General features: G+C 41.4%; 4 protein-coding genes and 1 pseudogene across 13 annotated transcripts; 4 read left to right on the top strand and 1 right to left on the bottom strand.

Moving 5' to 3' along the window:
• The first annotated feature begins 3,246 nt into the window (after positions 1-3,246).
• On the top strand, positions 3,247-4,928 carry LOC118791112 (annotated as a pseudogene).
• Positions 4,929-38,921: 33,993 nt separating this feature from the next.
• Positions 38,922-50,329, top strand: ppp2r2d (protein phosphatase 2, regulatory subunit B, delta). Of its 2 annotated transcripts, XM_036529285.1 has the most exons (10): positions 38,922-39,022; positions 39,253-39,327; positions 45,358-45,455; positions 45,624-45,789; positions 45,947-46,062; positions 47,383-47,560; positions 48,067-48,231; positions 48,974-49,143; positions 49,419-49,510; positions 50,004-50,327. In XM_036529285.1, the coding sequence occupies exons 1-10, from the start codon at positions 39,016-39,018 to the stop codon at positions 50,281-50,283; spliced, it is 1,347 nt and encodes a 448-aa protein (XP_036385178.1). In that variant the 5' UTR covers positions 38,922-39,015; the 3' UTR covers positions 50,284-50,327. The 2 variants fall into 2 exon arrangements, with proteins under 2 accessions (XP_036385178.1, XP_036385169.1); XM_036529276.1 differs by lacking the exons at positions 38,922-39,022; positions 39,253-39,327 and adding an exon at positions 42,744-43,299 and having other exon boundaries at positions 50,004-50,329.
• Positions 50,330-52,160: 1,831 nt separating this feature from the next.
• Positions 52,161-58,230, bottom strand: bnip3 (BCL2 interacting protein 3). Its single transcript, XM_036543645.1, has 6 exons — positions 57,925-58,230; positions 56,842-57,010; positions 56,424-56,502; positions 56,042-56,148; positions 55,203-55,352; positions 52,161-54,003 (listed from the first exon to the last, which is right to left on the bottom strand). The coding sequence occupies exons 1-6, from the start codon at positions 57,965-57,967 to the stop codon at positions 53,958-53,960; spliced, it is 594 nt and encodes a 197-aa protein (XP_036399538.1). The 5' UTR covers positions 57,968-58,230; the 3' UTR covers positions 52,161-53,957.
• Positions 58,231-61,962: 3,732 nt separating this feature from the next.
• jakmip3 (Janus kinase and microtubule interacting protein 3) lies at positions 61,963-118,861 on the top strand. 9 transcript variants are annotated; one of them, XM_036526538.1, is made up of 25 exons: positions 62,260-62,415; positions 76,227-76,476; positions 84,770-85,255; positions 91,521-91,736; positions 95,322-95,441; positions 97,125-97,271; positions 97,982-98,113; positions 98,731-98,766; positions 99,506-99,565; positions 100,762-100,878; positions 101,394-101,522; positions 101,847-101,930; positions 103,419-103,481; positions 103,627-103,725; positions 104,228-104,326; positions 104,429-104,482; positions 104,644-104,709; positions 105,114-105,182; positions 105,301-105,378; positions 105,719-105,922; positions 108,366-108,431; positions 109,148-109,220; positions 109,512-110,599; positions 114,510-114,572; positions 117,863-118,861. In XM_036526538.1, exons 2-22 carry the CDS (start codon positions 76,342-76,344, stop codon positions 109,196-109,198), a joined length of 2,511 nt encoding a protein of 836 aa, XP_036382431.1. In that variant the 5' UTR covers positions 62,260-62,415; positions 76,227-76,341; the 3' UTR covers positions 109,199-109,220; positions 109,512-110,599; positions 114,510-114,572; positions 117,863-118,861. The 9 variants fall into 9 exon arrangements, with proteins under 9 accessions (XP_036382396.1, XP_036382431.1, XP_036382411.1 ...); XM_036526518.1 differs by having other exon boundaries at positions 104,429-104,488; XM_036526528.1 differs by lacking the exons at positions 114,510-114,572; positions 117,863-118,861 and having other exon boundaries at positions 104,429-104,488; positions 109,512-110,765.
• Positions 118,862-122,938: 4,077 nt separating this feature from the next.
• On the top strand, positions 122,939-136,765 carry dpysl4 (dihydropyrimidinase like 4). The gene is made up of 14 exons (XM_036530546.1): positions 122,939-123,206; positions 125,835-125,923; positions 126,692-126,876; positions 127,749-127,913; positions 129,381-129,442; positions 129,544-129,624; positions 130,068-130,136; positions 130,915-131,035; positions 131,638-131,794; positions 132,234-132,375; positions 132,495-132,665; positions 134,083-134,262; positions 134,770-134,941; positions 135,842-136,765. Exons 1-14 carry the CDS (start codon positions 123,168-123,170, stop codon positions 135,931-135,933), a joined length of 1,725 nt encoding a protein of 574 aa, XP_036386439.1. The 5' UTR covers positions 122,939-123,167; the 3' UTR covers positions 135,934-136,765.
• Positions 136,766-144,179: the final 7,414 nt, after the last annotated feature.

Here is a 144,179-nt window from a genome sequence, read left to right as displayed (position 1 = left end):
GCTTAGATTAGAATAATGCAGATCTGTTGCCATAATAAATCACACCATTAATATATGGAAATTAAAATGTTGTCCTCTGAAAAAAATTGAAGGTTAAATCAATTTACGCCCCCCCCCCCCCATAGAAAAAAAGTTTAGATATTAATAATTGCTCATTTGTTTCATGCTGTGTTATCAATTGCAGGTTTATAAATATGCAGATGCATATGTCGAGGAGAAGTACAATGAGCCACTTTGATGTGCAGGGAGACATCGGCGAAACCCTACGCGATGACTACAGGGACAACATCTGCAACCGAACTCCCAGAATGCCTCTCACCGAGTAATCCACTCTACTCCATTGCCCCTGAGTGACAATGCATTCCACTGTGACACGGACAGCAGCTGTTGGAGTCTTCAAACAAAATTTGAATGAAGTTATTATATGCCGGTTCCATCAAAAAGCGCAGAGCTCTGTTTTATCGAAGAGGGAAAAAAAAAGATGAAACAGGAGACTGGCCCAGTCCGGCTTCCAGATATCACAGACTAATGAAAAGTCTCACGGCTCTCTGTGATTTTTGCTTTAATGGTACCAAAGCAACGTCACACAGACTACCGCTGCTGTTTAAGACAGGATAAATATTACCCATTTTCCTTTTCATCCATCCATTTTGTGAATGCCCAGTAAGAGCTCTGTTCTGAGAACTATTGAGCTATTTATAGCCCGCTCCAAAAAAGTTCAGCTCATCTAGCCTTTTACCATCTCTTTGTTGAAATTGAAATTTCCATCTCAAGCCACTCTTTTTTTGTATGCCTCTGGTTTAGGAAAAAGCTGAAGCTGCTCTTGCCACTGTGACTCCCATTGCCAACAGTGTTCATGGGCCTGTAAGTCCAACTGCTAATGAGCTAAACCACTGCCTGTGGACGAAGTCCGCTGGTCTCGCGTTCACTTTCTCAAGTAATGTGACTAAAGCCTTGAGATTTGAGAGTTGCTGGTGTTTAGCAACCTGAGATGGCACTGTACTTGTTAACGACACTAATTTTAGTCTTCGCAAACACGCGGTTGAACCGATGTATATGGTTCTCGCTACAGGCGGCATTTTAATTAGCAATGTAATCCACTGCCTGGGGTCACGAGTATAAAGGAGCGCGCTCCGGAATGGGGCTTGGGTACTTTGAACTGTCATAAGCATCGTACTTCTGTGCTTTTGGGAGACGGCACACGCTCTGAATTTATAAGACAAAGGGAAAAGAGTAACTGGGCTGAGGTGCAAATCAATGGAAATTCATCAAGGGTGCGCTCCTCACTAATGTGCAAAATGCATCCCTTGATGTATCAGTGGTTCCTTATGCTACCCACAATGCTGGTGCAAACCCTGCTATGCCCCCATGACTGGCTAAAAGTAACAAATTCTTTTACATAGGGCTTACAGGTCCAACAGAGAAACAAAGCCATAAATAGATAAATAAATAAATAAATAAATGCCACACTGAACTCAAAGGGGCCCTACAGCTTGCGTCGTCTTGCCAGAGGACATCCGTTCCCAAACCAGAAAATAAGACAATCCATCTCAAGCGTTCAATGTCACTGGCGCGGGCACCTGAGACAAAGTCTCTGTGGAGTTTGTTGTAAATTCTGGGGGGAGGGGGGAGGGGGTGGGGGTGGGGTGGGGTTCACAGAAGGGTGCCAGAGAGACAACAGCAAATCAAGGTGATCTGGAGGGAGAAAAGTGAAGACAAATCCATTTAAAAGCCAAGTCCTTATCCGGCTCAAAAATGCGGGAACACCAATAACCGGTTGGCCTTTGCTGTCTGGGTAGAAGAAGTGTTTCCCCCTCTCCCCTTATCTTGTGGTAGCACACGGGCGAGCAGGACAGTAATAAAACGTCTGACGGAAACATTTGGATCGTCGTTCTTCCGGTGAAGGACGCAACGGCGTGCGACCGCCTTCACTCAAAAGCAGTATCTTTAGCCCCCCAACCTCAACATAATATACTAATTCCACATGTGTTTTTTTTTCTTTTTTTTTCCCTGTCACTCCAGTTTGTTTTAAAGGCTCGGAGTCGCCAAGATTGCGCTGGGGGTGTTTGATGCATTTCACAAACAAACGTATCTCCCAGCAACAGCACCCCACGCTGTGGACTCCCCCCCCCCCTTCTCTTTGTGCAGAAAATGAATGTGTGCATATCTCCTATGTGGGCTGGGGGGGGGGACATTTTGCAGAGCACGTCTTCATTTAGCACGACACCAAATCACAAATCACCACGGGCGCTCATTTGCACTCAAAACTCCCATTTAATTTTTTTTCCCTTTTCCAGCTCTCTAATGGAATTATGAATTTGTTGTTTGTTAAAAAAAATGGATAAATACAACCTTTATATGAGGAATGTGTTGAGCAACAATGAATAAATGCGGAAATTAGAATATCTGACGACAGCAAAAAGCTGCCAGATGAAACATTTCATTTTATGCTCACACATTTTATGCAAACACTCCATGCTGTGGTCACTGTACCAGCAAAATGCAAATCGCTTTGAATGCATCAATGAATGAAGGCATTTAGAATTACATGCATGCACATGTTTAGTATCTTGCCATATGGCGCTGTCTTGAACACTAGAACCCAAAGGAATGCAGATGGTACCATTTTTGCAAGGGACTCAGGACGCCAGGACCACGCAAAACATTGATCAATATTATCATTATTTATTCATTTGGCAGAGACACTCCTATCTACAGTGACTTACAAGGCCATCTTGATAAATGTGTATCAGGGAGCAGCAAGAATGACAAAAGCACATGTAAAGAGCAGCTAGTGACCAAGTGATAGGCTAAGAAAACAGTGTTAATATAGAAGTAAAACAGAGCTTGGAAATTGTACCTAACAACCATGCTTAAATGCAAAACACCTACCTCCTTCTAACATCAACAGAACACATGAACATTGCCACAGCCAGCAATCTAAAAAGGTGAAGATTACCATAGGTTACCACAAATTGTCACAGCTCCATATGGTGTCAAACAGTGATCTATAACAGCAGTAAGGGCAGCAGTGTAGCATAGTGGTAAGGAGCAGGGTTTGTAACCGGAAGGTGTCTGGCTCGATTCCCTGCTGGGGCACTGCTGCTGTACCCTTGGGCAAGGTACTTAACCAAGAATTGCCTCAGTAAAATATCCTGCTGTATGAATGGTTAACATGTAAAAATTGTATCCCATGTAAGTCCATCCGGAAAACAGCATCTGCTAATTGACAATAATATAATGTAATGGCCCCCTATTCGAGCCTTCATGGACGATCTTACTATAACAGCTTTGTCAGTTCCAGGAACTAGATGGATCCTCCAAGGCTTGGAGAGACTGATCACATGGGCTCGGATGTGTTTTAAACCAGCAAAGTCCAGGTCTCTGGTGTTGAGGAAAGGCAAAGTGTCAGATCGGTTCTGCTTCACACTTGGCGGTACCTGCATTCCATCAGTCACAGAAAAACCTGAGAAGAGCCTTGGGAAATATTTTGACTCCACCCTGAGAGACACCACTGCCATTTCAACAGCAATTAAAGAGCTAGAAGGGTGGTTGACAGCCGTGGACAAATCGGGTTTGCCAGGAAAGTTTAAGACCTGGATATACCAGCATGGCATCCTGCCTAGGGTCCTCTGGCCACTGCTGGTGTATGAGTTCCCATTGTCAACCGTGGAAGGAATGGAGAGAAAGATCAGCAGCCATCTCCGAAGATGGTTTGGGTTGCCAAGGAGCTTAAGCAGCATTGCCCTTTATGGCCACAGGAACAAGCTGAGTCTCCCCTTCAAAAGCCTGAGTGAGGAGTTCATGGTGACTCGTGCTAGGGAGGTGCTGCTATTCAGGGAGTCAAGTGACCCAAAAATCTCGAAGGCAGGGATCGAAGTGAGAACGCCAAACATGCAGTGGACCAAGCGGAAGCGCGATTAAGGCACAGAGTGGTGGTGGGGCCCGTGGCAACAGGCCGTGCTGGGCTAGGCATGATACCAACTCCTAACTACGCCAAAGCCAAGGGCAAAGAAAGGCAAGACCTGGTCCAGCAAGAAGTAAGAGCTACGGTCAAGGAGCTGCGCATGAGCAAGTCTGTGGGCCTGCGGCAACAAGGGACTTGGACTAGATGGGAAGAGGTGATGGACTGTAAGATCTCTTGGTCAGAACTATGGAAGGCAGAGTCCTCCCGTGTGAAATTCCTCATTCAGTCTGTCTATGACGTTTTGCCCAGCCCAGCTAACCTCTTCTGCTGGGGCAGGGCGGAATCACCATCATGCCCCCTGTGCCCAGGAAAAGGGAGCTTGGAACACATCCTCAGCAGCTGTCCAAACGCGCTCGCGGAGGGATGCTATAGGTGGCGTCATGACCAGGTACTCAGGGTAATTGCTGAATCCATCTGTAGCACCATCAACCAGGTCAAACGGCTCCAACCAGCAAGACGTGTAATCACGTTTATTCAAGCAGGCGACCCTCCCATTCCTTGACCTAAAGTCCAAGCAGGCCTCCTAAGTACAGCTCAGGACTGGCAGATGAGGGTGGATCTTGGGAAGCAACTTAAATTCCCCGAGTACATCATGGAGACGTCGTTGAGACCAGACATCGTCCTGAGCTCAGGAACAACAAAGCAAGTAGCCTTGCTGGAACTCACGGTTCCATGGGAGGAGAGGATGGAGGAGGCCAGTGAGAGAAAGAGGGGGAAATACGCTGAGCTCGTGGAGGAATGCCACAAGAGGGGGTGGCGAGCATGGTGTATGCCCATAGAAGTGGGAGGCTTTGCAGGGAAATCTCTGTGTAAGGTCTACTCTTTCCTGGGCATAACTGGTGCCCGCAGAAATAAAGCCATCAGGAGAGCCTCAGAAGCCGTGGAGAAGGCCTCAAGGTGGCTGTGGATCATGAGGGACAAGCCGTGGTCTAACATTACTTGGACACAGGCTGGGAGCTGATCACTCCCAGTCGGGTCGCCTGGCAGAGGGGGTCTGAAGTTGAAAGACCCGAAACCCCCGAGGGTGCCAGGTACTTCACTGATGATGTGTCCAAGTGCATCAGTAGATGTATGTAAACACCATCAGTAAAATATCCTGCTGCTGTATGAATGGTTAACATGTAAAAATTGTATCCCATGTAAGTCCATCTGGAAAACAGCATCTGCTAATTGACAATAATATAATGTAATATTACCTCGCATCACATACTCTGCTCTACATACCTAACAAGAGCAACATGGCAGCATTACACCACATCAGACTTCACCCTGTGATCAGGTAACGGGTGATAGGTGTGAGGTACATCCAACAACTTGGCTTTAATTCTGAGGATATCAGGCAATCCTGCAGTTATGTTGGCTGTTGTTCTAACCCCCTGTTGGGGGGGGAGGGGGTGCAGAATGGGATGTGGGGCTGCAGAAGGGTGCAACAGCCAGACAAAAAGAGTTTCCACAGTGGAGAGTCCTGAGCCAAAGGTGTGATAATGAACTGAAGGTTTAGGCGAGCCATGGCCTTGGATGCCCACATTTGCATGCACTCAGCTTAAAAATGGATTGAATTTTGTATTTATGAGCTCAGAAGGAACAAAAATCAGAAACATCTTAGGCGCCCCAGGACCGGGGCTGCCCACCTCTGGTCTCAATAAATGAATAAATGGCTTTTTCGGCCTTTGTAAGCCCTGTAAAACACTGACATTTTGTAGAGTTGCCATGGAAACAGTTGATAAATTCATAAGGACATCAGGTGCAACATAAATATTATGCAGAATAAATATGGGGGTATTTGAATTAAACAATTTAAAACTGAAAACTCACTAAACAATTTCCTCTTGGTTACTATAATATTGGCAACTTTTTAAACAGCTTTCAATATGTGTTTTCGATATTTAACAATTTGTGGTTCACAAAGTGACAGGATACCGTGCAGAAAATGCATTCAGTTGAACCCTACCGAAATGTCTTATTACAGTGCACGCCCATCAGAAATACTTCAATTAGAATCAACTGCATTTAGTCATTCAAAACACTGGGAGAGAACCATTCCCATACCAACACTATTGAAATATTCTGCTTGTAAGAATCAAGCACAACTTGGGCTCATCCAGAATACGTGTGTTGGTTGAGTATCTCATGCTAATTACTGAAGCACCCAGCTAGTAAAATATTTTGAGGAAGAAAAGATGTGTTGGGTTTAGCTAAGGGCCTGGGTGCCAGATGGTACAGTGAAAAGAGAACAAAGCTTTCAACAAATGAAAAGTACTGCCTTCTTGAGTCTAATAGAAGTCTTAAAACCAAAGAGATGCTTCTGAGAAATTGCCCATGCCAGTCTACACTTCCTAAAACACCATACACACCATGACAAACTGTTACAAAGGAGACAGGAAACTAACGTGCTCTGGCAATGATCCTTGATGACCTATGCAATGCCAGGAAAAACATTGTTTAAAAGTTTTAAAACATAAATGTCCATTTTATTCATTTAGTCATAGGAACCAATTCATCCTGGACAAAGAGAGTAATTCTTCTAGGCAGAATGTGCTATATATGTTTTTCCAGTCAGAACATCATGTCCCCAGTTTTGGTTTTGGCTATTTGTGCAAAGCTTTTTTTCTCCCTCTCCCTCACTGTGTATGTGAGAAAACATAGATCTATATTGTAGGAGGTTGGAGCTATGATCTCTGCCTGCCATCTCCATGTGGAGATGAGAGGATAGCTCTGGTCTTTCAAACAGCTCCACCACTCTGTATCTGGGAAAATCTTTGGATGGGCACTCCAACAGATTGCACCCTCAAACAGGCACAGAAAAGTACAAGCCAGAACATACACACATGCACGCACGCACGTGCACACACACGCACACACACACACACACACACACACACATATACTCCTTAAAAGGAGAAATACCTGTTTATAGTTGTGTTTTCAGTTTTAATTAGCCAGTAAGCAATACCATACGGTTGTGTTCACAAATGAAAATATTTCATTTGTCAAGGTTTCTAGTTTCTACAACTATAGCAAGGGTGTGAGTCCTCACTTCATACTGTCCATAAGTACAAACCACATTCTCCTGTTCTATTCCAGCGCAGGTCAGTAGGCCTATGACCGAAGCATCAGCAAACAACAGGACCTACTCCTTCAAAGCCTTTTGAAAATCCCTTTCATTTTGTGTTGCGGTGCCAGTTCCTTGCTTATGTTTCTAAAAGATTACAGAGATGTTTCAATTATATAACAACAGTGATGTCAGCAGTGGTGACGATTTTTGCCAGAGGTGGAACTGAATTGCCGCCGCCCCCCCACCACCCCTGCCCATTCACAGTGAAATATAATGCCATGTCAATAAAAGGACGAGCTCCGAGTTGCTACAGGGTTGTTGTCTTACAGTGTAACATAATGGACTTGTGAATAGATGGAGCATTTTCTCCAAACCACATTCAGTGAATGGTCATGGAAACTCCTGCTGAAGAATTTTTGATTTTTGAATCCCCAAGTTTCCCCATATGTTTTTGTTACAATTGATGTAATGTAATATGCGATCATACCTCAGCTTATAGCATAATTTCCAAAACTATGGACTTGTTAATGGATATTTAGATAGATTTAGGTAAATTTAAGTAAGTGGGATGTCAAAATACACCATTATACATATGTGTATTTATTTTAAAGTGTATTTACAGTATTTATTGATCGGTGCAATTGCATACTTGCTTACTTGTTTAAATCTGGCATATTTAGTACTCCATAGGATAATGCCTTCTGCCAGATAAATAAAGGCAATTTTAATCACAAAAGGATTATTTCTCTGCACTGTTCAACAACTGAATGAGATTACCATATCATTTGATTGCACTTCTTAAAATATTTGAACAATACCTGAAATTTCACTCTGAAGAGTAGTAAAATTAAATACTGTACTACTGAAGACTAACAAAAGTATGGATTTGTCTGCCCTCAGGTACAGTCAAAATTATTCTAGATCTTCATTGATTTGTTAGTTATTTTATCAGTTCATGAAATAATAATCACTTGGAGCTTTAATTTAAAGCTTCCACAAAGTTCTGCTCACTATGTGGCGCTGGTGCAAATAGTCATGAAACATTAATGAGCATGAATATTCATCTCCTGAGAATGATCAAATCGATTTCATTTCATTCAACATGTTTTCGCCTCCAAAATGGAGGCAAAAACATGTTGAATCAAACATCGGAGAATGCTTGCAAGCAGAATACCAAGCTTCCTGTGCCTGAATGCACTTAGACTTTGCATCTTTACCCACCCATTGATTAAAAATTTTTGCATCTAATTTCCACTCTCTGTCTGCCTCTCTCTCTGTCTGTCTCTCTCTGTCTCTCTCTTTCTTTTCTCCAGTGTTTACTTAAATAACAATTCAAGTAAACCTAAACCAAAGTACACAGGTGAACAAGCTGAACAATATCCCCCACATAAATCCACCTTATTTCATAATTTTGTGATTAAAAGGTCATGATGATGGTAATGTATTTTCTGTGATATTTCCCAAGTAAAACCACGCTTCCCATTGCTGAGTTTCCCCAGTGTATTCCCGCCTAGGTGACATGCCCAGAAAGCATGCTTCATCTCTGTACTCTCCGTTCTGCTGCTCTGGGAAGAAGGGAAGGCAGCAGAGACGAGGTGTGTGTGTGTGGGGGGGGGGGGTCATTATTCTCGCGGAGAGCCATGACAATGCTGGTGAGAGGGGCGGTGACATATTGAGACGGGGGAGAGGTGACAATCAAGGCGGGGAAGGCGCTGACTTCTAAATAATGAACCCGTCTCTGCTGAGTAATACTCCACTGCAAGTCCTGCCTTTGATATTTATTGATGCCATTACGTGACATCACAGGACTCTACATCATTCGCTGTTTGTTGTTATTAAGTCATTTAGCAGACACTCTCATCCAGAGCGGCTTGCAGCGCACGCTATCACTTACTGTTACAAATGCAGTATCAAACTCTAAAATAAGATATAGCTACGACACACAGCTGAAGAAAAAGTAAAGCCATAACACGTATATTAAAGTCCAAATTCAATAAAAATAGTGACATAAAACATATCTGGTATAATGGCCAATTGTGGAATGACATGAGTAAATATTACCCATAATCAAAAATGCTAGCATAAAACAAGACCTGTTATCACACTTTTATATGAATAGATGTAGGTGCTGTACATCAGGTGGAGCCTACCACTCCTCATTTCCATTTGAAAGGCCACATTTATTCATTTTTAGATCTGCATAAGCCCCGACAAAGCAAAAAAATAAAAGAGAAAAAAATTCCTAGAAGATAATACCCTATAAGTCTTCATCTTATTTGACAGATCTTATACTGACATAAGTTCAAAAGTTCACAGTGCATTAAAGTTTGCCATATTTTTTTACTTTTTTTCCCCAAGATTAAGCCATGCATCGTGCTCCTCCAAGATCAGTAACTGGTTTAATATTACATTTTTCTTCAGACTCCATGGTGTACATTTGAAGCTGGTTCTCAGGACTACTCATAAATGTACAACTGTACAACTTACTACACTACAGAGGCAGTTGGACTTAAATTGACTTCAAACACCTTTCTGAGGGTAAACATGGTATTTTTTTTTTACTTTTTTTCAATATAGTTTTTTTTTCCATGTAAGCATACACACAGGGGCACTAGTGGGCGGCAGTGTAGCATAGCATAGCATAAGGAGCAGGACTCGTAACTGAAAGGTTGCTGGTCCGATTCCCCGCTGGGCTGCTGCTGCTGTACCCTTGGGCAAGGTACCTAACCCACAATTGCCTCAGTAAATATCCAGCTGTATAAATGGATAACATTTAAAAAAAAAAAAAAACTCTAACCAATGTAAGTTGCTCTGCATAAGAGCGTCTGCTAAATGCCAATAATGTAATGTAGGAATTTTGGGCCCCCTGAAAGGTTAATGCACTGGGCCCCTATATATGTAACAAAAATATAGGGTAGAATCTTTGAAGGCCCCTGTCTGCTTGGGGTCCTTGGGATCGTTCCAACCTGCCCCTGCCGTACAGCGGCCCTGCATACACACAACAAATTTATCTCTGAACAGAAAAAACAACTCTAATACTAATGTCCTCACATGGTCTCCCTCAAGCTATTTTTTTTTTTAAAGAAGCCTAATCACTGACACGTCATTTAACGAACTGCTTCTTTTTTGCTCTTGCAACACTGTTAGCCTACCCTCCACACAGCAGAGCACATGAATACTTACATAGCAGTCCCACATATTATCATTTCATTTATGTCTTCTTCTGTGCACTGAATATTTATTTTCTCAATACAACATTCCCAGTGGGCTGAAACAGTGGTGGCATTTGTGTTTGCTGTGCACTCTGCCTAATGCTTTGGTCCTCTGCTGTTCTTGTTGTTTTGTAGTTTTAGCTGGTCTGGAGCTGGTGTAATTGGTGATGTGAGGTTTACCACAACAGTAACATTCACATTCCAGTCCACGGCAGTTACCCCCCCACCCCACCCCACCAGGTTTGTTGTAAGTGGCAAAAACACCTTGTTCTGCCCAGTCTTTCAGTACAGATGAAAGGGAGGAGACATTCTGCATAGACCTCTATGATATTATGCACTTAAACCTTTTTTGTTGTTGTCATCTGTCTGGGAAACAGCCCTGCGCTGAACAGTGGCGCGCGTTTAGCGAAGGAGACGGCTGACTCACTGTGGATCCACGCAACCAATCAGCAGGCGTAATGAATGGCCCTCACTAAATATTTATTTGGTGATGCGTGGAATCCATCAAGCCTGACAGTTGTTTTAATCAGCCGCGTGTCCCGCAGTGGGGCAGAACGCAGAATAGCATTTACAGCCCCTTGTGGGACAGTGGACTTATACCCCAGAGGAGGGTATTTTACCTCAATGGCTCCACTGACAGTTCAGATGTGTAAACTTGCGGAGGGTGCAAAGCACCAAACTGTTAGCACTTGTAATTCACCTTTGTTTATGGATAACCCCTTCAAGCAAATGGATATTAATAACGACACATAAATCACCAGGCAGCAGTTAACATGAGCTAAGCAATATGCAGGCCAAACTGCCAGGAGTCATATTACAACAATTTGATCAATAATGGTCTTAACAAGACATGACATTATCGTAAGTTATCTCTGTCATAATTTCCATTGCTCAGACATTCTAAAAGGATAAATATTACCAATCATAGCCATTATGTTGGTTCATGGCTATAATATTGAACCATGTTTGTACAGAACTGAAACATGACTGCAAACAAAATTCACAAAACAAATAAGCGACATCCAATGTTAATGCTCTGCCACTGGGAAGTATTAAACTGATCACTTCAAAAGGTTAAGTGCAAAAACACGTATGATGTATATATCACATTACACACAGAATCCAAGATGGAGGACGTAAACACCCTCTTTCATCGCTGTCACATTGTTGCTCATTAGCTTACGTTTTGTTTTTTAGTAGGTGACCCCTTCTTTGTGATGTAATTTGGGTGGTGCGTAGTTCATGTTTTTTTGTTTGTTTTTTTCCTCCACAGACCTCCCACATTTAAAGCTCTGGGATGATTCAAAGGCTCAGGGACATACCACTACTTGACTCAATATTAATTTACTTATTCTGGTTTAGAATTATTTCATTTTTTATATATATTGAGTTAATTGACTCTTCTCCACAGGGATGTGCGAGGCCATTGAGATAAGATCTCGTAAATCTGTATTGCTTGCACAACAAGAAAATTAGTGCAGAACAGATAGGAATCTATTTTACCATTTATTTGTTTAATTATTTATTTATATATTGATTGATTTGGTTCCTCCACACTGCAACCACTGTGTGAAATATGGGGGGTCTCGGGGGGTCCGAGACCCCTTGATTGACACTTGAGACCCCCTGAAAGCCTCAACAGCGAAATTTTGGGGAGTCTCTGGAAAAATCTTTAAAAAATTATTTGTCACTTGCAATTGTCACTAAAAATTGTCTTTTATCCCTTAAAGCCTGACAGATGCAGCCTGCGACCAAATTCACATCCCTTCTCACTTGAACCACAAATTATTCATCGCTAACAATGCTAGTTGCATATGCAACGAAACCAACTAGAGCCTTCCAGATGTAGGCCAAAAGTAATGCAAGAGCTGACTAGTCATAAAAGAATGCCTGCAGACGTGTGACCGCACATACATCATGTCATATTTTCCATTTAGTTCAGGGTATTATTTTCAGGCACACTACAATTACGTTTCAATAGGCTATCATGCCCCCAGTGGGACCGTAATAGGAAAAAAAAAACTCAGGGAAGTGTTAAGGTTTTGATTTATCAGCATTAATTCCTCATTGCAGCTGACACATGTCCAGGTGCACGTTAACATGGGCATTCTAAAAAGGCGTTTCTGTTTACAGCCAGCTGCAGATGAGGGGAGATAAAAGTGCCCACTCCAGGTACAGTTGGCTACCTAATGCGCAATGAAGCCAGGACAGGGTTGGTCTATTTTGGAATAAGTGTGTGTGTTTGTGGAACCGATGATGAACCAAGGAAGTAGCCTGGCAAAATTGCTAGCGAACTGTGCCACAAATAGGACTGATGTTCTTAAAGAAAACATTGATCATGTCAATGCCAGAAGAAGACATTGTTCACTATATGTACATTGGGGCTGTTGATCCACAGGTAAGCACAGTCAATGGAAACAAGTCATTCTACTGTACTGTAATTCAGTTTTGTCAGGTCCATTCAGATGGTTTGCACCATACAGGAAATAATGGCTATTGGCCAACTTTTCACATTCCCTGGGGTTCTTTTTCAAATACTTTTTGAACTGTTTTACTGAACTCTTCAATTCAGATCAGATCTTAAAACTGTCAAAAAACTGTCCAACAACAATAATTCTATTATAAATATGTCATACTGTAGATGGCCTTTCATGTTATAGCTGGTGGCCAAACCAAAGCGAATAATGGGGATACAGTTAGCCTACAATTATTTTTTACTGCTGAAAATAATCTACGGCATTGTGTAAATGTATGTGATGTCTTGCTCAGTATCTATTAACTGACACATCTCTCAACATTCTTCTTGCCAAGCTGACAGAAATGGCAAATGTGCTGCGGTATTTCCAATAGAAGTACTTCAAGTAGACATCATGAATCACACTCAAGAGTTCAAAATAAATATTTTCTTAATTTTATAAGTATGTCTAATTAGTTTTAAAATTGTGTTGTCAGAATACACAAGAGGTGTGGTTCATTTCAGCACACGTCATTACCATGATATTAAAAACTTCACTATTAATGCACGATGATTTATTTATGTAATTTCTTAATCATATTTGAATAATTAATGTCTCAAGCAATTAGAAGTAATACATTGCTTGCTTTGCACCAATTACATTAATTTAACTGAAAAGCAGAATTCATTTGTCTTTCTGATTTACTAAAAGCCTGATCTATGAAATTAATGAAAGTCGCAGAATTTCACAAACTTGATGAGAACTCTTAATGTGAACAAAAATAAATGTTCTGGGGGAATTCCAGTAACAGCGGGGATATTTCACTGAACATAAATCATCAAAATAAAATAATATGCCACGTTTTCTGCAGGGCTGAGCTGTGTGTAACATTCATTGCCTCAATCATTAAAACTCAGCTAAAGAATAATGATTGTGTTTGAGGTAATGCATTCACCTTTTTTTTTTTGAGTACTCATGCATTACCTGGAATGACCCATTCTGTTGATGTTTACTCCTCCCACCTCCATCTGTCTGCAGCCATTTACTAAAGAGCATCATGATGCAGCGGAAAAGCAGCTGGGCTTGCAACCAGAGGGCCACCGGTTCACTTCCCAGGTGAGGCCAGCACCGTTGTACCCTTGGGCAAGGTGTTAAAACAGATTTTTTTTTTTTAATTTCCAGCTGTACATGTGAACTTCGCGGATGTGCGCTGGATGAGCAAATGTAAAAGACAAAATTAGACATTCTAATTCCATTTGTCGGTACCTGTTGAGATTCCTGCCATGTCTCAGGAATCACACCTCCCTCCCTTCCTCCCTCCCCCCTGCTCTGCTCATTTCCCCTGCGAAAACCTTCACACACTCGCCCGACCCTGCTCATCTCATTCCTCGCTTCCTCCTGATCAGGGCTAGGAATGTTGAGGTATTTCTCCCTCAGCTCTCAGCATGCTGAAGGCATAAATAAGTGCTGATGAATATTTCTCTCTTTCTCTCTTTTTTTTCACATTCTGTTTCTGGACAGTACATGCTCTCCTCTTGTGTATGTGTGTGTGTGTGTCTGTGAGAGAGAGAGAGGGAGGGAGGGAGAGAGAAGATGATGCAACTGATGCTGTAGCCTGCCTCCTTAATATTACAGCTGCATTATTGACATCTTTCAGTGGATATCCCGTGTCCATTTCTTCTACTGGACAATGTATGTAATGTAATGTGTATATGCATAAAGCACTGTTGTATCTAGCCACTGAAGCCATATACTGTATTACTCAGACTATTTAAATGACAAATGTTGGCTACAAACGATGTAATGCTTCTACCAGTACCCAGCTCACAACCCCAGTGTGCAGAGCTCTCGGTGAAGAAGCAGCTATCAGTGCTTCATGTCCAACCGTAGCGGCAGTGCTATCCATGAGAGTGCACAGCAACATGATCACATGACTACATTATTTATAACTGTGTTCATGCTGTGTTACTTTGAATAACCAATATTTTGAAAATCTCTGATCGATCACATGAGTCGTACTCATTTGCGCAAGATGATCAATATTTCCCCACTGCCCACCTGCTTAAGCCCAGACATGGCCGTGTAATATGTATGGTAATACTGTGCTGATCTCCTCATTTTAAAGACAAATCAACAATTGTTCTATTTTAGTAGGTCTTGCTGTATTTGACAGCAAAACACAGTCTTGCTTACAGGCTAGGAAGACCTCTCATTATGCACTTTTATGGATGGCTAAAGAAAGGTATGTGTGTCTCCATTAGGATTAGTGTCATGGTAAACTTTTTCATCCGTATAACCCAGTATGTTTCTGTAAGTGCGGTTTTCACCCTGCATCATTTGTGGCACACAGTCAGCAATCACAGGTGTAGCCTTTTTCTCCTCACTGCAAAGGACAGACACAGCTACCTGGCGGAGCTGGCCAGAGGAGGAAAGCAAATTATTTTTTCATGGCATGAGAAGGGCAGCAACCTTAAATAAAACAGAAACAGTAAGCTTCACATCCCACTTAACAGGAAAAGTGGCATGAGAAGGCTGCAAGCACAAAGCCGAGGTGTATGTGTGTGTGTGTGTGAGGGCCATTTGATATGCTCTCAGCCTGCTTGGTATATGAGTTGAGAGCCTATAGTATCCATGACCTTACCATTGTGTTCTTCCGAATATTACTGTTGCAGTCCTTGTGCACTTTGGTGCACATTCCCCACCCCAGACACAGTCCAAACAGGGTTATGCTGTTAGGACTGCGGGTGGTGTCATATCCAGAGTTTAACCAAACCTGATCGTGTGTGAAAAATGGCTTCATAATTTCCCATAAAGTGCGAGAGCTGGAGGACCGCCCCGACTATGAGAAACTGCTTCATAATTCCCTATAAAGTACAAGTCGTACTTGTCCTCCCTTGAGAGGGACCCACAACCCTCTAAACAGGTACTCAAGAATGTGAGGGAGATCTTGCCGGGAGTCCCCTGCTCCAGAATGCCCATCTGTCTTCTGTCTTGCAAAAGCAGTCTCTCATGTTAGTAGTCTGGTGATGCTTGCCCACTGAAGCCTCGAGGCACTTGTGTGCTTCACAGTGTAGAATTATTGATAGTTGGTGGACCTGTTGTCTCAGAGCAAACTGTGGGGCGCACCGTGTGGCATCAATCTTGTACCCTCTCCCTCGTGAGCCAAACATCATTCACAGGGTTCTGGCGTTTCATGACTTTACTTGGATCAGGACATGCACCTGTAAACTCTCTAAGTGATTCATTGAGACCAGGGGTTCTCAAATCTTTCAAGGTCTCTTTGACCTCCTCAAAATGTTTCTCTGACCTGCGACCCATTAAAATGTACGCAAACATATTTTCAAATACAGCTTTGAATTTGACAATACGTGTCAAAACAACATGTAAACAATCAATGTAGTGCAGGAGTGTAGCGTAGGGCAGCAGTGTGGAGTAGTGGTAAGAAGCAGAACTCCTAACTGAAAGGTTGCTGGTATGATTCTACGCTGGGCATTTGCTGTTGTACCCTTGAGCAAGGTAATTAATCTGCAGTTGCCTCAGTAAATATCCAGCTGTATAAATGGATAAAATTTTAACATATTTAAGTCGCTCTGCGTAAGAGCATCTGCTAAATGACAATAATAATATAACGTAATGTAGCATTTTGCTTGCTAAAAGTTAAGGCGTTTAGAGGAATAAATGTTTTTCATGTGACATCACTTCATACCCCGACTCAGCATGTCAGTGGATTTCAATTCACAGTTGAAAAGCTCACAGTTTAACAACAGCGAATCTAGGCCATCATTATGCAACAAATCAGACAGTAGTGCACTATTGTGCAATGTATTTTGATCTTTTGAGTGGCGGAAAATAAGAATTGATCCATAAGGCTATTTACTAAGAAGCACGGCGTCCTAAAATGCTGTTGACTGATACTGCACAGCGAAGGACAAGAGAGGAGCTGCTGCCTGATTGGTTGCAAAGACTGTAAATATCATGCATCCAGAGGGGACATGGCTCGGCTTGTGTCTATTCGCACTGACATCCAGCCAATCAGACCCATTAAAACACCCACTAATTCTCTCCTTCCTCCTTGCATGATGCAGAGAGGTATGCAGGAAATGGGCCATAATAATCCAATCAGCAACACAATTTAAAAAAAGATCAACTGGATTCCAACAGCTAGCAATTGTGACATTCACATTTGGAATGGTTCATCAAAAATCCAGATACTGTGTCTAGACCATTTCAAAGAACAGCATGACCCTGAATTGTGTTTTCAAGGTTTTTAATTGTACAATGTTTATTCTGAATATTTGCTGCCAATGTGTTTTATAATTCACTGCACTCACAGTCTAGATGAAACTCACAAAGGAAAATATGTCTTTCAAAATGATGTGTGCACCTGAAGCCTTTATCTGCAGTCAAATTATTACTGAAAATAGACCTCCATATAAAAAAGTATAACTGTTATTTTATATTTATTTCCTATTTATATTACAGTTCCTGAGGACATTCAAAATGAGACATCAATTACTTTTAAAGGGCCAGAAATTGCAGCAACTGCAATATTCTGGGTAAAAAAAAAAATCTAGATAAAAATGTTCTTTAGTCAAGAATAGAATATTATACATTAAAATGGAGTCACTTTTAATCACACTTAACAACAACTGAAACCGAATTAGAATTAATCTAAATGTGCCAATTGAAGTTAAAGCCATATAACAGGTGTTTGAAATTTATCATTTTAAAAAGGATTGCAATTTTGGCTGGTCCATGCATTTTTGTGGTCAGTGTATTACAATAATACATGAAATGACTGGGGAAAACAAGTTGCAGACAGCACTAATTTTGATCACACACAAGGGCAACACATGAAAAGCACTTGGCATGCAATGCATAGCAGGAAAAATGATAACAGAGGAACAATTATAATCACATGTTTGCGATCTCTGGGTGTGGGTAGGAAAAAAAAAATGTTGCCCCTGTGATTACAGAATCCAAGGGGGATAGAGCTTTTGACACTAATGACAGTGCGAAATGGATCGTACAGGCGAAGATGTGTCACATTATGTTCGCAATAGCTCTGGAACCAGCATGAGGGGAGCAGAGTGGACATGAGTTTGGGCAGAATTGAGGGCCTTGTTAGTGTTGGGTTTTTCACTCTGAGGATGCAGTGTGGAATCTCTGTGAGCCGAGAGAGTCATGGAGGAGGCTTTCACGAGTGCTGTGGAGACAGAATTTAAAAAATCTTGCTGTTATTTTGTCAGACGATTTAAAACACGCATCAAATCAGATATTGTGAGGTCTGTGTCAAGACAAGACATCAGCCTGTAACTGTTCAACAGTTAAGTTTGCTTTTACCCAGAATTGTCTTTCTGAGTTGTGATGGGTGTTACAGATTATGAGCAGCATACTGTTTCTTTCATTTCAATAATACTTGCCTTTCTTTATATACACAGTAACTTTGTACTAAGAGCATGCTTAGAAGTTGTTCAACAGTGCCAGAGCACTAAATAGATGCTGTGTAGCACTTTTGAAAATCATCACCTCGGCTAGAACAAACTTGTCTTCATTGAGATATTTGAGATATTTATCTTGCAGGCACTTGCCTCAGTCATGTTATTTTCAAAGTAATGAGCCTGTCCTAACATCTGAGTCTGACTCATCATTCCTACGCACAACAGTTTAATCATCTGCTTGTTGCAAGACTAAATAATAATAATAAAAATTAACTCACTTGCTAATTGAAAATTATGTACATTATTTATGTACATTGATAATTATGTACATTGTACTGAATATATCTGTGAACTTTTAGTAGGTTTCTCCAAAACAGATCAATTTTCCAAGCAAGTGGTAGAAGGCCTAAATGGCAATCTCACTGATATCATAGTTCTTTTAATGTAAGTTGAATAAATATATTGGATAGAGGCCAATGGTTCCTGGATAATCTGCATAGTCATATTTTCACATAATTAGATGTTACTCTTTAATGATAGTGTCAACAAAATTTCTATTGCTTTGCATGTCTCTGTATCTGGTGGCACAGAGTGCTGGCAAGTTTATTTGTAAATAATGGTATTTGTGATGCCAAAGCTCGGTTGGTTTACATTGCTATTAGATATTTGGATCTCACCATAAAGTCACATCACACCAATTCACCATTCTTATCAATTGCTATGTTTCATTTTATACAATTCCTTGTATTGTAATTTGTCAACATTATGGGAAATTGGCAACGGATGCATGAAATAGGGATTGCCGTAATTAAATTAGAATTGCCATTCTAATTCCATTACGTTACTAATTCCACTCTGTTACATTACATTTGAATGGATACACCTCTGTTCTTTTGTGCTGGAAGTCACTCTGGATAAGAGTGTCTGCTAAATGAATGTAATGTAATGTAATGGGTCTAATTCCTTGGGAAAGTATCACCAGCCTGCAGAGCTTTACAGAGTTCAGGTGTTTAAAAACGGAAAATTTCCTGAAACTTAATTTACAGCAATTACAACACTGTGCACTCTTGAAAAGGAAACAACTGTGTCAACTACCTTTTGTGTCATGTTTCTTTTAAAGAGATCTGATTCATTTGTGAACTGACAGCCCCATTGTTAAAAGGTATTGGTTTATGCCTGAAAACAACCACAGCATCAGGCTTTTACTGTTATCCCATGTTCTTCTCCAATTTTAGACTGAAATTTTGTGGATAAAACTTTTGTCAGTCTTATGTAGTTCAGCTCCTTGATAATGTTAGCACTTTCCTCCTTGAGCCCTTTGCTGAAGAACTGGGGCCTGGATGGCAACCCATTTTTCAGGTGTCCTTGGACAATCATGTAATTCCCAGCACATAGAAGACCTCACACATCATTCCCCCACCCAAGAAACCTTGCCCAGATGAATGTAATAATTTCTGACCCATGGTTCTTACCTCAGTATTAATGAAATCACTGGAGAGAATTGTTGTTCATAATCTTTCAAACTCAGCACTGAAAAAAGTAGGCTGAAACCCATTTGAATACAAGAAAGGGGCATTGTACAAAGGACATTGCAGCCATTCTCTAACACCTTATTCATGAAACACCTTGAACAGCTAAACATGTATGCTGTGGTACTCTTTATTCAGTTTGTGTATTTAATACAATAATGTGTATTGTAATGTGTAATGCAATCTATAGGTGCATTTAATACAATAGAACAAAGATACAATAGTTTTATGTTAACCCTCATCATGCCCAGTGGTCTTATTTTTCACACAAATACAAATAACTCATCCTTTGGTATCATCCTCGTGAAAAAGGATCCATATGAAAGTCAATAGCATGGAATCCTCCCCTCAGTCTATTAGCTGTGGTGTACTTCAAAGATAGTAGCTCACCGATCCTTTTTATCTTTTACACAGATGCCAATGTTCACTCTGCCCTGAATCACAATATCACATTTTTGGATCCTTCCCTCTTACCAGGTCTTATATTTGATAACATTAGTTAATATCACGAAGCATTAAAACCCTTGTTCTGTGGCAAACATCCAGTTAGCATTCAAATTGAGGCAACAAACTAACTGACACTGTGCACAGATCTTGTTGTGATCTTGCCGTGGACAGTGCATTGCATTACATTACATTACTTCATTTAGCAGACGCTCTTACCCAGAGTGATTTACAAATAAGTGCATCACTATGCCAAGAGTAGTTATCACAAAGTATTACAAGATGTCAGTAAGATGCAAAGTTAAGTGCTAGGCTAGTGTAGAGTGTGTTTTTTTAATGAAAATAACAATCGATAGGATAGATAGACATAGATAGGGAGGAAGCTAGGCTAGAGATACAGCTTGAACAGATGAACAGATTTTAAGTTTTTTCTTGAAGGCGTCCAGGGAGTCTGTTGTCCAAATCTCAACAGGAAGCTCATTTCACCAGTGTTTTTTCCACTGTCCAAAGCATTATTATTATAATTATTATACAGTATTTTTGACAATGTTGCACCACAGCACATCTTCACAGTCAAGCTAACTGAATCATCCTAAAATTGCATGTAGGACATGCCACTTGAACAGAATTTGCTCAAATCCAAGCATGCTGAGGGATTATTGCCATGTATCTTTTTTTGAGGATGTGTCCTGTGTTATTAAAATCACTGCAAAACTGAGAAGTAAATGTAAGTGACGCAGGGCAGCTTCTGTTAGCAACAAGCAATACAGCCATCTCAGAGTGCACTGCACTGCATTCAGATTTAATTGCACGGGAGGCTCTAACAGGTTGACATATTTTCAGCCCTTCCTGTTTAGCGTGCCTTTGGTATCAGTCACAGCAGTGTTCCCTGTTTGAACACATGCTGATTCCGAGGCCAAAGTCTATCTCACGCATTAATTGGAAGTTGTAATCTGCTTCCAGCAATGGAGCAGTAACAATATTCCACAACATGCAATAATAATTATAATTTTGGTAGTTGAAAACAAGTATATATTTGCTTTTTATTTCCTGTTACAAATACCCACTGGTGAGATAATATAGTAATATAGTGATGGGAAAGTAAGACTTCGTGAACCTAAATAATTGGTGGGGAGTTGCCATGTGCTGTCAATCACATGACTTGTTTGAACCAATTAAAACACGTTTTTCCCAAGCAAAATGTTGTGATTGGTTCAAATCAGCAAATTTGGATGGATAGCATAAGACAGCGGTGGTCATGTAGCATAGTGGTAAGGAGCAGAACTCATAACCAAAAGGTTGCCAGTTCAATTCCCTGCTGGAGCACTGCTGCTGTACCCTTGGACAAGGTACTCATCCCAGAATTGCCTCAGTAAATATCCAGCTTCATGAATGGATAACATGTAAAAAATCTAACTTATGTAAGTCGCTCTGGATAAGAGCGTCTACTAAATGGCAATAATGTAATATAAAGGAAAGCTCCACCCATTTCGTAATGCACAAAGTGCTGCTCTCCTATCAGTAGATTACAGTTTTAACACTGAATTGAAACGCTTTCATACAATCAGTCATCTCACAATGCTTCCATTCTTCGAGAAGCTACCAATGTGTCTTTACTACCTGACATCGGCCTTTTGAACTCTTCTGGGTTGAGATATAGCTCAGCATTAATAGCTGTCCTAATGGTCCTCCTAATGCTTTCCTCCACCCGGCTCACAGTTCAGTGTTTCTGTTTGTTTCTTTCAATTACTGTCTCTTCTTTTCAATGCAACCTTTTAGTCACACAGAAAAATGATAGTCACACATTCTCTCCTGTAATGTTTGTTTTCAAAGCCATACAAAATTATTTTTAAGCACAGTGGCAGATTTTTTTAATAGCTCTGTTGAGTCTTTCTAATCTGTCGCTCTTGATTTGTTGGTTGCTGTTGCTAGTTGGCTCCCAGGAGTATAGGTCCATTGATTTAATAGGCGCGCAGAATCCTTAATGCCGTGGTTCTCAAGCAATTCAAAGAGGATAATGGACCACTCTGTAAAAGGTAAATAAAGGAAGAGGTCTTCTGAAGGGAGGTCAGACAGCCATTTTTTTCCCTTAAACTTGGATAATAATGAATGCATGTTACAGTTTACTGGACCTTTAGACTCCCAGGGTCAACAAAGTACCAATTAAGTGTTTTTCTTTTTCTTGGGAAAAATGTTTCCATGAAATAGGTGTTTGTTTCAGGTCTGTGGATCGCTTCCCATTACAGTATCCTTGACTGAAGCTACGTTCGCAGCACCTCTGCACTCAGCAGGTGTCAGAACATGGGTGCCTGCTCCTGGAGTCACATGTTAAGCTGCGCTGTGAAAAACAGCGCAATTTTACTAAAACGTCAAAAGACACTTTACTTCACAATGCAAAAACACCAGGAGGTCTGATGAAAAACTTTACCCGGAAAGCGTAAAACGACTTGGTAAGAGCTGGTATGGATGTGAATCAGTAGTGGCATGCTTGCAATGTGAAAACTTTATTCAGCAATTTTCAGTCCTCAAACGGTCCTCTAGTTATTTTTCAACAAGCACCTTTTTATGAAAGTAATCTCTTCCAGCTGATCTGTGAGGATTCCAGATTCTTTTTTTTTAACCAATCTAACCCAGCTGTAAATTTTTTTTTGTGGCCAATCACATAACTGAGTTCAGTACATTTTTGGACTTGATTGCCACGGCAACTACTCTGAGACAGAACTTCCTGTTCTCCAAGGCAGGGGTCTCCATCAGGGCCGCGTTGTTTTTTTTTTTTTTGTTTTGGGGGGGTGGAGTCAGATGTATCCACAGAGTTTAAATTGCTGCTGTCATGGCACGATACAGGGACAGGAGCTGCTGAGCGCACAGCCCGCAGCGGCCGATAACATCGGTGCTCGCGCACAGCCTGTGGTTCGGAGATAGCGAACCTCAGCTGGATCCAATCGACGAGTCAAGTCAGACAGTCTTTATTGTTAATTACAGACACTTCCGAATATAGAACTCTGGGAACTGGGAAGTTCATAAAAAAAAAAAAATAAAAATAAAAAAGCCATCTCAGCTCTGTGCTCTTGTTTTCACCATTGTAAATTACCTGGTGTGCTCGTTTGTTTGGAATCTGGCAGGCTTGCCTCTTCGCTACCCCGGGCATCTCTGTTGACAACTATGCTGGTGTGTAAATCAGTTGTAACATGAAAATTGCCATGATACTTTCACCTTTCAGCTGCACCTGGTGACAAGCAGAAGAGCAGCTTATCTCATTGCTTTGAACCTGTGAAAGCGCAACACCGGGCCTACAACGCTGAAGGCAGTTGGCACCCAGACGTCAGCGGATTTAAAACTTTTAAAACTCAGAGTTAACACACCGGCACCTTTTCTCGTGCATTAATGCCCTCCTGTGTGCTTATGCTACCCTCTGCCAAGGCATACATTCTCAGTATTATTTTTAAAGCAGTCTCATGAACCCTGCTGTACCCTCATTTTATCTGAGGTTGTCTATAATTTAAGGCTCTGGCTGTGCTAATGAACCTTCCCCAAAATCCTCTGGGAAAGGGTAAAGTTTAATGTCAAGGCTTAGCCCTGAACTCAGGTCTACACTACAGCAAGCACCGGTGTGGAATTTGCAGAGTGTATTGGACGATGCAGTGCAGTTGGGAGAGTGTGGGAGATCATTTCAAACTATCAGAACAAACTTCTCTGGGCTGAGAAATGACTGACACGGCAGACAGAGAGAGGTAAACAGCTTGGCTGGAACACCCAAAACCATCTACCGAGTTGTGCAGGAGAAAGGAGAAACAATGCCAGCCTCAGCTCATGTTTTCTGTCTACAATTTGTTTTAATAATTAAGCCTAAAACACTTCTAGGTTTTCAGCATTATAAGACCTGTTTGTGTCTGCAATGATGCAGATAATTTGTAATTGGTTCCCAGGAACGCATGTTAGTGTGAATGCTGGCAGGGGATCACAGGCATTTGCTCGTCACTGTTAAATTATTCAGGGAAACTATACCAAGGTTTCTGCCAGAAGTGACTCTTACTCTCTCCCTCTGTTCAGAGAGTAATCATAGCCGGGTTCATTGTATTCCTGCGAAGGATTACATGAGGCAGAGGGACTGAACACTAAAGCAAACAATGAAGGCAGAGGTTCTCCAAATAGAAAAAAAAAACGCAACTGTCTTAAAATGCAGACCACAGCACTGCCAGGAAACATTCATGCACAAACAGGTACAGTTATATCAAGGTCTGTTATGAAAAAGAGTCCACTTAAGGACACATTACTTGTCCAGTTATACTAAAGACAGTGCGCTGTGCATGTGTGTGAGAGTAAATGTGTGTGTGTCTGTGTGTGTGTGTAAAGCTACGTGCATGGAAAAGGCTGCTCTCCATTGGCTGAAATGACAGAACCCTTTAAAGGAAACACACAAGGCTTTTGACACCTGAGAGGATTGGAGTTCTTCCTGTGATGTGTGTTCCACCCATAACAGTGATGGAAATGATAGCAGTGGTTACATAACAGGAAGCTGGTACGTTTTGTTATTTTATTTTGCTGGTCAGCTGGCTGTCAGATTATATCAACTGGTACTCCTTAGCCAAAGATGAGTACCCTCACCCAGCAACAAAAGCAAGCTGGTTCATGTTTTTTTTTTTTCTTATTGGTATTGAGAGTTCCCATACCTTTCTTTTTATAGTATGTCCAGCATGACAAGCTATTCTTCCCATTACATTCCATTTGCCCTGCTCTGCAGGTCTGATAGAGGCACCACAGCCCAGCTAACCCCAATTCCTTGTGAATTATTATTTCTCAGAATATCTCAAGCTCTAATGAGGGAACCCTTTGCAAAGGGATTCAGGTCTTTTAAATGCAGGGGAGGATATTTTCAAATTCACTTTTAGGTCCGTGCTTCGGGGTACGTGTAGCGGGCAGGTGCGGCACACAGTCCACAAACTTGCACGGAGGAGCCGCAAAATACAAGCACAGGCGTCACGTCATATTCCGTTCTGCGCTGTGACTGCGCGTGTGGTGACTACTAAGCGCCAGGGACTGTTTTCTGCTGATCCCGCCGCTCTGCCTTCACTTCCTTTGCGATTTGATCCTGTGGCCACGCCAGCTTCCTGTCATAAATGCTGTGATGAGGCACCTCACTGAACTGACTCACAGCTCTACAGAGGCCTGTCACAGGGGCTGACTTGCAGGATATTTTAATTGCAAACATCAATCCCTGCCCTTCAGCGCAAGGCAGAGAGCCTGCTTTCCCCTACTCACTCGCACACACACACACACACATGCATGCATACATACAAAATGTGTGTGTGCGCACAAACACACACTCACTCATACACACACATGCATACGTGCACATACACTCACACAGACTTGTTTGTGCTTAGATGTTATATCATATCTCAGCATACACACAAACACATGTGCTAACGTGTTGTGTGAACACACACAAAACCACCTTCAAGCATTGCCACACATGCTCCCGCATGCGCGCAGACTATTATATGCACATGCAACCACTGGCCATTACTTTCATTGGTTCACTGAGTTATGCATTCTTTTTGCTTATTTAGAGACATGAACATACATCCATCAGATCATCATTGGAGTATCTCTTTACACAGAAAGGCCAATGCTGGCTGGATAGCTGTCAATATTGAAATGTCTCCTGTCTCAAGAATATATAATTAAATATGAATGAGTTGTTGTGTGTTGTGTATTCTTGCCAGTGAGGGATTTCAAAATCTGCCCCGAGAATACCAAAATATAAACGGACAGTTCTAATTATTCCAACGTCCTTGTTTGAACTTGATAAGAATAGCTCTCAGAAAGGCCAGATTAATTCTTTATGTGCTCAGCAAAGAGGGGCAGAATATCAATAGTCTATGGCCGATCATTAGGAGCCACTTTGCGAGAACTTCCACTGACCTTGCGCATTAAAATTGGGTGGTATTTAAAGGAACCGGTGGATCGGCGCATACACCGCCGCAGTCTTTTTTGTGGGGGTCTGTTCCGGCTGGCTGCGTCCAGCAGAATTGTCCACTCCGGCGAGGAAAATCGCACGAGGTCCCTCTTGTAAATACATTCCATTAGTTCACACGGGGTCTTTAAAGTGAGGGTGCTCTGCAGTATGAGTGTGAGGACAGGACCGCGCAGCATTTTATTTCACTGCAGGTCTGGTAAGGCAGTGATGCAGAGTGAAGTGAACTGCAACTCATTCGCCCCACCAGCAGTCATCGCAAATGGGGGCCCTTAATGGTTCCATCGGGAGAAAAGTGTTTGGCTGGACATACGAGGCATTTGTAAGTCAGCCCAGGTGAGGGCCATTGGCTTGGTGCTTGCTTCATTTGTGTGCCTAGACATTACATACGTAACATTACATTCATTTTGCAGATGCTCTTCTTCAGAGTGACTTCCAGCACAAAAGACACTTACCCTGGGGTTAATTTGAAAATATTTACAATCTTTTTTTTAACCACAAAATTCAAAATCAATACCAAGCTACAGTCAGGAGACATGTGTTGAATGATAACTATAGGGTAAACGACTGTTAATGTTTCTAAGAACAGTTCCACGTACCCTTTAACACAATATGACCGGTCACATTGTCCAAGAGGGACCGAAGTAAATGGATCCATAAATCCATAAACCAATCAAGACTATCATGTTAACCCTCCATTCAGTCTATTACTTGCTATCAGTAGATCAGGGTAGTGGGGGATATAATCAGGAAACTTCTTTCCAGTATATCTCAGTGTAAAAAAACATCTATTCTGAGTCAGACAAACAAGTGTTGACTTTGCCAGTTCAGCTAGAGACTGCTGTCATGACAGAGCATATGGCATCCGGGTGTTTTTTTTTTTTATTATTTCATCTGCAGGTGTTTCTGCTGAGTTTCATGAATCTTCTTCAGTTGATTCTTCTTCTCTGAAGCAAATGAAATGCATATTCCCTGCCTGGCAAAACCGTAACACTGGGGAAAAAAATGTTCTCTCAAGAAAACCACAATGAGAAGATTTGCCTCCAAACCTGGAGGGCATCTCCTGAACTGGGAAAGCAGAGTGTGAGCACACACATTTCCATTAAAAAAGATCTGACGCTCCAGTGTTTTCCCATTATAGGGACACAGATTTCCCACAGCAAACACGAGAGGGGGAAAAAAATCATTCTCTTTCCATGATATCTCTATGCATGCAATTTCCACCCAGTTTTAATAACGCTAAGTACATGCCGACATGAATTATATGATATGGACTGCCTGTCATCGTCAAATATGCATTTCAGCTGTTTTATACTCACTAAATTACAAAATTATGTGTGTGTTCTGTCACTCCAATACACAATTATATATTAATATCCAAAAGTCTTTAAAAGGTCCACGTTGAAAAGAATGCAACCTGCACTTCTGATTAGCATTAATGGGTATTTACTTTAAAAAAAAAAAAAAACATTTAGACCAAATTATGAATGGAAGTGTTCAGTTAAAAAGTCCATGTTTGCATAGATATTATTTGCGCTGTCATAGTTGTTTCATTCTTGGTTTGACGGAAATAGAATTACTACACTGTAAAATACTGATAAACACAAAATCCTATGCTTATTATCATAATGAATATCTGATGCATGATGCATATTAATCTAGCATCTTATTAAATATCATGACACCATCCAAAGATATGCATTCACTGTATAATAAGGGTTAATATTAATTAATGTATTGGCAGCATCAGAATTCTGAGGGATTGTGAATAGCTCATCCCCTGAGTGTCTCCTTGGCTTTTAAGTCTAACAAGCAAATTGGACATGGCATAAATAATGCATGGAGCAAACAAAGCTTCCATTTAAAACAAAAAAAAAATCTTTATCACGGCAAACCATAATTAAGTTGAAAAGTTTTCATTGTTCATTTATCGCAAGAGCTGTGTAAACGAGCATTATCTTCTCTAATTCAAAGGTCTGAACACATCCGTTAAACAACAGCGTTCGGATTGATTTGTGCAAGATGTGATGGTCATTTGTTTATCCTTGAGTAAGCCTTGTGACCTGTCAGAGAAAAGAGAGACACAAGGTTTTAAGGTCTCTTCATTGCTGGCTCAATACTGCCATCTGTTGGCTGCATTCCAGCTTTTGAGCTTCCCAATAGAATTTAAGCTAGAGAAGGAGGAGCCACAGCTTTACAGCATCATTGCCAAAGGGCCACACCAAAAATGTTTACACAGTGCCGATAAGTTATTGACTTCTTATTCTGAGAACTGTTCATTTTATCCTTTGTCATATCATATGTATGTGGAATTAATTTTAGTTTACATTGGTTTACACTTTGGTGATGGAATGGCTGTTTTGACCAAACAGACATTACTGTTTGGTTGCCTTTATGTTTCTGGTGAGATGACATGGATAACCTGAACATTGAACTTTTATGTTTATCTAGCATTATATTTATTTCACAGCACCCGACATTAACATTTTTATTATAACATTTGTAACAAATCATGTGTTTTCACATAATCCTAGACATAATTATCACCACACCATCCCATTCTGTATAATAATCATGGACAGTCAGCCAAGACTGACATTTACCTGCAGTGTTCCACTGGAGCTTGCATTTCAATGGAAAAAAAAAACACACTGGTACTTCAATAATACCCATCATTTCATGCTAGCTGGCTTCCTTTCTATTATATTATGGAAATGTAATTGTAAAGTGTATGTAAATGTGTTTAGCGTTAATCCCCCCGGGGATGTTTGCCGAGCGAATGTTTATACATACATTACCTTTGTCTGTTTGCATTGCACACTGTGTGTTATTCTTTACCGGTAGAGTGACGCTAATCTTGCAGAGCTGCAGAATACTATTGTCCCGCCCCTTTTTATGTAGGCTTGTGTTTGTATTAATTGGTTGAGGCTATGATGTAGGCTGCATAATGTTGTTTTGTGATCCCCAGGGGGAATCTGTGTGTTTGAGCCTGAGCTTTCCAATTAGGTAGCTAGTTATAGCTTTTAATGTTTGTTTGAATTCATGAAGCAACAGAAATCACATATCCATTCTGACCTGTTCATTTATAAGGTGAGTAGTGACTGGCATAGGTGCACTGTCTTCATGGGTCCCACAGAATGTTCCAAAAGGCTTAAAAGGACCACAGGCCCATCCTGACCTCACCTGTAAGGTTCATAGATACCTGTACAAACTACTAAAGCAAAGGTTTTCAGATAACTGGTTGGATAAAGCATTTTCCATTTCAAGCGTTATTTTCCACAAATATAGTTTTGAAGTGATAATTGGCAGAAATCCAGTAGTGAATGTTAAGAATTGTGCCAAGACTTTTGTAAAACTGTGAAATGTGAAAATTTGCCTGATGGATGTGTGCTCATTTTTACCTCACTCAACCATACAGACTTATTATAATATTCTGCTCCTACACCTTCCTCCATATATCACCTATACCACCTCCACATTATCTCACTGAAACTTGTCCAGGTCAAACCAGCAGCCTAGATGTGTTCAGACGCTATATGTTTACAACTCAATGAGCAGTGGAATCTACCGGAATACACCGGCTTCTGTTGAAGCATTCGGCTCAAATTGCTTTTCAGGAAATGCTGAGTATGATGATGTTGGATGTTGGGCCCGACTCTGCTCTGATAATTTCCTGACATCAACCCAAATAAAATGTATGGCAAAAAAAAAAAAAAGTTGAGCTGAGACCTCCAGCAAGTGCAGCCACTGCAGTTCTTTTGATTTATGAACCTCTGACTTTAACCTATAGCCTAAAATATAAGTGCAATGTAATTCCTTTCAAAAATCTGCACAGGAAGGCAACATTCAATGCTTGTGTAGGCACACAAGCATTGAATGTCACCCAAACTGAAAAGTGGTGACATCTGGATGGTATTTTTTTCTTATTCGTTTTTGTTGTTAACATTAAAATCCCACCAAGGGGACAACTGTCCCCAACTGGGTCAGAGAGGTGTGGCAAAATTTGTGAGACTAAGTGGGATCTTAACATGAGTCTGACTCAGCATGTTTGGAGATTTACCTCTTACTACTTAATAAAATGGTACACCTAGGAGGCTTCGTCTGGAAAAAGGTGATAACGTGAACAGCAAGGCACTGGGCTGACCTAATCCATTGCATGTATGTGTGCTGACAGTTCTGACTTTCTCCCTTTCTTGTCAGTTTTTATCTTGTCTTTCCATCTCCTCTTGTCCCTGATCCCTTTTTTGTACTCATTCCTGAAAATTTGTGTGTGTATATACATGACTATATAAAACAGCTAGAACTGATTCCCCTGATAGAATTTGACCAAAAACATATGTATCGGATTTTTTTTCGCTTAAATTATTTAATCAGTTTTGTTCCTGTTTAACCAGGGGCATGGAAAAATACCAATGACACTGCATACATTTTGTAGAAACCCAAAGAGCCAAATTCAATGGAGTATATTTCTCTCTCTGCAAAGTTGTAAGCAGGTAAACACATTCTGCTGGCTTCAACCAGCTAAGTAAATCTCCTTTGCTTAACCAAGTTTAGGAGTTCAATGAGTATCTTACTCATATCAAATTCAAAAGTCTGGCTTTAAACTGTCTGCTTTGTCTCTTGGAGAGATCGGAGAGGTTATTGATGTTTTCCTTTCAATTACTTTAAAAGTTGCACTTTTAAAATATAGAAGAGATGGAGATTTGCATGGGTAATGCTGAATGGGTTAAGGCACTTTTCAAACAAATACAAGGATATGACTTTCAATATGCAGGTTGACATCTGGAATATGCGCTTAAACTGCAAAAAGAAAACTTGGTGACCTCAAAAAACATCCAAGCAAATGTAGAAGCGGCATTCATACATAAATGGAAGCAATTCTTCAAACGGAGTCGCTGCCTGTCAACAAGCAACTGCTCTCAGCCCATCTCTCTGTTCAGCCTCACACAGGAACTCCCCGCTCACACTCTGGACTCATCATCAATGTCCAGGCACTGTTTTCTTAATGGATTCTTAGTGGAGTCTCTGAATGAACTGTGTGTACCTGCACAAATGATACAGGGCCCAGGGGTTATAAGCACGTTACATATCCGAGGACACTTCAGAAAGTAAACTGACACTGAAAAAATGCAAAAGGAAATTTTCTACTAATGATATTGCTAATATAGAATAACACCCTGTTGGCTAGATTATCAGGTATTGCAAAATCAAGCAGTACTCAAAAGCAAGAGTACATAGTTGAACATGTACAGATATTTGTAATGTATGTGCACCTGAAGGATATTCAGTGTTGGTTCACCCTGACAGACAGTAGAACACATTCACTTACTTCTGACTTCATCCAGATTACAGAAATACAGGTAAATGCCAGTATAAATGAAATACTTGAGTAAATGAGGGATACAGAGTATATGGAAAGCAAGTGCTTCCACACAGGTGTGGCTCCTGACTTAATATAGCAATTACTATTCCATCATGCTTAGGATCATGTATAAAAATACTGGGAGGGCCTAGTTGTCTGTTATTTTGGCAACTGCGGCTATAAGAAAAGATTTCAGTGATTCTGAGAGAGGTGTGGCTGTTGGGGCAGCTTCAGTAACATAGACTGCTTAATTTGATAATGTTTCATTTGGAACAGTGGCCAAGGTGATGTTGGAACGGCAGTCTGACGGAAAGACATCATCAATTAGGGCAGCTGTGGTTGAAAGCACATACACACAAGCAACTCTGAATCATCTGGCTGCAAATATCCATCAAGGGCATGAACAGGCAGTTTCATCAAGAACAGTTAGTCAAGAACTTGACAGAAAGGAATATTATTGATGGGTTGCTGTACATAAACACCTTATTACACCTAAAAATGCACATTTCCAAGCAAAGTGACACAAAGCACACAGGCAGTGGCCTACTGAGAAATGGAAAAAGTCATACGATCAGATGACCCATTTCTCAATAAGAGTTCATGTGTAGTGCACACCAGAAGAAGCTTACAGGCACCAGTGCTTGTTTCCCGTGGTGAAGGGTTCTGCCAGCTCTGTTATGGTGTGGGGTGCATTCTCCTGGCATGGTTCAGGTCCATTCAGCCCCTTAGCGGACAAGGTAAATGCCAAACAAAACAAAGCCATTCATGGAAATCACCTTCATCCTAAGGTGAAGCATCTCTGTACAAATGGGAATGGTCTCTTCCGGGATGACAACGCCCCCATACCCAGGGCATGTATGGTCACTAAATGGTTTGATGTCAATGAAAATAATGTAAACCACATGCCATGTCTGTCATAATCACCTGACCGCACCCCAATTGAATTTTTATGGGAGATTCTGGAGTGGCATTTCAGCCAGCCAGTTCCACCGTTACCAACAAAACATCAAATGGTGGAATTTTTCATGAGCAGCAGTGTGGTATAGTGGTAAGGAGCAGGGCTCATAACCAAAGGTTTGCTGGTTCAATTCCCCTCTGGGCCACTGCTGATGTACCCTTGGGCAAGGTGCTTAACCTGCAATTGCTTTAGTAAATATGGAGCTAAATGGATAAAATCTAAAACTATAGCCTATATAAGTCACTCTGGATAAGAGCATATGCTAAATGATAATAATGCAATGGAAGAATGATGTTGTGTCCCTCAGACAGAGTTCCAGGCACTTGTAGAATCTATGATGAAGTGCACTGAAGCTGTTCTGGCAGCCCGGGGTTGCCCAACACCCTATTAAGATGCTTTATTTTGGTGTCTTCTTTGTTTTGGCAGAGACCTGCAGTTCGTAGGCTCATCGCACAGTGGTGTTTGCAGCTCATTAAACTGCTGTAACGCTGCGTAGTAGCACATCCTGCGATCAATGTATTCACTACATAACTTTCCCGTAGGTTCTGTAAAAATAGGTTAAATGAGAATGAAATGCAGAGTGATGGAATGTAATTCAATGATGTTAATAGTTTTTTAGGACTTCAGACATTTATAATTTTTACACCTGTCTAGTGAGAGGTGATATGTACAATTTTTGGACCATTCACCAGGAAAAAATGTGCATTAGTTTGTGGTTATGCGAGATGGTGGCTGCTCAAAATGGGTTTTTAACTCTCTGGGTTTTTTTTATCTGAATCATTTTCCTTGAATGTACTTTTATCCTCCATCAATAATGAATTAATCACTCATTGAGAGCGACTATGAGAGAGCCTTAGTGCCAAGCATAGAGAGCGATACACAAAAATGATTTGAGGTGCTCGATTATTAGAGCCACACTAAAGCAGGAATAGCAATGCACTTCAACTGGGTCAGAATGTTGCCTGCAACATGTTTCAGATATCTGAGAGCATTCCAACTATACAGTCTTTATTCTCTTTCCTGTTTGTCCTTGCTTTTTTGCCCTGCAACTGGGCCGGTAAATGCATGTGTCTTATTGCATGTGTATGTGTAGCATTCTAAATGCTCTGACATTTTCATCCCCCATTTATGTGTTACTGATGTTACATTGTGTGAAAATTTGCAAGGCTGCAAAGCTGTTTTTATTTTTTATCTAACATAGAATAATCACACCACTGGGGAAGTGAGGATTTGACAGAGGAACGTCAGAGAGAGGTGGAATAAGTGTCAGCATACCATTACATCCTCAGCTCTCTAACATCACCTTCATTTTGACATTTTTACATGATTTTAATTGTTTTTATATTTCATGCTACTCTGACAGTGTGAGAAAGCCCCGGGCAGCACGTTCAGCCTCTCGTTAATATGCAGATGGACCAAGAGGCGGCACAGTCCCTCAGCCTGGGTCCCATCTAGGTGTGCAGCACCCGGAACGGGCTCTCAGAGGCCTCCTTATGGCAGGAGGAGTCCAACAGAGGCAGGATTTTCCTCTCTGCTAGCTAGGGCTTCCTGGAAAGACAGACCAGACACAGCACCAGCCTTTTTTGACCCGGCAAGGCTCAACTGTTGCCTGTTGCCTAAGAAGCTTTTAGGAATGCAATAAACTTCACTTACACAATTGATGAATGCACTGACCATGCCGATGGCAGCGTTATAGCTGGCCTCCTCCTCCTTGTTGAGGTGGCCGTCCTCAATGCTGGGCAGCAGGACATTGCACCTAACCAAAATGCCATACTTCAGCCAGGGAGTCATTTTTTTGGAGGGCCTCCAGCATGCAGAGATTGACTTATTTGTTCAACTCCAGAAGTCTTGCTGCCAAGACATCAAAAACCTTGCCAAAGAGGGGAAAATGAGAAGAGCCCTAGCTCCCATGACAACACACCTGGCTAGGTTTAAAAGGACTACTGTTCACTATTGTTCCGCCAAGATCGCTACGCTCTGCGATCATGGGGCAACTGACTGTCCCATCCCGACGGGGTCGCTCCTCTCAGACACAATCCCTGTCTGTACTGGTCCCTCAGTGGTGGAATGGACTCCCCACAGGGGGAGCGGTGGAATCAGCGGAATCACTGGCCATCTACTGACGCAGACTGAAGACTCACCTCGGTTCCACTTCAATCATCGCCCCCTAACACCTGCTACTTGTAGTACTTGCTGTGTATTTTATGTGTAGTATGACGATGTGTTTTGGATTCTGCAGTCTAGTGACTGATACACAGTAGTATACTTGACTTCCCTTGTCTAGTCATGTTGCACAAGTTAACTTAGGGTAGGGATTAAATAGTGTTATGCTCACACTCACTGGTTTGGGAGTGTTGTTAGCCTGGTCTGACACTGTTCCTCATTCAAACTGAATGGATACACTTATGTTCTATTGTGCTGGAAGTCACTCTGGATAAAAGTATCTGCTAAATGAATGTAATGTATTTAGTCAAACCCTTTGAATTATCAAGAAATGGTTATATTAGCTCCATTTCAACACTGCCGTCAATTCAGTTTGAAAACTACAAGATACCTTGCCACATGGCAGGGGGCAGCCATATCTGAGCCACGTTCCCCTGGTCACCGAGTCCAGAGCTCTATCCACCAGCTCTATCCACCAGTGACCAGCCCTGTTTGATCCCTCTGAGGTGCTTTTGGAAGTCTTTGGTCTCCATTAGGGCCCTCGGCTGTACTTCATAAATTGTTCTTTCTGTAATTTTTGGCCCTGTATCCTGCACTGAGGAAGGCCTGGTCCCACTGCTGTTTGGAGAACCCTGGTCCCTCGTTGAATTGCAGGCCTTAGGCATTCCAGCTCATCCCTGCCAAGAACAAAACAGTGACATTACACATCAGCCACAAAGCACTGCTTGAAAGCACAATGAATCTGACCATGTAGCTACCTGAGTACAAATGGTTACCCCCCCAAGGGGGAACAGCAGTTTGCAACAGCGCTAATTGATTGCTATTATACATGAGATGCTTGATTAACAAATCAGTTCCATGTAGTTGTAACCATATTGCCCTGAAGGAAGGTCTACCTCCCATTGTGTCGAGTGCTGAAGCATCTTCTCCTCAGCAGCCTCGTCCCACAGTTCCAGGATCTCATTCTGCTGGGACTCGACAGCAGCCTCTCCCCTCTGCAGCCCCTCCTGTAGTTTCCACCTCTCCTTCTCCAGGGTGGTGACCTCCTCCTGCAGAGACAGCGCGCCGGAGCAACAAGAAAAAATGGCAGAAGTGCGGAATCAGCTTCAGTTCTTCCTTGGAAGCAGTGTGATGTAGTGGGAAGGAGTGGGGCTCACAACTTTAAGGTTTCCGGTTTGGTTCCTCACTACTGCACTGCTGCTGTACCCTTGGGCAAGGTACATAATCCACAAGTGCCTCAGTAAATATCCAGCTTTATAAACAGATAAAAGTGTAACCTACTGCATGCAAGTAATTCTGGATAAGAGCGTCTGCTAAATGACAATAATTTAATGTTATGCAAACAGCCCATAGCAAGCAGGAGTGCAAAATATTATTTTTCTGATAAAGTGAAAAATGAATTTTAATCAGCATGACAGTATAGCATCCCAATAGCACTCCCACTTCCCGGCCTGCCTGTATGTGCCCTTTGGCTCCAACCCCATGTTCTCCAAAACCCACCTGTGTCAGCACGGCGTCAGTGTGGTTCTCCTGCAGGTTTGCCTCACTGCACAGGATAAGCACTTCAAGCACCTGGCCCTTAACCTCCTCCGTATTTTCACTTACTGTTCATGCTCAACCTGTAGTTGTTCTGGCTAGAGCTGCATCTGTGCTGTTCAGACTCCTAAGCTTGAATTATGCATCACATGGGGTGCTGTTGTGTTCTCTCCTCACAGCCATTAAGGGTCAGATCAGACGAGTGCAGGTGCAGACTGACCAGTGTGTGGGTAGAAACCAGCAACTCCTTTTGCATCAGGAAAACAGACATCATATATTTTGTTCACCCATTATTTAGGTCACTTAAAAAAAGGTCCAATAAAACAAAGTGCAAAGAATAAAGAAATGTAACATACCAAAGAGGTTAAGCAGGGCATTTGAAAAGATCCACTTAAGATACAATAGCATGTAGTGTCATGCAGTGTTATGTAAACTCAATTGTAATATTTATGCATCAATGTCTTTTATAATGCTTTTTAAAAGCATGACAGTAATTTCAGGTAGAAATTACAGTGAATACAGTTATAGAGACTGCTTGCTTTTTAACCAAACCAAAGTCAAAACAAGCTTTTTATTTTTTCTTTAAGGGAAGGGCGAGGTGTCATTTGTTTTATTAGGTAGTTTGAGTAAAGGCCTAGTGGTAGTTTTACCTCCTGAGAGAATGCTATCAAGACTGAAATTCCAGCCCCAAAAAGAAAAGGAATGAAGCGTGCTGGAAATCACTGCCAACAGCTTGGTTCATGAGTATAAAGAGGTGCTACAACTGCTCTGTTTAGAACATTGCAGCTTTTAAGTGCTTAATTTGATCTCCAGAGATGCTAATGCCTCGAACACAGGAGGAACGCAGCAATTGAGAATACTGAAAATGGGATTTCAAAACAGGTTCTGCACATTTCAGAGGCTCTGAATCCCAGCACCATTTATGTATTTCAACTGCATCTGACACCAGTAAAGGAGAGCTGCCCCTCCCAAAAGGCTTGCAGTAACACTTAGAAAGCTGTCATTTCAGGAAACACCTAAGGAACAAACAACAAAGAACTATGAATGCACTGATTTTTATTTAGTATTATTAGTTCAGTCAAATGTTGGGCAATTACGTAAATAGGACTGGAGTAATTAAATCCTGTGTTATTGAAAACAGACAAACTTCATTAGTCTTTTCATGTTTGCCAGTAATTGAGACTGTTACAACACCACAGGAGACCATATTGATACATTTGCCTACTTTCATGTCCATCAATTATGTATGCGAAGAAGCCGCAATTCAAACTGTTCATGTTCACTTTTGGAACATAAAGGCGCTTTGATTAAACCCTTTACCTGCTAATAACTTCAGCAATAAGCATTCCTGAAAACTTGTATAAGCAAGAATGTTGGCTTGCACAAATGCCTTTCAAGCATGTGAACACTTGGGGCCTTATACCTAATTTTACATGTTATTCATATTCATTTATACAGCTGGGTATTCACTAGGGCAACTGGGCTTTAGTAGTCTGCCTAGGGGTACAACAGCTGTAGCCTACCTAGGATTCAAAATCTGTGGATTCCAAACCGTTACCACTAAGTCACACTGCTTCCAGTTGACTGCTTCAAACCGTTTCCAGGGCAATTAACACTTCTAATATTATACATCATCCATTTTTCACAGCAGGTTATTAACTGGAGCAATTCGCTTTATGTGGCTTGCTCAAGGGTGTAACTGCAGTCTCTCACCTAGGATTTGAGCAAAGCATTAGCAGACAGCATCTTGTGGCATAAACTGTACTGTAGGGTGAGGTCACTGCGTTCTCACTGCAGAAGGTAGTCAGCATTAACGAAGTTGTCCTGATTGATATCAAACCACTACAAACGTGCACACTCCGTGTAGCACCACATATCTCCACAAGAGGGGGATAAAGTACAATATTAGGCTTACATGTACAGACAGCTAGTCTGGCAGTTAGCCACAAGTGAACCTTTCGCGTTACGAATTTAGACAGTTTTACATTATGGATCAAAAACGTGCATGCGTATGAATCTTTCACCGTATGAATTGTCCGTCCGCATCTCTGGTTGTTAGGCGTTATCCCAGTCAATGAGTGTTACACCCTGTTTTGATCTGCTAGCCCTGTGGGCAGCTAGACTACCTGATCTTGAAATCCCTGCCGAGGAATACTCTACCACTCAGAAATCTTCATCCTGAATGCATTCGTTACCAACACACCAGGAAATATACCGATAGTATGCTAAACACTACACGCGAAACACATTAAAACGGGAAACCACCAGCTGTGGCTGGACGTATTTGCAATCAAACCGCTTGTCTATGTAACCGCTAGCTTGCTACACAAGCTGCAACCGCTATCTAGCCAACCAGAATAATGTAATTTAATGGTAATGTCAAAAACACGGCTAAGCAGCTCGTTGCCTTCGGTAAAATAAGCAATCCGCTGAAAGGCGAGAATTGATACAGACTGGTCGCATCTAAAACGCACTGATTGCACACTTTTCCCAAATTGTGCCTTCTGGGTTAGCACTCAAAAAAGTTTCGTATTCACCACTGATGGCCAACTAACTCGCTCTAGAGCTACGAGCTAACTTTTACAGCTGCCTAACCGCTCCTTCCATGCACTTCCCACACTTGTACCCGAACTACTGCCCTTCTGGTCTCAATCTGAAGAGAAGAAAAAGAAGCATGTCTTTTTGAAGAGCGTCTATTAAATGACGTCACCGTGTCATGTCGACTGGCAATGTGCGCCATTTTGGAAAGAAAAAAAAATCACGGGCAATTTCTGGTGGCTCTGAATTCCCCGGCTCTTTTTTAAATCACTTTCCTTCCCCCCTCCCCGTCGGCCGCTTTACATCCCCAACGTGACTACTCGAATAAAGATCGGAGGAAGCCCCCGGTGACGCCAGGTCTGCTGCGGGAAGAAGCAATGGCAGGTAAGGTAGCCAACTTTTTATTGTAGGCGGGGGCCCTCTCTCTCTCCCCCACTCACATAAACGCGGCCTAGCTGCACTGCAACTTAGCCGTAGAGTTAGCATCTCCGGTTAGCTAGCCACTGTAGCTGCAAGCACCCACTTAGCCATATAGAAACAAGTCGGGCACCCAAATGCATTAATGTGAATTTTCGTAATTTCGATGTTTGCTTATCTTGCTTTCTCCGTTGAAGGTGTCGGAGGAGGGAATGACGTACAGTGGTGTTTCTCCCAAGTGAAAGGAGCGATAGACGAAGATGTGGCGGAAGGTAATCTTCGTGTTTTGGTTTTGCGTGCATGAAATGACATTTTGACAGTTTTGGTGTCATTTCGAGTTGGGTCTCGGTTAGCCTGCTATTGCTTGTGTGCTAGCAAGCTGGCTAGCAAGCGACTCAAGAAGACACACTGGCTAGCTGTCTCCTGTAACGTTAGCTTACTAGTTAGCTTAGCCAGCAAGCGGTCCAACGTAGCTAGCATGGTAGGTGGATATCGTTCGCAATCTCTGAAAATAATGAATAGGGGAGGTACCTAGCTAGATCTGTCTGGCAACTCTGTGTGAAGAATGCTCTGCTAATATAAATAGCCTTACTATCGATGAGATTTTCACCTTCACTTTTTTGCCAAATCAGAAATTTATTTGCTTGCTAGCGCACTAGCTAGGTGGCTAATAACTAGAATGACGTCTATGTGCTGCGTCCAGGTTGTCTTTTGGATTTAGCGAACTAGCTAGTTAGCCATCTAGCTACCAACTCATTGGAGTAGCTAAAGGCTTTACTGACTTATTCAGTGTATTTGTTGACTTTGCTTTCCTTTGATAGTCTGCGTTTAAATTTATCTTCCCTGTTGTGTCTGTTTATCGATCAGAATTGTGGCTGATGGTGGCGTTAGTTGCTAGTTAGCCAGCTAGCTACGCCCGATATGAATGATTTTCTGGAGGATGTCTAAAGGCAAAAGCACTGTAGCTAGTCTACCTAGCTAGCTAACTTGAAAACTTTGCTGCCATTTGTTCGATACTTTATATAGTAACGATCAGCCTCTGGAATAAAGACGTTTAATTAGTTATTTAGCTAGTTAGTCATATAAGATACCATCTTTTAGCAACATTGTGTAGCAGTCAAGCGCTAGCCATAATTCAAACTGAGGATAGCTAATGTAAGTGCCTTCAAATGTATAGCATACTTATGTAGCTAGCTGGCTGTTTGAACAAAGCCTTAGTTCTGCATTATGGTTAGCTAGGTATGTTTCCTCGGAACGCTAAGGTTTTGAAACTGATGATACAGCTAGCTTGCTGCTTCTTGTGGTAAACATTTCAGTGTCTCCTTGGGAGTTCCTTGAATCAAAACCCTTAATAACTGCTCAACAGATATGGGTGGGACAAAGAATGTGGTACATAACTTATTGTTTCAATGCATGACCATGGGCAATTGGCATTTTTGTCCTAAAGAGGGTGGGTTGATGGAGTGCTAATTAGCTGTATTCCACTTTAGCTGTATTTCACATATTTTGCAATTAATAAGACAGTTGTCATATGAATAAAAGCGCACCGTATAAAACTATCCGATGAGGTTACAAAGTAATCTTTGCATTCAATCTATGATTGCATTCATACTTGTTGAAATAAAGTAACTGTAAAGTAAATTCAGGAATTACCAGTCCTGCGAGTATTTGACGTCAGAACGCATGGCAAAGTGTTAATCGTTCACATAATTTATCGCGGAACGCGGTGTAATTATATTCCTGGAAAAGTCTGCGCAACAAAAGTTGCCCTTCGAAGAAGACGGACTTCAGCTATTATGGTTTACCGCTTTCGTGTGTATTCACAGCATTTTACTGAACCGCAGAGAGGGCATCTGAGGAACCTGACTCGGGCTACGTCCTTTTTAGCGCAGATGCCTGCCAGATCGTTTTGAGACTAATCCAAAAAAGTGCTTTTATATTGGCTCTGGGGACTAAACTTGCCCCCTTTTAAGGCGTAAATCTATATATAAACAGATGTTTTGATCCACATTTGCAAAGCGTATGTCTTGACCCAGGGCGACTTAAATTTTGTTACACATCACGTAAAGACCGCTTATTGCGCGTAATATCTACTGAAACGGTGCAGGTTAAGCCCCGGGGTTCAGTGGAATTACCTCAGCCCAGGATCTGAGCCTTCAGCCTCCTGTTTACAACCTCAGAGTTTCATTCATCAATTTAGAGCCAGCAGGAGGTGCTGTGGTGTTTAGCAGGCCTTTGACAACTGACATTTGATGAAAGATCATCTAAGAAGAGGAAAGGGTGTAACAGATTTCACCATTAAGATAGGGCCTGGGAAATCTACCTGCTCACACATTCACAAAGGGTTTTTGTTGTATTGTTTTGTTCTAAGAGATTTATTCTCTGTCATTTAAGTTATACTAACCTGAAATCAAAGGACGTACAAAATATGTATTTTGTGTGTGTGTGTGTGTGTTTTTTTTTTTTTAAATGATTACAAAATTCGATAGAGTTGTTATCTTTTGAAAGGTGGCATACATTTAGTCAGCATCACAGGGAAGTGTGTTTTGATGGAACCATGTTAATTTGTATTTTATGATGACATTTGTGGAGTAATGAACCGTCCTGCCCACCAGTAGTGAATACTGTGTGAATTCTGCTGTGAACCTTCAGAAAAGTAGTGTGCGCTAGAACACATTGTCACAGCGTAAGGCAAGTGAAGACCTGTTGTGCTCTTGTTTGATTTTCCTATTTCTTTGCTTTTACTTTCACCTCTGACATAGTTTTGTTGCTTACCGTGTATTCACACAAATTTTTACGTGTTGTATACTGCCTGTGAGGGGCTTTAAGCAGTTTGCATGCAGGACCCTTAGCTGAAGGTTTTACCAGCAGTGGGAATGTCAATAGTCCATCAAGTACAGATGAATTCATTCTGGGGTGGAGAGCATCCCCACATGGCTGGTTTGGCTTTGTAGTGAGAGAATTGTGAGACTTTCAGACACTTTCAGATGTCTAATACTGTTGAGTTGCCTGTCTAAGAGATTTTTTTTACATTGTTATGTTTATTGGTTTCTGAAAAGCACACATGCAGTCTGTCATGGGAAATTGCTTTTGTTTCTTAAAAGAGCTGCTCAAATGAGATGCAGCTTCAAAAAATAAACTGATTCATCAGTGCAATGTGTGTGTATCGAAGGGCTTTTTCCACATAACTTCCAATAAAGCATAGACCTACGCCCACACAACCTAGTCCTTGTACAGCTGTGCAGGAAACCTGCATGCATAGGCTGCATATCTTTGTATGTATTGCAGAAGCAACCCTTGCTTGTTAGTCAGCATGCATTGGCAGTGTGTCTGTGCTTAAGGTGACTCAGCCTTGAAATTTGTCAGGGGGAAAATGAATCATATTTGTAAATCAATCAAAGTCAGCAGTGTTGCAGTAGTGTTTGTGTGCGTGTGTGTGTGTTCGAGAGAGCACAAAACAGAGACACAGATGGCTTATTTTTTAATTTTTTTTTATTTTTTTACAAGACTTGTTAAGACATGGCTAATGTCGCATCGAAAAGCTACAAGCCCTCAGTGCTCATGTATAATATGCATGTGTGTATATATGTATATATAATTAGAACTGGCAGCTCCTCAGTTGGCTGGCAGTGATATTGCTGGTACGGCTCCAGCGTTTCTGTCACGACCTGCCATGTAAAAGAAGGGGAGCAGCCTTGCTCCACTACACTCAGAAACAAGCTGAAAGATTTCGGTGTGCCGCTTTGTGTCCGACCCGAAAAGCACCATGTTCAGGGCCATAAGATCAGCAACAGCGCTGCAGTGCTACACCATGTAAGCCAGCAAGGCTAACGACCATGAGGCTTTTGCGTGTGGTCGGTGCTTTTGTATCGCTTCCCCTCTCTGTAAACAGAGAAGAGCTGTTGACGGGGAACAGGTTACCTGAAATATCTGGGAGTGTCCTGGGAGGAGTATTGACAGGTTGGACACGGCACGGTCGTATGCGGGTGGCTCCTCTGCCTTTTGGGAGGATGGTTTCGGCACACAGAGGCTCATTGCCTGTGAATCACCGGACAGGCGGCAATCCCCAAGCAGAAAGGGCAGCTGGCCGTTCGGCACAGCGCCGGAACCATGAGCGAGCCCCACACGGGCTCCCTCCCCGCAGAGAATGAAATGCTGCCCCTGCAGCTTATTGCTGGCGTTTAAACCTCCGGCCGCCGCCGCCGCTTCCACCACACTGATGTCGGCTTCGTCCTACGACCAAGGTATGTTCTGTCCTCTGCTCAGTAGCGCCCGCACAGCTTTTTGGGATTTATGTGCCGAACGCTGACTGCCAGAGAATTCCAGAAGCTTGAACACGAACTATCCCTCTTTCGGACTGGCTGAAAATGATTTGTAGTTCCTGTAGTCATAGTTCATTTCAGATTGCCTAGAGAAGAAGCCTTCATTTGGTGTGTGTGTGCGTGCTATAACAGTCAGGTGACTAGAGGAGTGGATTTGAAGTTGCAGATTGCGACCTAGCTTTTTTTGGTTTGCCCTTAAGACAAGACGGCAAGATCAGATATTCACGCGGCCCCTGACAGTCTTTGTTGGGTAAACACTACCGGCTGAGGACACCGAGTACCTTGGTTTGAGGCGTTATTTTTTGGGTGTTCAGGTGGATGTCCTTTCTGCCTCCTCTGCGGGTAAGCGTGTGTGTGGCTGTTCATTAAGCCTTGGGGTCTCGCGCTGTTTTGCGGCGTGTTTGGACTGCACCACCTGCATGTCGTCTTAACCAGCAGGACAGCTGGCTCAGTCACCGGTAAAACGGTGGAGTCGGCCAGCTGACGAGCGACTCCTTTCTCCTTGAGCAGGAGGCTCATGTTGTGACATTTTACATTTCATAATGGCAGTGTTGTGTGGTTCTTTCCCAGTTTTTTTTAAAAAAAAACAAAAGTACCCAATACAATCCTGTAGTATTAGCATGCCATTTCTGTGGGGGTAGGAGAAATAAAATTTTTATCATATGGTAATTTCTGTCTACTTCTTAAATGTGGTTTAAAAGGGCTTATCAAGAAGAGGAAGGTAATTGGAGCATGTGGGAACAGTCCCTCAGCATTGTTTCTATTCTCTATGCATTTGTCTTTTTATTACAAAATCCCAGTTGTTGTTATTAAGGGCTTGAGCATTTAGAATACTGTATGGTTTTAACAGGAGAATTGAGCATATTCAAGTCTCAGCAGCACTGTAGTGTTTCATATTTCAGCACTACTGATGCTATTTTTATTTTGATGTGAATCTTTCATTCTGCCTACACCTAGGACACCACTTGTGGCTAAATCCATGATTGGCTGTAATAAAAGGCACATCCATTAAAAACACATTTTAGTAGCAGCACTTCCTGAATGGGCTTTATAGGTCAAATACTATTTTGTTGGCAGGTGTTTCTACAGAAGAGCTGTAGTGTGATACATTAACAAATGCTGTCAGCATAAATGTCTTGCTCCAAAAATTCTCAACTATGAGCTGTCGCCTTCAGTTGGGATTTGCTTCACTTTTTGGTGTTACTGTTGTTATTATTATTGTTGTTGCTTGACAGTGAGTCTCTATTCGGGGTGACTTAGATGTTGCTCCTTAGACATTTACTGAAAGCATTCAGGTTAAACTCTTTGCTCAGGGGTACAGCTGGCCAGTGTGGGATTTGAGCTCGCAACCCTCTGTCCAGTTCCCTAACTGCTAATGCCCCGGTGTTGTCCTGTGTCTCCTGCAGTCTTTTATTTCAGGCACACGCAAGCCTCACTGTTGAGTTTGGACATTTGTAATACGAGCTAAATATAACGCGCGGATGAGCTGCCTGTCCCCGGGCCCCTCGGGGCCACTGCTCTGGCCGACAGGAGCGGCCCTCAACACTGCACTAATTGCCTCAGTTTCAGGGAGCGTGAGTCACCCGCGGCTCTCTTTTCATCACGTCCTCCGAGAATCGATGGGGGGGGGGGGGGGGGGGCGGTGGGGGGACCGGGTGCGAACAGGAAAGGCTCCCGTCCGCACTGGCGGATGGTGTTTAGCGCCGTGGAAATTAGAGGCAGCGTGTATTTATAGTAGGAGAAGCCAGCCAAGGCGGGGCATGTGCGTGCTTGCATGAGTGAGCGTGTGTGTGTGTGAGTGTGGTATACATGTGTGAAAACCTTACCCTAATTCCCAAATTCATGGAAAATGTCTTGGCTGCATATTCTCACACTGCTGTAGAAAGTAAGTCTGTCTGGCATAATTGCAACAGCATTGGGAGTAATCAACAGAATAATATCCACTCCAAACAACTAACACGTGTGCTTTGTGTCTTTCAGCGGACATTATTTCAACGGTTGAATTCAACTACTCTGGAGACTTGCTAGCTACTGGAGATAAAGGAGGCAGAGTTGTCATATTTCAGCGAGAGCTGGAGGTGAGTTTCCCCAGCAACTCCATACCCCGACTATGGAGTGGATCCCTCAGAACTCTGTGTTTGCCTTGCTTTGGACATGTTTATGCCTCAAAATGTTTGGTCCTATAACTTTGTATTGCAGTTTTTAATTTTGTTTTTTTTTCTGTTTGCGTGTGCTTTTTCTCCCAGAGTAAAAACCGGCCGCACTCAAGAGGGGAGTATAATGTGTACAGCACTTTCCAGAGTCACGAACCCGAATTTGACTACTTGAAAAGCTTAGAAATCGAAGAAAAAATTAACAAAATTAGGTGGTTACCCCAACAGAATGCTGCTCACTTCCTACTCTCTACAAATGGTAAGAGCACCATATGGCCTTCATTTGTAACTCACCGTACTTCTCTCCTCTGAAGAGATATTGGTCACATTTATGGTGGCTTCATGTGTGTGGAGTTCTAAGACTGAACTAAAAAGCTGGTTGAGAGCTGGATGAAATGTCAGTGCTGTCCCCGCAGATAAAACGATCAAACTCTGGAAAATCAGCGAGAGAGACAAGCGGGCGGAGGGCTACAACCTGAAAGATGAAGAGGGAAGACTGCGGGGAGATCCCTTCAGAATCACGTCACTACGGGTCTGTGGCCGCCATGTGCGATATGAGATTACAGCAATCCACACACCGTTCATTCAAATAGCTGAATGTTTACAGAGGCACTACAGGTTAAGTGCCTTACAACAACAGGGCCCCAGCTGACAATCAAAACGGTAACATTTGGGTTAAAACACCTGCACCTGACTGTACGATCCTTGAAAGTTAATTACATCTCTCCTGAGCCCTCTGCCCACCATTCTGCTGTTCTGATTCTAAAGGCACAGTCACACCTTGAATTATAACGACACTTTAAAAATATGAAATCGCTTGGGTTTAAAACAAAGGTGATCACACCACAGTAGTAGCAATAATAACAATCCTTTGGTGCACTTCCAGAATGGCTTCCTAGAAGCACCTCGTAGGATATAATACAGCAAATAAGTAACGGCAGTGTTGAAGTCCTATTATTACCATAAACCACAAGTGCCTGTTAACACGTGGCACTCTGGCTTGAGAGGGGAAGCAAACAAACTGCAGACCATAATTAGGTGATTTACTGTAACTGTTCTATTTAGAGTTCAGAAGTGTGATCAGGCCTTAACTGAAGATTTAGTTTTGCACTATGCAGTCCTGCACGTTTTGTCATGCCTTTGACTAGGTAGTCCACATCCCTGCAATCCTGTACATGTCCTGTATGAAACCTGTGAATACAGGTTCTAGCCAGTAACAATTTCAGCCATATGAATGCACCCCAGACTACTTTACAAATCGCCACAGATATTTGGCTTTTTTTTTTTTAACAGATATTCAGCACTGGATTACCTCTGTCCTCTAAGTTTCCATGTCCAGGAAGCGCTGTTCTCATACAATGAGCCAGCAAATAAAAGTGCCTCAGCAATGGTGGAGACAGAATTCTTCATTGAAGCAAACTGAGCTAAATACAATAAGTTGAAAGTTTAGACGCACCTGACGCATATTTCTCATTATCTTAAAGACATTTTGATCTAAAGAGTTATGTTTAAATGCTTGAAATTTGTTTCTTGGGCCTTAGTTTCACTATTTATATTTATCTGTGTGTGAATTTCTTTCCAAAATAAAATTTTTAATTTTAAAAATTATTTTTTGGCTACCTCGAAGAATCTGTAATATGAGAGTCATGATTTTTTTGGTCACTGCATAATTCCATTTGTGTCATGTCATAGTTTTGATGTCGTAACTGTTATTCTAAAATGTGGAAAATGCTAAAAATAAAGAAAAACCTTTCCATGACTAGGTGTGTCCAAGCTTTTGAGTAGTATTGTATATGTTGTCTAAGTCAAAAACATGTGTGATGAAGACTTGTCCTCTGTTTGGCTTTTTTAGGTACCTGTGCTAATGCCTATGGACCTAATGGTGGAAGCAAGTCCCCGAAGAATATTTGCAAACGCACACACATATCACATTAATTCCATTTCAGTAAATAGTGATCATGAAACGTACCTTTCTGCGGATGACCTAAGAATAAATCTATGGCACTTAGAAATCACAGATAGGAGTTTTAGTATCCTTTTTCCTTACTGTACAATCAGGTGCATGTGTCCCTGAATCACCTGTTTTTAATGAGCTTTTGGAATGTGTATTGATGAAGGGAGAAAAAAAGGGTGGGGCTTAATGTGTGTGTGAGTGTTTGTGCATATGTGTTTGTCTGAAAATGTGTCCATGCATGTGCATGCTTAATGCTTAATGTGTGTATGTGTTTGTCTATGAGAATATGTGTTTGTGTATGTTTGTGTGTATGAGACTGTGTGCACAAGTGTGTGTGCATGTGTGTTTGTCCGTATGCACATGTAAATGTATATGCATGTGTGAGACTGTATGTGTGTGCGCATGTGTGCGTGTACATATATGTAAGTGTGTGTGCATGTGTGTTTGTGAGTGTGCACATGTACATGTATATGCATGTGTGAGACTGTATGTGTGTGTGCATGTACATATATGTAGAGACTGTGTGTGCCTGTAGACATATTGGTGCCCTGTTGGTGGGATTCCTTCACCGTGCCACTCCAGACATTGTAGATATAAAGCCTGCCAACATGGAGGAGCTGACAGAGGTCATCACAGCCGCCGAGTGCCACCCGCACCAGTGCAACGTGTTTGTGTACAGCAGTAGCAAGGGAACCATCAGGCTGTGCGACATGAGGGCTGCGGCCCTCTGCGATAGGCATACCAAATGTGAGTGTCCATCTAACTGCCTGTTTAAAATCTGCAGTAAGCATACCAAATGTGTCTGCCTAACTGCGAGTTAAAAATGTGCAATAGGCATACCAGTTGTAAGTCCCTACCTGTCTGTTAAAATCTGCAATAGGTATACCGATGTGAGTGTCTCTCTAACTGCCTGTTAAAATGTGCAGTGTAAGGGCTGCTGTGAGCAGTTGGGCTAGACGGCAGATTATCAAATGAGTTCTTAAAGTGGAGGGGGTGGCGGATGTTTAGCAGCTCTGTGAAGTGCATTTGCAGTTGTTCTGTTAGGAGGAATATTTACATATGACGAAGAGAGTGGTGAGATGTATTCTCTTTCTGCTTGAAGACGTTTGCCTGCTGCTTGTTTATATCATCAGTGGACTGTCATCAGTACAATTTTCTGTTCTGCTTCTTTATGTGGATGTGAAGTTATTTGATGTCATTTTAAATGGCCCTACAGGAAATGTGAAAAGCAATCTCATTAGATTTTTTTTTTAAACTTGATTTTTGCTTTGCAGGACACATAGCTGTCCTCAAGATGATTGTCATCAGTCTGCTCCTGACCACGGAGAGAGAACTGAAAACGTTACCAACCACACTCCTCACAAGACAGCCAGCCAGTCACTCACCAAATAAAGAGTCACTTTGTGTAGGCAGTCAGGTTTTCCTAGGACACCCCTCAATGCTGTCTGGTGCAAATGATCTGTTAATGGATGCCTTCTCTTTCTTTCAGTCTTTGAGGAGCCTGAAGACCCCAGCAGCCGGTCTTTCTTCTCAGAAATCATCTCCTCAATATCCGACGTGAAGTTCAGTCATAGTGGGCGCTACATGATGACGCGGGACTATCTCTCTGTGAAGGTGTGGGACCTGAACATGGAGAACCGGCCAGTGGAGACATACCAGGTACTATTTCATGGCCTTTCTCTCCTCCATCTGCAAGGCTAACCAAAAGTTCAAAGCCACAGTACAAGTGGTCTGTTGGATTTAAATTGAAGCTGTCTGTGTGTGGGCGTTTGGTCTTTGCCATGCTGGTGCATACTCCTCATATTATTTGTCATTCGTTCCGGTTGTTTCACTTGATTTGATAATTTCTTTCAACAATGGATGCCATACATTATTTAACCTTGTTGTACGCCAGCTCTAGCTTTTCGTGATTGCTTGTTTGATCGTTCTTCCAGGTACACGAATACCTCCGCAGCAAGCTGTGCTCGTTGTACGAGAACGACTGCATTTTTGACAAGTTTGAGTGCTGCTGGAACGGTTCTGACAGGTAAGGCCCTGTTTGCAGACCAACCTTAAAGAAGATTTGATAACGCCTTACTGTATGTGAAAATGGTGATGAAGCCAGCTTGGGCTTCTGGTACACAGTGCTTTTCAGCAAGTTTGGGACCAAATGTACCCAGGCCCGGTGCCAGGTGAAAATACAGAGGGGTGCAATAGCATTCCACAGGGCAGACACAAAAAGTCATACATTAAAAAAATAATAAATACTATGTTGACATCAGGATATAAGGAGACAACTGGGGGTGCACTCAGGTCCATCTGGGACCCCCATAGCACCCCTAAGCACCCCTATAGTGCTGGGCCTGAATGTACCACTGTGGTTCTTTCTTACGCTGTCCCTGGAGGTGGACTACAAAATAAAAATCCATTCAATCCATTGAACGTCTCCATGGTTGTGAAGATGCGCTGGGAGGTCAAATAACAGAAAGCTGGTTTAAACGCGGTCGCAACGTCTTCCTGTCTCCTCTCTCTCTCTGCAGCGCAATCATGACCGGCTCCTACAACAACTTCTTCCGGATGTTCGACCGCAGCACCCGGAGGGACATCACCCTGGAGGCGTCGCGGGAGAGCAGTAAACCGCGCGCCCTGCTGAAGCCGCGCAAGGTGTGCACCGGCGGCAAGCGCAAGAAGGATGAGATCAGCGTGGACAGCCTGGACTTCAACAAGAAGATCCTCCACACGGCCTGGCACCCCAAGGAGAATGTCATCGCTGTCGCCGCCACCAACAACCTGTATATATTCCAGGACAAAATCAACTAAAAAAAAAAAAAAGAAAGAAAGAAAAAGAAAAAAAGAATAAATAAATAAAAAATAAATCCGGCTCACACCGGGGAAGGGAGGGGGGGAGGGGGGGGCAAATATTCTTGTACTTGCATAGTTTAAAAGCCTAGTCGTTTATCTGTAAAAGAAACGGCCTTCTTGTCCTAATGAAGAATTTGATGCACTCGTTTTCCTTGTGTGGCTGAGGGAGAAAAGGTGGCCTCTTTCCTCCCAGTCAGTGGCGTAACTTGAGCCTTCCGCGTGAGGGCAGAGCCAAGGGGTCCCCCTGACCAGGAGGCGGCCAACCCACACCCCCCCAAAGCCGTGAATTGATGGACAGCACTCGACGGAGGCCAAAACTCTCTCTCTCTCTCAAAAAAAAAAAAGTTTAGCGTGTTTATTTTAAGCCTGAGCCTTCCTGTTTATGATTTAACGACCAAATTATCAGAACACCCACGGAATGACATTTTACTGTCAAAATGTAGTCTTTTACTGTAATTCTGGGCCTTTTCTGTGACATGAAATTCACTCGATACCTGTTGACATTCCGCCCCTGGCCCCACTCGCAGGCCTCAGTGTTTTACTGTTTAAGCACTTAAAACAGGTCGCCATTTTCTGGTCAGTGGACAGTTTTTTTTTTTTTTTGTTTTTTTATTTGTTTATTTTTGTTTCTCTTACAAATTTTTTTTTTCCTCATGCATAGTAACATTTACTCACTGACTGTATCTATATAACCACACCGTCTGGTGTCAACCACTTAATAAAAGTAACAAAAATGACAAAAGAGATGTGTTTTAAAATTTTGGAAGAGTATGTATTAAATTCTTATGTTCTTTTGTTGTTTTGCATGTATACATTGTAGATTTGAAAAAAAAAAAAGTGGAAAATGCGAAGTCACCCCACTGGCTGTTTCGGTAGCATGATTTAGAACGATCTCGTAATGAACTACTTGAAGCTGCAGTAGCGCCATCAGAAACTGGTTGTCGGCCATGTTAAGTGTCAATATATTTGTTTATGTTCTTAGTTCCTTATTAAGGTGTAGTCTGGTAACACATCATGAAGCAATAGGCAATTACACAAAGGGAATCTGCAGCCTTAATACCTACCTTATGTTTTCCATAAAAAAAGGAAAAACTCGAACCCCTTAACCCTAAGAACTACAGATATATGTCCCTGGTTGCACCCCAAATGTTTTGCAGAACACAGTACCTTACATACATTTTTAATACTGTTGTTAAATGTGTTTCCTCACAATAAATTGCTGCTATCTGTGGCTCTGTCTGTGAAAATGGCAACAGTCAAGATTAAACCGTCAAATGTAATGGATATTACATATTATTAAAAAAGGTGAATCAAAATTAAGTGGTGAGTGCCTCCCTGAGAAGTAATATATTTTATGCAGGTCAGCTACTGTACTATGACATTAACAAGTGGATTTACTTGTGCCCCTCGAGTATTTTCACCAGGCTGTCATATGGCACCGTGGTTTTTAAAAATACTGGTGAGGAAATCACGAAAGAGAAGCTTAAGGTCAAAAGTACAGACTTGCTGTTTGTTCCTTGACACACTTGACAAATTCTGAAAAATGTTCAAGTCAGTTAATCAGTCTTTGACTTTGTTCCCTGTAAAATACTGATGCTAACCTGGGGGAAATGTACACACTTGTCTGATTATTTTGACCAAAGTAAAATAAATTTTAATTGTGTTTACCTGAATCAGAACATTCTCTTGGCCTGTTTTTAAAAAGCATGTTCAAGGAAGTTTAAAAAATGTATTCCACTGATGAAAAATAAGAATCACGCTTTTGACTTTTGGATATCTTGTGATTTACAGTGTGACCATTTGAATTAGGGGATTTTTTTATTTCTCTTACATACACAAATGCATATTTACAACATTTTGCAGTGCTCATACAAAACAGCTCTGAAACACAGCAACATGTCTAAAAGCTTTGAACTTCACAGCATGCACAAAATACCACCAGTTTCAATGACAAGGTTTTTTTTTTTCCCACTTCCATTGTAACTCAAAACGTGAATGCTAACTGGTTACAGTTTGGATTAACATCACACTACCTCTTACTTAGGGCATCAGAAGGCTGACTAATTTAACAAATTATTTAGGGCAATCCATCCTCCAGAGCTGAAAAATCTTTTCAGGATAGTGAAATATAATCCAGTTCTATTCATGAACATTATTATGTTGATTGTTCAGTACAGTTGGACATCCAGTTGGACAAAGCCATATCACATAAAGTGAGATTTATTCCCTGATAATGATCAAAACCAGAACCTGAAATCTCAGGTGAAAAAAAGATATTTGATGTATCATTGTGCACAATTACAAACTTTGAAATGCCTGATGTTCATTTCAAATGGGTTAACATAGTAATTGTTCAAGCCATGGTTGTACATCGGTTTTGTTAAATGCTGGTTCTTTGAATGACCAGTTTGCTCATATCCTATACATATTTTCCGTCATGTGACACTTGTTATGCTATGATAATTCTCTGAAAATGATTGCTGTCACAAAATGATCTTAAACCCTACATGTTATCGAAGAGTGTGATGTTCAGTACCTCAGTTGCAGAATTTATCTTAATAATCACTGCATGTGCAAACTTTGCAGATTATGTCCTTGTAATGACTATACTACAGATAGTACCAGTCACATTACATTATATATAATATGTGAAGATGATAGCACTATTATACATTCAAATGCTGTGTGAATTGTGTTGCTGTATAGTTTACTTGAAGCACACAACTCTTGAGATCACACCCTGACATTTTATGAAACAATCTCTTACATCGCTGGTGCCACTGACCTTAAATAGGCTGTTTTTCAGGAGGGTGAAGTGTAACTGCAAAGCCATAGTACTAATTTTTCCATATCGCTCGCAAAACATGATCCCTTGGTCTCAAAAGCCTTACTGCTGCAAGCAACACTTTGACCCTACTGTTAATCAAACTATACAGATGCAACGCAACCCCTTTGTTTTTTGGTACAGCCCAAAATCCAAGTGAACACACTGGAAATAGTGTCAGGTTTACAGTTTCCGATTAGTAGCTGAGTCAAAGTTCGAACTTCAATCCCACCCAGTACCAGGAACTATGCAACCGTAATTATGGGATTGTTTTTTTTTTTCCCACCAACAGCACTACTCCGTGCCTGTATCTACCACTCCCTTGTTTGCCTCTTGTGAAGGCCTCCATGTTCTTCTAGAACAAATGCACACTTTTCCCCCCACCCCCCCAATAATGTTTGAAATGAAATCTTGAACCTGAAATTATAAATCTCAACTCCTCTCCTCTTCTAACTCAGCCTTCCTAAAAAGTTAAACACCTTTATCTCACTGCCAAAGCTGCCCTCCAGCCAAAAACCTTTGAGCCTGACCCGGTCACCGTCTTTGCAGTAATGGAAGCGTGAAAAGCAACAGCTATTTCCAGCAGCACATATTTAAAGCAGCTCTCAGGACAGGAAGAAGGCTGACGGAATTCACAAGAGAACAGAAGCTGTGTGGCACTCTGCCAAAACGCAGGGGGGGGGGGGGGGGGGGGGGGGGGGGAGAGGAGGTTGGGATGTGTTACATGATCATGCCTAGAAACACAACTAGGAAGCATCACTTCAAGCTGTAGTGATGGTGGCAGCTGATGGTTCTGGCCTCGTCTTCTTCACAAGGTGTTGGCAGAGGTGGTTAGACGTCTTCCAATGTAGATCCTTGAAAAACAGAAGGCAGAGGGCATACACAGCCTATTACTTGGGCCCTTGCTAACTGAACAGAGAATACAATGGTGCCTTTCATTTGCAAGTCTGCCCATGGTGGAGTTTATACAACCGTACTCACACGTAAACACTGTGTATGGATGTCATCACTGTATTTCTGATCATGTTTTATGACACAGAGATATTCTTTAGATATCTGAAGTATTGTTTATATCTGATTTATCTGCATACCACAGCACATATACATCATCCTCAGAATGGTTACAGAAGTGAGTCAGCCATTCCTCCGGCTGCAAAGACAGAAAATAATATCTGTGCTTTCAGCTGTATCTGGCCAGAATGAGTCTGTTGTCTGAACAGAACAGCAATGTCCCCAATTCAATACTGAGAGAGAGAGAGCGATGTTGGGACAATATGGTGAATATCACGAGGCAATGATAGGGTGGGGAGGGGCTCTAAAATGACACTACCAAACACTACATTAGGCAAGGATTTTTTTCCATGACACACACAAATTAACGTAATGTAATAATGCAATAAACAAGTGATTAGTCATAATTACTTAATGATGCAATAGACGTGCCGTATAAAATAAATGGAAGAGCATGGGTGTTAGACTGGTTCTCTGTCCCTCCCAGGAACAGGGAGAGCTGCCTGGTGTGAACATTAAAATGGCAAATAGCAAAGGTTTCCTTTACTTCTCAAACCACTGTGACTGAAACTCTTCAGACTCTATATTTTACGTTGTATATATTATATATACTTTGTATATTGTGTATACTGTATATAATGTATACACTATACAGTACAGTATATGCTATATCGTATATATCCTCTAAAATTTTGATGCTTCGGGTCAATCATTCTTAGCTAGTCAAGGTACACCATAAAGGGCCATTGAAACTGTTAAAGTAAACATTATAATTGTATACATCCATGACTTTTATGCATGAGATCTCACTCAAATTCCATTACCATTAAACTCCCCATAAACACAATGACGTGAGGCAAGTCACCATGGTCTCTGTTGGACGTATCGTAATCGTACAGGTGAAAAACGACAGACACAAAATCGAGATAAGAAAGTCAAAATCCTGAGACTGCGCCTGCCTGAGTCCTGCCATGGCATATTGACCTTGCTCCTGTCGTTTCAGGTAAATAACGATCCCCGCGTTCCATGACGGGAAACCCACCCAAGGCCCACGGCCAGAATGTGCGAGATGACCAGTGAGGGCAGGAACACCTTAAGGAACTCGGCAGAGAAAATGCCCCCTTTCTTCATCACCCGGGTGTTCCGAATGCTGAGGGTACCGGACCGTTTCGGGTGCCTGAACAGGAACTCTCTGGAGGTGGGGTTGGAGCGAGGGAGAATTAGGGGGTGTCATGATGGGGAGATGAGAGTTACAATACTGCAGCTTCACACTTTAAAAACATTTAAGCATTAAGCATTTTGCATTAGTTTACATTACTCAAGCATTTTGGACGAGTTTACCTTTATACATAGGGATTGACATTTCCATGGCTGTGTTGGTGGGGCCTCAACACACATTTGCCGCTCAATCACATATGGTTATGGTTAATCATATATGATTTCTATTTACTATCTTTAGCATCTGGGGATATAATCCACAAAAGGTCTCATCAAAATGTAAGGTCCAGTTGAATCCCTCCTTGCCAATGGACACTTTCCACAAAATTATTCCATTAGTTACAAAGGATTTCAAAGTAAACCATATCTGGTCACTCAAACCCCGGGTTTTAATAGGAAGGTTGCTTTCTGGCCCAACATGACCGGCTTGAGACATTTAACAAATTTAAATTCTCAGCATTGTAAAGTCAAATGAATTTTGATTCGGTGTTAAATTTGATGGATGTGACTTGATGCAGAACACTTGCCTCTTCAGACAGTTTACTACAGGTGTAATGTGTGCATGTCAAATGTCAGTCTACATACACCATACATCACGATTTGATGCTTTACTCAGAAAATGAGTTATTCTGATCTAAGGCACGCTGTGGTAATGATACGCACTTGGGGGGGATGTTTTCAGGTCGACTTGACCAGTCCCAGATCCAGTCAGCATTCTTCTTCATTATGTTCTCCACCTCTCGTCTTCTCTCCAGATAATCTTCTTCAGACTGAAACAAACACGAGAAGAGCATAGTTTGTTGAATGCATTATTGTATCCACTATCTGAATATGAAGCAGTCAAGCCAATAAAACTGGAAATAACCATAACCGTAGTTATTTTCCTCTTACATTACCCCAAACTGCCAAGTCCATGATCCAACAAAGAATGTTTTCAAACACAAAAAAGAGTGTTATATCTGTCTTAGTCTCCTGAATGGCACACCTCTAAAGTCACGTTCCACCTCTCCACTGATGGCAGTGTTAAACCACAGGTCTGATTTACCTGCGAGCTGTTCTTCTCTCCCGTGCTATGCACCTCTGAGCCTCTGCGCAGATGCAGAGGAGTCTGGGATCTTGGAGGACTGGCAGGAGGGACACAGGGCTGCGTAAGTGTAATCCATTATGTGACACCTCAGAGATGCATCTTAATGCATCATTATCACTACTTTCAATAGGCTCTGCTATTTATTGTAACTCCAAAACGAGACTGTGTCTGCATATGATGTGTAGTAAAAATTGTGTTTACAGAGAGAAGACAGAAGTGAACACAGTAATGAGAGAGAGGGAAATTTTTACAAAAGGAGGAGGGCGAACGGGACGAGCTGGCATTATGGCCATCTGCTCGGGAATCGATCGGGTGACGGTGAAGCCGAGACGGTCTCTTTCAGCCTCCCGGCACCCACGGCGCTACAGCCCCGCACCTGTCACAGGGCAGGCTTCCCCTGGAGCTGCTCCTGCCGGACTCGTGCTGCGCCTCCAGGAGCATTTTCTCCATGTCCCCGCTGTGAACGGAAGCCGGCACCTGCTCTTCTCCGCCCTGATGAGCGGCGCTCCCGCTGCCATTGTGGAAATTCAGCTCCACCCAGGACCCTTCAACAGCGTAACAAAAAGCACGCTTCTATGTCGCTTTGCAACACCTTAATTCAAATAAATAAAAATAAATAAATAAATAAATGGCTGGTGTTCTTTAAATAGCACTGCACCCGCCCGTGTCCTCCCCTCACACCAAAATATTTTCTACACCATCAACCAATGGGGAAAGAAGCCACAGCCCCTCCTCCTTATTGCGTAATCATAAACACAGAGGTTGATGGGAAAGGGGGGGAATCGGCGCTTAATTGTTTTCCTTATCCACACTGTGCAACACTATAAATAGTGCTCTGCAGCACACGGTGCGAACAATCGTTTTTTGTCCCCGACAGGAAGACTGCAAGGTCAAAACATGATTTTCCTTCACGTACAGTCTATCAATCTGCTCGTGGTGGACATAATCGCAGATTATTATAGGGGAAATACACGTTATGTTAAAAAAAAAAAATGTATTGACAACGGTATGACTGCAAGGAGTGTACGTGCCTTTTCTAACGACCATAGCCAGTATGTCCTGCCAATGCGTCATTGAAGCACACACCTAGATTATTCTCAGATAATTATGTCAGTAAATCTCTGTAGAGTGGATACGGTGTATGATACATAGCGTAATGTCTATATCAAAAATTTACGAGATGCTTCCAACAGTTTCTAGACAGATACTTGCAATAGCTTTAAACTTGAATTCTCATCGATATTACACAAAATTGTGACATGGGTATTTCTAGTTGGGTATGAATCTCGTTAGCGGACAGGCAGCATCACATGAGGGAACAATCGGCACCCTCGGAACACTGTTCCCACTTCCACTTCGCACATGTATCCTAACGAGTCAGCCTGCTAAAAACCCATATAGGAAACAACACCATTTGTTTGCCAGAACCGGTGACAATACAGTTAATGAGTTTACTTACCCTGCAAATTTTCCACGGGGATATTTTGTTTCTCAGTCGACATGACACTATACTATAGCTACACTCACAGGCAAAGCTGCCTATTTAACGAACCACGTCGCTGGATCGAGACGGAAACAGGCAGCTCACTACATAAAATATTCTGAGAGTTAAAATTAAACGACAGGAATCGATCCTGTTGTCTCACTGGCTGGAGGGGCGATTTTTAAGTGTCGGGGACACAGCGCAAAAAATTTAAAGGTATTTTTTTTCACACTCAACGCATCTGATTTCATGTGACAAGTGTGGGCCAATACATTGAGTTCTAGCAGAACAAAACATTTCGCCCACAGTCAGTGACGCAATATGCCGCTGACCTATAGAAACGTACGATCTGATTGGTGCAAAAGTGCTTGTCACGCTCGAACGGAACGCAACAAAACAAGAACACGCTCGCAAGACGGTTGCCAGATACGAGGAACAACAGACCTGCATACAGCTATTAAAATAACCAACAATCAAAGAATGACACATGCACCTGTTAAATCAATTTCAAACAACGGAGTGGTAACGAACAGATAAACATATGAAATAAGGAACTGATACGGCATATGAAATAAGAAATAAAGGGAGGTGAAGAAGCTGCACACATGAAACAACCTTCCAAAAACAATGTATTGTCAAAAACTCAGCTGAATCTGTAGCATTGTGACTAAGTCCGCTGTACGCTATTGGAGGAAGTCTGTCTACAAAACATTGTACTCTGTTGCCGAGCCATATTTTTTATAAGAATGAAATTATTAAATGACTTGCCGAGAATCACTTCCTGACGTATTATGTGAATTCTTTGTTTTTTTTTTAAGATGTTCTTGTTGCAAATGTCAAATAAATCCATTATAAACTCAAAGGCACTTCTGACATTTTGGCGCATAGTCTGTCCAGAATCAAGCCAATTTCAAGTTCAGGAAATGCTTTTAAAAAGTGAAGTTAAACTCATGCATGTGTCTCCTTGCTTTCTAACGATGTATAACCTTCAAGACTAACGCATGCGTGAATTGAAAGCGTTGACGTTCTGTCAAGTATCATCAACACATTCTAAGTCTTCTTTGCATCAATCAGAGCCAAGAGAAGGTACGTTATAGATGTTTGCCACAGTTTTTAACAATCTTATCACTTGCTTGTGTGACATGCTGCAGCAATTAAAGCACTTCAGTCAATGTAATACATGGTAAACGTAATTTAATTTGATTAATACACAAGAAAATGTAGTGCACGTTTTAAAAACTAAAATCGAGGCACTGCTTAACTCAGCTGTGGCGACCCAAGACTCTTGACTCTTGCAATTTTAAGCAGTTTATTAAGCTCTTTACTGGGTTAGTTTCATTTAGCCATTTATCCAGAGGTCTGTTAGCAGAATCATTTTTTTCTGACATTTCCATTTGCCTAAACCTCTTTAAAAAGAAAAAAACATAATATAATGTAATATACAGTAATATAATTTCCTCAAAATCAAGGGTGATATCAGCATGTAAGGTGGTTTTAATTTTAATCTGGCAACTCTAACTCTTCCCTCTCACCCGCGGAGGATCGGTTCAAAAGTACAATGGACAAAGCCCAGCATCTTTGTCCACGGATATACCGTATAAATCCATTCACGTTATTTGAACAATATTGTACTCTCTGCTTTTTCAAAACAGACTCAGACTCCGATGTTTCAGAAGACTTGGAAAAGGATTATTCCATGTCAATTGAAAAAAAAAAAAAAAAATTAAAGGGTGCGTACACTATTGCAAACTACAGCCGTCTGACCGATTCATTGTTGGTTTTTTTAATCTCAGGTATGTTATCGTATAATGTCACAATTTACATAGTTGGCCTGATATTTGCTCGATATTTTCCAGGTGTCAGATAGGAAAGCGCTCAAGTAAACCAGTTGAACTCGAAACCTCAAATGTAAACAGTGTTGCACTTTCTGTAACTGAACGCTCAAGAGAAGTGCATGCTGCATTTGTTTACAGGTGGTAGTTTACTGGCTGATTTTATCGTAACGTTTGCACCTTTAATTCTCATCGTCGCACATACGTGCGTATGCCTTTTTATTGTGTTTATCGTTACTATGACAAACATGTAGAGAGTATTTTTAAATAACTAATCGATTTAATTTGAGTAACTGCTTCTGACAGACAATGCAAATATCACAAGGACTAGAGGCAGTAGGTAATGTTTCGCCCCTTTGTGGTGTTTACGGAGTGCTAAATTTGCCGTTTCAAGTGTGCTTTAGCCCCTAGCCTTGGCCTGTGCACACGGATGTGCTTTAGTTACTGGCACTAAGCGATTCTGCTCAGAAGGGGGCAGTGTGTTACACAAGCCAGAAGCTCGGAGCCTCAGTGTTCGACCTGGTCCTGGACATAAATGAACAGGATAGTCATAGAAAAAAATCCAGGGAATCCTAGGGAACGAAGTATTTACGAGCAATATTACACATTATGAATATGTATGGAGCGATTTAAGGTTATGTTGCCCCCATGGACAATTTTGGTATCACGCGAATACTGTGATGTCAGGTTGCTCTTATTTTAGCTGTATTTACTGTAATCATTAGTCTGTCTATTCATCTAGCTGTCTGTCTGTCTGTCTGTCTAGCTATCTATCTGTCTGTACATATTTTTCAGGTGCTGATACATAGCAATTGTGCTTTAAAATTTTGATGCAATAAATACATCCAATATTGTAGCTGACATCAGACAAAGCAGGAAGTGGCAGTAAATATAACAACATGGCCTGTTCTACTTTTTGGTGAATGATAGGAGAACAGGAATTGGCCCTTACAACCTAAATCCACTTATTGCACTCTTGGCTTGTGTGATATTGATAGATTTTACACAGAGACCCTAGTTTTACAAGGATTGGGATGTCTGATTATTTTAAGATGAGTATTTTATACTAGGCCATCTGGTGTCACTTGTTTGTGCGGTTAAGCCGAGTGAACATATCTGCATAATTTTTTGAATCTCATTAAACTGAAGTATGTAAACATGTGGAGCGTGGTTTTATTGCGACATGAGACGCTATTATATAATCATATACAACAATATGCGTATGATCAAATATCAATATTGATCAAATATCAAACACACGATGTGGCAGGATAAACAGGCCGGTAATGCGGGTCTCATCTCACTCTTTAAGAACAGTGGTTTTGTGCCTTTTCTCATGCTTTGTCGAGCTGAAACCAAAAGGACACGAACAAGAGTATTTTTGTACATTAAATAGGAAGAGGAAGTTTTTTTTTTCTTGATAAATTGGCAGTTGTCCACCATTGAAGAATAATATTCAAATTCTAAGCAGTTAACAAGTCTTAAGCCTTAAGTGTTTTTTAATGTTTGTTTGTTTGTTTGTTGTAAATAGTGTTAGCTCCATACTGTAACCATGTGGTATCTGTTTTTAAGTCTCTGTTGTCTCTAAGAAATATAATTTTATAAAGTGCATGCTATTGGTAAGGTAAATTTGTTTTTGCAATTTAATTCAAATCCTTATGCCCCAGATTACAATTATGCTGGATGGCGACCCCCACCCCAGACCCAGCCCCCCAGTAAAAGAATGGTCTGGAAGCAGAGCTTTATTGCCCATGGTGAAATATTCTGCACATCTCTACGAATGCAGAATGACAAGGCTCGTTCAGGACGCCTTTCCTCCAGGTCCTGACTCCTTGCCTCTGTGTGTGTGTGTGTATATGTGTGTGTGTGTGTGTGTTCTCACGCATGTATTTTATCTTGTGCAGGGTGGATCTCTGCGCTGCCCTGTGACGTGGCCTGGCATCCGCTAGCGAGCTGCAGTGACACTGCAATGGCTGAGAGGCGTCTGTCGGAGGCTGGCAATGAGCTCACTCTCCCAGGAGGGAGCCCGGCTCCGAGAGCATCCCTGAGAAAAACAGCAACAGCCCCACCGCTCTCCCTCTCTCTCTCTCACTCTCTCTCTCTCTCTCTCTCTCTCTCTCTCTCCCGCGCCTGTGTGTGCGTGTGTGTGTGTGTGTGCGTGTGTGTGTGTGTGTACGCGCGCCGCGTCCGCCCTCTGCCTCCACTCCTCTCTTGCCTGGATCATTTCTTCACTTTCAGTGGGGGGAGTGCGTTCATGGTAAGCACATAATCCCGCCTGTTTGATTATTAAACGCTTCTCTGAGCTGAATTGTTTTTTTTTTTTCCTGCCCTTCCTCTATCCTTTTTTTTTTTTTTTGATGAATCATTATCCGGTGCCTCGGTTACTGAAAGATTGTAGCGGTGCACAGGCTGTGCGCTGCAGCAGTGATGCTTTTAATTTTTTTTTTTCTTCATCATCTGCAATATGATCAGTGCGTTGAATGGTAAAATGCCTGTGTGTGAGGAGACGCGCAGACGGATTCTTTTTAGGATGTGCGCTTTAGCCCACAGCAAATGGTTCTTCACCGGATGCTAGGGGAGCTACACAGCTAAAGCAAGCAGACAGCATTCAGCCTAACTGGATCATGGCTTTAAGGTTGGTCTCAGGCTGCAATTATTTATACTGTACTTTGGGTAGATACTAATAATACTAATAAATAAAGCCGCATGTGTGCACACTGCGGTTTCCTCACATGAGATTCCTGATTCTGCCAGATTTTACATGTTTTAGTGTGCTTGGTCTGCAGCTGCTTTAAAAACCTGTTAATGGTTCAGGCCTTGCTGTTTGTTCAAGCTGTCAGTGCAAACTGCAGCAATAGCGATGGGAAAAAAATGTTCCACTGTTAATATCCTCTGCTAGTTTTCTTGCAGATGGTATGGAAATATGATTGTTTGTTCATGGGTGAGATTGTCATTTGTCTGTTGGAAAAGGGCACAGACTATTTTTGTATGCCGGTAACTTCCCACTGCAAAAGGGGAGAAGGGTTTAATGGGCTCATTCATTTCTCCTAATGTTTAAATACCATGGCGGCATTGCCTGCGTATTTGTATGGCATGCTACGCTGAGGAAATGCAATACTGAATGCCATCACACATGTCCTGCTCTGTTAGGAATCGCAGTGGAGGGTTTTACCCTGGAGGCAAACAGTGGGTTAATCCTTAACCTTTTGCATCCTGAAATGTCTGCCTGAACCATGCTGTTGTGGTGTTGGTTGTCGACGTGAGGTTCGTCTCCCGGTATGCACCGTATGCTGTGTTTTGGGCCTGGTGGAGAATAGGGCAGTATTATGATTCAGACGTCAGTTTTCTGAACCAAAGGCATCGGACTGACAGGAGGTTTTTTCCTAACCATGGTCATAAGTGTCTAATTAGCATAGTGAATGAATATATATGGCTGTATATAGCTGTAATTTACATGAGAAATGGAATTGGCATTGTATGAGGGACCATACAGAACTGACATATCCTTGTCTATGTTGGATCATGGGAAATGGGTTCCCATCACTGTCAGCAATATTCATGGATTGCCTAGTTAGCCATGTAGCCACATGAACTTGAATATTATGAAAAATGTGGTTTAATATAATGGTTGAATATGTCTTTGAATTTATGTATGCATTGGGCAGTAGCTACAGACATGTTTTTGTATCTTTTTTTCCCTGCAGAGCAGGCAGACTTATGGCTCTTAGAATGTTCCCCCCGGTTGTCTCAGGTCACCGTATGTGAACGGACACACTGGCGTGTCCCCATCTGTGGCCAAGCTGATTGACTTTCCAATTTTAGGCATGAACATGTCTGCAACAATCAATATGACCACACAGAAGTCACTCCAACTCGTGGGAGCGGACTAAAAAAAGAAACGGCAAAAAAAAAAAAAAAAAACGAGTCAGCTGTGGTGTGTCCATCACGTTTAGATGACTGATCTTTCAATATATTTGCAAATGGGTTTTACAACCAAGGTTAAGCTATAAATGTATAATTTATGTGGAATTCTGTCTGGAATTACAGAATTCATTTTTTTTATTATTTAAAACCTGTACGCCCTGTGATTACTTGAGCATTAGGGGGGGTTTTCGTGTTTAGAAGGGTAATTCTGCCTGCCACGATTAGTATAAATGTATTCAATATTTCACATCATGTGTGTCATTTCAGGATTACTGGAGTAAAGCTGTATTTAAAGCTTATGTCTAGGGAATAGTGGGTTTCAGGACTGCTGAATGTGTTGAAAAAACAGATGGAAATAATGTGTTTTGCGTATCGGGAAATACATGCCTCTGTTCCTGGGGGATAACTAGCCATGCAGAGTCTTACTTATTTGTTATTATTTTTTACATTTTCTACATTCTACAGATCAACATTCACTCACTGGAATTCCACTGCTTTCATTTCTAATTCACCACATTCTATCACATCTAATTCTATCACAGTTCTCTTCTATTTTTATATCTTTGGATTTTCATTTTGGATTTGCACACATTGTGACTTGTGATCCAACATTGCATAATTGTATGTTTGCCTTGTTGGTTTGTCAGTTGGTTAGCTGAAAGACATCACTTACTAAAGGAGACACGAGCACAAAGTCAAGGAAATGTCAATATCCTCACACAGTTGTAATGCTCCTGCACCAAAGTTTAATGAAAACAAAACTTTTGGCACCAACCAGGTCTTCTGCAGGTGCTTGAATCTCTCACCGTTCCCAACAACTGTAAAATTCTTTGGATGTTTGTATATTACCATGATTACAGCTTCGAACAGCAACATTCATTGAGGAGCCAATCAGTCATAAACCCTCGCTATATACATGCCAATAAAACTGATTAGCCTGAGCCAATGGTCTGTGAAATGAATTCAGCCCCAATTGGCAAACCCATAAGGGATATTGAAGTCCAGAAAGGGTACCTAAGGCTAAGATGCCAATGCTAACATGCTTCATTTGTGAAGGTAGAGCAGCTGACACTATTTAATCACTGTTTTAAACCTCCCCAGAGAGCTCAATTATTGCTTAGTGCATGCTTGGTTTCTGTTATATCTTTTTTGTTTCTCTTCTCAGTATAATCCGAGATTTCAGTTTAACCTCATACTACTAGAGTAAAACAGTTCTGATTTGCCTCTCCCAAAATAGCTGTTGGTGAAGACGTGAGAGTTAACTTGAGTAATAAAATGTTTTCTTTTTTTATATGTAATTGAACAAGGCCAGAAATGTGTAAGATTTAGGTCTTTAATATCACTCTTATATTTCCTAAAATGTTTTTTTTTTTTTTGCTAAAACAAGAAAGAGATAAGCAAACAATATGAAATGCTAAAGTTTTTTTAATCCTTTAAAACATGACAGAAGTTTTATTTATTAACACTTAACAATGATGTGTTTCTTTTGATGTAAGCAGAAAAGAGAAATGAGAACAACACCATTATCGTATTACTCACTTGTTGTATAGAATATACTGTTTATATTAAATTGTAGATGTTTTCATAAAACAAGATTATTCTTCTATTATTCTACTATTCTTCTTATTCAACAATTATTCTTCCCTATATATTTTGGTTAAGTATTTGCAATAGAATTGCCTGAATATGTATCTGGGTGTAGAATAATTGATGTACTTGTAATATCATTGTTCAGTTATCTGTAAAGAATCTACACACAGAGAATCTATAGTCCTATAGTTTGGGATGGTACCTTAATGTCAGATCTTAATGTTGGAAATTCTCTCTGATCACTTTGTACTTATAAACAATTCATCAGTTTTGGGAACCTTATGCTCGGTTTTCCTAATCAAGCAAGCCTGGCGCCCTAAATTTGAACCCTTGATGCGGCACGAATTGTGTGCATGACTGATTTACTACCGAAAAAGGGTGCAGAAAACAACTCAACTATTACATTGCTCATCATGCATCATGTCAAGTAAATGGGATTGAAGAGATTGTAAACAATCTCACTACAGAAGACCAGCTCTCAACTTAATACCACAAAAGGCTTAAGATTTTGAAGGGTATTAAGACCTATTTGAGTTTTTCATGGTTTCAGAGAGTTTCAAATAAGTTCCTGACATCCTCCAAACATGTCATATTGACCCATGAGAGGGGAGTGTCAGACAGTAAATCTTTTAGGTCACAGTGAGATTTTAGCAAGTGGTTTTCTGAAGAGCAAAAATTGAGAAAGAGAAGACATTGTGGCACTGTTTAAATTTAGAACGCTCTTACTCTGCTGTAGCTGTAATGTAGAATAGGGAAAAGAGCTTTCAATAGCATTTGTCCTATTCTATGGACTTATTCAATCTGAAGATAACACACTTTGTCATTAACTTTGACTTACAGTACAAATCTGTGCAAGTGCCTCTTCTTTCTTAGGGTAGCTTATGCATTATGCATTTTAGAAGGGTCTTTTTTAACTGTTTAATATGCTGTGTAAGAAATGATAAAGTGTAACATTTGCTTAAATGTTTTATTTGCTGTTAATGGCTGAATGCCACACAGTTGCACTAAATCTTGGCTTTTGGTTATCTGCTTTCCACTCGTGGTGCACTTGTGTCTTAAGCCTAAGAAATGCTGGGCATTTACTTTGACAACAGACGTGAAGCATTCAGAACTGTGCAGTTAGATAAGCAATAAATTACAGTATTTCCAGTAGTGTCTCCGTATCAAATTGCTTTGCAGTATGCAGTTTGGCCATTAAAGCACAGTGCCACTGAAGTGCTATATTCAGATTGTCTTTACACATAGAGTAATTTGCTTTGCATTATAGGTGGATGTTTCAAACAGCATTATTAGCCTTCTCTGTTGTATAAAGCATGGAGCCAAAGCCTCTGTATCTGTATAACAGAGCAGCAGTTTTAATTCGTACCCTGAGCAGTAACACCCAGTATGGGAAATCACAGTGATGGGAGTACTTTTGCACCCCTGACAGTGTCAGGATTAGACATAACACTGTTGTTTTCATCCCATGACCAGGTCAGCATTAGCATACATATAGAGTGTTTTTTCTGCAGTTAAAATCAAGAGCACCTTTAGTTCAAATTACTGTAATTTTTCCAAAATGCTCCAGTTTTTAGTTTGTGCCAACAGGCCTGGAGTGTAATTTCTACTTTTCGTTGCCATTTAAAGCATACAGATAATCAGTCTGCTGTAATTTATAGCATTTTTAGAGGTTTTCCTCAAATAAACTCTAAATGCAAATTCAAGGTTAATTTGAAAAAAAGTGTTTTTTACGGTTCAGTGTAACATGATGCATGTTATGTTGTATCTGAATTGAAAGTGACAAATATTGATTGAACAAAACATTACTTCTGCTCCCTTACTGGCACTAAAATGATGTACTCTTTCAGAACTTGATGGATAGTTGAAGATCTTGTCAATGTCGTTGCTTCTGGCTTTCAAATGCCAGAATCCCATAAATATAAAGCAGCAGGATTTTATCTGATTTCCTTGTGCTGGGAAAAAAAATGAATTTTTGTTTTTGTCAGTGGACAAACATACATGTCTTTTGACAGAAAATGTACAACTGTGCTGCTTAGCATGGAGCCATAATAACCAGTCTATAATTCATGGAAATCCATCACAAAGTCATACTTTTAATATTTTAAATTCCCTGTCCTCAGCTCTCTGCTGAGCTGTGTAATGGTCAAGGACCAAGGCCTGTGATCTGAAGGGTATAGATGCGTTTAAAGGTGAGTAGGGCACTGTGATTATATCCATTATGTAGTACGTAAAGGATAACTTCATTATGAATTTAACATTGATCATGCTTTTTTGTTCCATTACCGGAGACACTTATGCTGAAAAAATTTTTATTTGCTTTAGTCCTGATCCTTTTGTGGTTTCATAACCCACTTCTGGCTATCCAAGAAAGCACTGCTCAATGCTTTGTCTCTGTGGATTGTAACAAAGTACAGTCCCCATTACCCATTCTTCAAAAACCAGACTCTATCACTCAAAAGCCCATATGCAACCTCTGAACCCTTGGCTAAGCTGTGCTGTATATATTCTGTTGTCTACTCTTTGTAAGATGGTTTGTGCCCTGCTGTGTGGAATTTGAATTGATACCAATTCCAGCAGTGTGGTTGCCTCATGCCAACAGGGAGAGAGGACATGGCTGTTTTTACAGTACAGGGACATAGTGAGAGGGTATGTGCCCAGTTTCAACAATAAGCTTAAGGAATATCAACATTTCAATGGCATTTCAGGGCAGCCACCTAGACATGTTTGAAGGCTCATGTGGAAGGATGTTGCAGGGAGCTGTAAGTCAAGTTCCCATTTAATTCCTCAAGATTCGGAGTGGAGGAATATCACAATTTGACACAATCAGAGTGTGAACGAATATATGAGGATATGGAGACTTTGGTGTTTTGCTTTTCAATATGCATACCTACTAAACTCTCAGGTGAGGAATGACATATTGAATTGTAGGTTATTGGTGGGTTGTGTCCAACATATTCGACTGTAGGTTAACAGTGGGTTGTCAGTGTTGTAAGTGTGTCAGCTATTCAAACATACAGTGTAATGCACTGTGAGGGCTAAAGAGCATCACAGCATTGCTGTGTCACAGTGATTTGATGACACACGTTTGAAACATTCAGGAGGCTGAATGCTGTTTATGGCTAAAAAGCAAGCAATTATATTACAGCATTGTGTATCATAATGTTTTCATTTTGTATTGTAACTGAATTTTATGGAAATCTGTTGTGTAAATTGCAATATGAAGTGTTAGTCGTGGAATAATGTACATTTTGTACATATTGACACTATGTGGATATGTTTTTTTCCTGTTTCCCCCCATTGTTTTTGCTATGCTTAGACTTAAGAAATTGATAGTTTTCAGTATAACCATAACAGGCTTCATCTTCATCCATGTAACCAATTTAAGCTGTTTTGTTTTTGGTTTTTTTTTTCATTTATTATACAACATTTTTCCTTAATCGTAAGACCGCTGAACCAAGCCCATGTACTCAGTTTTTAATGTGGTGTGTCCCTCATTTCCGCTATGTGGGTCTCAGCCTGCATCCTTAGCACAGCAAATTTATGTCATTAGAAGTAATAAAATATTTGGGTTAAAAAAAAATGTAAAAATAAAATCTAAAAACCATAGTAAGTACTAAGTGGTAGACTACTGAGTGCCTTTTCAACTGTCAGAAATTAGTCAGTTACTGGTTAATAAAGGTGACAGCTGGTGAACTTCTCAGGCTATTTTACTTTTATTTTATTGTATGTTATTTTATTTTTATGGTCATTGTAGTCCAGCAATGCTTAGCTCTTGGCAGGATATTCCATGAACCCTGAAACTACACAATGCTGTTTGCTAGGAGCTGTTACCTTTGGTAACTTCAGTAGGTGTCACTGTTCAGTGTCAGTCTCTCAAATGTTGAAGGAATTGGGCAAGATATCGCTGTATTTCATGGATTGGGTGCTGATGACAGATCCATTTTGTTTTTTAGATTCAATTTTTAGTATAAGAGAGACGTATTGACTGTAATTTTCCCTTTTTTGGAAGTGTCCTAGAAGTCATTGATGGATCTTTTGGTTATTCCTTTTCTCATCAGTGACTTCAGATTATTTTTGCCGATGTCTGTGTAGATACAACATAGATATATGGATTTTAAGATAAGGAGTCAGTGCTCTGACATGGTTCTTGGGAGATATGCCCAGTAAGTTAATGCTGCATCAGGTGTGTAGGCTTGTGTGAAGATTTTAATTTAAACAATTTAAAAACATTACAAGCACTGGATGTTGAAACCGTGATTTAAGTCATGTTTCGATTTTACTTTCTACATTGAATTTATTTATGAAAATCATATTCCAGGGTTGAAGTAATGGTTGAGAATACGCACTTAGTTTTGTACTGAAATGCCTTATGTCAATAAATGTGATAGATTATGTATTTAAAATATAAAATATTTTAAATACATATAATATTATTTTATAATATTTATTTTTTTAATACTATTTTTTTACATGCTGCAGCATTATCAACCTGTCACCTGAGCAATTCACTGTACTTTTAATAAATTGCTGGTATATTAGTTAATTTTGTCTGCTGTTTCAAGCAAAACACACTAGAAACTGGTTCTAAGGAGAGCCTTGTGCGTTTGTCTTTCAAGTCAAATTTTTTTGAACAGCATGGATTCTGACAAAAATGCCTGATGCTGTGCTTCTGGGTGCATGAAAAGACTTTTCCCAAGGGATTATCCTTCTGACATTTTTAAGATAATATTTCACAGTTTGGACTCCATTTTGCTCTAAATTGTAGAATGTAAATCAAATATAAATATAGTCATCTGTATTTAGGTCCTCAAATGATTAAATCAAACCACAAAACTGACAAAAGATTACAACTCAACTAATATTTTCAGTTTATTTTTAGTTTACAGAATGCACCTTGTTGTGTGTGGTTATAATATTTATGTCTGAATTCTCAGGCTAAAAGCAGTAGCACAATTCAATATATATGATATAGAACGTTATATTTTTTATGCTGAGGGATTTGATACAGTATGCATTATTTACACCCGGTAACCCCTTTAACTAAGGTGCTGGAACGTCATTATTTTCAATATTAGAAAGGCAGAAACACTTACCAGTGTTATTAGAACATAATAAATGGTAGGCAAAGCAACACGAATTTCTAAGCTGTAACAATACATTCAATCCAAAACATCAGTATTTTCCATTCTGCCAGCCTTTTGTAATATGAATGTGTGAATATGAATAATAAGAATGTGAGTGCTTATTATCAGCAGCCTCCATTTTGCTGGAGGTTCTAATTAATCGGGTTGAGTGGCTGCGGTCTTGTTCCTGCTCTTCGGCGGTCGCACTGTGCCAGGATGTGATGTGTGCAGTGTAGCATCTCAGAACGGTAAATGGAGGCTGCCCACATCATCATTAAGGTGCCGCTCACATTCTTACTTCTTTCCCCCGTGTTTTAAGGGGTCAGGGCCTGAAAGAGAGGAGTGACATCTGTTTTTGTGACCAAAATTATGGCTGCTCTTTGCCCATGGTAGAGTGTTGGGGATATATTACAGCTTCCCTTGGCAGAATAAAAAGTCAGCTGAATTGCACCACACTAAAAGATTAAATCTTCAGAAAACCTGAGATAAAGTTTTTACTCTTGGAACTCGTGTGCCCAAGTCAATCTTTTATTATGTTATTCATCTTCATGGTCAAACCATTTGCAGCTTGAACACGCCTTAGACTGCCAACAAGAAAGGGACAGAGATCAAATCCTTTCCACAATTTTAAGCAAGCTGTGAACATTTAACACAGTCTGCTTTTTTAGTGTGTCGTTATGGGTGATATACTGTGTGTATTCTTTGAGGTGCTGCACTTAGGCAAAAAAAAACATATTCATCACAACCGTTGTGCATTGTTTCATATTTATTTGCCATTACCGTGTCAGAGGGTCATGGGTAATTGGTTGCAAGGCCTGTAGCGGGATGTTACACGGTGAGTAACGAGGGAAGTCAGACAGCCGTCTCTCTGGGGGCAGGGCAGGACTCGCGGGAGAGGTGAGCATTACCATGCGGGCCTGGACGCTGATGAATGTGCAAGCCAGACGTCGAAGAGCTGACACAGTGAAAACCGACCCGGCCTCAACAGAGTTGTCGTCGGTAACACCCAGCAAAACCCTGACATGCTGACATTGTTTAGCACGGCGAATGCAGCTCTGTGATTGAGAGCTGTTACTGCGCCAAGGTCCAAACAAGCAGCATAAAAAAATAAGTTAAAAAAAAGAATAAAAATTTAAAACAATTAATAAATGTGGCAGATATTGAATAAAAGACCTACCCTGCTCACGTTAATTTGCAATATTCATATCAGCAGTTATTATGAATTAAAGCTCATTGCTCTGTGCAAAACTATCTGATTGACTTATTACAGTTATCATAGCAGTATTACTAATGGCGTAGAGAATAGAGTTGAAAGCGATATTCTGCTGTCTGTAATGAGAATATGGTCCAGAATATGTTGTAATTATATTTCTTCTATGCTGTCTAGATGGTCATCCTACATACTTTTCCTACAACATTGTGGCAATGGAAAGATTAAACAAGCTGAAAAACATTTGTAATGTGCCATAATCAGTAGTTCATCTCCACATAAGCAGATTTAGATTCTGCTTCAAAAAAACTTTTATTTTTTTCTGTCAGGGCTCTATTCCAGACTGATCAAATTGATTGAGTGGCAACTGATATATTAAGGAATGCTCATTTAGATGTCTTTAATCAGGTACCATATTCTGCATTCTTCTTTTGCTACTGGTGATCCCTCAGTTGTAGCTGGTTATCCAAGGTACCAGACAAACTTGTGAGAAAATGCATTAACCCTGATTACACACGGGCTCTGGAGTGGCTCAGTCAGCAAGGTGTTTGTGTTGTATGCAGACTGAGCCCTACAGCCCGGTTTGAAACCAGCCGTGACATTTGCCAGGAATAACCGTGAGACCACAGCTGTGGAACACATCTGCTGGGGATTGGGGTGTGTGGGTCAGACAGGGGCTCCTCATCTGATTGCTGTCAGGGACACTGATTTGTCACCTGGTCTGTTAGGTTATTTGCCTGTGAGGTGTTCAGATGTCATCAGTGGTGTAGCATCTATCCTTCAGTTGGCACATGCTTCAAAGGGGTTTCTTGTGTGAAATAGCCATTGGCTGCATGTGGCTTTATTGGAGGATTACATTATCCTCATTTAAGCACTCCTGCACAGTTGCAGAGGTTGTTGTGGTATGACAAGCTTCATGCACAATTGATGATTCCAAACTTCTTTGCATAAAGTGGAAAAAGCATTTTTTGCTTGATGAGACCATATTTTCCATAGTTTTCTAAGTGAGTTACTTGTTTCATTGAAGTGTCTAATCTAAAAAATGTGCTTGTGTTATCCCTCAAGGTTCCATTTTTGGCCCGTTTGTATTTTTTTTTTTCATGCTATACCTGGTACAGGTTATTCCAAATGTGGAATCAGTTTTTGTTTTGGTGCTGATGCCAATCAGCTGTACATCTCAGAAACCCATGTGACATATAAAATATTTACTTAAACAGTGTGAATGTTTAACTGAAGTCTAAATATTTGCATGTATTGTACATCCTAGAGGAGACAAAAACATGTGATGGCAGGCTTGAAGCCATTGCTCAATGCTTTAAAAACTGTATTTGATCTAAACACAGGACAATACAACATTTCATGCCTTTTGTTGGATTCAAAGTGCCTGAATTAGTGTGCATTTGTGGAATGTGTAACTGTATGTGAGAAATGTTATTTCTCAGAATTAAAACTGTTTGCTCCTTGGAGAGTGACAGTGGAAAGAGAGGTGTGTGTTTTTTTTATAGAAAATGCATAAAATCATTTGATGATCATTTGCCATAATTCAGTAATGTTTAACTGTGACATTGTCATGCCATCATCATCATGGGCCCTAGGCCAGTGTGTGCAGATGATATCAGGGGTGCACTGTTGTCCATCAAATGGTTTCTTTCATCAGATCCGTGCTGTGAACAGTCTGTCGTGTGCCTTATCTTTACGTGGATAGAGGCCACAGTATATGCCTTAAAAGTGCATCGCTTTTCTGGACAGGGTCCAGAAAGTTCTCATTTATTATTCAGACCGTGTCCTGTTCTGTCGGAGAGCTGCAGCTCACAAATCTGTGTCACTGTATTGGATTTCTCATCTCACACAACAAACAGGACATGCCAGCATTCCGTCTGCTGAATGTTTTATTTAAATGGCCTCAGTGACTCAAGGGCAATGGGGAACAGGAGGGAAAAAAGGCTTACAACTTCCTTTTTTAGTGTAGCCTAGGCACACGTTGTCAAGACATCCGCATGCATGCTTCTCACTGTGTTTTTCCCATGGGCCTCTGGTTCTGTCTGCCCCACAATAATGAATCCAGGATCAGCTTGCCTGACCATACGCCTAACCGCAGCTAGCTAGTTTGAAGCCGATCAGGTTCACTTCTTGGGGGTAGAATCTATCCACACTTAGTCCCTGGTGTTTTCCAAATGAACAGTAACACTAGGGATGGTGCATGTTGCCCTGGGGTGCTGCTTAGCTCTTTGGAATCCCACTGATTGACAGCTGAATGACCTTTAGTCAGAATTAGGTATGCTTCTGTAGGCAGTGTGTTTGGTTTCTCAGTCAAGATCGGCTGTTGCATACCTGCCACTCCACTCTGTAAGTCCAGAGTGCCTGGCCATCTTGCTCCCATGGGGTTGCATATATATCCCTGTAGCACCCCTTGATGTGCTGGAACAGGTTCCCCATTGCAGTCTAGACTGTACACTCGGATCTTCAGACTGCGTCTTGGCCATCCCTACCTAGCAGCATGTGGTGGATAACACCCTATCCCCTTTGGGCCCACTGTATTGTTGATCTGTGGACTGATTTCTGAAACTGGGTGGCAGTGTAGCGTGGTGGTAATGAGTAGGGCTCGTAACTGAAAGGTTGCTGGTTTGATTCTCTGCTGGGGCACTGCCACTGTACTCTTGGGCAAGGTACCTAACCCACAATTGCCTCAATAAATATCCAGCTGTATAAATGGATGTTAAAATTGTTAAAATTGTAAATTATATAAGTCACTCTGGACAAGAGCAACTGCTAAATGACAATACTGTAATGTAATGTAACACTCTGTCTTTTTTACTTGTATATTACTGTTTTGGTGTACTTGCTGTTGAAATCCTTTATTGAGCCAGTTCTGTACTCGGTGTGGCACTGGCTGTCACACCGCTGTGTGACAGATTGAGACGTGATAAGATATGGGCTCTTGTTTTGTGTATGCGCTGTTGTTCATGTGGTCTTTTGTACTGTTGCTTTGTGGGCCGCTCTGTATAAGAGCAAGTGATCAAATGTAAATACATCACCTGATCACCACCCACCACATCACCACCCACATCACCTGTTAATTGTACAGTGGTTATGGCATGAAAACAAATGGCAGCCATACAGTACCAGTCAAAAGTTTGGACACACCTACTCAAAGAAGGGTTTTTCTTTATTTTTACTATTTTCCACATTTTGGAATAAAAGACATCAAAACTGTGAAATGACACACATGGAATTATGCAGTGACCAAAAAAGTGTTAAATCAGAACAATTTTAAATAAGATTAATAAGTTTTTTTGGAAAGATGTTCATACATTGAATGCATGTTTCCCATTATCTTATTCAGGTGTGTCTAAACATTTGACTGGTGCTGTACATCCATTCTACTGCCTGTACTCTTATTACTGTGTTATTTGTATACAATGAGCCGCAGTGGTAACAGCACACGTGAAAATAAACGTCGGCCTTTAGTTCGACTGCAATTCACAGCACGGACGGCCTCATGAGCAGTCAGCCATAAGACAGAGGGGAATCATCCAGACGTTTGTGTTTTCAGGTCGTGTAAAACTTTGATTGCCAAAGATGTCCTGTTTTGCAGACAGTCATTTGCCTCTGGAAAATGAAAGAAGTACTAGACATGTGAGAGGAAATAAAGCAGGAGGAAGGGGGGGTGCCCGAGCTGAATGCAGCTTCGCAGGTTGATGCCACAGAATGCTAATATGAGGCAGAACCCAAGGGGGAGACTGTAAAGAAGGATTGATATGTAACTCCTCTGCATTACCCTGTCAGTGCAGATGGCACATCTTTCTTTGTTAGCCTTTCAACCGTTTACTTTCAGATCCAGGTCTTTGGATGCTGAGTATTTTTTTTTTTTTTTTTGCCTTTTTGTTTTGAGCGAGCTGGCTTCTCACACTGCTCTCTCTTCTCACTGAATTGAGGAGGAACTGTGTTTATTATCGCCATGGAATTCAGCGCAAATTTTCAGATCAGGTTATTTTTCATCATGCAAAAGCAATCTGCAACTTCTGATGGCTCATTTTCTGCCCATAAATTATGTTTTAATAAACATTGCTGTTTTTATTCATCAGTTCCCCTGAAATTTATAATGAAATTAAATAGGCCTCTTCTTTTTTTTTTTTTTTTTAATAGCACTTCCCGCATATTACTGGCTGCCGTTAACTCTTTGAACACAGTGATCAGCCACTGAGTACTAGAACATTTGGGTTGGAACAGACCTTACATGCAAAGCCATTCTGATCCTGGCAGACTCACTTAACCCTGAGCAGTTAATACTGTAGCATTGCATACATTGCCTCAAATGTCCCTCAGAATCTCAAATTTCCCTCAGGATTAATAAAGTATTTCTTAATCTTATTCTTATTCTTAGTTCATATCCCACATGCACCAGCTACAAATGCATTTAAATACTTTTGTTTTTAGCTGTTTGTAATGACTGGGTGAAGAATGATTGTAAGGGTCCTCACCACTAGTGTTAGTAGCCACCATGAACCAAGAAATGATGTGATTTTTTTTTCTGTGTGTGATGAAAATTACATAACAGACACAGTTCTTTTATGCTCCTGTCTTTTGTTTTTCCTCCAGGTGGGAGAGAAGATGTAGGTGAGGATTCGCAGGGGGGAAGAGAAGCCTGACACCTCCCATCCTCAGGTTCTTCCTGTGGGGGCGGGCCGGCCCGAGCCGGGATCAGTGCCTCACCATGTCCAAGAGGGGGTCCGGCGGCCGAGCCAAGGGGGAGCGGCCCGATGCTCTAGCCGCCCTGCAGGCGGCGAATGAGGAGCTGAGGGCCAAACTCACAGACATCCAAATCGAATTGCAGCAAGAGAAGACTAAGGTAACACCTCCTCTGCCTATCTCTCCGAGGCATTAAGGACTCGCTCTGCTTCATTTGCCAGCAGTCAGGCAATTGGAATGAATGACTTTAACACGGACATGTGGCTTCCAAAATAGGTTCTGACAGAGATTAGACTTTTTTTGGAATCCTGGCTGTTTGCTTACTTACTAATAATCACTTATTTTCAGAGTCATATTGCGGTGTGCAGGTATGTCTGTCCTTCATTGCCCTATCCCAACTTTATCATGCAACTGAGGATGTTTGGATGTGTACATTTTTGCAAACTCTGATGAAATTGCATTCCTCGTTTGCATAGCAAATTCCCCTATATCTGTGGGTAAAGGACATAGGCTAAAGTGAATTAGGTTTAGTAGCTCGCTCAAGGACACAACAGCAGTGCCCTGGCTCATATTCAGGTGTGGAATCTTCTGGTTAAAACCTTTTTTACCCACCACTCCACTCTGCCACCAATCAGCTATGATTTGCTCCTGAAGCAGAAATTCACTGATCGGTATTAACTTGAATTGAAAGAATAAATATTTTCTTAATTGAGATGAAACTGAGTTGCAGGCTTCTCCAAGCCTCGCTGAAGATGCTCTAAAACCATGTAATCAGATCATTTGGACTGCAGAGATGAAGTGAAATCCATCATATCTGGAATTGCTCAGATACAAATGCATTTAAATGCTTTTGTTTTTAGCTGTTTGTAGCAACTTAGAGATACAGCATTATAATGGTCCTCACCACTAGTCTGACTGACGAAATGACTAATTTTTTCCTGTGTGGAGAGGAGAAAGGAGTGGATTTATCGAGGGTTAGCCACACATACTGTTAGTGTCTCTGTGAAGTACAGGGTCGCTCGCCACCTACCCATCCTTTATAGATCGGCCTAATCTCTGCGATAACACAGTGCTTGGTGTCAATACAAACGCAGCTTAAATTTCATCCGGGGCTCATTCCTCCAGTGCGCGGAGGACCGTCTTTAAATCAGACTGGTTCGTCAGCGGATGTAGCTGTGGAAGTAATAAGCGCATCTCAGCCCCCGGCTCGATGTTGTTTTACGACCTGAGTAATAGCAGCAGGAGGTAATGCGCTGTTCGGCGCCATTACCGCTATTTCTGTGTCAATGGTGGTGCGGGCGAGGGGGGGGGGGCCTCACGGGAGGAGCAGCATGTTTGCGTTTGGGCGGGGCCCCTCAGTTTGGTGCCTCTCGGATCGATTGCCAAAGCAGGAGAGCACCGGCATTTGCAGTCAGCGCCGAGAGAAGGTTTGCGCTAAAACCTGAAATCTAATCTATATTCACTTTAGGACATAAATTCTGTCAGGATGCGGGTTCCTACCAGTCTGCTGGTGTGGATGCTGGATTGGAGCACCACGTTGTACAGCACACAGCGCATAGCTCTCAGCATATTCAACCAGAAATCCATGCGGTTTAAAATCCTCTGAAAAACCTATGCAGAGGTGAAACAAATAATGTTTTCTGTTTGCCGCTCTGGCGATGCCTCTGTCATGATTGCTTTCATTAGAGGGTTTAAAAACACTGCATCTTGTCATTGCAATATAGCACTGGTATTATAGAGTCAGTATGCCAGAGGTGGAATTGAGGTCATTTATTGCGGAGGCATTTAGAGTCCTTGAAATGAAATGAACTGAAATGAACATCAAGTATGGAAGCGCCGGGTTTCACAGCCTCCCACTGCTAATCGGTGCTTACAAACCAGCAAAACAAAGCATTAGGCTTATTGCAAACCAAGCACTGTGGCAGTATCACACAAATTGCAGTCTGTAAGTAACAAGATATTTTTTTTCCCATCCCTTACATCATTTCTTGAGTGAGGTTGAAAAGCTGTTACAATAATGAGCAGAACAGTACAGTACAGCCAGTCCACAGTGAATGAGGAAAGGTACTCATGGCACACTAGTTTCAGAAGACCCAGGAACAGGAAATGATTTGAAACATCCTAATCAAAGCGTGTTGGACAATGGGAACGACAACGCAACTACAATGGAACAACATTTTTCCACATTCACCCGTAGGAGGAAATGATGTAAAATACCAGGAAGTGGAGCAGGAGTATGTGTCACAATTTTGTTTTGACATGTTGTTTTCCTGAGCAAATGTATTGCATATTTGAAAATGAACTCCAGGTAGTGTTCGGATGAACGTGTCAAGCATTCAACAAGTCCTTGTTCTAAATGCTCAACTCAGCCAACCAAACACGTTACCTGAGTTTCATTTTCTGTGCGTATCACCGTTGGTGCCTTTCAAAACCTACGGCAATATTTAGCCTGCTGAAATTATTATTTTTTCTGTGCAAAGTGCCAACTGGCATCTTTGAAACAAAGTTCTGTTTCCAATTCATAGATGGTAATTTGTTGATTTGTTTTTCTCCAGCTCCATCTGTGGCAAGCATTACACAGAGTGGAATGATGTGGAACAACAAGCTCAATATGTCAGTGACCAGTGTAGAGAAAAACTACAATTAATGAGGACAGTTTTTCGTCTTTTTCTTCTTCTAGTGTAAATCACCATTTATCATAACAATTTTGCCCTTCTCTCAGCAGATTTTATTGCATCCGCATTCAGTACTGTATACAAAGTAGTTTAAGCATGACCCCTGTACCCTTTTTGAAGTCAGACCTTAAATTGGTTTCTACTGATGATCAATGACTTTGACATTGTAGGTGGACAAGAAAAAGAAATGATTTTAAATTTTTATTCACTATATTGTATTTTGATTAACCTTTTGATCACAAGTATGGGCATGCATCAAGACCTGACTGTATGCTGTTGACATTTGAGTCAAATAACATAAAGATGGAGCTTTATCATATGTGAATAACATCTCATGTAACTGTCAACCTGTGTCAATAAATAGCCTCGCTTGAATGTGAGTGCCCTGTGCTGTTTGACATGGGGATATGACCGTGATAAATTCATTTATTTTAATAAAATTGCATAATCATTTAGCAAACACCCCAGTGAATACCATCAAATGTAGCTCAAATTTGGCATGTATGTTGCATATTTAGGTGGATATTTACTTAAATAACTGGGGTCCAGAGGTCTCCCTAGGGGTTCAACAGTAGCCCACTTGGGATTCGAAACTGCGACTTTCTGTAGTGCCATTCTCAAACAGCTCCTCCACACTGACACCTTAACGGGAATGAACAAATGTGATCAGAGGGGGCGTTGGCACGGGGTTTAATCAGCCAGGCTGGTCACTGTGTGTTTGTATTGGTGTGTGACTCTTTACTGAGGTCTAACAGCAGGCCTGTGTTCACAGAGTGTTCATGCAGATCCTCACATACAGAGTGCACTAGGCGTGCTTGTCCAACATCCATTTGACTGTGTTATTATTACAGTGGAAATGAATGTGGACCTCGTATCTGTCACATTAATGGAGGGGTTTGTGTCCGGTATTGTGTGCGTCTGTGTGTACGCGTGTGTGTGTATGTGTGTGTGTGCGTGTGCGTGTGCGTGTGTGTGTGTGGGTTCTGCAGACGGTTTCCTTAACCACTCCCTGTGGTCAGAAATGTGCATTCTGCTCACACTGTGAGCCTGTTCGCTGGTGCCCTACACGAGCCATCAACCCTGACCCAGATCAATATCACCAGGCCAACAGAGACAAACCCAGAATGCATTCCCTGAATAATAATGTCACAGCCTATGATATTCGCACACAGTAGCTTCAGACCCCATTTGCACCAACTGAGCAGAGAGAGTGGGGAGAGAGTTGTACAAAAATGTCATGCCTTTAGTGTTGTATTGCAGTGCTAGTCCTGTTTCAGGGATGCTGGTTCTGTGTTCTCCACACAATTGTATATCATAATTGTAATGCAGTGCAATGTCATCACAGTGTCATCTGTAATCCAGCTGTAAAGGGTTAGACTGTTGTTAGATTGTATCAGCTTTACTCTAAAACATGTGCTTTTCATTCTTAGTTCTACATTTGTTTGTTTCCCTTCAACCTGTCCCTGAGGTTGGGTTTTGAACAAATCCATCCAGTCATGGCATTGCTGAGTTGTGTCCCCTTGTGTTTAATTATTTGAATCGTTTGAATTTGAATTTAAACTTAAATGAGATTTTAATGGCTTGAAACAGCAGATTTTCTAATCATCTTATCCTGAGGCATGCGTGAAACACCACATTTACAAAAAGAGGAACACCCATGTGGTATCTCATGCAAGCACTTTTTCAAGAGCAATAACTAAAACGTAGTTATGCTACACCATACTGCCCATTGTCCGAATTTGACCTCAAAATGGTCTCTGTTTGGTCAAGGAGAAGGAGAAATGTAGACATCAGTGCCAGTTTTCTCCAGTACTATGGGAGACAATAGGCAGACTGGGGTTAAAAGAAATAAGAAACGTCTTGCTCAACAGCCTACAGGCTTTCATAACAAACTCAGAAAATAAGGCCCTGACCTTAAGAATGAAACAAGCAGTGACTACCTCTCAAAGTGACTCAGCTCACGGCAAAGGTTACAGCGCCAAGGAAATTGCAACCTCTATGAAATGTAAGGTGTGCTTTTTTTCACATGTATCTTGTGTTTTTGTGTGAGCTGGATTGTAACCTTTCCCATAGCACGCTGTATTGGTGTCATAACTCAAAAGATCGCGCTCCTGTATTCCCCAGCATGGTACTTCACGACAGCATATGAGTTATTCCATCTGGTTTGCACTGCATTGCGCACTCATCTCTTTCTCTGCTCTGTCTTTAAAAAAAAATGATTCATTCAGCGTGCTTAATTCAGTTCCCTTATTGCTGTTCATGTTTGTTTAGTGAGTATAAAATAGAAAGCTATTTTTTATTGCTCTGCAAAATGTTGGATTTGAATACCTTTGTTGTAAACCCGAGCTAGGATGTTTTGCACTGAATAATGTGAAGTGTGTGTTTTCTCACCTGTTATCTGCATTTTATCCTCCTTTAAACTGAATCTCTCCTCCCTGCAACATTAGCCATGGTTAAGAGACTTGTAGATGAGCCTGGTTTTATCTCTTTTCCTTTGAAGCAGCGATAAGACTTTGTGATGCAACAGTCAAATTCTTACAATGTCTGGGAACCAAGATTTACAGTACTGTATTTTTTTCTCTATCAACGGGAGAGATGTCAATGAAACATCACTGAGTTATTTGAGTAGAAGGAAGTTAAGTAAGCATTTGTATTCATTGTACTTATTTGCTGCAATATCAATTGAAGGTGTATTTCAGTTGTAATTATTTGTAGATGCAATGTCATGTAATTATGTCCATTTACACTTTTTCACTGTATAGAAAACCACACATTCCGGCTGTCATAGTCTTGGACACAAGTATTGTTTTATCACCAAGCTATCTGAAATTACAGTGCTACCTTGAATGTTAAATGGTTTTTTGATTAGCAACTTATTTTTTGGCAAACTCAGTAGCAGTTTTAGGTTAATAAATGACCAATTACATTTAAGACATGAAAACTAAGCCACAAAGAGTCAGGCAGAATAATCATCTTTAATGTCAATGTGTGAAGTAAACGGTGCTTTAATCCACCAGAAATGCCACATCTTGCTCTCCGAGCTTGCCAAACATGTCAAGACAAAAAAACCAACTGTTCAGTGAGATCGGGACTGCGGTAATGGGAACAGTGACAGCACCAACATGCGCGGAGATTAATAACATTGTGTGACATCCAAAGTATCCGGATGTTAGGCACCTTTAGGGGATACATATCTTGAAAAAGATGAATGGCTCTGAATGCAAAATCGGTACCTTAATGAATTTCCCCAGCATTAAGGAAAATTCACGCGGGGGAGGCAGTCATGGCGTTGTGACGAGCAGTGACTGGAAGGCAGTCCTGCTGAGGTCTTACAGACTCTGATGGTTAACATCAATGAAGCCATTGTAAAGTACAGCATTAGACGCGCTGTCTCCAGTGGCCACGGTAACAGGTTCCCGTTGTTGGGCAAGAATGGACAATACACAGTACGTATGACAGAAAACATTTATCGGTGCAATCCAGCTGTCCATTACGCACAACAAGCTTAGTACATCATTGTTTTCCTTTTTTACTGTCTAGCACCTCAGCATTTACTCACAATGAGGAATTCATTTGTACATGGTAGCTTTCTGGTATAGAGTTTGAGGTACAGTGTGCATCATTTTTCATGATTTCTCAGTGAAATTTTGGCTTTGTGTTTTCAATTCAGGTTACCATAATTCTAGCACTTTCTTCTTGGTACAAAGACCACATTCACAGGGACAGGCACGAGGAGCCTCGTTGTGTTGCTTTTGTCTGTGTGTTTGTCACTCTTTGACGCCTTTTTTCAATCTTCATAATACTGAATGACAAATTTAAGCTGGTGTTGTGTTTGTTTGTGTCTGGCACAATATTTTTTTTTAAATCAATTTCAGCACTAGCCAAACACACAGTGCTGTGATCGAAGTGCGAAAAAGAAGGTATTGTTTAAATTTGCCTCTCAGATATAAGGACAGAGAGCATTGCAGTTTCCCCTGCAACCACAGTTCCTCAGCCAATGGAAGAAGAAGAACTGAGATAATGTCACATCTAATACAAGTTACACAGGAACCTGCTGAAACACAATGCATTCTGATCTGCCAGGTGTGATCTTTGAGAATTTAGCAAAGAATTTAGCTTTCACCTCTTTAGTATGACAAGATTTCCATGCGCTCACTCGAAGCTCACCGCAAGCTCTAGTGTTCTCAGGCTTGCTGTCCTGGCTGTTAGCATTTGTTGTGTGTGCAGGGCACCGGTAAAGCACATTTTTAGTCCCATTTAACCTCTTCATTCAGTCTGTGCCTCTTAACTATGATGTGCAGTACAGGACCTGTGAGATCTCCAGACGGTACAGCATGATGCATTTCTCGGGAACCACTGTGGTGTAGCGGGAAAAAGCAGGTTCGAAGCGCAGGTTGGCCACTGTAACTGCACCTTTGAGCAGGGGTATTAAAACCAAATTACATCAGTAAATGTCCAGCTGTATAAATGGGTGATAAGTACGTTGTGCTGGATGAGCAAACCACAATATACATTGCTGTTTGGTTAGAGCCGTTATATTGATTCGCTCTGTCTGCCATTCCTGGTTTCCTGTGATGGCCGAGTGGCACAAACGCATGGGTGTTACTGTACTTTCCGGTTTAATTTGTCAAAGAGGGGAACGGATCTCTGCTGTAAGCGTGTGCTGCTCCATGCCCCCCCCCCAGCTAACACACCAGTCCCATTCATTCCCTCTCCTGCACGGCCATCATTCAGACAAGTATCGACAAATAATATCCGTCGCCGTTAATAATTGATGCCCCCTCTAAATTTTTCGCTATGTTTTTTTTTAATTTTCCCTTTGGCATCTGAAAAGCCGGTTTCATAATTAGCTGACCCACATTTTACAGCAGGTTGCCTGGTGTTACTTTGTCTGACATTAACAGGAGTGCTCCACTGCAGCTGTGCCTCACACCTTTCATGGAACATATCTGTTTTTTTCTGTGCAATATTCATAGCATGTAATATATCAACATGTTCTGTAGTTCTACCATTATATTACTGCATGCAATGTGGTTGTGTGGGAATTTTTAATTCATTCTTGTGGTTGGATGTATATTTTTTGTTGTTTTTTTTTCTAAATGTGCCTTTCACTATGTTATTCTTGAAGTATGACAGTTCATTTTCACAAAAAATATACTGTATGTCAGTCCAGTCATAGAATTGTATGTCAAACGCTACTTACTAGCTGAGTGAACTCGGAATTTCAGAGGACATGTCGAATTGTGAATGTGTTTTTGCCCAAACTATTCTTAGGCCTTGGTGCATCCTTCTGTTTTTTTTGTAGCCTTGCAGAGAGAAAATTGCATCACGCCTTATTGGCACGTTAACAGTTGCACTGTTCTGAGTTGCCTTGGGGGAAAAGACCGTCAGTTATCATCACGGTGAAAAGAGGACTCAGAATACCCTTGAATAAACGTATTTACCAGACTGACAAACACTAGTGTTCCTGTAAATCGGCCACGACGTGCCCAGAATTGCAATGAATCTTTGAATTATTTGTGAGGCATAATTTCAAATAGATCATTTATATAAAATATGCATATGCATTTGCCAGGGTAAACAAAAGTGGACTGCCTTCCAGAAATAGAAAGTGAGTCATTAAGGCCCATTGGGCGCAGGATGACACTGACAGTTAATGACAAAATTAGATGTAATTTGATCTAATGTGATTTGATTCAATTAGATCGACAGTGGAGGTGGGCGTGACCTCACGCTGTGCTTGTTTTTTTTTTCTTCTTTTTTTGGCGCCCCCTGCAGGTCAGCAAGTTAGAGCGGGAGAAGTCCCAGGAGGTGAGGCAGGAGCAGCACAAGTCGACGGTGGTGGTGACGGAGCTGAAGGCCAAGCTGCACGAGGAGAAGGTGAAGGCCCTGCACTGCGTGCGTGAGACGCTGCTGCGGCAGCACGAGTCCGAGCTGCTGCGGGTCATCAAGATCAAGGACAACGAGATCCAGCGGCTGCAGGCGCTGGTCAACGCCCTCCGCGACGGCTCCACCGACAAGGTCAAGACGGCGCTCTTCGCCGAGGCCAAGGAGGAGGCCAAGCGCGGGTTCGAGAGCGAGAAGAGCAAGATGCAGCAGGAGATCTCCGAGCTGAAGGGCGTCAAGCGGCAGATGGAGGAGGCGCTGACTCTGGCCGTGCAGGCCGACAAGATCAAGGCGGCCGAGATCCGCAGCGTCTACCACCTGCACCAGGAGGAGATCACCCGAATCAAGAGGGAGTGCGAGAGGGAGATCCGCAGACTGGTATGTATCCCGTTTTATCATTTAGTCAACCACACGCACACAAGATTTCACACAAGTCATTTATTTTTGCTGTGGAATGTGCTTGTAATGGGAATGTATTTTGATGACATGTTGGGGTCATTAGAGAAGGCCAGAGTGCCATGGGTGTAATGAATGATTGTAAGTGTATTGACCTGGTTTGAAATTCTCAGGCTCCTCCCCCCGACCCCTCCTAGTCAGCAGACTGCCCGAGCCTCGCTAGCTGGGGGCACATGTGTCACCGTGCCAACAGAACACGCGGAGTTAGTCAGTCGTCCACCATTGTGACATCATTGAGGAGTGTGGCAGGGGACAGCACTGCGGAACACCGTCCAAGGTTCTGCACAATAAAATGAGTGTACGTTATTGCAATCTGTACGAAAGCATCTGTACATCATGCTTCACTAGCAGTCTCTGAAATGTGTTTAAACGGACAGTATGTTACATATTTCATGTGCATGATGGACCTCTTTAATGCTTCTTGCAGACATTACAAACATGATGGCTGTCTAACTGCGTCTAGGGCTCATTAAACGTCCATGTCAATTAGAAGGTGACACAGCGTGTCTCTGGGTCTCCACTGTCAAAATCTGCCTGTTAAAGTGATGGATATAACTTAAACACACCATGAATTTCCGATTATGTCAGAGAACATTTATTATGCAAGAACATTGAATAATATATCAAATATAGGCGCTAATATGAATGTACCATAATACACTGCATGTGTTCACCCATTCATTTTTACTGCACTGCTTAAAGAGTCCGATGAAATGATGCAGAGGTATATTTCATAGTGAGCTGGAGCTGTGCCTTTAACAGTGATCTTTTCAAAGGCACATCCTCTCCTTCCTTGCCCCCACTTCATCCTTTCCTGCGTTATAGATTTAAAGAGAGCAGAATGCGCATCAGCAATTTATTATCATGTGTGCCGAGGCAGCAAAACACCTGAATTAACAAGCCCATCCCTGGTTTTCTGTGTGAAAGAGCCATCGATCCGCCCGCTAATGTTTAGCTTTGTGTTCGTTAACGAAATCAACAAAACGGAGCCTCAGTTCAAAACGGAGCCCTCATCTCGCCCTCTCCTCGTGGAGACTGAATGCTAGAACTGTTCAGAGCCGGGGACAGGGGCCGGTGGGAGGGGAGAAGGAGAATTAGCAAATCTCAGCGAGATTCCCATGACATCACAGAGATGAAAGGAAATGGTAACTGGCAGGAAAATAGAAAATACCCGGAGAAGCAGAGACAAATCTAATTCCTTCCTTTTCCTTTATGAAACGCATTCAAAAATGGAGAAAACATGAGGGTTGTGTAGAACGTTTGTGTATGTGTGAATGCCATTGAAATGGAATAGGCTGGGATGTCTGCATTTAAACAAAGGAAATGCCGACTGGAGTCTTGTTAGAACAAAACTACCCATGAAGCAGTCTGCGGAGGGGCATAAATAGCACAGCCTCTTTGGGAAGTGTCTTCTCTCTGGGGCACGAATGCCTGCATTTAGTGAAATGCATTGCCAAGCGACCAAAGACTTGAGGATCCAGGAAACTGTTGAAGAATTCACTGGCTGAGAAGCTCTTAAAGTACTCTGGAGAGTAGCAAGTATTTTAACAGCTTTTTGTTATTTTGACAATGGTAATATCAAGCAGAAACCCCTTACTGGCCCAGCTCATATTAGTGCATTTATCTTTCTTTTATCAAGAAACAGCATCGCTATAAATAAAACTGCATGTTTTCTTTTTGTTTTCTCTGGAGGAGTGGAGCGCAAAGTTCGATGGTAATTTTTTATTCCAAAGGTTTTGCTAGCAGGGGCCACTGCTGTGACTACAGCAACATTATTTAGGGGTAGAGTTAGGGTTAGGGTTTATTTGTAGATTTGGGTCAGTGTTCTTTAGTGCGGCCTAGATCCAGACTCTCACTAGCAGGACTCTGTCTCCTCCCTAACCAGCCTTCCTATCTCTGAAGAGGACACAGCACACAGTCCTCCCACTGACCTTGCATTTAACAGGCCTCAAATTCTGAGTGGCCAGAAGCAACGGATGTGTCTGGCTTCATGTATCCTGCAATGAGCATGGCTATAATATGCTGTCAGTCACCCACAGCAACCAGTCAAAAGACATTCTTTTTCCATAGCAACACACTGTAGTTGGTTCAAACCCGTCAGTCATTGACAGGACGCAATGGTTCCACCCATTTTTAAGCATGTGAAGCCTCTCTCTCCAAGCACTTTATTCTGTATTCTGTATGAAGGGACAACATTAAATGTCCAAACGAAGGCAAGCCCTGCGTTTCCCTAAAGCACTCCTCTGGAGCAGAAAAACTACCTTGGTAACTTCCTCTCTCCCATTCCGCCATTTGGATCATAATCACACGTGATGTAACAATGTGTCATACGCAGACAAGCTCATTATTTCCTTCTTTATGTATTTTACGTGTGTGTGGGAGGGGGTGCAGAAAATTACTGCCAAACAAAACTAGCATAACTCAACTGGTATAACATCTTTCTATAGTTGATCTTTAGCAGCTAGATAGAAGGCTTGCTTTATATAGACATAGTTTGGTTTTGCTGTAAGTGGTGCTCCCCTCGTCCTCTGAAATGGGTGTCTCATTAAAACACACTGACAGAACCCGATATTGTGCAGGTTTATTAGCTGTGTTACATCACAATGGCTGGGAGGATAAACTGAATTGCACGCTGACTGCAAGATGGGATTACTCCAACTGATGAGCACAGAGAAGGACGCGTGAATAGATCCTCATTTTTCTTCCAGTGCCAGAGACGAGTCAATTAGAAGGAATGCAAGTTTCCTTGCAGAATGTAAACTGAAGGCTATATGCACGTGTCTAGGGCTTAACGTCCATAGCTTCAAATGACTCCCAAATATGGATTTATTAATGTGCTGAAGTGCTGATGAAATATTCATGTTCTGTGTAGGATTAATTTTTCTGCCTTTGTTGACATCTTAATATTTAATATTAGTGGCAAGAGTTCATGAATACAACAAGACGCGAATCAATTAGCTCTTTCATCTCACTCACTTCTTTAAAGGTGAAAATGTTACATTGAGTGCTTTAAAAGAGCTATGACATAAGTAGTCTTTAATTAGATTTAATTGGCTTTACTAACTAAAATTCTGACACTATTATTATTTTGTTAATTTACTATACAGCAGTTGTGACCCCTTTATGTTCATTAGTAATTAACTGTTAACTAATTAACTGAGATGGATGGATTTTTCTTGTGCTTACGTGACAAAGGGCACAGTGCACTAAATAGACATGGATGTGGGAGGCGAACAGAGAAACACTGACAAATGTTTATGTCTCTCGCAAGTACAGAATTTAATTCATTCAAAGCATTGCCTTGCTTCTGAATGCATGTGTAATTACATTAATATGATATGAACATGTTACACAGATGTACATCTGGATAATTTGCTTTGGCCAATTTAGTTAAAAGCCTTGCAACTGTGTACAAAAGCACCACTACCTTAGGATTTGAACTGGCAAGCCTCTCAGTGCAATACCAGTTCCCTAACATATAATACATACATACAGTATCTCTCTTCAGGTTCAGTGACAGTGCAGAGAACAGTGCATCAGCATTAGTGTTTCTGGTATGTGTGCGTAACATATTCTGTTTTATAATCCTGTGCGCCGCACTTCTGGAAATAACCCAGGGATTATCCGCAAGATTACAGCTGAGGCAGGGAACTGGTGTCTATTATGACAAATTGGCTGAGAGCAGCTCCCCATGCAGTGTCGAGAGAGGGAGAGGGCCACTGTAGGGAGGGAGGCTTGCAGAGAGATACTTCCTCGGTCACTGCAGTCCATGCGAGCATTGGCAACGAGGCTGAACCCCAGCCGCAGCACGCGAGACGTTGGGATCGATGGACAGTGAGGGCGCTGGGAGACAGAGTGAGGCATCGATCCCGTGCCTGCAGGGCCTGTTCCCCTTCATCTCCCTCCTGTGTGTGGACAGTCTGCCCTGCGTGGGCCGCCTTCACACTGGGCGTGTCCACCCCAACCCTCCCCCCCCCCCGCCCTGATCAGCTGACCTACATGCTCAAGTGTGATGAATCATGAATCACATTACAGCCTGCGGAGAGAGCAACAGCCATTTATAAGATTTACAAGGGGGGAGTGTGTGTGTGTCCTGGGGGTTGGGGGAGAGATTACACTGTAAATACCCTTTAACGTTTTTATTATTTAATGACTCTTGATGATGTTTGTAAATAGGCGCAAGCTTATAAAAGGAAGCTGTTGATTCCTCTGGTGTGGAACAAGCTTGGGTTATTCCCTCTGGCTCTTTCAGTCCCTTTTTAGAATTTAGAAGATGCCTTTGCTCTTGTGTAGTCCTGCAATAATGGCAGTGTAAGAGCAGGAAGTGAGGGTTCTCATGGTCGCCATGGAAATTCTGGATTACCACCGCAGACAATAGATCCATATCAGTCGAGTGAGAGTTATGTATTGCTACCTCATACCTCACATGTTCATTTGCATAGCATTTCCATAAAGATTCCCGCGCTGCATATGACATGTTGTAACTACACTACTCTGAATAATGATTAAAGAGTGTAAGACCTATATATCATAACTGTTTGCTGCTCTTAAATGCAGGGTGCATTTTTCTTGTTGCGGTGCGTTCACATTTGCAGTTAAAAATCCAAGAATGATTGTAGCCTGTAGGTGGTTCATTTCTGAAAGGTCATGGCAATGATTTTTGGCTTTTTTTTCTTACTCCCATGGAAATGTGCGAGGAATGTGAATCCAGGATTATGTCCACAGGAACAGGGGCCCAGCGTGAGCAAATAATATTGCAGGCACATCTCCACACGTCATGCGGGGGAGTCATGCAAATCGGCTAGTACGCGAGTGTGTGTGAGGAGGCCCGCGGGATCGATTTCGGGATCGTCTCGTTAGGCGAAAACGGAATGCTAATGGTGGCGGCGGTGCGCGAGACGGCAGACGTGTCCGTCGGCGATGCGTTGATTGTTGCTAGGGCCCCTGGTCCTTCCTGCTCCCCTGTCTGTGTTACCTGAGAGAGAGGAGAGGGGCACTGTCTGACCAGGAGGTTCAGAGCGTGGAGAGGGGTAAGGCTTTCTTTCCACGGGGGCATTCCGTGGCATCGGGAGCATCGCCCGCTTCGTCACACGTGGAATATGGGGGTTGATAACACTTTGCTTTGAGAATCAGCTCTTCATCCCGGCCTGCCAATTTGCTCCAGCCTACGTGGAGACCAGAAGGTCAAGTAAGTGTTTTGTCCTGTTTACTGAATTAAAAAAAGAAAACTAACACAAGTAAAACCAAGTTTTATTCTGCGGGACGTTGATCAAAATATATTTGCCCACACTGTTTTTATTTTATTTCTGTATTTGAGAATGGAGACCCAGGACCTGTGGAGTCCTCAGGGGGGTAAGCGTGAGAATCTGAACAGCAGCACAAAAGAAAGGATAGAGCAGAATATGAAATATGCATTTCTGAATTTTGCGGTCCACTCATACTGCAGATCTGGGCGCAGGTGGGGATGGAGGTTCATCTCAAAAGGGACAGGGATTTGTTTCCATTTGCCAGAAGTGCTTTGTGAGAAGCTGGACTTTTATTGCGTCTCTCCAGCATGCGTGTTGTGAGTTTAATCTGTGTGGCGGCATGGCACACAAATTGGAGTTATTTCATTCTGTACATACAACTACCGCTGATAGGATACCAGATATCAGTATTCCAAACATTCACCCATTTAATGACTCTTTTGTGATTCTCTGTATGAAATATGTAGCATTTTTTTGTATGTGTCAATGTATGTACAGAACATATATTTAACATGTTCCCCATATTTGTACATTGTTTTAATTTTCCTTGTAAGAGTTTGCTAATGACATGAAGTGAAAACAGAAAATCACAAAAAACAACAGTTAAAAAATATGTAAAATTTAAAAATAAGCAAGAAACCACCTAAAAAAGTCATTGCTCATGATTAACTACTGTCCACCTAAATGAGCCAAGTGCTGGTAACACAGGTACTGCTGGTATTATCAGTGAGGTATCAATACAAGCAAAGCTGCCAGATCACATTCCAGCTTATGTGGAGATTCAAAGGTAGCAGACGAAGCCTCTTCTGTCAGTGTCGCCATCCAGGCTGGGCGGGGCCTGCACGCTGACTGGCTTTGCCTGGAAAAGGTTTCCATGGTGACCGCCTTCCTTTCTGTACGGTGCATGCGTGTTCTGTGATTGTGTTCTGTTCTCCTTGTAGATGGATGAGATTAAGGTAAAAGACAGAGCAGTCTGCCTGCTGGAAAAGGAGCTGGGCGTCCAAGCAGGGCACACTCAGAGGCTCCAGCTCCAAAAAGAGGCTCTAGATGAGCAGCTTGTCCAGTTCAGGGAGGCTGAGCGACATCTGGCCAGCCCCAAACGAGAGGCCCCTTATGCAAGTGGTGCAGGAGACGCCTCTGATCATTCAGGAAGCCCTGTAAGCACTTCTTTTATTCCTGATCTATCCTTCACTCGGCTCGTAGCTGCTGCTTGATCAGTACTGTAGTCCACTAGGCCATGCCCGGCTTCCCATCTGTTATTATAAGACAAGCCAAAATTAAATGCTGCAGTCATGCCTGTTTCTTTATTGGCACTCCAGCTTTGCATTTTTCCTTTGTAGTCCTTAGCTGGTATTATTTTGATATAGCATTTCAGTGGCTTTGTGTGGTTTTACTTCTGTTTAGCTTTGTAACAGTAGCTTGAACACAAACCACTGTGTTAATGCTTTGCATATACGAGTTTGAGAGAACTCCCTGCTCCTTTGTTGTGGTTTTCAAATGGCAACAATTTTTGTTATCATTATTTTTATGATTATTTAAATGGAATCACTGTGTTTCTTAAAAATAAGCTTTTGTGCGGCTTTTGTGTAATAGGAGGTGCACACACAACTGCAATAATTATCAAAAGCAGATAATTATTTCCTTATTGCAAAGAATCTTTTTGCTCCTCCCCTTTGGTTCTGTTGTTGATTTGGTGCTGGAAAATCCAAACGTATTGTTGTCCATGCTTATAACCAACCCTCTGCCTCTCCCCCACCCCTCGGTATCTCTGCAGCCTTACAGCCCCCCCCCCCCCCCCCCCCCCGCCTCTGTCCCCCACCCCCTTAAAAGTGACTGCTTTCATTTAATCACACACTTTACATGACAAGGTGGAAAATATTATGAGATTCGACTCATGCTTATAAAAAAAGCTTTTGTCACTTCCTGCTTTTATCCTTACGAAATGAATAAAAGCACATTGAAGCCTTTTTCCTTTTTTCCACAATTTTGGCAATGTACAAACTCTTAGCTTGAGGCGCACAAGGAATTAACGGGAATGACTCTGTTCCTGTCAAGCAGCGCCCTCCATATTTACTCAAACCCCCGACATGGGAAACACAAACATGCTGTAGAAGGAAAAAGTAATGGTTTCCACTTGAAACAAAATTTTATATTATACTTTAGTTTTATGTTGTACTTTAGCCTTAATAGCATTACACAGACCAGATTCAGATTGTTTGCAAATAATGGGTTTTATTCCAGAAAACACAAGGATCACATTTATTCCCATCCCTGTAAACAGCATTTTGTAAATCCTCTTCTGGCATGGATTAAACTGGCAAAATACTTCCTGTAGTGTTTTGTGGTTCTAGCACTTTGGGGATTTTTGACCATTCCCCCTGGCAGAATTGCTTTAGGTCTTTCAGATCTTGTGGTTTTCTTTTGTGAACTGATTTCTTGAGTTTGAACTTCAAATGTTTGAATGGATTGAGAAAATGTATCTTGTGCTCACTTAACCATTTCTTTGTAGATTTGGATGACTACTTTGGATCATTATGATTCTGGACTGTTCCATTTTCAGCCACATTTGAGCTTTGCTGCAGGGGGAATAAGGTTATTGGTTAAAATGTCCTGGTGCATGTTGAAGTTTTTAACCAAGCACTTCAGGACCCACAGATGCAAATCCAGCCCAAAACATAATAGCTCCCCCATATTTCAACAAAAACTTGTTTTATAAGAAGCTTGATGAGCATGTCCAAAATTTAACTTGCATCTGACCATGAGACTTCCAGTTGTCATCCAGATATAGTTTGGCAAATTCACATTGCCTTTTTTTGTGGCTTCTTCCTTGCACCTCAGCTATGAATGCAACATTCATGCAACATTCATGCATGGAACTTTAAATAGTTCTTTTTGACCTTCTGTCACCCAAAGATGGCAATTCGTATAATAGAGCTGCCACAGTTGCCTTTGGATGTATAGTTGTCTCCTGAACCACTTGTCTTGCAGCCTTGGTGCATGATTGGCCTACATCCTCCTTAAATTCAAGAATGGATACTATAGTTGGAAGTAGTAGTTTCACATTTTTCTAAATTCCTTCACAGTCATTTTCCAACTTGTGGAGGTCAAGCTCGCTAACTTGAACTATGATAATGCATGCTAGTGATGAATCTGTTTTGTGTGTTTTATCCTTTCATACCACAGGGGAACATGGATACGCCTGTATGTAGTTCCAGAAGCTTAATTTGAACTTCCAATGAGAAGAACGGTGGTGTAGATTTGTTTTGTCAGATTTTGTATTCGAGATTATCTCGAGGTGTGAATAAATGTGACCCTTGTTTTTCCTGGATCAAAACTCATCATTTGTAAGCAATCTGAATTTTCTTTCAACAGTGCCACTAAGATTGTAGAATCACTGCAAGGCCTAGAGACAATGGCATGTTTTCTGATATGCAGTATTTTTCAGATTCTGCTGCCTTGGGCCTCCGGAGGATCAAACTGCATTGCCAAGTTGTTGCTTCTAAGGATAAAAAAAAAAACTTACATAATGCTTCCATAAATACTATTAATGTCTGTTCCATTTTGAGTTTATTCTTAATTTGCTTGAAGTAAAAAGTGCTCTTATGTTTTTTGCTGACTCATTTTGTTCTGAGTTTATGTTACCTTTTTGAATTCTGGGCTCATCGAGATTTCTCTTTCAAAGTACATGCGCTGCAACTGAATTAAAGTGATACAGAAAGTGTAATCTATAAAATATTATGACGATTGTTAAAAACGTCTCCTGCACCCATTGAATAAGGGATTCTTGAGATGTCTTTATATTGTTTTCTTCTTTTTGTTTCTTGCTTCTTTAATTATATGATTTTTGTGACTCATGAGTTCATTGCCATGATAAAAGGGAAGTGTCTAATATCTATGTAGAAATCACTGATTTTAATGATATAAAAAGGAATTTAAATATACACTTTGGGCTTAACAAATTGATTTAACTTTCTGTACTGAACTTGAATGCTGCACTGTACACAAATATGCTGTTATTTAAATTATGTTTTGTATTTTGGTGTATTTAAATCAATGTACATCACCCCATCTTCCTGTTACAATTATACAATTATGAATCAGAAAAAATCCAGATATTTGCACTTTTAGTGTCAAATTTTTGTACACGGTTGTAACATATAACTCTCCTGTCATCTGAGACACACATATCAGTGTACACACTGACACACACACACACACACACACACACACACACACACCCACATACACACCCGTGAAATGTTCATCATTTTCTAAATCATTTATCAGTCTCTGAGTGAATGCAGTCTTAACAGTTCAGTCTGGGTTTGGTTTAATTTTTGTTTTGATCCTGTATGTGCTAGGTCCCCTGTAATGATAACTTACAGGTCTTTTCATATCCTATTTATTTATTTATTTATTTATTTTTGTAAAAGCTGCATTTAACGACACCACAGACGACTAGTTATTTAAATTTTGAACGGGATTATTATTATTATTATTATTATTATTATTATTATTATTATTACTATTACTATTATTATTATTCGATCCCTTTTCATTCACTTCTGGCATCCAATGTTTGCCAATCAGTTCCAACTAAGATCGACCCCAGCGGTGTTGTGAAGTTCATGGTCACCGTGGAGCCCGGTCAGTCACTGAGTCCGTGACCGTGGCTGTCTGAGATTCTGTGCCGAGGTGAGGAGCTGAAGTCCGCGGTTATTTGCAGTTGGTTTTTGTTTCAGGAACAGCAGCTGGACGAAAAGGACGCGCGGCGCTTCCAACTTAAAATCGCTGAACTGAGCGCCATCATCCGCAAACTGGAGGACCGCAACGCGCTTCTTTCCGAGGAACGCAACGAGCTGGTATGTGGTCACATGACGCAGAATCCTTCTCCTGATCTGGCCCTTGTCGCTGTCTGTCCATAAGACTCTTGAAGAGGACAGTCTCTTATCAGTGATTTACTACTTTATAAGATATATCGTAATCATTTGAAACACGTCTGAAAAAATGAGCAAAATCAGCCACGATTCTCTGTGAGAACGGCGAAAACCAAGAAGCCAGCCGTCCTGTTGTTCAAAGATCGTTTTCTACAATAATTCAATACGAGTGATGTGCTGACTTAAGAGGTACGCGATACATTATTCCGTTTATTGCATATTCTTGTCACCATAAGCGCTATGTGATATTGGTTAAATGAAAATATCCCTGTAGTGTAACATTAATACATGAGTATATCTCCTTTTCGATCACATTCATGCTCATAAGGAAATTTAAGCGGTATGATTTTGTATTGCACAACCGGCGAACTTAATGTCCCTTGAAATTTACTATACTCACCTCCAACAAGCAGGACCAGGGATTTTAATCACATCATATAAAGTTAATATAAAGCATTTAAGCAGAAATGCAATAAGTCACGCAACATATAATCCATGTAAACCTGCAAAGTTTTTGAGCAGGTCTCAGACCCCCTGCTGGTCATTTGTGAAATTACACTTTCTCATGAACAGGATACACCTGAGATCACTGAACATGTGAATGACAGGAGTCTTGAAAATATTATTCTTTTATCAGTTACTATTTTGTTAAGTATCATTAATACTATTATTACTAGCAAGTACAGTATTACAAGTTGGTATATTGTTTTCTAGTAAAAATGAACTACAGCAATAGAAATGAAACTTATCCATCAAAATCCAGGTACAGTGATGCTGACTGTATGCTGCCAATTATCTGTATTGATAATGTCGTTTTAAATACCTTTAAATAAATACCTTTTCAAAGGGTATGACAGCAGTGCCCCCACCCATTACAAAATGCACTTCATAACCTTCTGCTTAACTTGTTCAACCGCCGTTCACCACTCCCCACAGTGGATTTTGATGCCTGGTGGCTGGTTGTTTCGGTCATTAGCACGTCAGTGAACAGGTGCCACAGCGCTTAGCGTTCCTTGTCTCTCTGTGAGTGAAACTACGGTTGTGGGTTTTGGAGTGGCACTGTGCGATGCTGAGTGCCAGTCACGGCAGGCGGTTTCATCCCCGTAAAAGATCGAGGGATTTTCCACAGACGATGACCGCGAGAGCAAGTGTTTATATCAGCTCACCGGGTCAGGGGAGTGACAAGTCAATCTGGGGGAGTTGGAGGGCAGTGGGGGATTCTCTGAGATTACATCTGATGGCCTGAGGTCACATTTGAGAGGGTGGCTTCAATTGGTATGGTTTGTGTTTTTGACCTCCTCTGTGTGTGTGTGTGCGTGTGTGTGTGTGTGTGTGTGTGTGTGTATGCGTGTGTGTGCATGTGTGTGTGTGTGTGGGTGGGTGTGGGTTTGTGGGTGTGGGTGTGTGTGTGTGTGTGTGTGTGTGTGCACGCGCTTGTATGTTTCTTTCTGTATTTCTGTGTATGCATGTATATATGCCTGTGTCTGTGTGTGTGCCTGTGTATGCATACATGTCTGCGTGTGCGCATGTATTTCTCTGTGTGTGTGTGTGTGCGTGCGCACGTATGCCCATGCATGTGTGTTTGCATGTGTATCTGTGTATCTACAGCTGAAGCGTCTCCGTGAGGCCGAGAGTCAGTACAAACCTCTGCTGGACAAGAACAAGCGTCTGAGCCGTAAAAACGAGGAGCTGGCCCATGCCTTCAGACGCATGGAGAACAAGCTGAGATTCGTCACCCAGGAGAACATCGAAATGGTACACATTTTCAAATTTCACTCACTAGCATAGTGTTTCGTCAGCATAGTGTTTCACTCACAGAAAATTCACTTGTTTTTGATACTAGTGTGCTGATCTGAGCAGTATTGCTTATAACAGTCTTGCGTTGGTAACATATGTAACAGCCTGGCTCAGACTCAAAGCATTTCCTGGGGGAAAAAAAGAAAGAACTAGATAACCCACATTTTAATTTACTCTTTGTTAACACCCCATCATGGGGCACACAGCAATAATTTTCAAATTGCAATGATTCCAGCAGAAAATTGAATTGAAGATTGAGTTGAATTGAAAATTGTCCTGTACAAGCAATGCAGTGTGGGTTATCGGGCTCTTTAATGACACGCTTTATTTATCCGGGGTTAAACTGTTGACGGTACCTCGTCGTGTTGGCAGAAGAGGTGCCTTTGTCTGTGTGTCACCGCCTTGCCTTACAAATGCCTTAGTCATCTACTGAGGATTCAGTAGCTCTCATGTGATTGACACTTTTCATTGTATTTCTTTCCAAACCTCGGCGGCAGAATGCTAAACTGCTACTTTGAGGCATGGCAGGTTTTGAATTGCGGCCCTATTCTCCGGGTGACTTTCTTATACTTCCCCAATTTCCCTGCAAGCTAAACGACAGACTGTAAAGTGAGCGTGATGTCACAGATCTCTGACATGTGTTTAACCTCTTCACTGCCTTACTGCAGAGAGAGAAGGCGGGAAGCATTCGCCGGCCCAGCTCCCTGAACGACCTGGACCAAACTCAAGAGGAGAGAGAGATCGAGTTCCTCAGGCTGCAGGTGCTCGAACAGCAGAACATCATTGACGATCTGTCAAAGGTATTACCATGACAACACCCTCAGCCTGTCTCTTACCACACGTCTTGTCCGCAATGCTAAAGCCTCACTTTTGAACCCCAGGGTGAAGAGAATTGAGCATTTTGAAGAAGCAGGCTTTCAGAAATGTCATAACTATTTTGGGGCTAATATCCAAGATTGTTAATTTCACATTGTGAGATACCTATGGTTTTATTGTGTTGCTTTTCACTAAAAGAAGTTAGAAAGAAAGAGAGAAAGAAGTTATAATCTTGCAGTATGTATCCAAATCTCTACCTATTAAAACAACCATATTAAAATTAGCCTCCATTAAGCATTTCTGTAAGGTGATAGCATAAAAATTGAATTGCATCACAGTTTAAAGGATGTTTTTCATGTCTTTGAATAAAACATACACAGTGGCCTTTGAAATAGTTTCTTTTTGTGGCAGTTCCACTAACTCTGTGTAATTTTCTGCTTTTGATGAGGAGCATTTGACTTTACATGATGATGATTTTTAGAGCATAGCCAGACTAAATATTTTACATTAAATGAAACTGAATGAATTGCAATGTAATTTAACATATTTTAGAAAAACATAGTTCACTTGAATAAATAAATTCCTTGTTTCTTTTTTTCAGGCGCTTGAGACAGCTGGATATGTGAAGAGTGTAATAGTAAGTTTCTGAAAGTGAAATGAAATTAAATAAAATATGAAATTAAAGTCTTGTTTATCTGTGTCATAACACATCAGATAGAAATCAAAACAAACTTATTTAAAACTAAAATTTGATGTGTTCATGTGTATCAGGGTTTGGAAAAATGCTGCTTTCATTTTCTCAGAAGAACTGCGTTTTTAGCATTTTTTAGAAATCTTTAATTATGCACTTATTATGCCTAATTAATATGCAAAATTATGAGCAAAAGCCAGTGTAATTAATGCATTTTCAGAGTATCAAGAGTAAACTAATATGTTTCCCGCAAACATACATGGCTATAGCCTGTTGGGCATTTGCCAGTACAAAGAACAAGGTCACACCTCAGGAAGTGGCATCACATTTTTTCAGGGTATTTTATTGCTGACAGCTTTTTAATGGAATAGAAGCACAGATATTGTATACATTAACCAGATATTCAGCTCTTCATTCTTCCCATCAAAAGCTCTACCATTGTTATGCCTGTAAGCGGTCTGATCCTGTGGATCATTATGAATATTTTTGAGGCTCTGTTCTAAAACAGAGCAACCATGATTACCATAGCAACACAGACAGCCCTGGAACCTCCTGTGACTGACCACAACCTCCTAAACAATTTAGTGAAAGGAAGTAGGGCCTGAACATCTGGTCATAATATAGAATATCTGTGATAATGGGTGATGGTACTGGCAACACATGACATGGCTCTGATCTGCTTCAGGAGCGGGACATGTTGCTGAGGTACCGGCGGCAGAGAAAGAGAGTCATCAAGCCCTGTAAGGTAAGCGTGGGGTTGACACAGCTCCCAAAGTAAAGCTGTTCTGCAGGCACTCATATGTGACAGCCCACATCATGTGGCCATGCCAGGAGAATGTGGCCCAGGTCTGTGGGTACTGAGTGGGTTCTGCAGTGGTTGGGAGGCAGTCATTCAGTGGTAGCCAGTACAAATCAAACCAATATGGTCAGTCATGCAGCAGGGAGAAAGAAATCTAGCAACAGTGGGGGGCTGGGTGGGAAACAACTTTGGCTGTAAAGGAATACAGATTTATTTTATAATTGCCCTCCTTGGAGATGAAGGCATGTGACACTGTGACATGGGGTCCCCTCTTCGCTCAGCTTATTTTGGATCTCAAGACACAAGCCACAGGAATATACATTACATTACATTCATTTAGCAAATGCTCTTATCCAGAGCGACACAATAGAACACAAGTGTCCATTCAAGTTGAATGAGTAACAGTGTCAGAAAAGGCTGACAGCACTCCCAGAACAGTGAGTGTGAGCATAACACTTTTCAAGCCCTACCTCAAGTTAATTTGTGCAACAGGACTACACAAGGGAAGTTAAGTATACTACCACGTCAGTCACTAGATCACAGAATCCAAAACACATTGCAATACTACATGTAAAATAAACAGCAAGTAGCTGAAGTAGCAGGTGGTAGAGGGTAGGGACTGAGGTGGAACCGAGATTCGGTCTGAAGAGGTGGGTCTTCAGTCTGCCTTGAAAGAAGGCCAGTGGTTGTGCATTCCTGACCTCCGTGGGGAGTTCATTCCACCACTGAACAGGAAGAGGACTAAGAGTCGCATGTGAGTGACCTATCCGCATCTCTTCCCACCCTCTCAGAATATGGGATGGATCCCAATACAAGGTGCTGAAAGGCCAAAACCCCAAAGGGCATTTCGTTGTAACTGGCTTGAGTGGGACTGACAGTAAGACAGAAATAATTCAGAGAGAGCAAAGGTACGACTTCGAGGAATGTGTACAGGGAGAGCCTGAGAGACACCGTGCTCCGTGTGACATCACCAGAGGCCAGTAAAGGCCTAACCCAACCTGACAGCCCCTACACATGCTGTCATAACAGCACACTCCGGGTTTCGAATCGCAAACCGCAATCGGAACCCGGACAGAGGCACCGTGTACGCCTCCATCATCACCGGAGCTGGGAAACCATCTGACATCTGTTTCGCCTAACAGCCGGTTGTGGAGACGTTCTTCGGGTATGACGAAGAGGCGTCTTTGGATTCAGACGGGTCCTCCATATCCTACCACACGGACAGAACACCCTGCACGCCGGACGACGACCTAGAAGATGTAAGTACCTACTAATTTATCCTTGTTTGATAAAGACTGTAAATGCTCTTCCAAAACTATTCATTTGATATGGTAACAGCAAAAAGGTACACATATACAAGACAAATATTACTCATGATCCTGTTTCTGTAGGTGTCCTCATTGCTAATGATGTTGTTTGTACGTACCACTGTATTGAGATTGATCCAGAATAATGTCCTATGATGTCAGCAAGTTTCGCTTCATTAACGCATAAAGCTGTCAGCACGTCCTGTGTTCAGTGCTGCTATATTTTCACGTCTCGTTGTCTCTGTGTGTGTCCGTCTGTCTCTGTGTGTGTCCGTCTGTCTCTGTGTCTGTCTTTGTGTGTTTATGCTCGTTTGTGTTTTGGGGCCTCTGTGTGTCTCTCTGTGTTTGTTGGTCTTTGCATATTTGTGTGTCTTTGCATTTATTCATATCCCTGCATAACCGTTTGTGTCCCTGTATGTCTTTGTGTTTCTGTGTGTGTGTGTGTGTGTGTCCGTGCGGTTCGGCAGGGCCTGATCAAAGAGGAGACGGAGCTGAGGTTTCGTCAGCTGACCATGGAATACCAGGCTCTCCAGCGCGCCTACGCACTCCTACAGGAACAAGTCGGGGGGACGTTTGATGCAGAGAGAGAAGTAAAGGTAATGCTCTACCTTCAAACCACAAAATCTGGAAGAAAACACGAGAAAAACATCTCAGAAAAACTGAAAAAGTATTTCTGAGTACGATAGGTTTTCTTGGCACTGAGTGTCAAGCAAATGATGATTTAGCAACAGACACAGAATATGCACATGAAATGGCATCTACCTGCACTCAGGTTTAGCGATTCACATGTATTTGCAAGGCAATATATTTTCATAAATTAAATGAATGTAGGAACAATTATACATGACGGAGGAAATCAAATGGTTGTTTCCTAACAGTGAATTTTGTTTGTTTGCATGTTTGATGGTCCATAATCACAGACAAGAGAACAACTACAGGCAGAACTCATCCGGTACCAAACAAGAATAGAAGACCTCGAGTGCGCTTTGACCCAGCAAGGCCTGGTAAAAAAGGGCGTCTAACTTCACATTCTGCTTATAGTCTTGTGTTTATAAAATCCTAGGGGAGATTTCTGTGTTTTGTTCTTTCATAAGGGTGGATACTGACTCCCCTCCCCTTTCACTAAGGCTTAGTTTTTGAATTTATGTGCACTTCATCCAGTGACAGGGTGAGAATCCAGGAAACCTAATGAAAGACAGAGCTGTGTATTTTCAGTTTGTGGTCAGACAAGCCATATTATATTTCATTAGAAACTTTAGAGAATGAAGGGAAGAATGTGTTTGCATCTGTTCTCTTTCTCTAATGAATCTGTTTTTCTTAAACAAGCAAAGATTTTGCTGAATCAGTTTTGCTAGAGACGCACCATTTACTTGTGAGGTTAACATTACTTTCATATTTTGCTGATTGCTTGGATAAAACAGGACTTTGGCAACTTTCTAATGTGATGGTTTTAAATTTGAAATGCACCAGTCTGTGTGCGTAGCACTGCCAAAGCTTTCAGAAGGTCACTTGGTGCAGCTGGTTTTGACTAAAGAGATGGGCTGGCATCACACCAGGGAACGTTGTCATAGGCACTGCACCACAGTCCATCCGAGGGAACACTGTGACCCCTCTTTAACCCAAACTGCTGTCCTGTTATTTCAGTACAGGTTCCATAATAATAAGCACACTGCAATTTGACAGAAAGTCTTGAGAGTGCTTTTACTGTAGAGGGATCACCCATAGAAGCATCTCCATGCTAGCAATAGCTAGCATTGAGAGCTAGAAATAACTGCCTGGCAGCTCAACAACAATCATGTAGCTTTCCACCAGCACTGAGATTGCTCTACTAGTGCGAGCTCTGAATCAGTCACATACTATCGCGTGGCCCGTGTGAAGATTTAGCAACAAAGCCGTTTTGCCGGAGGGTGCACGACACTACATGTGTCCCCTCAAAAAAAAGAGTCCGCATGACTTCAGTCTAAAAAAAAAAAAAAACAGCATGAATGAGCATCAGGGCTGGTGCAGTCGTGTTGAATTGTGATGAATAGGAACCTGTCAGTGCCCACAATGGAATCAAATGCATTGTGCTGCCTCCAGTTTTAAGACTGAGTGACAGTGCGAGATAACACTGCTGGGGTTGGGTTGCAGCGCTGAAATGTACCGGTGGCTTTTCCCTGTCAAGTAATCTGTAAGGTCCGCAGCACACACCTGCAAAGCATGTATGCCGGCTTTAGGATGTGGGCATGTGCAGACCTTATAGTGCTATGTTTTTCAGGGAGGTCTGAAACTATTTTGGAGACTGTGCAGGGAGGTTTATGAAGCGGTCCTTCCATGTGATACAGCACTGTTAAGTCAGCTAAATTTTATTCAGCTCAGCACACCTGAAGGAGAGTGTCACAGTTAGCACCTCAATGGTGTTAGCTGGAGTCCTGCCGCTCTGGGTGATGTGCATGCTGTCTCACTTTGCTGTTTGACGCTCAGCAGCAATTGTATTTCCTCTGCATTTGAAGGACGTGAAGTGGATCGAGGAGAAGCAGGCCTTGTATCGCCGAAACCAGGAACTTGTGGAAAAGGTCCGTCTTGCACTTCCTGTCTGGTAGCATGTGTTATTTCAAACACTTGCCAAGAATCCTGGCAGCATTTTTCTGTGGGAATACTTCTATTTTTGTGGACTTTGTTTTGAGAATGGCTGCATTTTTTTTTGCTTTTGTTTCACAGATCAAACAGATGGAGATGGAAGAATCCCGCCTGAAACATGACATTCAGGACGTCAAAGACCAAAACGAGCTTTTAGAATTCCGTATACTAGAACTAGAAGTAAGTGAAAACACAGTGCGCTTTGTTCTCGGTTTCCATCCAGGATCCTGTTGCCCTTCTGGTACTTGAACTGTTGCATAACCTTAACCTGATTGCAGATAGCTTCATGCTATTGCATCATTTCCCTCGCATCTTCACAATGCAGTGGGATCACCTGGGGCGTGAATTAATGTTTAGCAGTTTAGTTCAGGTTAATTTTATCAGAAAAATGATGAGTTTAGAATGGGTTAAATGTGTTAAACGCCTGGTTCTCCTCATTAAACCTGTTATGTTCTTACGTACTTCTTATATATCAGATATCTGGGTATATTCTTTCGACTAAGGAGAGTGAGAGGCTATATGTTCCCAACAAAAAGGTTGAGCTATTGTGTGTGACTCACTGACCTGAACCAGTCATAGTGTTGTGCTATGGAAACCAAAGTCTTTTGATGGCTTCATACGAGTCAGTGATTGACAGTGCATTATTGGCTTTGTGAAGCCTCATTGGCCCTTTGCCCAACAGGAGCGGGAAAGGAGGTCCCCAGCCGTCAACTTCCACAACATCCAATTCACGGAGGGCATGAGCCCCCTGCAGGTATACTGTGAGGCAGAGGGCGTCACGGTGAGTACAACTCTGATGCTCGTGTCCTGGTTCCTCACACCCCTCGAGTATCCATAACGGACAGGGAATGACCCTGTCCCCCTCTCCTTCTCCACCCCTCAGGACATCATCATCACCGAGCTCATGAAAAAACTGGATATTCTGGGGGATAACGCCGTAAGTGTATGTTGCTTTTCCTAAGTACACGTGTGTACATGTATGTATGCGTGCGACCGTGCCGCCTGTGGACACGCTCCGTGTGTAACTGTCCTTATTTTTATTAATTGCGAATCCCACTCATGTGTTGATACCTGTTCTATTATCTTCCTCACACACAGAATCTCACCAACGAGGAGCAGGTGGTTGTCATTCACGCGCGGACCGTTTTAACTTTAGCAGAAAAGGTATTGACCACCTCGCAATCAGTTCACATCGCATTTATATTGTTTTAAAGGATTGATCAGTTTATTAAATATGGCCAAAGTTGAACAATACTATGCAAAGACACTTTGGGCAGCTTCTAAAGCTTTTTGGTAATCACTTGTCAACCGACATTAATTGGAAACAGACATTAACTTCCAATTGTAATAAGTGGGCAATTTACATTTGAAATAATGAAACATAATGAAACATTTTGGCAATCCCCACTGCTGTGTATCGCTGTTTGTAAAAATTACTCAGAGATAAGTAAAACGAGGCATGTAAAACCAGATTAGACTGTTTGCCATTGAGATGTCTTAAGATGTTCTTAAGAATTTTCCTATTATATTAAAGCAAAAACTCTCTGATTGTGATCTCCTGCTTTCAGTGGCTGGAGCAAATAGAGGTCACCAAATCAGCTTTACAGCAGAAAATGCTGGACATTGAGAACGAGAAGGTAAATGACTTTTCAGCAGTTCTGCCCATTTTTTGACTCTTCCCTGAGCTCCCTCATATCAGAAGCAGAACAGTGTCAAGGACTGTAAGGTTGTTTTTGTGGTCTCTCTTTTTTAAAGGACCTGTTCAGTAAACAGAAGGGGTATTTGGATGAAGAGCTGGACTATAGGAAACAGTCAATGGATCAAGCACATAAGGTAAAAATAGTTGCATTGAATATATTATATGTAATTTTAAAAAGGTGGCTCATTTTGGGAACTAGAGCTCTAACGCTATAAATGTCCTATGAAAAAAAGATTAGACTTGCAGGCTCCATTGTCCCATGAAGCAGTTTCATAACATTATAACTTGTTACGGGCTTGGGTGTTGGGTGTGGGCAGTCCATGCGTGACGTTAACCCTCCCAGTTTTCAGCCGTGGCTTTTAAAGCTGAGATGCCAGAACACGCGCGTGTACCCGCGCTTAGCTGCGACAGTGCCACCCTGTGGCCGCTCCACGTAACAGCATGCCTCCCCTCCCCCCGCGGCTGCCGCAACAGAGGATCCTGGAGCTGGAGGCCATGCTGTTCGACGCGCTGCGGCAGGAGGCCGGGGCCAAGATGTCGGAGCTGCTGTCCGAGGAGGAGCGGGAGACGCTGCGGCGGGCCGTGGAGCAGTGGAAGCGGCAGGTGATGAGCGAGCTGCGAGAGAGGGACGCCCAGATCCTGCGGGAGAGGATGGAGCTGGTCCATCATGCACAGCAGGTACGTACAGGGGAACCTTCTGGAACTTTTCTGCCTCCTCCGAACAAACAAAAAAAAATACAGACATGGCAGTTTCAGTAGGTGGAGCAACGTTTCACCTCTGATCAGGCCCGGCGCTATGGGGTGCTTAGGGTTTTTTTTAGAATATTACTTTTTGTCGTACCCCCCCCCCCCCATGGATTGCAGTTGCACCCCTCTGTATTTTCTCCTGGCTCGTGGAAACTTCAGGAACTTTTCCATCTCCCCAGAAAAAAAAAAAATGAGACCCAGCAGTCTGGGCAGAGCCAGGGTCTCCTGCAGCAGGAATAATGCCGTCAGGCTTCACCTCCGACAGCTTACAACATGACATCTACTGTAAGTGACAAAGAAGGTTTCAGCAAAGGCCAGCTTTTATTATTGCTCTCCGCCACCTTCCCCTACATCTCCCTGTCCATCGAGATCGGGCTCTGGCTCACAGTCGCCGAGCTTCACAGATGTAGCTGGAAGGGTTGCATTGCTCCCCTGCTTCCTAAGCGTTCCAGCCGCGAGCGGAGAGAGAGCAGGGCTCGTCCCCCGGTATCCCCGGCGGCCGTAGATTTCACAGTAATGACTCGCGCTGCGCGGGAGTGCAGTGATCAATAGCACATTAATGGGAAGGCGAAAAGTGGACACCCTGCTGCTTGGTGCCAATTAAAAAAGCCGGTTCGGTGAGAGAGTTGAATGGCGGGCTCTGGGAGGGAGAGAGAGAGAGAGAGAGAGAGAGGGAGAGAGAGAGAGAGAGAGAGAGAGGGACAGAGAGAGAGAGAGAGAGAGAGAGAGAGAGAGAGAGAGAGGGAGAGAGAGAGAGAGAGAGAGAGAGAGAGAGGGAGAGAGAGAGAGAGAGCACCATTCTGCCATTTCAGATGCCTCGAAGAGGGAGACACCCGCACTGAGAGTGAATGGGTCCGCCCTGACCACCTCTATTTCTTGATGACCGTGCTTTCCACCACTAAAATCTCTTAGTATTGCACAATATCCATTGTCTTTTCCTTAATTTTCAGGTTACATCACTGAGATGGCAATCAAGCGGACACCATTGCTTGGAGGGAAAAATGAACACATTTTTGTTACACAGTGCAGTTACACAAATGTTAATGTATTGCAACCTCCTTGTTAGGTTACAAGTTATATGCTGTTTCCCAGCTGAAATGTGTTCAAATATTTACTCACTCTGAACTGAATTCAATAAGGTAGCTGCAAATCACCACCCCCTAGACTGAGATAGAGTGTAGAGCACTCGTGATATATTTGCTGATATTTATGACTCATTTCAGTAGTAAGCGAGCACATTACCATTCCATCTGATACATATACAGGTCTGTATATTATTATTAGTTATAGAGGCAGTGGCAAGTGCTAATACATACAGACTGATGAATCATGTTGATTCAGGTTCTCTTTCTCAGGTATACTGATTCCTAGCAGAAAAAAAACCTTAAAAAAAAATAACCTCTTTATTGGAGGCTATCTGACTAATCGCATTTGCCCTGGTTAGGAAGTACAATTCACATGATTAAGCAGACCTTTAAAGTGAGTACTTCTTAATCAGGATTTTATTGGGATTTTTTTTTTATTGATTTCATACTGAATAATGTGAAAGCAGTGGATTGGTGCTCTTCACTTAAGTGGAGAGACCTTACGGCTGACTTTTGTCTCTGCAAGAATGCAGAGTAATTGCAGTTTGAGCACCTCATTCAAATGTCAAGTGTTTTTTTTTTTCTTTTTTTTTCCCCAAAGGGCGGTTTACATAGTGTGCCCTTCCAAAGTTGGCTGCTTAAGAGCCCCTCATGCCTTGTCATGTTTTGTGGATTGAAGCCAGGATTACGATGGGCTCAGGCCAGGGCCATAAGCCTCAGACATGGCTAACCAGCGTTAACACTAAGCCCCCCACCAAAGCCCACTGGCTGGAGATCTGTTTGCATTGTCATGTGTTTGAACTGTGCAGATCGCCTTTCTCCTCCGTCAGTCAGAAGAAAGGGGCTTGTGTGAGTTTCCTGCTGATCTCTTATAAGTGAGAAAGTCATTCGCTCTGCCTTCAGTCCAGTCCTGTCAAAAAAAACCTTCCCAACACAGAGACGTTAGGACATAACCACCTCATTAAAAAAAGAAGATTATTTTATAATACTCTCTGACATCAGAGTAATAGTAAGGTCACAATGGAAAATAGTCTCTCCAAAATCCTGACCCCTACTGGTCATTCTCTCATTTGTGAAGATATTTTCATTGTACTCCAATATTCTAAGTTTCATTTATTCCAGAGCTGGCTCCGTTATGGGGCTCTTGGTAGTTTTAAGGAGTGTCAGAATGATAGATCCTTTGGATGTTGTCCATGTGCAAACATGTAAGTGTTATTTCTCTCCCCAAACTCTGATGAACCATCAAAATAATGAGTCATTCCTGTGTATCTTTGTGTACTTTTTCACAGAGAATTAAAGAGCTTGAAGAATGGATTGAAGCACAGAAACGACAGATAAAAGAATTAGAGGAAAAGGTAAAAACTCATGCAGATTAATCTGGGAGGGGGGATATCAACACCTTGAAGCTGATGGTGGTAAATTAACAGTTGTATGAATGTGAAAATTCAAGGAGAATTTCTGGCATTACATTTCAAGAGGAAAGATCCTTTGGGAAAGAAAATGTTAACATTATTAATCTCAGTATTACAAAGGCAGAGAGTGTGAGTGTGAGACGGGAGAAGGTGACAATTCTGTTTTATGATGGAGCAGCATTAATATTTTTAACATTCACAGATGAATTTGTAGAGTACCATTGACAGTCAGAGAACGTAAGACAAGGATACTGTTTTTAGTGTAGGACTGCTTTGTTAAGAAGCACATCTGATGAGGCAACCCCTACAACAATGAGAAACCAACATGATAAAACACTTTGTGTCTCCCAACTGAGACATAACATCTCACATCTGTCCAAAAATGGTGACTAGTAGCCTTTGAAATAATGAGAGGTATGGTATCTAACAATTCCTATTTTCTTTTCTCTAGCTATTGAAAAATCTTTAAAAATTGAATTAGACTATTAATTTCTACTATCTGCTATTCTGTGCTATTCTCATAATGACGCTTCAGAGTTTGCAGTATACCTTTAATGCTCTATTTCCTCTCTGATTTAGCGGTTCACCTCCTTTTACTGTGTTACATAAATGACTTTCTCCTCTCTGTTCTTTCTTTTAATTTCCACCTCCATCTTCAGTTTTTATTTTTATTTTTGTTTTTTTCTTTAGCGTTTATTCTCTGGTCATAGTTCTCCAGGCAAGCCAGAGCAGGTGGGTGTATTCAGCAGTGTGATCTTCAATGCAGACATCAGTATGTCTTACTTCTCCTTAATGTTAGTAGTTATAATTTGTACTTCAAAGGTTACAGTGCATTGTTGCTACACTATATTACAAAATTATTATTATTATTATTGTTATTATTATTATTAAAGCAGCCACTCACAAAGGTGTGAGTACAAAGTTGAATCTAGTAAAAAAAAAAAACGACAGATATTGTCAACTCAGGTTGATCATTTTAGTTCCTGTGCATCATCGTTTAAATGTTGTCATTGATGTCACCAGGTCTGCAGGCAATTTTCTACATTTTCTAAAAGAGGAGAGGAGTCGGCCAAGACCTTTCCCAGCGTGCAGACCATGCTCGTGAAGATCTGTTTTTCGCGTGTTCGTGCGCATGGATAAGCTGGGAGACAACATGACGCCAGCTTCAAAGGATTTGCCAAGACCGTGGATTAAAAAAATAATAATAATTGTTCTGCCGAAGACTGAAACCGTTTCGTGAAATAAGCTTAAAACCTTGAAAGGGTTACTCCTCACCTGGGAGCTTTTGAATTGGGAAGTACTGAATTCCTTGTGCACGGAAGTTTAAGGACTCTTAAATTGACGATTTTTCTTTTTTCTTCCCTGCTAAGCAGGTGATGCTTCCAGCCGCTTCCCTGTGGAAGCATGACTAAAGAGAGAGATGCACTGTATTGGACTGTGGCGTACGCACGCCAAATCCGCAGACCCCTCACTCAGTGGAAGATGCCAGGGTCCTCAGTCTTAGTGTTCAAAACAAAATATAAGCCAAACAATGGAAGTATATTTTCCTTTTTATTTATTTATTTTTTTTATTTTTTTAACAAACTGGATGAGATTTTGATATATTTCCCAGAAGAAGAAGGCAACGCGAAGGGCCAGTTTCTTTTTTTTGTTGTTATTTGTGTTTTTTTTTTGAATGGATGGAATCTCAAGCAAAGCTTTTAAAGACATTTCTATTTGACCGCGTATATTTACCTCAATCACTTGGTGCTTGCGAGACTTTGACAAACGATCTATGGACAGGAACCTTGAATAGGCATCACAGTGACAGAAAAGTCTCTTTTGCGAGTAGAGCTAAAATAGTGCTTCTACTTGCAGTGTCACTCTAAAAGTGGGATATCTATCTCTGAACCGAAATAGGATGTTCGAATATACAGTAAAAGTGCACAGAAGAACTGAGGATATAGACAAGAGATTATAAGGCATGTTTGAATGCTTGAATGAATGAGATGTCATTTCCTGGTGTTGAAACCAAATAAAACAAGACCCAATCTCAACAAATGAAGTAAACAGTGAGCTCTTAGAATCCAGTAATAGTGATCATATTGGCTGCAGATCGAAGCAATTCACAGGTGAGAACAAAGCAACACGCATTCAGTATCATGCATTCTCATATATCCTTCATAATTTCATATACTGCATACACTGAGTGATGTGACTGCAAACATGAATTTATTGCAATTTTAATTTCAGCTATATCTGATAACAGTGATGTGAATTAATGGCACAGAGTCTGACCATGAATGTATTAATGTGAAGCAACGGAATGAAGATGCTCAATTATTTCGGTAATGAATACTAAAAAGTGACTACATACTACAAAAGCAGACAGACTTGATGCATATATTTTAGGCTGTGTACTTTTGACATTCCTTTTTTCAGCAGTTCTTCTAGCAAAAAATGTATTTATTTTTCCAAGAGGTAACCAACACTTATCTTATCTTTCGTATTCCATTTTGTTTAAAGAAGGTACAGTAATACAGTTATAAATTCACTGAGTGCCATTCAACAAGAGGCTCTAAAGAAATCCATCTAAGTCCTACAATAGCTGTAGATTCCCCAGCTACACTGGAATAAATCTCAATTTTCGTTTTCAACGTTCATTTCAACACTGGGGAGACTAAAGGGACAATGGATACATATTGTGTGAGCAAGTGGAGACAGTTGAACATGTCCAGTCCTCCAGAATCATCACCCTTGCCAGGTTAGACAGTGTGTGTGTGCCTTGTTCAATTTAAAGGAACACATGCTGTCTGTATTGACGTGAAGAAGAGAATCTAACCTAACAGTCGGAATTCCATCACATTACATTGTTGCTGTCAGTTACATCTGTGCAAGTTACTGTACAACAGGCTACAGCCGGCACAACAAACTGGCTGCTACATCTGATGTTAGTTTCCCTTAAACCAATTGATTGCTGTATGGCTGGTTAGTGATACTGAGTAATTATTCTTCTAGTTTTACTGGCTAGCTAGAAACCAGTTAATTAAATCTAAATCTAAATTGAAAATAAAATTGATGAAATTGAAATTTGAAATTGAAAATGAAATTTAGGAGTCATGAGACATGGTTATGACATTTGATTAATACTGTGATGAAACAAGTGTTGGCAGAGAAGGGTTTCATGAATCATGAAGTGGGTGTTATCATGCATGCGAATCACAAATTTGAACAAATCACAGTGCTTTGTTGTGGAGAGTAAAGTCTTTTGATTGGTTAAGGCAATTCAGTGATTGACAGCACATCATGTGGTTTATGAAGCCTTCCTTCCCTATCACATGAGCAAACCATGGTAAGACTCTACTTCACTAGCATTTACCCCTTCGACTTCTTCACTGGTCACGTGATGTTGTCCCAGACATCCCCTTAGTCTCAGCTATACCTGACAACAGCTGCCAATTACACATGCCCTGAGACAAATGACATCATGACTTATGTGACACTGCAAAATTGGGCTGTGTTTCATGCTTGACCAATAAAGATGGTCCCTTCGATCACATGCGTTCGGTCCTTTTTCCATGGTAGCTTTAGTTAGCAACAGTTGCTGGTCTGACATGACCTCGATGTGACCCTGACACAGGCAATCTCATCACAATGTGATGGCCTGCAGTCAAAGAGTGATGGACTGCCAATTGTTTTATGGTTTCCTGGACTTCCAAACCTCTGTGGAATTGTTATGAATGAATCACAGAAGGACAATGGCAGGTCAAATTTTGAAATTCCTGTCCATCACATTCATTAATGTCATTAATGGGCCAGTGCTCTGCACATTTTAACATTTCAACACAATGTTCTGAGTCACTTTTTTAATACATCTTATCAAATATATTTCAATAAATTACCAAAACAATATGAAAGATTTATGATTTAATTTTAATTTATATGATTTATGAATGTCCCACTGGTTCCTCTGCTTCTTTTTAAATTATTTTAAGCAACATAATTCAATTTTCATCACTGAGGGCTGCTAGCATAATATTAAAGAATTACAGTGTCATAGCTTGGTCAGGCATGTATCATTTCATGCTAACCATTGGTATCTGTCGTCATCAACTGGTCAATGCACAAAAACACGTGCATTTCTCAAATACTGACAATATACGAGAAAATAAATGAACAATTACCTATGTGAGAGAAACTTCTTGGAGTAATTTGTGGTATCCATACTGGAGATGCATGATATCAAAAGTGACTTGGTCTTTTCTGAATTAATTATATCTGGTCTGCCAGTGTTTTCTGGTGACCACATCAAGTATGTGTGACCTTGTGAACTTTACGTAACCATGACTGGATTTGGTAAAAGTCGGTGTTGTACTTAACAGCTTGTGCATACTGAGTTTTAAGATGAGGATTATTCCTACAGTAGTGCCCTCTGTATTTTAAAAGATAAGAATTGTGGAAGCAGTGTGGTGTAGTGGAAATGAGCAGGATGTATAACCATATGATTGCGAGTTCGATTCCCAGGTAGGACGCTGCTTGTTGTCCCTTTAGGCAAGGGCCTTAACCTGCATTGCCTCAGTATATATCCAGCTGTATAAATGGGTAACATGTAGAAATTGTAAGATATGCAAATTGCTGTTGGTAAGCGCATTTGCTGAGCAATTGTGATTCCAACATGGTAGAACTACAAAAAATATTTTTTCATTAAAGTCAAACAGGTCTTTTAATCTGCCAAAGTTTCTCTTCATCTAATTCAGTTGTAGAAAAGCAATCTTGCAGTAAGAAAAAACTTCCCCCGATCTTTTAAGAGTACCAACAAAAATATTGAAATAATTCAGATTAAAACCTACGCCCATAGTGCAGTTTGCACCGTCGGTAACAGTTTAGCACTCTTTTACAGCCTGATTTCAAATAAGATCAGATGCTCGCTTGAGATTGCTGACATTGATGACTTTCGGGAATTTGATCATTACGCTCTGAGTTACGATCATTTAAAACCACTTCAGTTGGTAGTGGAGATAAAGCAACCTCGGTGGAAGTTTATGAAATCGAATACGCGGCGCACGTTCAAATCTGACCGGTGCGAGGGAACGAGCTGCATTCATAATTCATATAGATTAGAGTGTAAACAAAGCGTTAGCGATGCTGTTAACGATGTTATATCTGTCTGTTTTTAAATAACAAGATGCTACCTATGCACGGTCACACTACAGCGCCAGTAAAGGTTCTGGTCATTTAATGTTTTGCAAAAAACGACGTAGTTGATAAATAGGCTACGCGATGCTCCTCTTAGACATATTGCTGTCTTCGCTTTGATAACCTTTAGTTTGTTCCCTATTCAAGCACTACTGTTCTTGTGAAAAATAATGTGCACATCTTGTCTCTCATAATTGCGCATTAAAAACATAGGTCGTAAAATCGGGCGTTGCCCATGATCTGATCATACAAATATGCGTTAAAAATATTTTAACATAAAAATCAACCATTTATTTTTAATGCTGATGTCGTTCAATAATAATTTAACCACAAAGTACACAGCACTAAATGTACTCAAATGTTTCTCGTTCAAGTTAAAGAGACGATGGGAAGGGTGTTGGCTCTCTGATCCAAAATCCAGCCAACCATTAATTCCCACTAGAGGGCGCACTACACTACAAAAATAGAAATCTGATTACATCATCCATCTCCATATGTGACTGTAGAAGAATTTCTTCCAAAAACATCTTAATTTAATAAAAATCTGTCGAAAGAAATCGATTGAATATATTTGTATTTATATTGCAAATCTTTTAGGGAGAGAGTTATGAATCAATACTGATTATGAATATTCAGAAATTTTAGGGTTTAAACAGATTTGAAGTGTCTAATCATTTCAACAGTTGGGGTTAATTCTATGCTTCTGGTGTAAAGTGCTATGCCATATACATTCATTGTAGTAGAAAAAAAAGGAAACATGGTTTTGTTGTGTTTTAGGTATACTTTCTTAGATAATTATTTTGTGGGAGATTCTTATGCGAAGTTGATAAGCTTCATCTCTCATAGGATTACTGTGGGAGCCCCTGAGCCTTGTGGCCAACGTCCTTTAGAAGAAATCTCCTCTTCCAGGTGAGCTCTGGACCATCTGCTGGACACACTGCTGGACTTCTCATTTGTCCAGCTTTATTTTTGCCTGGCTTCAAAAAAAAAATGCACTCAGATCCAGTGAAAACTAACTGCAATGCACTTTTTAACTGTCCTGTACTTTTTTAACACATGTAATTTTTTAAATGTAAACATTTTAAACACTATCATTTTGCAGTAGGAGTTCAAATAAATTTATGTTCTGTGACAGTAAACATAAAAGAAAAAAACACTTGTTTAAATGTGTTAATATACCCTTTGTAATGTACAAAGCATATTTATGGGTAGGCTAAACTGGGGCCTTTATGATCACAATCCAATCATTGTTATGTTTTTAGATTACTGTCCATAAAAATGTGAAATTGTGTGTTTTACCCAATATCAAAATGCAGCACTATATAATTCCTTTTTAGTGATCCCTCAATGCTCGTACCGATATCACAGCCCAATAATGAGTATGTGCCCGTGTGTGGGGCTGATTGATCTCTAAGCTATTCAAGATGAAATTCATTTATTTTTATGCAAAGGGACCGCGATGCCGCCGCCCTGTCACATCTGTTGTCTTCCCCCGTCATTGTCAGATTTATGGGCAGGGAAAATTGATTGATCCCATCTGTCACAGATGCTCACTGCATTTAATGCATAACCTTTAACAGAGCTTCCTCGTCATAAACATTTTATTTTGTATGTGTGTGCTCGGTTTGTGACTTCATGGGGAACTTGCATTGGGGCCGGGAGAGAGTAACTAATTTAAGTTCATCTACTGAAAAAGAAATTGCATACAAGAGGCCTGTTGATGTATCGATCAGCAATGGGCAGTGTGAAGCAATTAAGAGAGATCAGAGGAAAAACAAGTAGGTGGTACTGGACTTCCAGTATACAAGTCCATATCTTTATATTGATATTACAATGATGTCAAGGACCGTTAGCAGGCTTTTGCCTGGGGAGGATGGCCTTAGTCAGATTTGCATCAGTATATATTGAAACAAGGTCTTTTTTTTTTTTTTGTAAATACGATCAACTCAAATGTCTAAGTGAAAAGGGCCTGCTCTATTACTTTTTCATCAGTGCAGTATTAAATAAATCTCTCCCCTTTTGCTCATGAGGTTGAAATAAAGTACGCAGCCGTTGTAAAAACACTCCAGAATGTGTCTGCCTGTTTGCTGAAATGTAGGACTTTGCTAAAGGGTAGTTTTGAGTGATGCCTGCAATTTCAGACAGGATGGCTCGCAGCCATGAGCGTTTTCCTTGAAGTCGGAACATAAAAATATCACAGCATTAAGATCTAAGTGGTAGCGTCCAGGCATAACGCACTTGTCCTCCAGAGGTGGTTTTCATAGACCATCGTAATGACAGCCTTCAGGTATGTTTTATGCAAGAGAAAAGGCATTGTTAACACTGTCTGTTCCACATCTCTTTCCAAAGAACCACTCTTAAGAATTATTTTCTGAAGTCAAGATGTAACATGGAATCCCTGTGAAGACTAATTCACATTCCTCATTAAAACAGAAGTGCATTAAAATGCATAAATACATCAGAAGCGATGTATTTTTTCCTGCAATACCCACTAGGTGTAGCTCCTTAAAGGTATAACAGTTTCATCCTGGGTGGGTTAACATACGTTAACATCAGTTAACATGAGACCAGTATGCTGAAGATTTCCTGAGGGTTCCATAGGGTGTGTGGCTGAATATCCTATGCCCAGATTTCTTTATCTTTTATAAAGGGTTTGTTTTACTCTTGGTGAGTCTTTACATGTGAGGGTAAGTGACAGCTTCCAGGTGATTTGTTAGATGCTTTTGTGGAAACAGTTTTGACTGACTGCCCACATCTGAGTCCATGAAGCTGGTGCATAAAACAGTGCTGTTCTGTTATTACATTCTGTTATTACATTACTGCTGCAGACTGCCCCCTCTGTAAACTCTCAGGACATCATTTCTTTACTGCCTTCATTTATATAGACACTAAACCTGACAGAGTGAAAGATTTCATCTATTCTATTGTTTCAGAAATCTCACATGTATGTGTTTGTGTGTCTGTGTGCGCACTCCTGTGTCCTTTTTTGTCTCTGGTAATGTGTGTATGTGTCTGCATATGTTTGTGTGTGCATGCAAATATGTGTGTGTGTGTGTGTGTCTGTCTGTCTGTCTGTCTGTCTGTTTGCTTGTCTGTGTGCATGCTCATGTGTGCTTGTGCGGCTGTGATAATGTGTTATTTTTGCAATAATTGTGTGTGTGTGTGTGTGTGTGTGTGTGGTTTGCTGTCTCCCTATGAGACAGCTGTACTGTATCACTCAGAATGTGACAGCTTGTTGTGAGTGTGTGATGTAAACTTTTGCAGCATTTGAGTTGATCCAGCTCAGGAGTTCCCAGCTCAGCAGCCATATCCCAGTTAATGATCTTTAAAGCATCTCTGCCTGGAATAGTATTTCCTCAGGCCCCCACCACCATATGGTGCCCAAATCCCTCCTGCCTCAAGGGTGTCCTCTGTGCATCCAGATGGACCTGGCTGACTCATAGATGTTCATGGGAAATATCTCAGATGTTGGCTGGAATGTCTGCATTTGAGCCACCAGAAGACAAACGGGTGGACTGGGTATTGCATGACACGGGGGCTCCTCTGTGATGCATTAGAAGCTGTTTCTCATTTCCCCCTGTGGGAAAGACCTGCCTGGCTCCGGCTGGACAATGTGGATATGACACAGCAGAAAGTGAGAGAGTGACAGCTCTGACTGCTGTGTCCACGATGTCCAATGTGCAGGTTTTATTATGCCACTGCTCATAAAGTCAGAAGTACAATGCATGAACACCTCAAACATGGCTGCTCATTTGCCTATTAGATGAATGCATCTTCATGAATCGCCGTGATCAGTGCCTATTTTTTTTTAAACACAGAGGGGTAAGCATCAAAATGAAAAGAAAATAAATGTATTACTTTATATTCTCCTTTCACAGACATTCTTATCCAGAGCAACGTTCATAGGTTGCAAATTTACATGTTATCCATTTATACAGCTGGATATTTACTGAGGCAATTGTGGGTTAAGTACCTTGCCAAAGGATACAGCAGCAGCACCCAAGCAGAGAATCAAACCCGCAACCTTGCGGTTACGAGCCCTGCTCCTTACCACTACGCCACACTGCAGCCCTTGCTTAAGCTTGCTTAAACTTTTTAGTCAGAGTTAAGGATGAAATGTTTTGGTGATCTGATCTTTGAAATGATGATGTGTCTGATATATTTTTAGTGAGTTGTAACGCTTACCTTGTCGTTTTCAGGGGGAAGAATCTCGGAGGCAGAAACGCTTCCTAACCAGCTGTGCGACACTGCCAGGCTCCCCTGACCAATTCTGAACAGCTATCAACCAGGTTCTGCATCAGTTTTCCATTGGAATTAACCATTTGTGCTTCCATGCACTGTCTTTAGGTTTGTTCATAGGCTACCGTATGCATTACTGGACATACCATCTTAGAAAACAAGTTCTGTGAATACAGTATGTGATACAAGTAAATCCAAACTGTTGGTTAAGTTTCAGCCGCAGATGTGTCTCAATCTACTCAAATATCCAGACGCTGTCCAAACAGAGTCCTTCATGAAATCTGCTGTCCAGTGAACTGTCAGTACCTGATATATACCACATCCACACCCTGCAGCGAAACAGTTGAAATGTTGTTCATTTTTTTTCTCATGTTGCATTCAATTTGTTTTGCTGTGTGAGTTCAAATGCATGGAGCAAGCAGCCCCAGGCTTCCAATCTGCCATGTGTGGTTATTGTGTCTCTGTTCTGGCATTGTTTTATCAACGCTACAGACTGGATCACTGTCATATATTCACTTCACACATTTACAGTAACCTACAAAAAGCTAAAATGGCGACAGAGTGGTTTAACTCTACTATGCAGGCACCTCTGTAAATGCCTTAATTTAGATTATATTTTATGAGGACCCTTTGGCATTTGGCCTTCTGGGAAACAGTTGGAGAAAACTAATGAATGGTGTACCATGTTTTTTGCACGATTAGCTAACTTTGGCTGGGCACAGATGCATTGCTCTGTATTATTTGATGCGAAAGCAAGTCAATTAAAGGTAAAACATGCCATTTAACACTCAGGCCAGTCTTCTCTGTCTATACGTGTGGGGAAGGGGCATGTAAATGAAATATGAAAAATGAAATATGTGAACTATGGAAGGTACCAAAATTTGCCATAAATGGGTAGTTGGCCTGCATGCTGTGTAATGTCCTCTCTGCTTTGTTTTGTTTTTGATTTTTTTTTTGTTTGTTTGTTTGTTTTTTTTTTTTTAAATCAGTACCAACAGAAAGTATGGTCAATATATATATTCATCCACTGCCCATATACATGTATAAAAATGGTCCTTTTCGCTTTGCCACGCAGTCCTAACTGTATAACACTTAAAACATACATTTAGGAAGCATATACTTATAGGAAATGTGGCACCCAAAAACACTTGCATTCATGTCTGGTTTTTTTATTATTATTATTTTTGCAAAGAGTAAACACAAAAGTACAAAACTAAACACTGCTCGTGTTAATGTCACAACTAACCTAAGGTGTCCTTCATTGCATAAACAACATATTGGAAGTTTTTTTTATTTTTTTTTTCATTGTTACTGTACAATGAATTATGAAATCTGAGGCAATACAGTAGCCTCGGACTGTTTTCTGTTTCTCTCTTCCTGTAAGAGCAGGAAACTCTGAACATGAGTATTGTTCAGAATGGTTCCCACAAAAACACAGAGGCCCCCACCAGGGGACAACAGTGGGTATCAGAATGCTACTAAAAACGTGTTTTGAAATGGTATTTAAATGTATTTATCCCTCTCTCATTCATTTGCCAAGCTAGAAGCGAGAAGAGATTTCGGGGACTTGTGTAAACGGAAATGTTATTCTTCATTAAAGCGCGAGTGTCTTTGAATTTGTCTAAACTAAATTCCATCCAACTTCAGACTCCAGTAGCTAAACGGTGTTAACCGAGAGATGGACTGCGCGGTGTCTTTTCATGTTGTTCAGGCTGTTAAAGGGAAGTAATAATCCTTATGTGGATCGTTATCATGATCAAATGATGAACGAAGCCTTCACCAAACCCCTGAGTGCCTTACGTGGATGAACGAAATATAAGTGCACACTTTACTTCGATTTGTGTATTTGATGTAGGGGGTATTTTCTCGAACACACTCTCGTAGCACTCAGACAGAGCTGAACGATGCTTAAAAGAACAAGCTATGACAAAGATGTGGATTTAGTTTAGACTCAGGACACCATAGTATGTATATTTGTATGAAATTAATATTAATATATTGTATATTGCATTCAAAATATTGCATTGTTAATGTATAATGAATGAAGATTTTGCTCTATGCTGAATTGGCAAAAAGTGTATTTTGTTTATGTGATCTACAATAATCTCTGAATACGCATACCTTTAGTCATGTTTGTTTAAGTGACAAACCAGTAATTTAAAATCCTTTAATTATCCTTAAAACATGTTTTTGTTCGGCTATAAATTCTATTCATATTTTTGTATTGTGATTCATGTAAATTAGATATTTCTATTAATTTGTAAAATGCATATATTATTGTAATTTTTAATAAAACATATATGTTTATTCCTTAATGATTTTTCAGATGCATTACATTTAGTTTAGTGAACAACTGGGTATGAGGTATTGATACAGTGCATAATCTCATCGTGGAACTGATAATGTTTTGTGAGAGCATGTCAGTTTGACTCATTTTTTTCCTGACTATCCTCTCGTCCGATGCGGGCAGATACTCCCTCACGTAGTGGAAGAGAGAAATAAGGTCACTTGCAAATCATTTAACAGTCCTACACCACTGCACCCGCTGTTTCTATGCCATTCCTCTTTCCGCTAAACACTGACACATTTTTCGATAAAAACTGCCCTAACTTTGATTTCATCTCTCCCATAAAAAATCAAGAGCAAATACAAAACTGAGACGAAACTGATAACGTACTAGTGAATAATCGTTGCAAGGCGTGATTTTTCTCGATTTGGGGAAAAGCTTATTCTCGTGAATGTTCTTGCCAAAGGACAGTGGCGAGAATGTGCACAGACATAGGCCTACTATTTTTCTTTCTTAATACAGTTTGTGGTGAAATGATTGTTAGTGAAATCATCACATCCGTCACGTATTATTTTTTAGCAAATAGTAATTCTTTCTGAGATTTAAGTACTTTCTTGTGGTTCTTCAGTTCGTAAAGTGTTAGCTGACTTGAGCGTAGTCATTGAAAACTCTTCATAAACTGTAATAAACCACAAACAAGTGTGGTAAAATCTGATCCATGAGATCCATAAAGTTCATACAGATGTGCACATGACCTCCCCGCCTCGTCCGTGGAACCCACGAGGGCTTCGAACGCTGATCCCTTTCAGCACCACGCCCCTGTGGACAGCTCCTTCATTCACACTACTGTCCCTGTTGATAGCAAGACGTCACCTTTCAGTGCTACACAAAGATAACACTACATGGCTTCCACTTGAAAAAAAAAAGAAGTTATCGGTCGGTATTTTTCAGTCATTATCATTATTTTGAATAACTCGATTATTTTAGGAGATACTGTTACTGACCAGCTACTGCTACTGACCAGACGATCAGGAGTAACTAAGAAGAATGGCAGAGAGGAAACTTCTTCCGAAAGATGATGATGAAGGCTCTTTGCTTTCAAAATTGGGCACCGACAGCCCTAAACCGAGGGTGAAATTTGGTGGCATGTTCTGTAACGTTGAAGGTGCTTTTGAGAACAAAACTTTAAATTTCGAGTCGTTCAGTCCCAACTCTGTGAGAAGAACTACAAGAACTCGGTTCGAGGACAGATGCTTGACACCGACGAATTCGGATATCGCCAGTGAAGCGGGCAGCGAGATAAGTAACTTCTCCAGCGCCAGTGCCACCACTGGAAGAGCCGAGCCACCCGCCAGCACGCGGGGACAGACCATCGTCTTTCCCTCTGGACACAAGCGTGAACGCCATGGAGAGTGCCAGGTAAATTCACACTGAAAGCGACACCTCTGAAATGCTCTAATCTGTTAAATATCTTTTGTGTGTCATTCAAAATGCTAAACTATTTGAACAATTCATTGCATTAACAAACCAATACATAACTTCTGTAGTACTGGTGTTACATCCCATTATTGAGGGGTGTACTTGGTAATCAATCAAATATAGTTAACAGATGGTACAAGGCCCGTACATATAGGCTACGGTGTGTCTGTGACAATGAAAAACTACAGTGTTGGATTTATGTGAACAATTGTTGTACCTGTACACATTTTGACATCATGCTGAATGACACGTTGGTATAGTGACAGACCCCTGGATTTCATGAACATCTAGCCTGACATTTCTTCCTTACACATGAGTGTAATCTCATTTACACATGAATGTAGGTTTTTTCCTCATTTGTTGTGATGATCAATTGATTTGCAAACTGTTTAAAACGCTTCCAATTAACGATGAGTCAAAGCTACAAGCACAAGTTGACTGAACCCAGGGATAAGTCCTTGCCATTAGACATCCAAATGAACTCCAGGACAAGAGACATTTTCAGAAACTATTTCAAATTTTCGTGTTGCATCTAAATTTTATAATGGGCAAATAAGATTTTAAAGTTTTAAATTCTCTAAGCCAATAGGGAACTGAAAAATTATAGTTTTGATTGATGTCTTCTAGATAAACAATCTGTTTATCTTCGACTACGACTAGGTAGCCACTTCTAACGCGGAGTGAATAGGCATGAAGGAATAATCTGTACATTATTAACATGTAGTACCATCAGGTCCAACAACTGTCTCTTCAAAAAGCGAGATCAACAGTAAATTTCAGTTCTAAAATATAGGCTACAGTCTCAAGCTTTTCTGTCCACACGTGTCTGCTGTGCGCCATTGCAAAGAATTCCTTATGTTACAAAGTGTTCATCATACAACAGTTGTATTATTATTGTTATTATGTTTATAATCATACAACTGTTGTTTGATAAACGTTATAGTTATACTCTACTCTGTTTACTCAATTGCCTATTCAGTTGAGTATTATTATTATTATTATTATTATTATTATTATTATTACTATTATTATTATTATTATTATACCTGAAGGGAAAAAAAAAACTTACTTTAAAAGAAAGGGGGAAATTGGCAAACTGGAACAGCCAATGGTTTTTGTCATGTAACTGTGCTTTTCCTCTGGAATAGTTTGAGAAACATGACGGACATTTTGGATGTCAATTTAAGGCCAAAGGAGCGCCCGAAAGGCCCGTCTGCCCTCTATTAGCCGCGAGGACGAGTCTGGAATATTAAGCAGGCAGATGGTAAGCGAGGAACTATTGTGAGGCGAGAGGGGGGGCTCCACGGCGTTCTGTCTGGCACGGCAACAGAACAATAATAAAAAATAAAATATATTCATTCCTTCTCGATAAGACCCTACATTCACGTGGTGACATTCCACCATACCTGCGGAGAGATTTTTTCAGTGGCGGATATACAAACCCCGGCAGCGATCCATTTCTGACGCGCAAATCGAAAGCTGCTACTGCACCGGCCGGCATGTCCTACCAAGGCAAGAAGAACATTCCTCGTATTACGGTAAGAAGCCATTGTCGCCACGGTGACAGCCATGATTTAGGGTTTTTCAGTTCGATCACAGGGCGGTGATGTGCTATGAAGATGTTGTCGAAACGAGCGGTCTACTGAGTAAATTGGTGCGATATTACACAAAGCAGACCCGGCCTCCACGCACCGTTTGTGTTGCCTGCAGCTCTGCACTCCGCTATTGTCATTCCACAACATTTATACCGATAGGCAACCAAAAGGGAGTGACTAATACATGCAATATAAAATCATAGACGGTACAATATGTTCGCAGTGATGCAGAAAAAACAGTATTAGAACTGAGACGGTCATAATTCGCACAGTAGTCAAATTACTGCACCACTATGTATTTACTTAAAATGAAAGCAAGGCGCAAACTGTAGTTTCCGCCCTAGTGTTTATATGTCGGGTTGAAGGCAAGGGGACGGCGGCCGGTATGTGGTTATAGAACCGTAAACCTTTGTGTGTGATGCCTGAAAAAACGTGTTTTATTTAGGTAACCCAGTTAGTTCTTCAAAGGATCCACCTACACATGAACGTCACTGACGAAATATCTATCACTTTTGTCGAGAAAAAAACATTTATTTACGGGATCCTGAAGCATCTTTCTGTCCATCTTGACAAAGCAAGGAGGGGTTGAGACCGGTTTCACTCCGTCGTTACAGAACGCGTATTCAGCCATGCGGATTAATTTGCTGGCCCCGGCCCTTGAAACGAATCGCTACTAACGAGGGCAAACTAAATCCCATACCCTTCCGCGCAATTTGGCGCAGTTGCCCGCCCGTTACTGGACCAAAGATGACCCATATTCACAGCGTGGTTTATGACATACTTCTGTATGGAACGCTGCAGTTAACGCAGGTTGATATGAAGTTGAAATTAAATAAGGTGACTATTTCGCGTTCCTTCAGTATTGTGATTTATAAACGTGTTTCTTCATACTGTTAAAGTATAGACTCGCATACGTCTTTTTTTTTACAACAGTTTATATTAGGCTCGAAATTAAAAACAAGAGAAATGTCCCCAATTTATGGTGATGCCCTTTCTTCACAACACTATGTCTCTAAATCTGAACGCAGACATGCCCTCATCCTTGCCGTCGGATGCTGGAGGAAGTCGTGTGCGGTGACAGCGCCGCCTCCCTCGCCTCCATGCTCCGGTCTCTCCATTTCTCTGCAGCAGCGTCAGACTGCCTGTTGGCGTGTCACATTGCATTGCGTTTTTTACTTGCCAATAGGAGAATTCAGACTCTGGATACCGTGTATTTGCTTATACGGTGTGTGTGTTATTGGGGGAAAACATGCTCTTTTATATCACAATAGGAACAAATACAGGACTAAACTACAATGGTTAAAAAAAATACATTACATTTTTTAAATTATTTTATTATTATGCAGTATACTAGGTTAAATGTGGCCAATAGATGTCCTTCCCTGCTTGCAATCTGCGCAGTACAGAGAGTGGCAGTTGTGACTCTCGGGCCAGTAGCCTCCAGGTCACACGCTAGCCGGGTTCATGCCAGTCCACCCGAACGCCCCTCGAGTGGCCGGTCCCCTGGTGCCTCGCCGGCCTCGCGGTCCTCGGTGTGGTGGGCGTGACAAATGACTGGTGTTGACTGAACCGTGACCGGCAGGCGTTGCATCACTTGTGTTTCAAGCTGTCTGTAATCCATGAATAAAACTGTCCAGAATGACCCAGAAAAGGACAAAGAAATGTGTCACTTCCATGCTCAATACTTACTGTAGTATTTTCATTACTATACTCAGCTGTGCAGCTGACAGATACCCTTACCCCAGCATGCTAAAAGTAAATATTTTCACATACATTTGCATCAATATGACATGACTAAATATCAGAAAAGATAATAAATGTTTTTTTTTCTCCATGTATTTTTTGCACAGGCTACAGTAATTACAGCACAGATAAATATATTCAAGAATGACATTGCATGCCCTTGAGTGCTATTCCATTGCTTGCGACCATTGAAATAATGGAACAAGCAATTAGATCCCATCTGTAACTATCAACATGCAAACATAATAAAAAAGGATATATTTATGATGATTAACATTTACATTTCCAAAGCTGTAACATTTACATTTCCAAAGCTGGTTCTTTAATTTTCATCTCTGCTTGTCTGAAAGAGTGGTTGGTAACTCTTTCAATGAAGGGTCCTATGTAAGAACTGCAGGCAGTCTCTCATAAACATTCAGTGGCACTTTTTTAAAGGACTTAAGTCCTTCTTAAGGACTGCATAAACATTCATGAGTACTTGTGTGTGAAGCCCACTGACATAGACTGTCACAGGGTGTGCTACAGTATGTCACCATCCGCGTAAGTTTATGCCCATAACATTCCAAAACAGAATGTCATGCTGATGTTACTAAGGAAAGGGATGGTGACATAGCACATCATGTGATAGTGTCAGCTGGCATAAACGTCATTAATGTTTCTGCAGTGCTTATGAACGTGTTATGTAGGTGTTACGTAAGACTTCATGTGTGAAGCGTTGCCATCATCAAGTGTTGCCAGAGGAACTGATTGCAAGGTAGTCTTAATGTATAAATGTATCAATCCAGAATAATGAGAGAGGAAATTTTCTCACTCTTTATTATTTTTCAGAGTGATCGTCTGATTATCAAAGGAGGGAAGATTGTCAACGACGACCAGTCTTTTTATGCTGATATTTATGTAGAAGATGCTGTTATTAAGTAAGTGTTTGCTTCTATTATGTATGTTAAGTTTAATGGGGCTTATGTTTATGACATAAAATAAGCAAAATAAGGAATAAATGTTTAAAGTCAACAGATTTTAGCAATAGGGGCTTGTTCAGAGGACCTTTAAAAGGAGACAGCTAGACTGTAATGTGCCTACTACACCCGTCAAGCCAAATGTTTAGCATTCATCTTGATGATAATCTCAGCCCAGCAAGTCTGCTGCACAGAGCGCAGTGGCAGAGGAGGGATTGGGGTGCACCGTGAAGCAGCTCTTGCTGTTCATGACTTATTTACTTAGCAGGGAAAGGGAAAAATGCACTAGCAAGGGAGAATCCATCACTCAGCGCTCACACAGAGCCTCACTCTGTGGGCCGGCGGCGACAGCGCTGGATGTTTTCATCAAATTGAACCTTGGGCCTAGGCAGAGGCAGCTTCCCCTCTAATTACAGTGCCAGTAAAAAAACCTCTATGAACTGTTCAGATCAACAGCACTTCATTATTGTATTTTTTTAATCTCTGAATTTCTTGACTCATTGCTTCCATTTAATGTTGATTTGTACTCTCCTTCAGGTTTATGGTTGCTTTTGTTTGTTTCTGTTTGCTTGTTTTCCAGTTCCTCTCAACTTGGGGTCAGGGAAATGTTTTCCAGTTTTTCCACAACTGGAGTTTATTCAACTCCTATTCATACTTTGTCCAGCGCTTTGTGAGAATGTCTAACAAATAGACTCTGACTGAATGATTGGTTATTATCACTACACTCAGGCAGATCGGGGAGAACCTGATCGTTCCCGGAGGGGTGAAGGTCATCGATGCCTACGGCCACCTCGTCATCCCCGGAGGCATCGATGTCAACACGAGCCTGCACGCTCCTTACCTGGGCATGAACCCGGCAGACGACTTCTACCACGGGACTGAGGCCGCCCTGGCAGGGGGCACCACCATGATCAGTACGTGATTACCCTAGCTCTGCACTGGGAGGCCGGCGGGGCAGGGGGGGGGGGGGGGGGGAGCTGGGCGGGGGCAATTTATCGTACTCTGCAGCCGAGGGAAGGGGAAGCATTTTGTGCAAATCAGTCAAGCTTGAGGAAAAGGCTTGGGGAGAGCATGTCTGCTGCTGTTAGATCAAGAGAAACAGGGTCACGCTGGGCTGTCAGGAGTTTTACATTCAACTTGCTGACTTCTTTTTTTTTTTTGGTAAACAGCCTCATAGAACCTATTCCACTTCCCTCCGGTCTGTCCTCTGCATACTGTATGGGTGATGGGGATGGAAGCTAGAAAATATTGCCACCATTTTTGGGGCTGTAACAAGTCACTTCATGTTAGATTAGATGTCCTCTCTTTCATTGCTTCATTTCTACATACTGTACATACAGACCATGCTTTTTTTACAGAGAGATAACCCTATCTATGCATTTCAATATATTCAGTGGATTCTAAAAAGTCATTACTGCAATAGCAGAATTCTCCTGAACTTTGATTTCATAGAGATGTATAAATGATGAAAATGGAAGCTTTGTATATTCCTTATTATATTATTATATTCCTTACATTTACCAACTGTAACCAGTCACTTGCTGTTAAAATACTATCCATACTTTCCTTTTTTTAAACTCTGCATGATGTACATACAGAGCATGCTTTTTTGCAGTGAAGTAATCCTATGTACACATTCCAGTATATTCTATAGATTCTAATAAGTCATTCCTGCAATAGAAGCATTGTCCTGAACTTTGACCCCGTAGGGACAGCCCCTGTCTCATAGTGTTCCCTGTGTTGTATACTGGACTCAGGCTCTTGGTTCTTGTTCTTCCTGCTGCAGTTGACCACGTCCTGCCTGAGCCTGGGACCAGCCTCCTGGGCGCGTACGACCAGTGGCGGGAGATCGCTGACAAGAAGGCGTGCTGCGACTACTCTCTCCACATGGACATCACCCGCTGGCATGAAGGCCTCGCAGAGGAGCTGGAGACCCTGGTCAGGGACAAAGGTAGTGAGTTTGTTACCCCAAAAAAACTCACACCATCCCCCCAAAAATCAGCCGCTCATATTATCTTCCTTCCTCCCTCCCTGGGTCTTGGGTCATACCATTACATTGTTCATAAATGTGATAACCCAGTTGCTGATGTTAATTACAGAAAGCAAGATTTTATTCGGATAGAAACATTTTCCCCATTTAAAGATGATTGCCACGTACACAACAGTGGTGAAATGGGGTTAGTTCAACTTTGAAAGGTATGATTTATTCATCCAACACAAATGGTAGTGCTTTAGAATTTTAGTGGGTCCGGATGAGTGGCGAGTAAGGAATTTTGAAATACAGATGAACACACATGTTGTATGATTTTAGCCAACAGTCCTCAGCAAGGTAGACCACTCCTGTTCTGTCTCTTCTCTTCTCCACTTCTCTCCTCTCTTCCCCTGTTCTCTTTACTTCTCACTCGTCTCATTTCCTTGCCTTTCATCTCTTCTTCTCTGTTCTCCTCATCCGTCTTTTCTTCACCTCTCTGCCTCCTTCCTGTCCTTTTTTCTCCATCCTTGCTTTTCCTCTTTTCCTTTTCTATCCTTCTCATTTCCTTTCTGTAACTCTCCTCTGCTGTCCGCCTCATTCCTGTCCACATTTTTCCCCTCCTCCTCTGTCCCTCACTTCTCCTCTCTGCCCCACTTCCTGACCCCTGTTTCCTCCTCTTCCTCTTTCTGTTCCTCTCCACCTCCTTGCTGTCCTCTTTCTCTCTCTTCCTCTCTTGTCCTTTCTTGTCCACTCCACCCTTCTTCCTCTCTCAGTTCCTCTCTTCTCTCCTTCCCTGCTCTTCTGGCTTGATTAACTCCTCCATGCCTCCTTTTTCCGCGCTGCCAAATAGGCTGGATTACTGCTGGGGACAGACTCCCCGCTCAGCCTCCAGGGTTATAATCATGACGCTCATGCTAACTAATCCAGGAAGACAGCTGCCCCCACGCCCCCCCCCCCCCCCCCCCCACACCAATGCCACACGCATACACACATGCACACTCACATACATGCACACACACATTCCCACCACCACCATCACTACCAGCAGCAGCAAGCTGAGAGGCTGCCACACCACATCTCGCTGATATTCAATACAAATCACCAGTTTTATCATGTTGGAATACTAATAACATTAGATCTTGTGCTCTATTACCGGTATGTTTCAGTATCAGACATGACTGGTGCAGGAGAGACGCATACTGAATTCCTAGCATACTTGAACATCTTCTTTGGTATAATTAGTATGATCTCTTTTGGTTTAGAGGCATATCCTGAAAAGTAGATTTACTTCCAAAAGCCAAAGCGGCAATTTCAGTATATACCATACCACACAGTATGTACTACCATGTTATACAGTATATTCTCTTTCAGTACCACACAGTGTTGCTGCTCTGCAAATTCTCTCTTAGACATATTTTGGATGAACTATCTTATTGTTTTCCCTAGGGGTGAATTCCTTTTTGATCTTTATGGCATATAAGGACAAATACCAGAGCTCGGACAGCCAGGTAAGACCAAAGCATCCCTTAACTACAGTTCTAGCCTGAAGAAATGTTGTTATCAGGATTGTATACATGCAGAACATTAAATGTGGATCGCCACCTTGCAGATGTATGAAGTATTCAGTGTCATCAGAGACCTGGGGGCCATTGCTCAAGTACATGCCGAAAATGGAGACATCATTGAGGAGGTGGGTGGAAATGTGGAGGAAATATTTCCATTCGGTTCTTTGCTATAATGAGACAGTAAAAAGTGCCTTATGGATGCATTCTGAACTGTTCCCTAACTCCCCGCATCTTTCAGCTTTATCGATCCCTGATCAGCACTCAGCATCTAGTCAATGGCCTCCAGCCAAGTGCTGAATCGCTAAGCCCTGATCAGAGATCAGTTTTGCTGAGATGCGCAGCAACTCAGGGTTAAACTCCTTGCTCGCCGTTACAACAGACCAAGTCCCACCTGTGTTTTTGGTAATCCAGAACATTTTGGTTGCAAGCCAAGCTCCTTAACCTCTAGCCCACTATGTTGCTCTGGTAGGCCCAAATGAAGCCAGATTTCTTTGTAGTGCTTAAAAGGACGTAACAGAAGACCGCCTAAAATAAAACTGACTGTGGTATTATGGTGTTCTCATTTTAGGAGCAGAAGAAGCTTCTGGATCTGGGAATCACGGGGCCGGAGGGACACATACTGAGTCACCCTGAGGAGGTGAGCCCCCCAGACCCCGTCAGATGCCCCAAAATTGCCACTCAAAGCCAACAGCCTACGCAGGGCACTCACACCGGGAGGTTGAGGCTAAGAACAAACAAGGCATCTTTTTTTGTGTCGGGCATATCCCAGACATAAAAAACATGCCTTGGAGCTCCACTATATTCAGTGGTTTGGAAAGTTCAGGGAATGGCTCTCCATGAAGCAGCCATTGTTAATGCAGAGAGATTTTGTGAAAGATTTCTTTGTCACTGGACTTTTGTAATTATGGTGCTCTTTATTTCGAACCAACAACACACTTCCTGGAGACATCCATGTGATTTAAGGTGCTGAATGAGAGAGGCCCCTGTACAGGGTGACCCAGAAGTTATGCCCTATAGGTCTTTCAGTAAGTACCAGGAAAGAAGCTTAGCAAATGTTTTAATTCTTGGCCGTTAACATCTTCCTCTTTTTCTATTTGACATACTTTATACTTCATGCCAAAACACTTCTCCTTTGTTTCAGCTGAGTAATTATTCAGCTCTGTGATCAGTTGGTCACCTACAGTTGGTCACCTACAGTAATTTGGATTTTAGCTCTACAGCAGCAGCTCGATGTTAAACGTCTTCTTTTCCACAAAAAAAACAACTTCATTCTCTCCTCTTGGGTTAATTTTGCAGCTATGACAGCCACAAGAAAATAAAATTTTAAATAATAATTCACAACGGGGCTTGGCCACACTATATTACTCCAAGGCTATGGTAGGATTTATCATTTAAGAAGGTGTAATGTCCACTAGGTGGAGACAGAGGCAGTGTATCGGGCCATAACCATCGCCAAGCAGGCCAACTGCCCGCTCTACATCACCAAGGTGATGAGCAAGTCAGCGGCTGATGTCATCGCTCAGGCCAGGAAGAAGGGTAAGAGAGAGAGGATGGCACTGTGGGATTCGCTGTTTGGGGTGCTGTATTTATGAAGTGGAGCATTGAAAAATTTGCAGACGTGTGAGCATATACACAAAGAAGCAGACGATAGTCCTATGGGCCTGTGATTTACAAGATTCAGAGCTTGGAGTATGGCTTTACTTCTTGTTACAAACAATTTAGGCTGGAAGTAAGTCCGGCTGTTTTCTGGTCCAATTTTTACTTTGAATAACAAATTTAACAAATTTAAGAAAGTATTATTATTATTATTATTACACATTTGTTTCAAGTTGATATTGATGATATTGATTTGTAAGTACTGTAATGAAGTTTTTTAATAAAAATAATGACCAGATTGCAAACACTGAGTATTTCATCCTTAGATTCTGTGATTTAGGTTTACACTGGCAACAATAATCATTGACTTATAGGCAGCATTGTTTGTGTTTGAATTGGCATGGAGGAACTCTTTCTTTCATTCTGGCACTGTTGCATTATGTACCATTAAATCTCTTGTCAAAACTAAGCTAAAACATGATTTGTGTCTGGCCTATTGTTTGTTTTTTTTTTCCCTGAGAATCTGCGACTTCATTTTTCAGGCATAGTGGTATTTGGGGAGCCAATCACAGCAAGCCTGGGCACTGATGGCTCTCACTATTGGAGCAAAAACTGGGCCAAGGCTGCCGCCTTCGTCATGTCCCCTCCCCTCAGCCCTGACCCCAGTACTCCAGACTACCTGAGCTCGCTGCTCTCCTGGTGAGCGCACACACACGTGAACACGCTGATCTTTCGATTTAATCTTTTTCATTAACATCCAGTTGGCAAAAATCATGATCAATTGTGACATAACAATACCAGTGGCAACAGTTGTCTCTTTGTGATGCATGCACCATAGGTCTGGCTCTATGGGGGTGCTTAGGGGTGTAGTATTTATTACATTTTTTTAAGATATTACTTTCTGTTCCCCCCACCCAACACCCCCCACCCGTAGATTGCGATTGCACCCCTCTGTATTTTCTCCTGGTGCCGTGCCTGGTGCACCTGATGCATGATGGGATTGTGCAGGTTATCCCTTTGCATTTTTTAACGGGTATTTCTTGCCCCGCTGGGTTTATAAGGAAAGCTAAGTGGGAATGGTCATATCATCCCTTCCAGTTTGTTATTGCTGACTGACACTGATGTGTTTCTTGACCAGTGGAGACCTGCAGGTGACGGCCAGCGCTCACAGTACGTTTACAACAGCACAGAAGGCTGTAGGGAAGGACAACTTCACCTATATTCCCGAGGGCACCAATGGGATCGAGGAGCGCATGTCCATCATTTGGGAGAAGGCTGTGGTAAGCAGAATTCACATCTTATCTTAAATATTCCTATGGTGCAACTGTCTGTCATGCAGCTGCTTTTCCGTCTTGTAAGATTTTACTTTGAATGACGAAGCAAGTGCTTTTATCAACAGGTAACTGGCAAAATGGATGAGAATGAGTTTGTCGCGGTGACCAGCACAAACGCCGCCAAGATCTTCAACCTGTACCCTCGCAAGGGTCGGATCGCGGTGGGCTCTGACGCAGACATGGTCCTGTGGAACCCCAAGGAGACAAAAATATTCTCAGCTAAATCACACAACTTGGTATGACTTATGTTACCTTATCATAACCATCACCTTGATCCTATGAGCCTCTTTTCAATGACATGTCTTTAGTATTTATTTGTTTACCAGACATACTGATTAAGGATCTGGGCTTGTAACCGAAAGGTTGCAGGTTGGATTCCCAGGCAGGATACAGCTGTTGTGGCCATGAGCAGGACCTTATATTGCTCACATTTTCAAAGTCAAAAAGTCAAAGTCAACTTTATTGTCAATTCTCCAATATGCACAGGACATACGAAGGATTGAAATTGCGTTTCTCTCAGGCCCACGGTGACAATACAACAGTTCGACATAACACAATGAAGACACTGAGAGACAAGAACAAGAATTGCTACAAATTACACATATTACACATATTTACAGCAAGGGCATTCAGGCACATTGTGGGTTTATAAATATGGAGAATAAATATAAAAAATATAAATATAACTATAACTACGTATTCCACAGGAATACGATGTAGACTGTTTATATAAGTAAAGTGACTGTGCAAATCTGTGTGAGTGTGTGTGTGATGATTAATGTTGGGAGTAAGGATGGGTGGAGAATAGTCCAGGCTTCAGTATGGGGGGGGGGGGGGGGGGGTTCAAAGCTCAGTCCTGTGTTGGAGCAGATGGCTGAGGGAGGGAAGAGAGTTCAACTTCCTAACAGCCTGGTGGATGAAGCTGTCCCTCAACCTTGAGGTACGGGCCTGGAGGCTTCTGAATCTCCTCCCCGATGGGAGGGGGCTGAAGAGCGTGTGCGAAGGATGAGTGGGGTCGGCAGCAATGCTCTGTGCTTTACGTGCTAGGCGCGTGTCGTAGATGTCCAAGGGGGAGGGGAGTGAGGCACCAGAGATCTTTTCTGCTGCATCCACTATGCGCTGCAGGGTTCTCCTGTTGGCGGTGGTGCAGCTCCCAAACCACACAGTGATGCAGTTGGTAAGGATGCTCTCAATGGTGCCTCGGTAGAAGGAGCACATGATGGGAACTGGGGCTCTGGCTCTCCTCAGTTTGCGGAGGAAGTAGAGGCGTTGCTGAGCTTTCTTGGCCAGTGATGTGGTGTTGTTTGACCAGGAGAGGTCTTCTGTTATGTGCACACCCAGAAACTTGGTGCTACTCACCCTCTCCACAGCTGCACCATTGATGGTCAAAGGACGATGCTGGGTGTGCTCTCTCCTGAAATCGACGACCATCTCCTTTGTTTTCGTCACATTCAGGGAGAGATTAAATATAATCTAATTGTGCCACACCATTGTCTATGAAAAATATGCCCAATATTTAATTACATGCCAACCCAGTAATTACTCTTACACATTTATTTTTAATGCCTCTCTCCTTAAAGGATAACATTAAGAATGGTTGTGTTTTGTTGTGTTGTCCTGTCGCTGGGCAACACGTGCGTCTGGTCTTTGCAGACAGTGGAGTACAACATCTTCGAGGGGATGGAGTGTCGGGGGGCCCCCACTGTGGTGATCAGTCAGGGGAAGATAGTGCTCGAGGACGGGAAACTGAACGTCACGGAGGGGTCAGGACGCTTCGTTCCCAGGAAGTCCTTCCCCGATTACGTCTACAAGAGGATCAAGGCCCGGAGCAGGGTGAGAGCTGGCTGCATCTTACAATAAAACACGACCATTGTGTGCACACAGGAGAAGACCTGGGAGTTTGAGTTCATTGTAATGCTTGCGCGAGATCTTGCTTAAAGAAAACCAGTTGCTCCTCTCTCTTTCAGCATGATAAAAATTGGTCCTATGGTTGTATTCCTCAGTCGAGAACAAGGATTTTTTTGGTTGCAGTCATACAAAAATATTTCAGTTTCTTTATTGTGTTTATGATGATGATGACAATTATTATTATTATTATTTTTTCTTCTTCTTATTGTTGTTGTTGTTGTATTGTCAGCTTATATTAATCATGATGTACCAATTGCAACAAACCCAGAGGGGTCAGGACTACTAAACTGAAGCCCGGTGGTGGCCTCAGTGGTCTAGTGGTCTGAATTTCAAGTTCCTTGCAGATTGTCACACAATACCACTTAAGGAGTTCTGCACAATACTATGCATTCGTCTGCCTGAGACATGTCATTTTCTGGTTGGTCCTGAAAGATGGCAGATGCCCGAGGTGTTCCAAGAGGACTGTATGACGGACCTGTCCACGATGTCGTCAGCGCAACAAAATCGATGCCACCCACTCCCACCACTCGGGGGCCCACATGCCCCGGGAAGGCTCAGATAGCTCCAGCCCGGAACCTGCACCAGTCTGGGTTCACTTTGTCTGGTAAGACACGCCCACTTGTTCCAGTCTAGCTTTACTCTGTCCTGTAAACTCCGCCCATCCTCCCACCTCCCAATGTGGTTTCACTTTGTCCTGTAAACTCCGCCCATGCTCCCACCTTCAGCAATCTGGTTTTGTGTGTCTAGTAAGCTCCACCCACGGGCCTTTGCATACTCTCTGAATTATTTTTGTTTGACTTTATTATTTGTTTATTTGTTATTTTTGAGCTCTTGAATGATGGCTTGTTATGGCAGAGGAGTCCCTGTTTCACACTAAAGCACCACAGGATTCAACGCCTTTGTAAAATCACCTTTTAAAATATACCTCCTAACTTCTTCCTTTTCAACTGAGTCCAGATTAGTCCTAGTATGCTACAGGGTGTCTTATCTTTGTAGCCTCGACTGAAAGAGTGGCAGTCAAATTTAGTAATCCTCTCAGTCTTAAAAACACACAGCACACTTCATGTGAGTTCACTTTCACTTGAAACACAACAAAAACTTTCCGTCCCATTGTTATATGTCTGACGGGCAAAGGACGAGGACCTGTTATGTAAACTACATGGCTTTCATGTGTAGAATAGAGGCAGAAACAAAAAGGGAAGACTCTTTATCTTTCATCTTGATTACATAAAAGCAATACTCAAGCATTCCCATTCATATGTATGCAAGTATACTGCTGCATTGTAAATAATATTATTTTAAAATTACATACATGGAACTGATTAACGTCTTCAACGTATGCAGTGTATTATGAGATAGAAAAATGTATTAATTTGGGATTTATATTTTAACATGCATTTGGCTATGCTATTTGCACATGCTTGTTTATCATTTCCCATATGTATTTTAGTCTTCTTATTCCTGCACGATTCAACGCACAGTGCCGACGATTTCTGTGTTTCAGGAACTCAAATGGATGACCACATTCCAAGGCGCACTGCACAACGAATTGTGGCTCCCCCTGGTGGTCGATCCAATATTACTTCGCTCTCATGATCTTCACCCTCTGCAGGAGCACATCGACAACTGTAGCCTCTGTTTCAAAACTGCTCTTGGCTTCCAGTACATACCCAATATAACAGAGTGTATCAGAAAAGCATAACCTTATATTTATGTTGTGTCATATATGCCAACTGCCAAAACATGCAACATTACAGTTCTATCTTACCATATACCTATAATCTTAAATTGTGTGTGTTTGAGTAGTCTTTTACCCCAACAACATGCATCCTTCATCAAAAGATATTCACAGCATGTGCCAAGAACAGAGCATTCATCATCTGGTAAAAAAATACTTACTCAGCTTCAATGTAGCATTAAGATGATGTTGAGACAAGTTAGTTTAACATGAAATTCATTTCTGTAAAAACCACTGTGAAAGGATTTCGGTATAGTGCTGCTTTTTGACTCAGTGCATCGTTAACATTTCTGCCATCATTTTGTCATGTCTGAATCTGGGTCTGGCCTATTAAAATGGCTTCTGAAGAGTCCTCCGCCAGGTTAATCAAGGTCATTCATTTGAATTGTATTAGCTTCAGTGAAGATAGATTAAAAAGACAGTTTTTTAGTTGCGGTGCTTGTATGTGTCTCACTGTAAAACAGTAACATTAGCAAGGAGAAAGGGGTTTGCACCCATATTATAAGGATCATCATCTTCCATGATAGTCAGTCATGAGAATTCCACAAATGTTCTTAGCCTTTTAGAGTCATAGAGATGCCTACATATTGGTCTTCAACATTGGTTCTTCTTTTTTTTGTCCACACCCCCCCCCTTCCCCACATAAGTTTTTTTAGATATAAATTGGTGCTCTCAAACCATATACTGTAGGCATGACAATGTGAAGCTGTCAGGGATTTTTAAAACAGCGGTTTTAAAAGTCTCTTTTTAAACCTGATTTGCATTTCTTAATCTCCAGTGGTTTGTTGAAATATCATTCTTATGTCTTTGTACACTTCCTGTTTGTACTTTTACAAGGTCTAACAAAAAAGTCAATTTTTAAAACCAAACTACTTGAACAATATTTATGTTGTGCTGTTCTCTGAAAAAGGTCTTTATTAAGCCGTGTGAGCTGTATCTCTGAAAAAGATCTTTATTGAGTTGTGTGAGCTGTTTTAAACTGTGATTGTTGGTAGTGCTCATTTGAAGGAAAACTGGTTGACCAGTGGATCTTTTTCTACCTTTTTCTGCATTCTGTCTGTCTGTAAATATGTGTTTCAAAATATGCATGGTAAGCATGTCTGGAATAAAGTTTGTGGGAAAAAGTTTAACTTTGCATTTGCCCCTTGTCATGCACAGCCAATGCCAGCAATACATTACATTCATTTGGCAGACACTCTTATCCAGAGTGATTTCCAGCACAAAAGAACGGAAGTGTATCCATTCAAGTTGAATGAGCAACAGTGTCAGACCAGGCTAACAACACTCCCAGACCACTGAGTATGAGCATAACACTAATCAAGCCGCACCACAAGTTAACTTGTGCAACCTGACTAGACAGCCTAGAAACTAAGGGAAACCAAGTATTCTATCATACATCAGCCACTAGATCACAGAATCCAAAATGCATTGCAATTCTACACGTAAAATAAACCACAAGTACTAGATGTAGCAGGTGTTAGGGGGTGGGGATTTAGGTCATTGTAGGTCTAAAAAAAGGGTGAGGTGTAAGTCAACAGTTAGGTTATCAGTTTTCACATTTCTGCTGCTGCACAGATCAAACATTTTAAAAGCACGACATTGATTGAGATGTGAGTCAGGGTTCTACTTGCTGGAAACAAATAGAAAACTGTGCTTTCTGTCGCACATTCTTCTCTGGATCTTTTGAGCAAGACCTGAAAGGTGTTTGTGCCAGCAGTGTATAAGTGGCAAGGCAAATTTGTAATGTTATCATTAATGTTGAGAATAACATTTTACATCACTCGTGTCATTTGAAAATATAAGACTTTATAAGACATTTTGTGTGTGTGTGTGTGTGTGTGTGGTGTGTGTGCGCAAAACATACAGTTTGTCAAGATGATCCCAACATGTTTGTAAAATGCCATGTTCATGTCCCTATTTATTTTTCTTTTACCAGTAGCATGATAAATCTTCATTATGATTTCATGACATTTGATTTCACGACAAGCTGCTTTCTGACATTAACTGAAAATTGTGAGATATAGCTTTTGTCTTAGGCCTAAAGGAGATCTCATTATGGTGGATTACATGCCTATAAAGCAGGCTCTGGGCTTGCTTAATTAATGCTGATGTGGACTTAAAGATATGTGGAACTATTAATCTAACAAAGAAAATATCACGTTAGTATATTTAATGCACAAGGACATAAACATTGACAGACACTTTGACCATAACCATAGATAGACAGATAGAGAGACAGACAGACAAACAGATACACACAGACAGACAGAAGCTCAGATACACACTGGTGCCCCCGTGACTCATTTCTACGCATTTAGCTTCAGCAATTTCATTTATCATGATGATAATACATTTGGAAAAGAATGAATCTGATATGCATATTTTATTTCAAAATCTTTTCCATTTTATTTTAAATGCCATTTAAATGGTAATCGTTAGCACCTTGAGACCACTGTCATATTTTTTAACTTCACAGTCAACTGCTCCTCTGCTGAAGTGAATGAATAAAATTGGTCCAGCTCAAAATGGCTGCAACTTTCAGAAAACTGTTAAAAATACTTTTTCCTTATTTACTATAACAATTGTGACAGGCAGGTTTCTAAAACCTGCCTGAGAACAGCCTCTCCTTCTAGTGTTTTATAGGCTAAATTACACTGTCTGAGAATGCACAAATTTACACACTTTTTCCATTGGAGGCAAGAAAAAAGAATGTTTTTGTTTGTTTTCACTTAGAGAATGTTGGTGCCATATTAGACTTTTACCACAATGCCAGAGTCTCCACCTGCAGTCCACCTGCCAGCTGGCCAGACTCTTCCCCAGACTCACCTGGTATAATGCACCATTCCTTCTGATGCATCAGACCTGCCTATGACTCTAAACACTGCTCACCTGAACTCCTGTCCCTCCCATTCACACGTCTCCCGTCTCCTTACTGCCCTCTACAGGCAACATTTTGGACATTCGCATGTGAATTTTCATAATCGTCAATGCTGTTGTGATGGGAGCTATCCGCCACGATCAAGACAGCCGAGCTCCCCACTTCAGCTCGGCCACTGGCCTGTCCAGATGCCCCAAATATCTGACTATAACAAGTACAAGAACTAAGATCGCTTACACTATAAAACTCACTCAGCTGGATGCCAAGCAAGGGTAGCGCACCTTGAGCAGAATGGGGTTTGCTTGTAGAGTTCCTTACCAACTACACAAGGTCCCAGTGGATGAATCCTGATGTGGTCAGTCAGGTCTTTTGGGCCCAGTCTATGCTGCTGGATGCTTCAGGGAATTCACCAGCTGTCAACTCCCTGAAGCACACATCCAAATCATCTTCAAGCTTTTGTTTTGCTGTTTGGAATCGTATGATAGAAGACAGGGATGATTACCACCATAAAAAATAACACATGGAAACAATTTAATTGAAATGGCAACATATTTCTTTCTCTTTCTTGAGTTTAATTTCATGCTCCAGTGATGTGCAGTGAGTGAATATCAGAAAAACATTGCCTTCTTAACGCTGTTTTCCGTTTTTCCCCCTTAATGAAAATCAGTGCATACCTGGAGACCACTGCCCTTATGTGACATTTAAAAATATATATTTTAAACAAGAAGCTGTTAAAATGAAACTGTCACAGCTGACAGTTACGCCCATAAAGACATCCAATAGATTTCTATGACCTAAGGAAAAGGTGTCAGATTGAGATCTGTGAAGACTGAATCATTTGTATATGGTTCTGATCATGTACGTATGAAAAAATACATATGTATCTATATGCGATCGCCCACATATTAATGCAAACGACATGTGCCGGGGTGCCGCCGTGTATGGAAATGTAATTCCATTCCATGCGTATTCCCTATGAGAGCGGCATGTATGACCATAACCCCCACATTGCGTAAACAGCAAATCCGTTACATCAGGAGGAACTGGACTTTATGGGGGCGTTCAGATTCTTCTACAGATTGGAACATACAGTACTAACGCAGAACATTAGGCTAAGTGGAAAACATAATGTGGATGCCAATTCACTTCAGAGAAACTGCAAGAAATGGAAAGTGGGGAGGGACAGACTTTCAACAAATAATTGCTTTATTTTGTTTAACCAACAAAATGGAAATGGAAAAATGGAAAAAATGGAAAAATGGAATGGAAAAATATCATGAGTATAATGATTATACTGGAGAACACCATTGGAAATCTGTTACTCAGTTCATTAGCTTGCTACACTGCAAATTCCCATGCAATTCCACACATGCAAATACTGATCCCAGACATTGACATTACCTTGAACAAAGAACAAAGATGGGAGGGGCATAGCTGTACAAATTGGAGGGTAATAAAACATTGTTCATTGCTTTGGGGGTTTCTGACTAGCATTAACCTTCCACAAACAGCTCCGAAGACCTTTGCATTCTCTAGGTTAGAGGTTGTCTCAGGGCCAAATGGTTTGGAATTGTTCTGTTCTGTGCCTGATATTATCTGAATGTGTCGAGTTTCTTCATTTGCTGTTATTGACCAGCTGGCTTATCCATGGTAGCAAAGTAAAACAAGATATCACAGGGTCAAGATAACCAGTCTGTGACCTCTGTATAGAAAATATGGTGATTGCAATTACCTCAGAGCACCACTCTGAGTGATATGTGTACATGCAGTGGTATTTGCCACTTGGTTGTCTATCCATTTGGATGTTTTATTAATATCATTGTAAACATGATGTTTTTTTTTCTCAGTGAGTTAATGCAAAGGTAATCAGGTGCTAATTTGAAATGCAATGTTATGATGTTTGTACTTTGTTTTCTCTTAAGTTCTCACTTCTTAATAGTAACTTGCTAGAAACATGAAATGTGTAGTTCATTCAGTTTCAATCAATTTGAATAGATAGTTAAGCTTGAAGTTGAACTTGTATGTTGTAATGTAATTATTACATGTGTTGTGTGGATGCCAAAATGTCATACACAAAAAGGTACAGACATAAATTATACATCAGTTTCATTGGTGTTGTTATCATGTACAGAGTGTATACCATTTATTTTGTTTTTGTTTACCAATATCACAAAGGTCAATAATTTCTGTATAACAGTTTGCTGAATGTAATACTTGAATACAGAGTATTGATGTACAATCTGTTTTATTACATTTGTCTCAAATTCATAGAACAGGCAATCCTTGTATTGTTTATCAGTTGATGGTAGCTTGATGGAATTTTCTTGTAGTGTAGTCCCACTTGTAGCCTGCAGAGGTCAGTAATAACCCGTCACAAAAGCTGCATAATTTAGTACATTTCCTGCTTCTTTTTTCTTGAGTGTGATGTGGTTGTTTTGTTTGATTTTGTTTAGTTTCTTTTCTGTTTTGTTTCTTTTCTTTCTTTCTTCACATTTTAGTGAATCTAGTTTGAACGTATACTATGATGTTCTGGCCAGCACGATAATTGTATACCATACTGTAAACCTCTCCAGCTCTAACATTTTTATCTACAGGCCTTTAGCAAATGCTTTTATCCAGAGCCATTAACAAACCTGCATACAAGAAGATTAGGCTAAGAGCAGAGACAATGGAAAGCAAGTGTCACAATCTGACAGCTGGAGTCACTGCATAACATGCTGTTACTGTTCAGTCCCATACCAGGTGCAAGAGGAAGCTTGAGGATAAAGCAAATGTGCTTGGGGACATGGTGTGAATGTTTAAAATTATGAATTATTAATGTTTAGAACCAAGATGCAGTCTGAACAGATGAGTTTTCAGTCTGTGGTAGAAGCTCCTGTACTTCACTGCATGGAGGTGCACTGATATCGTGCCACAGGACAAAGGCCAATGTAAAAACGATTAACCTGAGCAAAAATGCCTGAAAAAGCCATAAATTACAAAGTCAATGTGCCGTGGTGTTGGAAAAAGCTATGGATATACCTGGGTAGGCTCAGCTAAAAACTGAAATTCATCTAAAATAACTGGTTACGTTTGGCTAAAAACTAAAAATTGGTCAATATTTATTGTGATACTATAAACACGCCAAGGACTAAAACCATGACGCTGATATTAATGAGCCCACCTAGTAGCCCTCCATACCTACCCTTGCCAACCTCATTATCTTACCATGCAAACAACCATGCTGTGGTGTCCGTTTCTTTCCACCTCTGTCTTCAACAGTGATTTAATGTTGTATACCTGAAACTCGGAAGCAGGGTGACCCCATTCTATAGCAGACCCCTGCCACACTGCTGAGTTTTTGCCATTAGCAACAACTGCCCCCTGCCGTGATCACACCACTCCCAATGGCATTCTGGGAAAATTATGCCTCGACTCTGAAAGCAAGTTAATAAGGAGAGGCCTCATTTGCCTCGTGGAGAGAGGGCTCGTTTTCAATCCGGCGCACTCGCACACTTTCAAACTAAATGGATCCCATCCTCTTTCGACCCGTAAATACCCATGCGGCGATTATCAATTTCCATCACCCTTTCTGAAATCCTTTTTTTCCACGAGTTCATCTGAAGATACTTTAGCCTATGTCACTCACTGATTCCCAGAAAGCATTATCCTGCGAGTACATGGATAGCATACCAACTGCTGACTAGAATGACAGATGGCATATGCATCTACCTCCACTGGACTGCGTATATTGAAGTGGCCATCAAATGCTCGCATTGATGCATAGTTATTGGTTTGTAATTCATTTATCTTCTCATTTGTGGTGCCAAAAAAAAAAAAAAAAACAGCCCATGCCAATACCGTATGCTTAGAGGTGCATGAAGGGAGTAGTTCCTGAGGGTAAACATACTGCTGCATTTTCCCCATTTATCCCAGAAAATCCATGCTAAAAACGCGACAGATTTAAACCAGCGTGTTTTCACAGACGGTGACTTTTAACGTAAAGTTTACGTGGGATTAAGACGTTCCTATCAAGGATGGTGCGATATCGGCTCTATTAAACCCTCAATCCCGTAATTCGATCAGTGGCACTGTGTGGAGACTTACTGATTCCCTTAAGAGGCTTGGTTTCGTCATGGCTCATTTCAAAAGGGACAATATTTGCCCGCTTTTCAAAATGTGACACCAAATTGATGAACAGAAGGAGATCTGAGTGGGCAACAATTTAATAAGCCTCTTTGTAAGGAGAGTAATTTATAATCTCAATATGGGCCTTATTATTGAGGGCTAGGATATCTATTCAGTGAATCACTTACATGGCAATGAGTCTCAGGGAAGAACTCACAGAGGCAACGGTAGAGAGTAAAGGGAAGGATTGGTCTTTCTTTTCAGTATCTCATGGTTGGTGTCTGACAGCACACAAAAGATGCATCAAAAGAAAATCTGAAATGGCATAGACAACCATCTCAGATGGTATTGATATTCAGGACTACCATTACATTATTGTCATTTAGCAGAAGGCTCTTATCCAGAGCAATTTACATTTACAATTCTTACATGTTATCCATTTATACCGTTGGATATTTACACTCAATTGTGGCTTAAGTACTTTGCCTGAGGGTACGGCAGCAGTGGCCCAGCAGGGAATCTAACAAGCAACCTTTCAGTTAGGAGCCCTGCTCCTTACCACACCACCACCCTGCTGCCACCAAAACTCTAGTACCAGTATATGACCACTAATCTGAAGAGCCATTGCCACAGCGTCCATCATTAGCGGCTTTAGTGAAGACCCAAACTACTGCACTGTGAGCTATTCTCACCACAACTGCACTGTGTCACCCAGCATACCTCAAATCTCAGCACTAGCCAATCTAACCACTCCCAACTAAAACTAATCATTCCTAGTCCAGCATCACTCTGATGCTCCCAGTCCTACTCAGCTAGTCACTCCCTCTCTAATTTAACCCTGATTCTCTCAGGCCAACTCAACCTAACCAATTCCAGTCCAACTTGACTGTGACACTCCCAGCACAACTCTACCAAGCCACTCCCAGTCTAACATGAATGCGATTCTCCCAGCCTAAAGCAGACCAACACACAAACAATGACCGAGGTTCTCCTGATTTAAATTTACCATTTACAAACTGAAAACATCAATTGTGTTTGTCAAAAAGTGTCATGTTTCACTTCTAGTTTTGCTTCTTGAGATCATTGAAACACGGGCTCTTTCTTTGGCACAAAAAAATT

Source organism: Megalops cyprinoides, chromosome 1, assembly GCF_013368585.1.
Source record: "Megalops cyprinoides isolate fMegCyp1 chromosome 1, fMegCyp1.pri, whole genome shotgun sequence".
Classification (NCBI taxonomy): Eukaryota; Metazoa; Chordata; class Actinopteri; order Elopiformes; family Megalopidae; genus Megalops; species Megalops cyprinoides.
Note: the sequence above shows the minus strand (reverse complement) of the source record. Positions and strands in the feature narration are given on the sequence as shown.

Excerpts from the sequence above, each read along its gene's own strand:
- ppp2r2d (XM_036529276.1), top strand. The coding sequence starts at position 43,203 with ATGAAATGCTGCCCCTGCAGCTTATTGCTGGCGTTTAAACCTCCGGCC. Across the intron at positions 43,300-45,357 it reads GGCTTCGTCCTACGACCAAG|CGGACATTATTTCAACGGTT; the intron begins GTATGTTCTGTC and ends TGTGTCTTTCAG. Across the intron at positions 45,456-45,623 it reads TATTTCAGCGAGAGCTGGAG|AGTAAAAACCGGCCGCACTC; the intron begins GTGAGTTTCCCC and ends TTTTTCTCCCAG.
- bnip3 (XM_036543645.1), bottom strand. The coding sequence starts at position 57,967 with ATGTCGACTGAGAAACAAAATATCCCCGTGGAAAATTTGCAGG. Across the intron at positions 57,011-57,924 it reads CCCCGTGGAAAATTTGCAGG|GGTCCTGGGTGGAGCTGAAT; the intron begins GTAAGTAAACTC and ends ACGCTGTTGAAG. Across the intron at positions 56,149-56,423 it reads GAGAGAAGAACAGCTCGCAG|TCTGAAGAAGATTATCTGGA; the intron begins GTAAATCAGACC and ends TGTTTGTTTCAG.
- jakmip3 (XM_036526503.1), top strand. The coding sequence starts at position 76,342 with ATGTCCAAGAGGGGGTCCGGCGGCCGAGCCAAGGGGGAGCGGCCCGAT. Across the intron at positions 85,256-91,520 it reads AGAGGGAGATCCGCAGACTG|ATGGATGAGATTAAGGTAAA; the intron begins GTATGTATCCCG and ends TTCTCCTTGTAG. Across the intron at positions 103,726-104,227 it reads TCCGTATACTAGAACTAGAA|GAGCGGGAAAGGAGGTCCCC; the intron begins GTAAGTGAAAAC and ends TTTGCCCAACAG.
- dpysl4 (XM_036530546.1), top strand. The coding sequence starts at position 123,168 with ATGTCCTACCAAGGCAAGAAGAACATTCCTCGTATTACG. Across the intron at positions 125,924-126,691 it reads GTAGAAGATGCTGTTATTAA|GCAGATCGGGGAGAACCTGA; the intron begins GTAAGTGTTTGC and ends CACTACACTCAG. Across the intron at positions 134,263-134,769 it reads GGATCAAGGCCCGGAGCAGG|ATGGCAGATGCCCGAGGTGT; the intron begins GTGAGAGCTGGC and ends TGGTCCTGAAAG.